At 33.9% G+C, this 110,599-nt stretch overlaps 1 protein-coding gene across 10 annotated transcripts; it reads left to right on the forward strand.

Moving 5' to 3' along the window:
* Positions 1–10,548: 10,548 nt before the first annotated feature.
* Positions 10,549–97,598, forward strand: LOC130675450 (rap guanine nucleotide exchange factor 6-like). Of its 10 annotated transcripts, XM_057481146.1 has the most exons (15): positions 10,549–10,872; positions 29,606–30,159; positions 34,080–34,207; positions 34,927–35,010; positions 67,478–67,553; positions 80,719–80,814; positions 84,739–84,951; positions 85,125–85,477; positions 85,798–86,259; positions 86,340–88,399; positions 88,471–88,785; positions 89,607–89,723; positions 91,159–91,341; positions 92,136–92,378; positions 94,274–97,598. In XM_057481146.1, exons 2-15 carry the CDS (start codon positions 30,091–30,093, stop codon positions 94,303–94,305), a joined length of 4,431 nt encoding a protein of 1,476 aa, XP_057337129.1. In that variant the 5' UTR covers positions 10,549–10,872; positions 29,606–30,090; the 3' UTR covers positions 94,306–97,598. The 10 variants fall into 10 exon arrangements, with proteins under 10 accessions (XP_057337129.1, XP_057337133.1, XP_057337130.1 ...); XM_057481150.1 differs by lacking the exon at positions 92,136–92,378; XM_057481147.1 differs by lacking the exon at positions 91,159–91,341.
* The last annotated feature ends 13,001 nt before the right edge of the window (positions 97,599–110,599 follow it).

The following is a 110,599-nucleotide window of genomic DNA, read 5'->3' on the forward strand; positions in this document are numbered from 1 at the left end:
AAAGTAAATGGAAGATATTAATTGACCGGTTCGTAGACTTAAAGGGTAGCCATACACGGAAAAAAATTTCCTGTTGCTGCAACAGAAGGCATTTATGTTGCAGCGACGGGAGAAAATCCTGTTGCATAAACAGGATTAATACTGCTGTTGCGACTTCATAGTAAAATATAATTACACAGTAAAAAATATTGTGTCATTGCGAAAAAAAAATTAGTGTTACAAATTTGTATGTTAATTATTTAACACTTTTATGTGCACATTTGAGATTTATTCTGTTAAATCAACCCAAAAAAGTGTTAAATATTTAACAAAAAAATTTGCAATACTAAGGTTTTTTACGCAATGACACAACATTTTTTACTGTGTAATTAGGGGAAGGGGGGCAAAACGGGTACTTAACGAAAAATTTAGTTTTTAGGGACATAAATATCGTAAATTGGCTTCATTTTGATTCTATTTAAAATAAATATAACGAATTTTAGACTGCCATCAGAAAAAAAATTTTTATTTTCTGCGGGCAAAATGGGATACCCCAAAAAAAAGTAAAATTTTTTTTTTTTTTTCGAGTGAATAAAATTGATGTAATAATGTCTTTCTAAATAGATGTAAGTAATAAAATTTACTCTCAACATATTTTTTAAGAAGTTTTTCCTTGTTATTTCTTTTCAAAATTTGAAATTGACGCCAATATTATACTTTTCGCAAAAAATATAAAAATGTTTTTTTTTTAGCTTTTAATAGTGTAAAATGATACTAGATGTCATTTTTGACCATTTTTGACCATTTTCGAAAGTTTTTCGAGAAAAAAAAATTTTGACGAAATTTTGAGGGTATCCCATTTTGCCGGCCTATCCCGTTTTGCCCCCCCCCCCCCCTTCCCCTATATTTTACTATGAAGTCGCAACAGCAGTATTAATCCTGTTTATGCAACAGGATTTTCTCCTGTTGCTGCAACATAAATGCCTCCTGTTGCAGCAACAGGAATTTTATTTCCGTGTACATCGGGAATATCGAAAATTATTAGGAAATTTGATGCGACCGGAAATGTCAGAAAATTTTTAAGTCTTCGGAAATTCCCGATGGTTCGAAGTTTTATAATTATTTAACAATAGACTAGTCACACAAATAAGGGATATTAAGAGAAATTTCCAAATTTGTGGGTAATTTTTGACGGGCTGTGACTCAGAAAGAGAAGGTTCTACAACAAAAAAAATTTTCCGAATTTCAGCTCGACTTAAAAACGATCTACAAGGATCAATTATTTTTTCTTTATGGATAATTATAATTCATTTGTTATGAAGGCGGTACCGTACATAGTAAAAAAATCGGTCTATCGGTTGACCCTGCGGGAAAGCCCAAAAACATCCCGTTGTTTTCGAGCTACTTGAGCTCGAAAACGTTATTGTGAATACATTCTCTAATTTATCGAGCTCGAAAATACTTTAATATGCCGTTATTTAAAAAAAAAAAACGTTTTTTTTCATCGGAAATGATCTCAGGAACATGCTCGTAATGTTCCTTAAGCGTAATTGGCTTTAGATTTACCGAAAAAAATTCAAAACCATTCTGAAATTCCGTATGTATTTGGCTTTGACTTTTTGTACACTGAAAAAAATAATCGCTAGCTGCTAGCGAAATAATCGCTTGCAGCTAACGTTAAAAAATCGCTAGCTGCTAAAGAAAAAAATCGCTAGCAGCTAGCGATTATTTTTTTCAGTGTATGATCAATTTGGTCCGGTTTAAAAAGAAATTAGGCCCTTTGACGATAGTTTTCCATTGTAAATGATCTGAGGAACACGTTTAAAAGTTCCTTTTGCGTAATTGGCTTAGTTTAGCAAAAAAAAATTCTAACCTATTCCAAAATCCTATATGGATCTGACTTCGACCATTTGAATGATAGATTTGGCTTGATTTTATAAGTAATTCATCCCTCTGACATAAGGTATCTATCGGAACTGATCTTAGGAACACGTTCAAAAAGTTCCTTAAGCGTAATTGTGGATTGTAAGCTGATTTCCTGCAAATTGTCTTTTATTAATAAATTCAAATTGCATATTTATTTCTTATAATTATGAAACTCATTACGAATCGGTAATCAATTACGTAACTGCGTCATAAAATACTCAATTTACATTCTATAATTAATTCAACAATAAGTTCGTACGAACCGTCATCTGTGTTCTTCGAAAGGTAAGAAGTTAAGCTATTGTTCTCAATATTACTTGTCTTTGAATATAAATTTTTTCACAGCTTAGTACATTAAGAAAAAAAAATTTCTTAATCATCATTAATCAGCCCGGATGATGTTCAAACTTAGGTAGTATAATTAAGATAGTGGTGAATCCTTCAAACTGTTTTAATTGCTAACGACAATACGAATGAATAGCACAAGTCTATTACTTTTGTATTATAAAAAAAATTATTATTGTTGTCAAAAATCACAATTTCAGTGATGGAATTATCATCATTTATCAATGTAATTAATATTTTTTTAATTTTAAGTTTCGAATCAAATTAATAATTCACTAAATGAATTAGAGCTTGTAGTATTATATTATAGTAAGCGAACATGAATCTCAAAGTTAGTGAAGGAATATCATCTGTATAGTAATATGTCCACCACTACCCATAACTAAGCAATACTAGTATTCATTTTAATTGAAGTAAATCGAGTTGATGCTAATGTTGATAATAATTTAATGCTGATTGAACACATTAGAAATTATTTTCCAACACGTGCAAGGTTTTGTTTTATTATATTACTTTTTTATATAGTTTTTAACTTAAGTATGTTTATTCCTCAATCCAGTATATTAGTTACGATATTAAGTATATTATTCATTATATAAAGTATATTATGTTATATACAATGATTTTTTTGTAATTTAGAAAGTGAAACACTTTACCACCATCGTATTAATCTTTTTGATTGCAGTCATGAGTAAATTATCAATCATTGTCCAGGGATGGAAGGATGGCCACCTTAATCCGGCGAATGAGTTGAAAGTGACTGAGAAGAGTATCGAGCTACCACCGTATCTTGTGAATGTCGATCTCTTTTCAGAGTCTTCTGAAACCACTTTCGACTTTATCAAGAAAAAAATCGAAGAGAATCATCGGCAAGTGATTGAGCTTCGAAATAAGCAGCTACCACCCGGGCAACAACAACAACAACAACAACATCAACAACAACAAATACAACAACAAATACAACACCACCAACAACAACAACAAATACAACAACAACAACAGCAACAACAACAACAACAACAACAACAACAACAACAACAACAACAACAAATACAACAACACCATCAACAACACCATCAACAACAACAACAACAACAGCAGCAGCAGCAACAACAACAAAAACAAAAACAACAACAAAAACAAAAACAACAAAAACGCCAACAAAATGACGATCAGCAAACATCCAAGCGGCGTAAAATTCAATCGTCGAGTCAACCAATTACTTTTGACGTTCAGTCGGCTGAGGATCTCCTCAATCCCAGTACACCCGTAATATTCGTCCATGGTCGTACTGGCAGTGGAAAGACAACCACTTTATTTGGTGACTCTGAGCGTGGAACGCGAGGATTAATTGAACTGTTGTTTGATGGAGTCGCTGCAGAAGATCTCGAGTTCAAGTAAGCCAAAGCACTTTTGACGAACTATTAATTTTTTATTCATAACTTTTCGTTGACTTTTTTTTTCTTTTTCTAGGGCCGAAGAATATTCAATCAAGGGATTCCGGGACCTAGTCAGTCCATCTTCCAATTCGGTCCAGAGCTTCATTCCCCTTCATTCGTTGGAGGTGGCACCATATAAAACCATGAAGAAAGTGCTGGAGAAGCGGCTTACATGCGACAACGACTTCATCAAAACAGCATCTCGAGGGGTCATATTTATAGAGTTTGTAAGTAGTATACTTTTTCTAATCTATTTTAAAAAAATAAGGGAAGGGGGGGGGGCAGAGCGGGCCCCTTAAGGGAAATAATTATAATATGATTAACTTTTTTAACGCGTTTACTTCTTTTTAGACCCTTGATACTTATTTTCACTTCATTATGCTGCGTCCATTAAAATTGAAAAAATCAAAAATTAGGGGCAGAGCGGGCCCCCCTAAAAAATTTCGGATTTGATATTTTTTATTCTTTAATTTATTTTAACAATTAACTATGAAGGAGAGGGTAAAGGAAAAAGCAAATTTTACTTTATTTCAAAAATTTAGCAACTAAAAAAAAAGTTTTTAATTTTTGAATATTTTTAATGACCAAATTGGCCCCAGACAAAGAGAATCAGCCAGAAAAAATCATTTTTTCAGAATTTTCGGCTGGTCCATTTTGCCCCAGGTGTCATGCGTAGGGCTAAAAATGTAGAAATATATGAATTTTTTTTTTTAATTTGATAAAAACATAAAAAAATCCTTTTCTCAAAATTTTTGGCTGGTCCATTTTGCCCCAGGTGTCATGCGTAGGGCTAAAAATGTAGAAATATATTAGATTTATAGTAAATGGGCAAAAAAATAAAAATTTTTTTTTATTATCAATATTTCAGCGGGGCCCGCTGTGCCCCCATATTTTTTCAAGATTTGAAAATTTTAAGGGGCCCGCTTTGCTCCATGGGGCCTGCTCTGCCCCCCCCCCCCTCCCCTACATTTTTAATGGGTAATTTTTGAAAATATGTTTACAGACAAACATCAAAACATCGGAGAAACTCTGCGTCATCGACATGCCCGGGCTGGAACGGGATGAAGTGACGGCACATAATCCACTAATTTCACCATCAAGAACAACAAAGTGGATTTCAAGGTTGACATCGGACTTCCGGGAGTTAATAAATCCACCACCTGGGACATATATTTCAAATGATCTGTGGAAGTCCGTAAGAAATTCACTTCCGAAGAAGTCCTTGGTGTTTTTAGTGTGCTGTATCAGGGCTCCATACAAGAGGAACAACGTGCTTTCGTCGGTGCTGTTTTTACACAGCTTCGAGGACAGGCGAGCACCCAATTTCGAGTTTGGACTGTCAAGATCACCGTTGTCAATACGTCCCGCGGCTCAGCTGACACCGAATCGTCAAGTGAGTCAACATTTGTCAGTGCCCGGGATAACAGTAAATTCAGCGCCAAGTCACGAGGAGTCAGCGCTAGTGAAACAACTACGAGCAGAGCTGGAGGCTGAGAAGGAGAAGTCCTCTCAGTTTAAATCGCAATTCTTAGAAGTTCAAGGCAAGCTAGATTATGTTTTAAAAATCCATCAGCGACTCCATGCCGCTTACGACAAACAAAAGGAGGAGACCAAACGCATTCTAGGAAACCTTAGGGGGGCGTATTTTGACATCCACAACCTGGAAGTCAAATTAGCCGAGCTTCAGAAGCAATCGTCACCAGCGGCTCAACCACCACCAGCGACCAGTTCATCATCATCATCACCAAGAAGAAATCGATCGGCATCACCAGCGAGGAGTCCATCAACATCAGCAGGGAGGGATCAATCAGCCATTCGACCACCAACACCAGCGACCAGTTCATCATCATCATCACCACGAAGAAATCGATCGGCATCACCAGCGAGGAGTCCATCAACATCAGCAGGGAGGGATCAAACAGCCAATCGACCACCAACACCAGCATCTCAACCACTATCACCACCAGCGAATCAACCATCACCACCAGGAAATCAACCACCATCACCAGCGACCAGTTCATCATCATCATCACCACGAAGAAATCGATCGGCATCACCAGCGAGGAGTCCATCAACATCAGCAGGGAGGGATCAAACAGCGTCACCAATGAGTTCATCACCGGCCATTCTACCATCGCCTCCGGTTCGAAGGATACTGAGGACCAGAAAAAGATTGTCAGACAGGGTCCTCCACCAATATCCGGAGGAAAGAAAAAAAGACTTACAAAAGCCCTTGCCCATCCCTGAGGGCAGTGATATGAAAAAGGCCTTATTGGAAAAACTCAAGCTGCCCAATAATTACAGAGTGCCTATCAATGACACAGTGTCATTGAAACCCGACCAACCAGAGGTTTTCAAGAACGTAGAGTGGTCGGAGTACATCCAACATTCCATCGTGGGTGCACGTTCTAAATTCAAATGCAGGAAATGTGGTTTGATTTCTGAAAGGGCCTATGCAGTCCAACATGCATGGCTAGTGGAAATGAATAATCATCTGGCATGTGATGATCCGGAGTGTGACTTGCTCTTCAGAGACGTGAGGACGTTGCAAGATCACATGGAGACAAATCATCAAATAATGAGACCTCCTCGTAAGACGCGCAAGAGGAAGAGGAAGTGATGCGGTGTGGTGGTGCAATTCACCAGCAATTCTGGAGGAGCTGGTGAATTTTTGGGAGGGGTTGGTTTTAGTCAGTAAGAGTCTGACACTACCAACCAGTGCAGACAAATCATGAGATAAGGTGGTGTCCATGAGGATTTCCAACGCCTCCCACCCAAAAAAAAAAAGAAAAAAAAAAAAAAAAAAAACAAAAGGTAAGAATCATTCTGATCTTTTCATGGTTTTTATGGTTTTTTTATTTTTTCAGTGAATCAAGGGTCAGCTTAAATTATAGAATTCTACCAGCGTATTTCATGGAAACTGTCAGATGAGAAACAAACACCAAGTTGCAAACTTTCTTGGAGAACCGGGTCCGAAAGCTACATAGAATGGTCAAAATATACAATAAAAATTAAATAAATGTAATGGTTCAGGAGCAATAATAATAACAATCATAATGACGGGCGATTGAGGTGAGTATTCTAGAATTTCCCTATTTTCTAATCTACAATGACCAAAGAAAGATCGTGATTATAAATAATATATTGAATGTAATGATACACAATAATCAACGTATATTTTTTATCATAGTTACTTTTTCTCTGTCGCTTCTGATTCCTGGCGGTTTCATGAGTAAAAAAAAAATCATAACATACCATTTTAGCAACAATTTCATAAAAGTCTTTAATTAGCAATAATAAAGTAATGAATAATTTAAATCCACAAGAATTTTTAAAATTTCATTAAAAAAAAATTAAAAAATTATTAGATGTTGGCTAAATTCCGTATCAATTATTTTAATTCATTTATTGATTATTTTAAATTTATAAAATGTCTCATGTCTACTACCTTTACCCTCACATTATTGTTATTTTTTTTAGTAATGGAGATGATAAATTAATTAATAAAAATTCAATAGTCAATTTGGAAAATATATAATATTATGAGATCATTCTTCATAAATTTTTTTTAAGTCGAAATAATTATGACAGATCAATATGTTTAAAAATGATTAAAAACTCACCAAGAAGTTGGCAGTGGCAGGAAAAAAAAATTTTATTCAAAGAACGCTTCAAATTATTTATTAATTATAATTTAATTATTGATCACTAATTAGAGATATTAACTCACACTATGCACTGACACTTTGAACACTTTTTACTCACACTACTCTTAATTTAAGTTAAAACACTTTTAATTCGACACTTTTAATTAGAAAAAAAAAAAAAAAATTCAAACATGATTTAAAATGGCGGCAAATACTGACGCCATAAAAAAAATTATTTTTACACTACACTTTAAATGAAAAAAAAAAAAAAAAAAAAAAAAAAACGATAATTAATTTATTCAGTTGATCACTTATAATATTTAAACTCATTGATAGATAAACAGAAATAAATTAAGATTAGTAAATCCGATTTTTAAAATAAATTGTGAATGACTGAGCTGCAGTTCTTCTGTGCATTTCATACTAACTGTTTCATCTCCACTGCGCAAGCCCGTTTTCAACCGTTGCCGCTATAACGCCAGTGTCGCCTTAAAGAGTCGATTCGACCGCCACTACAACGGCAGATAATTTCGAGTTCGTGTGTAAATCAATTAAATAAACGTAACTACCGCGTTAATAATTAAAACCCGTGAAAAAAAAACAATCCTCGCGTCCTAATAATTATTCAGTGACAATAATTCAATTTGTACTCGGTGTATAATTACGAAAAAAAATTAATTCAGTTCGCGTCAACTTTTATAGCGTCCAGATCTTGGCGTTCGCATTTTTTGTTTAAAATCAGTTTTTACGTATTTACTTTATTATCATTCAGTTATCAGTGAGTTTATAAAATATCAGTGATCATTTAAACATTTTCAAAAACTCTTTTTCCATCCAACGATTAGTGTAAAAATTATTTTCTTTGTCGTGAATGATCGTCGCCATTTTAAATTTTTCAAATTCATTTGTTTTTTTTTAATTTTAAATGTCGTGAGTGTTGAGTGTTTTAATTATTAGTGAGTGATAAGTGTTTTTATTGTGAGTGTTTATTATGAAATAATATATCAGTGTCTTTGATTGTTGGACAGAGGGAGTGAGGGGAATGGCATAAACTAAAAAAAAACCTACCAGTGGCATTTTTTCAATTTTTTTAATTACGTAGTCGCGGGATAATTTTTTTCTAGCTATTTTTAAACCCAGTTATTAAAAAAAATTCTGATCGGACACTATGACATTCAAATAAATAATTTTTTAAAAATTTTACGTGGATTTTAGTTGAATTCACATTAAATCGATTCATGAGATGACACTAAAGTTAATCCACGTCCAATAATTTTTGGATTTTTTTTTTTAGACGTGATATTCTACACGTGTATATTTTTATTTTTTATTTATTTGTTGAAAAATATAATCTGAAAATTTTAAATTGTCTGTTAACTTCAGGGTCATATTCATGAGTGTGAATGTCGAAATTACAGGGGTAATTTTTTCAAATATTTTTTTTTATAATTTATCGTGTTTTGAGAAATCCAAAAATTATTAGACGTCGGCTAATTTCAATGATCTGAATGTAGCAGACATCAGATAAATTTGAAATTATTACTAAATAGAGTAAATAATTAATAAAATAAAATTAAAAAAAAATTAAAATTTTTTAAATTATTTACTCTATTTATTTATAATTTAAATTTGTTTGATGTCTGCTACATTCACACTCACACTCATAATCATGATCCTGAAGTTAACAGACAATCAGCAATTTTTGGATTTTTATTTTCAATAGGTCGATTACAAAAAAATAAAAATATGCATATATAGAAAATTTAAAAAACTATAAGTGCAATTTTTTGGAACATTTTTTTTTATGATTTGTCGAGTTTAAAAAAATCTAAGAAATATCAGACGTCGAATAATTTCAGTATCATTCATAATCGATCCCGGCAACGCGGGAATATTTAAACAATTTCGTAATAAAAATGAAATATTCTTAATTTTCAAACTTGCCATCTCTCAGTGCGGTATCAAGTGCAGACTAACAACTCTCTGCATTAAGTTCTCTATGCAACAAAATTTCTAAATTATCGACTAAAAATACGATAAAACAGTCGGTGAAAAAGTTTCGTCAGACAGTAATATCGAGAATATTGTGCTTTTAAAATTAATAAAGTAAGAGATAAAATTTGGAAAAACCATTATTGTTTTTAACAATGAAGTTTCAGGTAAAAATTATGGAAAACAAACAGAGAAAATTAGCAGGCATTTCAATAGTTGATATTTATATAATTGAAAAACCTCCAAAAATTGGAATCAGCCAAAAAGATGTCTTCTGCCTGTAAAAAAATCGGTATTTTAATTTTTGAAAGCCACGAAAATTCGCAATTTTTTTCCATTGCAAATGAATCTATAAAAAATTATGTTTGTAAATTTTTTTTTTAAATCTTGATAACGCCTGCAAAAATTTTCCACAAAAAATTTATCAGATACCAGACTTATATAAACAAACTGTCATTAATATACTAATTCGTAATTGCAATTATTATGAACAAACATGTTTATTATTATTATTATTTGTTGTATAATTACTTAATTTCACAATCGGTGTCAAGTACAATGAACAATAATTTTGTATCTACGACTATAAATAATTAAATTAGATTTAATTGTCAAAGTTTATTAAATAACAAAATGAGTGTGAATGTAGCAGACATCAGAAAAATTTTAAATTATAAATATTTATAAAAAATGCATTTATTAATTTCAAAATTTTTTAAATGCGCATTTTTTAAAATTTCATTTCATTAATTATCTACTTTATTTATTAATAATTAAAAATTTGTCTGATGTCTGCTACATTCACACTCATAAAAATAAAAAATTGACCTCATTAACAAACTTGATAATTAAAACATAAAAAAATTTTAAGTCGCAGTAATTAAAGTAAAATTGAGGATGTGAAACGTAAGATAATTTATTTTAATTTTATTTGCATTAATAAAATTATCTGAAAATTAAATTTCTCGTCTCGACGTTCAATTAATTAAATTACAATAATAATCATACATAAATATATATCTATATATATATAGAAGTATACAAGCATAAGCATAAGAAGTCACTGGAACATTCGAGCATGCTCCCCAGTTCAAATTCAAACCCAGTACCGAAACCCGTCACCTCGGCGCTGTATTCAAATTTTCCCGCGTGGAGGGGGGAGCTAAAAGTGTATCGAATTGGAGGGAGAAAAGCGTCGCGCCAAACGAGTCTCGATGGACGGGGCACGACGGCAGCCGGCCACGCGAAGTTGTTCCGAGCACTCAATATTTCCAAGTGTAACTTTACCTGTCTCAACATACGCGTGTTTTATTATTTATCTGAATAAACACAATTCATTATCGTTACCACAATTAATAACCTCCCGCTTATCTCCACCGTAATTTAAAATTAAAAAAAAAGTATTAAATAAAAAGTCAAAGTTATAAAAACCGTTAGCTTCATGTAATACAGTGAAACTTTTTTAGTGTCGTGAGTGTTGTGATGTGAATATTTGTGGATTAACCAATTTGTTACTCACTATTATTTTAAATTTCCCGGTCTCGGTAAGTCTACTTCTACTCTAGTTATTTATTTCAAATTTAAAACTGACAATTTTTTTTCTTTTATTTTTTTTTTTGCACAATGAGTATCATTAATTTTTTATTTCCTTGCTGAGCTCTTTTCTCACAAGGTGTTCTAAAGATGTTGCCATTCATGATATTTAAAAATACTCATGTTATCATGATCTTTTTTTTAAATATTTTTTTATCATCTAAAATGATCTCGAAGTTAGCAGACAATTAAAAATTAAAAATTTTTTTTAACAATTAAATTAGAAAAAAAAAAAATAAAAACTATAAGTGGAATTTTTAAAAATATTTTTATTTTACAATTTGTCATTTTTAAAAAAATTAAAAAATTATTAGACGTCGGCTAACTTCAGTATCACTAAAATCGTGTGAGAAATTTGCTTACTATAAATATAGATTTGCCATTGTGAGTTAAATTTTTACAACCAGATGTGATATCTAGTTTGATATTCAAATTTGAATAAATATTAGGCATGAGTATCTAGATCTAGCAGTTTCAGTATAATGCAATCTTACGACAATGACAGCAGAGCTAGTATTGTGTTTATATTGTACCCTATAACTTAACAAACGAGCGTCCACACTCTGGTCTTGTCTACTCCTGGTCTTGTCCTACTCGTTGTTTGCTCGTAGTCCCAGGTCCCAGCACAAGCACAAGCGTACAACAAAACTCCGATACCTGTTTCACGCGATACGAGTTTAAGTAGAGGAGACGAGAGATGAGAGAGCAAAGTATAAAGTAAGCGGACCAGAGGTAAAAAAAACATAAAAGTATCAAAATCCTGTGGCTGGAAGGCCGTAAAAAAGATACGAGCCATCGCAGTCGAGGAAGAGGAGTAACAGCAGAGTAGAGCAGAGCAGAGCTGATGTTGAAGGCTGCAGAGGTGTAAGTTAATTTGATATTCGATGCTGTAGGTTTTTAGTTCCACTTGTCTTCAAACTCACGTGCTGCTGATGCGTTATTTTTTTTCTATCCGGAAGTCATTTATTGAAATGCATTTGAATGTTCGGTTATTGATGTTCGAGTAAATGGTTTGCTATTGGGACCAAGCGGAGGAAACAAGTGTCTAGGATATTAAAAAAAAAAAAAAAGTCTAAGGCAGGTGGCAGGTGCGTTTCGATTACGGCTTATAGTTTGCTGCATATATATCCATATATGTATAATATGTGTATGTAGATGTGTAATGACAGTAATAGTAATGCATATTGATGTAACGTTCTTTCATTGAGAGCATTCTGACATACGCTTATAAGTAAGCTATCATAGAGTATTATGCAAGTCTTTTAATTGAATGTTCAGAGAGAATCTGGAGTACTGGAACGAGAAAGGAAAAAATTTAATGAGTATATGCGAGCTTAAATAGTTTTAGAAACATGATCCTGAAGTTAGCAGACATTTAAAAATTTTTGAATTTTCGTTTTTCAATAAATCAATTGCAAAAAAATAATATAAAAATCCGCACATGTAGAAAATTTTAAAAACTACAGGTGCAATTTTTTCAAATATTTTTTTTTAATGTTTTATCGTCTAAAAAAAAATCCAAAAATTATTAGACGTCTGCTAACTTCAGTATCATTTTAGAAACACTAGAGTAAATGATAATCCAGTTCATTTAATGATGATGATGAATAATTAAGTATTATTGACTCAAGTTAATGGACGCACTGAGAAAATTTCTGGTATTGAGTCGCTTTATTCAACTTGACAGACATCCTGATGTCGGTGTGCTCAATTTTTTATCCTGGGGTAATATTTAAGGACGCGAGGACGGGAGATATTTATGTCTGGATGCAAGTTTGTTGCATTGACTGCAGCTTGTCTTGAGTTCGCCGTTAGATGACCGGGGAGAAGATTCTATACGGAGGCTCGGTTGAATAGAATCCTAGAGTTCTATGGAGCAGTGTAATAGCCATTAGATAGAACTGCTTGGTGGTTGCTGCTGCTGGGACATTTTTAAAAGATCGCCAGACAATCTATTGACGTCAAGCTACTGCTACATTTATTTTGTATGAGGTCTAGACGTAGATGTCTATTAAAACACGTGTTCAATTTTTATTTGGCTTTCGATTGTGTTAGCAGATCTCGCGCACAGTTGTTTCTTTTATTATTTCTATGGATGTACATCCATGTTTTTAATTTTTATTTTTGTAACCGTTGATTGTAGACGTGCTAGAAAAATTATTATCCCACGGTTAATAATTGTTATCACTAGATCTATTTAGTACAGTGCGGAGTTAGTTTATTGTTGTTATTGTACTTTTTTTATTCAAAACAACCACGTGTGACTTGGGTATAGTTGCTATAGTATGTACGTTATATTTATATGTTTTTCTGTAACGGAACTGGGCCAGGAGGTCGGGAAGAACGTAATCGGAACTTCGTGTCGTTAAATGCGAGGCTTTTAAGGATGGGAGAGTTTGATATAAAAATTCTGAAGGGTGTAGTAAGTTTTTAAACATTACATTTGGAATATATTATACATATATATGTACACAGATATATATATATTTTTTTTATACTGCAGTACATTACACTAGTTGTTCTATCGTATTGGGGCGCGGACGGTTTCAAGTATCGTAGCGCGACGGTATTACAAATATATGTATATGTATATATAAATATAGAGGTATGTAGTAAAGAAGTAGAAAGAAAAAGAGTCTTCACGGTCGGTTGATCAGGAAGGCAGTGCAGGGACACTGGGTTGGAAGATAAATGAGTGCATGCATAGTTACTGGTGATGTTTTGTTTGAGGGAGGTGAGAGGAAACAGGAGGATGAGGCCAGACCGAATACAATAGACACAACTGAGGGCTACTCTCATTTATGTAATGCATCTAGAGACAATATACGCATGCCATCAGGGCGAGCTATTCTTGATTATGACGACGTAGTGGCGGTGAATCCGTCATACATGATCTGTGTGCAAATTCCTGTTCGCGGTTTCCATGCCTTCAAGGAAACTAATTTATGGATATTGATTAAAAATTAATGTACCTGAAGTTCGGAACGTTTTTCGTGAAACGAAAATCAAAAAAACAAAATTCAAAGTAAGAAATCTACTGGATCTGAGTTTTGAAATATTTCGTACATGCGCTAGTATGTCAGCCGAAAATTGCAGGCCACCCCAACTACCCCTTAAGCAGTCAAATTATATAAATTTTTCATTTTCGTTACGCGAAAAATGTTCCGATCTTCATACATAAAAAGTAAGCATGTATTCAATTGAATTATTGCTTATTTTTTTAATTTTATTTATTTTACTGCCGGGTTTTGTTTACGTACTTTTATTGTCACGGAAATAATTTTTTACGAGTACTGTTATCTCGCGGCAGTAATGATAATTGATTATTTATGGGTTTAAAATAACTTAAATTACTCAATAGTAATAACAAAGTTTAAGGTAATTATTGTTAGTGGCAATTATCAGGCATTTATTATTCGTTTGAAGAATGATTCACTCGAGTGTAACCACGTGAAAAAACTAAAACGATTTTTTATCTCACTGAAAATACTCGGCTATTAGTCAGTAGTAAAGTTCTCAGAAAATAGTATCGCCGTGGCTGGAATCTCCTGCACCGACTCGTTATTTTTTTATACTTTTTATCCAAAGTAATTCTTATCATTACGATAATATATAACGAGCTCGCCCTTTTATTTGAACGGTTATCTCACTAAATGCACCTTTTTGTTTGTCTTCTTCGATTTATGTTTATTTATTTTTTTTCTTTCCGCCTTTTTTATCTTTGTTTTGTTGAAACATTTTTTACTGTCAACCAGTGCAGTCGCCACAGTTGTCAGTATAGTGCTGCAGACGATGTGCAATATTTATTTGCCGTTACGCCACCTGTTTCTTCTCCGGACACTTTGTTATTTTTTTTTTTTAATTATTTTCTGTCAAAACTTTTATGCTGCTACACGTTCATGAGTTAATTCGCCTTGTCGTTATTGTTTTCATCAAACAGACATATATATTTTTAATGCACATTATTATTAATATTATAATAACATATGACATCTTTCAAAGATGTTTTAGAGACAGTAATGTTTTTTGCTACACATACATTCACATATATATTACTTTTACACCTGTGTGTTTACGATATTTATTTTCTCTTTACTCAAATTCCTGTGGCCTCTTTACTGCGCTGATTTTTTTCTATCAGTCAAAGTTATTTAATAAATATTTTTTCAATAAATTATATCAACATGATTTTTGAAGCTTATTATATAAGTTATAGTCACGTCACAACTATAAAAAATATGTAAATATATGATACGTATATGATAACGAGATTCGGGATGGATTGAATTCCAAAATTCGTTACTTGCAATGTAGCTCTGCGGAAAGTAGAGTAGTAGTTCGGTGCTCGCCACTAGATCGCGCCCACAGATTGCCGTGTCTCTGGTAAGATACTTATTCCAGAGTTATTATATTCCCAAATTGAAGCATCTATGAGACGGGTTACTCGCTACCATTTAGCAGATTAATGCTAGCCTTTTTTGATAGTAATACTGGGGAATCTTGTATTTTACTACGACAATAATGTTTAATGTTAATGTTTCTCTGAATAATTTTTGTCATAGTACAAAAGAAAGTACTGTGTATGAAAATATAATATTTTTCTAAATGTGTCTCCTTGTGACTCTCCTCGATCTTCGCTAAATCAGTCTCAAGCTGATCATCACGCTTGAGGTGTGCAAAAATTAATTTTTTTTAAATAAAATAAAATTAAAGAAAGAAATAAATTTTAAATAATTTTGACTGAGCGTCAAAAAAACAAATGAAAAAAATTAATTATATAGAAAAAAACAAATGAAAAAAATTAATTATACACTCAAATCAAACTCGTTGAAGTTTAGATTGAAACTGATGAGCTCCGAGTTTAGGAGTTTAGCTTCTCCAACACCTCTTCGAATTGAGAGTTCCTCTTATCCTCTAAAAGGTAACGGTAGGCGTTCACCAACCGATCATGTCTCTCCTCGAGCTTCGCTAAGTCAGCCTCAAGCTTAGAAGACGTTTTCTCCAGACTTAATATTTGTATTCTAAGCTGATAGGACTTTTCCTTCTCACATGACGATTCAGTTCGAAGCTGAAAGAGCTGTTCCTTAGCTAAATGTTTTGGATTTGGACGTCTTTACCGTCCAAGAAGTACGCTACGAATTCGGAAATCTCGAACTTCCATACCTAAAGTTAGGACCTCGTCTGTCTTTAAATGAATGTAGGAATATAACGGTCGACAGTACGTTATCAGAGGAGTATGTAGACTTTATGCAAGCCACCAGAAATAGGATGGATTTCTTCGGCAGTAATTCATTAATATTCTTCCATCAATTCCGTAGCGTATAGATGGCAAACGGTGGATTAATGAATCCAAATGGTGACAGCACCCGGTGGTTTTGTCGGTGAACCTGAAGGTCTCGCAGCTTCGACTTCATCTCTTTAAGTCTCGGCATGTCGATGATAATAATTTTTTCAGAGGTCTTGATGTTATTCATAAATATTTTCCAATAAAATATATCAACATGATTTTTGTAGCTTATTATATAAGTTATAGTCACGTCACAACTATAAAAAATATGTAAATATATAATACGTAGGCTGAAATGTTAAAAAATGAAAGTCGGTGATGACAAAAGTGTTAACACATTTGAAGCTTAGACAAGTGAACGTATACGTAAATATCATGTGTATAAATATCCTTGTATATATATACATATATGTTCAAGTAAATTTTCGAGGTCGCTGAAGACCCCTTGGCGGAAGCCGCTGCCGCCACAGGTGAAACAATCTCGATTTGCGTCTTCAGATCTTTTTATTTTTAAATAACTTTCAAAAAAGCATTTTTTTTGACTGAACATTCCGAGGCTTCCGGTCAAAAACCTCTTCCGGCTTAGAGAGTCACGCATACTTGCGTTCTTTAGGAATTTGTTGAAAAGATTTATTTATTTACGTCCGTTTGTAGTTATTTTGTTTTTGTTTTTATTCATGAAAACAAAGTTTTGTTTGTTAACTTTTTGGTTTATTGGGTCGGAAATCTTTTTCGTGTATTTTCGCAATGAATATTCGTTTCCAGTAAATAACTTTTGACGCCAATTCATTCAATTATGTTTTGACGCGTACCCGAAAGTTAAATAGAGAGAAATGAGAGGTAACACGAACACGAGGGTTTAATATTCGTGATGCGCATGTCCAAGGGGTTTGTGTCAATTTTCGGGCAATTTCACGCCTATTTCCTTATTCCCGCATCAAATCCTGGCAAGTAGGAGTTTACGAATAAAAATAAAATAAAAAATTTAACGTTATACGTGATGAGAGAGGCAAGGGCTGATGGTTGATCTTTCACTGTTGGTTTCTGTTGTGAGAATCCCATCTATCCTTGTGTCGTTTAGTGTCGTATATATATACGACGAGGGGAAAATGCATTCCACGGTTGGTGAACTTTCAGCCGGATGTTTTAGATTGTAAAGAAGAAAATAAAAAATGCCAGTTATCCCGCCCGAAGGGTTCGGGTTCACTTAACGATAACAGACAGGGTGTGATGTTATACTCTAAAGTCATATATATATGTATACTCTCGATCACCACCGCTATATGTTCTCAAAGATTTACCCTATCTCGAAATTGACATCGATTGATTCACAGCCCTCTTGACTCTTCAGTGTCACTCGATATTAAATTTTATTAACAGAAAACTCATCTAAAAATTTTATCATTTTACGGAAAATAAATATTTTAGTTGAGTTTATGGTGAAATAAATTTTTAAATACGCGAAAAAGTATTTAATTCAAATTGATTGTCATCACACGTCTCAAAATAATCCAAAGGTCCAAAACAACATTTCAAAGTCAAATTTCGTTCAAAACAAATTCATTTTTTTTAACTTCAATAATTATTGACATCAGAATCTTAGGAAAACTTAAAAGGGCCTTGAAAATTCTTAAAAATAGTGAGTGGAATCAAAATTCCTTTCTAACCAGGAAATCCTTCAACCTGCCCATAAGGTCAGATTAATTCATTTTTTATTTATCAAAAGAAATAAAAGTTTATTACTCGATATTCTAACGGTTTTAATTTTATTTTTAACTGTTAACATGTATGAACACATTAAAAGTATCTTTTTTTATTTATTTTCTAAATGTATGCTTGCGATGAGTTGGTATTAACGTCACTGCACGTGCGGATAATTGCACTGCAATTATATAGAGTCAAGTTGATGTTATCTAGGTTCTGTATTATATATATATACATATATATATAGATATCTGTACATCAAGAAAGTGCCGGGTGTTGCGATGAGGAACCGGAAGTAAAACGATCGAGCGACTTGTGTATGCACGATCACGTAGGATCAGTCAGGTTGATCGTACTGAGAACACGAGTGCTGAATTCAAGAGTTTATTTCGCTCAGACAAAGACTATCTTCTAAAGTATACATATATATACATGTCTGTAAGAAGCTAGACAGATCCTCATTTACACTTTAGACTTAACACCTTATCTACTATGACTCTAATGATTGTTCTTATTCTCAGTTGATCGATCGCTGGCACACGCGAGTGTGAGGTCGAGACCTTCTGAAATTTATAGTTGACTAATGTCGAAGTTCACATTGATCTTAAAATTACTCCGTCTTCAGTCTCAATTTATCTTGATGACTTTTGCACAATTAAATTATTTAAACAGTCACTTAAATATCAAATTCAAATTTAATATGTTCAAAATTGGATAAATTAAATATTTGTCATATTTATACTCTATCGCAAACAATATCCTCTGAGAATTTAATTATTTTCGTTAGTACACAAACTGTTAATTGAATATTATAATTACATTTTATGTTTTAACGTTAATTGTCTAGTCACGTCCTCGATAATTTAATTTATTGCATGAATGAAACGACAAAAGGCCTCTTTTAATATTTAACTTCAATTAAAAGCAACCGAATTAACTAAAAACCCTTCGTATTTATAAATAATGTCGTCATAAAATGTATCTTTACGGTTCCACGCGAAAGCAATCAAATATATTTCACATAATTATCATCCAAAATACAGTTTTTGCGCAGGTGGTAACACCTGAGCCCCCTGACAGGTGTTTTAACCCCAAAAATAAACTGCTCAACCCTTATCCACCATAGCTCTAGCCATATAAATATGTATGTACAGTTTTATATATTTTTTTCACTTGGAAATTTTCTTTTGAGCCGCAAAAGCGCTTAGATATTGGCCTTCATTGCCAGTGATATAAAAATAAATAAATGAAATTAAGAGTGCAAAGGAAACGTTGGCGGATGCATCACACGCAAGCGGTTTTAAAAAAATCGAGAGTACGCTCGGGAAGGAAAGAAGAACGCTTTCATGGTTGTTTCCGAACAGAAGCCGTACACCATATGTCGGAGAATATGGTCCCATGCCTTGCATACTCTACATACACTCAATGTGTATATGCAAACAGCGTCCATACTATGCCCTCCATACAATACTTATTCCTCCACATCCAAACGTCTCACTCATCCACCCAACAAACTCCGTATTAAACTCAATTCTACACAAGTTTAATTCTATTCGTATGGCTGGTATCTATATCGGCCATTCTGTTTTCTGTTTGGGCACGGTTTGTTGCTCAACGACGTACAGTAACTGGTGTAAAGTAAAGACAACTTTAGTTTGCTCCATAATGATAATATGTACGTACATAGTATACGCAAACCACGCTTCGAAAAGTAATATAATAGAAGGAAAGTATATATTATACATATATTACTCGATACTTATGTTACCATCACTCTTGTTATGTCTTTTGTGTCTTGTCTGGTGTCTTGTTTTACTTGTCTACTGTCTCCTCTGTTCGCTGATATAATGTAAGTAAAGTAAAGCAAAGGTTTACCTGGCGTAGTGCACTGCACTGACGAATCTAAGTATGTAGAAAGAGCGAACCTATGCCTGCATATGCCTCCGAGCAGCTTGAAACGCGATACGTATAAAAAGACATGCACGCGCGAAGCTTTATTCATGCTCGTTCGATTATATCCAGCTGTCTTATCGATTTTTACCTTGATATATAGACTCGTCACCACTCGTCAGACAGTCCTTTATGTGACGTAACATGAGTTTGCTTTATATACGCGAATATGTAAACAAAAAACGCCGCTGAGGCCAGTGAACTTGTTTTTTGATTTTCCCTTAACGTCAGACAATCAAAATTCTATTCGTGGTGATGAAAAATCCTGGGTTTGTTTTTATTTTTTAGTTTCAGTCGGAGTAGAAATAAAAATGGGGCTTCATTTGATTATGGCACACCGCAGGTGACGACATCGTGGGTTGTTTTGTTCTACTCTACTATTATTTTTCCCAGACCCAGTTGTACGTACAGCTTGTATGGTAGTTGTTTTTTTTTCATATTTTTTATTATATTATATTGGATATATAGCAGTAGGTATAATGTAATAAGTAATAACACACATCAAGAGTCTGTTGTCTGTATTCGGATGATATGATGTTGACGGTAGCACGTCAATTTGGACATCGTGCGTATATGCATGTCACATCGACGTAATATGTAACGAAATATATATATAAATATGTATAATATAATGTGTGCAATATAATCAGTTGTATTTTAGTGGAATGTTTGTGCAATATACGACAGACAAAACGTTCATGGTAATAATAATTTACAGTGAGAACTATCTCACGCATCTGAGTGACTGATGTATGCATACTTTTTTTTTTTTTTTTTTTTATTTCATTATTTCGGTTTAGTAGGTATAAAAGTGAATATGTTGATACTTTTGTATGCCGACCTTTTGAGTCCTTGTATTTATTGTAGTTCGCAGATCGTATTCCGCTTTGTTTAATTTATAAAACCGGCTGTTCTATAAATGAAAAAAAACATAAATTATTTTCGAGTGTTTAAATTTTTGCATTATTCATCATATTGATTTCTGGTTTGAAAGCCTGATGGGAACTAATTTTTAAAAATTAATTTGCTGATTTAAATCGCCGTTGGGGTAAGCCATTAAACCGAAACAATAGGAATTAATTAATTAAATTGATAATTAATTTTTTCCATAATTAAAATAATAAGAGAAAAAAATGAGATTATTAATCGAACTCTTCCGCTCGGTCGCTTTCAATTCGTCATTATCACGTCCGACTTTCATCAGTCGTGTGTCAAATTGCCGAGATTATGATGGATAAATATCGCACGGATAAGAAAGTTTGTGAGAGATATGTGGCTGGTTAATAGACACCGATCCCGCAAGTTCCGACTCATTCGATACTATTATACTTGGTTGATAGTTTTTAAAGAAAACTTCCGTGAGATTTAAAGCTAGATACACTTGTTATGTTCTGTTGGCACAGACTGTGTGCCAATTCACATTATATATATTTTTTATCAGCGCTAGATCACACATCAGTCTAAGTAGGGATATATATCTATGTAACGTACATAGTCGAGAGAAAATATATACCTGATGAATAACATCTTGGCAGGTGTTTCGGATAATTTTTGTTGAGTCAGCTTACTTGGGTTTTTTTTTGTGTAGTAAAAAAGTGGCTAATATGGGCTTAAAAAATTAAATGGCTGTCAGTCCTGTACAAAAGAAATTGAAAAAGATCCTTATGAAAAATTTTCTAGGCTAGGGTGACATTGCAACCTGCTCACTAAAAATTCTCTCAACGTTTTTGTATCCATATAACTCCTCCCAAGGGTAACTTTATTTTTACTTACCTTTATCTTCTCATATTCTACAGGATAAATATTTTTAACGCGTGATCGGAAATTAAATTTTAAATTACATCTCATAAATTTTATTACACTAAATTCGATTTGCGCGAAACCCTTTGAGGATTTATCTTATTATTTTTTATTAAAATACTTTTTTTCATTTCATTTTCAAAGATTGAAAGCAAACATTCAAAATGAATGGGAAATTTTTTTCCATCCATCAATGGGAGATGTAGTTTCGCACGTCCCACTAGGAAAGTCGAATTAATAGAGTGTTATGTTGATAAAAAAAAGAAACTACCGCGTAGATAAATTACAGCAGAGTAGAGGAACAGGGACAGGGACAATCCCGTAGGTTTAGTTAATGAGGATGTAACGTGCATACAACGTTTTACACGCGTAATGTGTGGGCAGCTGTGGCAATATATTAAACAGCCGCAAACTTTTCCCGTTCATCACCGCTTTTTCTACGGCTACAGTTTTGCTCACCCCGCGATCCCATTTACACATCGTGTGGGATTATTTTGACACGCGGCACTGCAAGTGATTGAGTAACTGAAAAACTCTACTCCAGTAGTAGTTCTATAGGTCAAAACTTATAGTAGTTCAAAGGTATAAACTTTTGATTTCATAAATTTATTCATACTCTTGTATAGTCTCAGTATACTCTTAACTACACTGTAAAAAGAGTGGTGTTAAAAATGGACTCGTTTTAACTCCGCCCGCTGTAAAAATGAAATTACACCGGTGTAGGAGGAGTAATACAGCGGTGTTAAAAATACCGGTGTTAAAGCGGGGTAACTGGTGTAAAAGCGGAGTAAAACCGGTGTAAAAGTGGAGTAATGCCGGTGTAAAAGCGGGGTAAATTGCGTCCGCTTGGAGTATTAAGTTTAAAGATTATAAAACACAAAAAATGTCAGTTCTTTATGAAAATTAATAAAAAATATCATTTATTAACAAGTATAGTGATCGAGTAAGTAAAAATATTTACAAAGTAAAATATTTTAACGCCGGTAAAGAATATCTACACCGGTGGCGGCGTTATTTCAACACCGGTCTAGAATATTTACACCGGTGGCGGCGTTATTTTAACACCGCTTTCGGGAGTAAATTTAACACCGATAATTTTAACACCTACACCGTTTGGACTTACCCCGGTGATTTTTTACAGTGTATGGATTCGAAAAACAACCTATTGGTTATCAATGAAAAATATACCGTGGTCTTAAGAAATGGAGAAAGTGTCGTGTAATTTAATCGCCGGAGACTGAGTATCACTTTTATTTTCTATTACATTTGATTATACAGCAGATATATACGTTTGTATGCAGATGTCTGTAATGTAATCATTAATGATTTCTGGTGGCTAATAGAGCTGATACTGAAATCGCGTGATACTGACACGCGAAACTAAACTAGTAATTGGTGGTGCGGTAAAACCACATCTAAATGCCATATATACTAGCTGTAGATCTTTTCAGACTTGGACTCTCTCAACCAAATCCATTTCCCGTTCTACTTTACGCTTGAGAATATAAAACGTTCAATTTCAATCCACGTGACAATCTCTTCTCTTCTTTTATATTCTAATCCCCTTTTATTAATTAAATTTTTTTCCCTGTTCAATCATTAATTTTTCTGCTTAATTATATATGACCGCGTCTTGAATGTTACGGTTCCCTATTCGATTTCTATTTCAGTGGATGGGCAACTTATTATTTTATACAATTACCTTTGCATATATGTATGTATAACACTTGTAATCCATGATATTGTTAATGTTTTAATGAATCGATGTAAAAGTAAACGCGAGAAGATTATATATATATAAATATAAAATGTAATGGGTATATGGAAGTGTCGTGTTTATATCCATGTCTGTGTATATATATGTATATATAATAGGGATGATGCTGGTTGTAGTTTTCGTGGTCAACGTGCCGAGTCGCGATCACGGTGCCGTGAATTGCTTAAAGCTGGATACCGTAAACCGAATCTCCTCTACGGAAGAAACGGGTTTCCATTTCCTGAGTACGTAATTTTATATATGCGCTCTTTGTTTAACGTTTTAAACGGTTTAAGATCATATTTTATAATTTAAATTTGCAATGCTAATTATTTATTTATCTATGCATATTATTTTAAGTATTCAGTTTGTTTCAGTGGGTCAGTTTAAAAATAATAAATGTTGCCTCTTTACATTAACTTAAAAATGCCTACACAGTTTTCATAAATTTCATAAAATAATCTTGCGTAGTCATATTATTATTTTTCTACATCCATAAAAATAAATAACACTTTAATTGAATTGTTATCTTGAAATATGACTAATCTTATTTATATTTTTCCGACAATATTAATCATCGATAAATTTTTCTTGAAAGTAATTTAGGTCATCGGAAAACGTCATTGAGGGTAATTAAAAAATGTCACAATCGTTGGAAATTTTATATTAAACAATTAAAGGAGAATAATATTCGAGTTCCGGTAGTCAGATTTAAGTCTCGGCTCGTTAGGCATCACCGACACGCCTCGTGTCGTCACTGGATCCCTCATCACAACTGAAACAATGGTCCAGTCAAAACGAAAACTCTTTATTGTAAACGCCAGAACAATGTCGTTTTTACGTAACTGAAAAATTTAAACCGGGTCATACGCGCGATCATAGCTAAGTCACTAAATTCAATGCGAAATAACATATTTTATAAATAGACGTAAATTTATATATAAACATGTTGCGAGATAGCACATAAATAAGATGAGGAAATAATACTCGAGTAGAGATGCTTCGATCGACCTTTCTTATCTTTTCGTACACACGCTCCATGACAGTGCAGATCATAATGTCAAGAGTTATCTACACATGTTTCGGATATTCAAACGACTGCACGATTCTCTTTGAATGTTACTGAGCTTACACTCTAAAAAAGCGGTGTTAAAATGGACTTATTTGAACACCGTTTTCGGGGGTAAATTTAACACCGCAACCTCAACACCGGGATAGCGTGAACTTACACCGTTTTTTAGTGTAGATGTCTGGCGCCCACACCCTCTAAAAAAATTTCTGACAAATCTCGACCATTGTCAGAGATCTGGCGCCCATGCGCTTTGGCGTAAATTCGATTTTCTGCTTTTCTATTCGCTTTTTTCTCATTTCTTCACTGAACAAAATGATAAAACACGACCTGAGTACTTTCATTTTTGCGAAAATTCCTTGACGATGAAAAAAATTTTTCAAGAATATAATAAACATAAAAAAAGAAGTTTATTTTTATGTTTACTTTTCATTCGTAGCAACACAAAGCTCCTTGATTTTACTGCCTGCGATAATAATCGCTCGTGTACTTCTTTCAAGTACGCCCTTTGAGATACTCAACTGCTGTAAGTACTTTGTGTACATATATCAGGTTCTGCCAGTATAAGTACAGGTATAGGTACTGGTAAAGGTATATTACATCCAAAGATATACAGATATCTATGTAGTTGAGTTAAGGTCGTTGGTTGTTGGGTTGATGGATATCCAGGCCGCGCAAGTCAGACCAGCAGTTAAATAAACTAGCGTTGATTTCGAATGGTATATTTCTGGTGCAAATAGACTGCGGAATTGCTGCTCTATTCTTGGATTATATTGATCGTTTTAAAGCTTATTAACTATTTCCAAACTCTTTTATTTAGCTTATTTTCACTTTACTGCTTTATAAACTTAAACTGAGCCCTCCTTTTTTTATTAATATTAAAAAGTTATATGGAGACAGCTATTTAGTTTATTATGTCTAGGTAAAAACGTGCTGAGTTATAAATAAATTTATACGTATGGATTCGAGTATACTTGAAAAATTTTTCGATAGGAACTACACGAGTTATTGTAGTGAAAAGATTCGCGGTATACATATTACAAGAGGTGTACATAAGAGGTGGGTACAATGTCCTACATACTGAGTGTATTTTAGCTGGTGACTTGAATTTGCGTCCCTCCGGGTAAAAAGACGTCAAGTACGTTATCAATCGTGTTGAAACTGGGTTTTTGAATCATGGTTATTTTAGAAATTCTTATTAATATCTTTTACATTTATTTCTCTTGTACAATGGAGCCAATTGTTTTCTCTTGATGACTCTTGAAATAAAGGCAAATAATAGCTTGTCGGATTTTTTTTATTTTATGGAGATGCTTTGATGACGAGAGAAGAGTTATGAAGTATTCTTGAACAGTTGTAGAATAATTCTTATGGTTTATACTTCTCATGAAAAGAGTTTATCAACGAGACGCAATCTCAGCAAGTTTCTGGTAGAAAAGATGAAAATGAAAGAAAAAAAATGTAAATGGTTGTGGATGCAAAATTGAACTCGACTGATGCTAAATTAAACAAACAGTTTCTACTGAATGTATTGGATCGTTAAAACATTTCTTGAATTCTTTTGAAGAATCGGCTTGTTAGGTATTCAAACGTTCAATTTATGAGATTTGTTTGTATATTTTTTACTCTTTGGAAAAAAAATTAAATGTTTGTTCAACTATTTTAGCGATTCAGTAAAGTTGTGACTATGTTATGAATAAAAATTTAAATTCACGAGTTATTACTATTTTTTTTTATCACAGTCTGTTTTTTCCGCAAGAATAATAATAATTTTAGCTGCAGTTTTTTGTCAAATGAGTTGATAGTATTTCTGTCTCTGGAGAATTATTTTCTCCAGAGACTACTGGAGTCTGCATTAAATTTGTTGTATCGTATCTTAGCTGTAGAATTTCGAGGTAAATTTGTACACTGTCGATAATAATCTGAAATTGCTTTTGGATTGAAAATACATCCGAGCAAGTTGGTGTCTATTGTCAACTCCCCAGCGGCGTTTTTAAAATAAAATATTTGACAATGAAGAAATGCTCGGAATTAAACATAATATTATATATAGACTTGGTAGATTAAAAGATTATTTTGCTAGCGAATGTACTGAAGTAGTCGCAAAAAATAAAACGCTCCCAATTTCGCTGATTATTTATCTTAGACCTCAAAGATATATACGTTGTTTTTATATCGCATTAATGTGGTTATATATACATGTAGTTAAATAGAATTTCTAATGTTTAAATTTAGCAATGCACGTGCAGCTGAGCATTATACAGTAGCTAACTGGACACGTAGTCAGATCTATCTTTAAACGTTTGCAATTTAAATGGTTAGTTGTAAAGCCACAAAGTCGCGCGCTAGACGAGAAAATCCGACGCAATTTCCGCACGTCAGCGGAAACTACCGAAAGAGTGCAGATAGTATGGAAAAAATAAAAGGGTTGAGAGGAATCGAGAGTTGGGCTCTGTCGAGTAAAGTGGAATTATAGGATAAAAAATAAAAAATGAGGCTTAAAGAATAAAAAAAAAGCCGCGTAAAAGCTTAAATGCAGCGCCATAAATTTTGCTCGTCATGATCTCTCGTGATATTACGAAAAAATATCGTACTCGTCACTGCACTACACCAGTGTTAGGGCACGAGATGTTGACTGACTTTTAGCGGCATGAATTTCACCCAGATATGAATCTGCAATTTTTAGTCGAGATTCAAGTGAGTTGCTATTACACAGCCAGGTCGTTGACCTATCTCAGTCACAATTCATATGACACATTTATGGGTTAACGTTAATCGATAATTCTCAAGTTTGTCGGATATTAACCTCGTGTCACTCTACATTGATTTCCTTACACTTGATTAATTTTTACCTGAATAAATTTATGTAATTTATATCACTTACTAAATTACTTATTATATATTTTTTTAAATCAACTTTTTGCTAAATTTGAGTGCTTCACATTAAATTCCAGCGATTTTATATAAAAGTCCTTTTAAAAAATTAATAACCGAAATACGTAAAATTTGAAGTTTTATTTTATATATGATCGATTATTCAATTGTACGCGAAGTTTATTGGAAATATTTCTACTTTTATTTTATATTTTTAATATCGAAGCTGGATTTCAAGGAGTTCAAAGCTCTCTTTCAGAATTTCATCAATAAATAATTTTAAAAATACTGCAAATTTCTCCTGCCTGAAAAATAGTTCCATTAATATTTCAACAATTATCAGAAAAAATTATACATGCATATGTACCTTTTCAAAACTAGTTATACAGTGGCACATATTCAAAAAAATTAAATATCAACCTTTCCAATTTAATTGACTTTCAACAATTTACTGCCTCGAAATTGAAACGCGACGTAAACAGTTAACTTTTAATTAACCGCCACAAATATACCGAGATTCTAGTTTAGGAAAAATGCCACTACATCAACTATTCATTAATTACTCGAGCGTTAACCAACCATTTCGAATTCTCGTATTTTTTTTCTAAACCAGGCCTGAGTTAAGAATCGAATTAATTTCAATTAAGCCCAAAGTAGCTACGACTTGATGGAAAACCCAATGCACCGTGAATGAAAAAAAGGACAAGTACCCAGCGCAATATTTCACGTAAGACATACGAGGTGAATAAAACGCGTACAGAAGGAATCCCACTATAATTCACGACTGAGGATGGTTACTTGGGTACAAAGAGCCTCCGTATTCACATTGCATTGGGTAGGTCGAGTCACTGATTCTTCTAAAGTGGTTCCACAACTAACGCATATGCATTACATATACTATAGTAGTATAGTAATAATATAATCCACAACTTGAAAGCAGTCACCGGTGTACAGCAGGGTGTATATGTATGACCTCGACGCGTAGCTCTCAAGGTAGATCGGAGTGCGCGACGTCACGCGGTTCATCCAAGGTCGGATGATGAACCACGTCCGATAATATATATAAATATATATATACATATATATCTTTTCCATTAATTTATACTCATCAATTAATTTTCATCCTCATATTCTTACACTGTAAAAAGAGCGGTGTTAAAAATGGACTCGTTTTAACTCCGCCCGGTGTAAAAATGAAATTACACCGGTGTAGGAGGAGTAATACACCGGTGTTAAAAATACCGGTGTTAAAGCGGGGTAACTGGTGTAAAAGCGGAGTAAAACCGGTGTAAAAGTGGAGTAATGCCGGTGTAAAAGCGGGGTAAATTGCGTCCTCTTGGAGTATTAAGTTTAAAGATTATAAAACACGAAAAATGTCAGTTCTTTATGAAAATTAATAAAAAATATCATTTATTAACAAGTATAGTGATCGAGTAAGTAAAAATATTCACAAAGTAAAATATTTTGACACCGGTAAAGAATATTTACACCGGTGGCGGCGTTATTTTAACACCGGTACAGAATATTTACACCGGTGGCGGCTTTATTTCCACACCGCTTTCGGGGGTAAATTTAACACCGATAATTTTAACACCTACACCGTTTGGACTTACCCCGGTGATTTTTTACAGTGTATACTTTTCCACCTTTTCATTCTTCGACTCCTGATATTTCATTGTCTGTCATCATTTATTCTATTCCAGTGTCTCCTTGAGTCAAGCAGCTCGCGGCTAGATCTTTAAGCTCTCTGACGCTAAAACCACTTGGTAATAATTATTTTTCGTGTAGAAGTTGATGTAGACGAGGCACCTTTGGTGATTATCATTCGGGCGTACGAGTTGTACGAATGAGAGCGCAGAATAAGAAGGAAGCTGTAGATAAAAAGACCGTTAACCTTCCGTTTGGTCGATACTCAACAGCAACCTCATTTGTGTTTACAAACGAGTTATTTAAAAGTTATTTTTCATCTAAGTTTTGGTACTAAATATTCTTATGTTAATTGCAGTCGCGGTTTATGCGCGAGTTGATTTATTTTTTTTAGAGGTAATTTTTGAAATTAATCGTCTGAGTGGGAGCTAAACTTAGCAGGGGTTGTAAATAAAATAATAACTTGGCGAATTTAAATTGCAAATGCGTGGATGATGAGTAAGAGTTGCCGGTGAAAAGACAACTCTTTGTTCTTATGACTCATCGATGTCTAACTTGTAGTAAACGTGTCTTCAATGCTTTGTGTTGGTGTTACAGGTCCACCAAACTGTACTGCAGCAGAGGCGTAAATGTGATCGATCCATGGAGGAAACATCGACAGGATTTTGATCTTCAATGCAACAATCATGCAATAAGCAATTCTGCCGGGTACAGAATCGTCTGAGGGCCCAGTAGTCGAAATAAAAGTAAAGTCAGAGGCGTCACGAGTGACCTGGATCGCATGCAATGTTGAAACGGCAATTGTCTGAGTGAAAGTGTCGTGACCCGGGTGAGCCGGGCTCACCTCTTCCTTTTTAAATTTCACATTTGTTTTGTTTATTTATTGTATTTGTTTTTAAAATCTTCTTATTGAGAAATGCATGGAATTTCTAACGATAAAAGCTACTGATTGAATCCGACGAGCGAGACGACAAGCCGATTAACTATGAAAGCTTACAAGAACCAGTTGAAAATATCTAATGCATATAATTTAAAGTTTGATTGTAAAGTTGGAGAGTGACATAGCGAGTGTGTGAAAGAGTATGACGGACTATTTGGATTCACATTTTGTCCGGGCGCTCTGCCGTGATCCAGACAGAAGGACACTACAAGTAAGTTTTATATTTATGGATACATATATATTTTATTAATAGACTTTTTATTTAAATGTACTCATTTACGATATTGGAAAAGTTATCATCTTTAATTCTTATTTCATATTTTTCACTGGTATCTGACTCTAGTAGAGCTAATAAATATTGTGGTCGATATCGTGCACTCAAACCCACCGGACTAATTAACTAAGACATTAATAAATTTTTTTTTACAATTTTCTATCAAGAATTTCGAGTTGTTTAGTCTTAGTTGGAGTAGTTGATAAATATATTTTATAATTTATTAGATTATTGTATTTTATTTCATTATTTAGATCAGATTTTTTTCTTGTCGCTATTTGTCGACTTCTGTGTAAAAAACGTCAACTGCTAAAAATTTTTTAGATTTTCAAGGATAATTGTCATGAAAATTTGACTATTATTCAAAAATGTATACATGTTCTCTGTGATTAATCAAGATATCGAGTTAGATTTTAATTTAAAAAATTTTAAAAATACAGTACTAATTTTTTTTGAAAATTATTTCGGCAGATTGCCATGTCTATTGAGAACCTAACTATCCCGTACCAACTTTATTAAAAAATCGTTAGCCCTAATAGCTCAGCTCAAAAACTTCTTGATTCCAAGATTTCTTTACTCCATTACATCACTATTCCAAGACAACTCTACCCAAACTTTTGAGAAAAAGTAAACAGCTCAGTAAGCAGGAAAATGCTTTCTGTTACTCCAAAATTTGGGTAGAGTTGTCTTGGAATAATGATGTATAATGGAGTAAAGAAATCTTGGAATCAAGAAATTTTTGAACTGAGCTATTAGGGCTAACGATTTTTTAATAAAGTTGGTACGGGATAGTTAGGTTCTGAGTAGACATGGAAAATTGCAATTATTTCACTAAAGTCTTGCGATGAAATTTAAAGTATTTAAAAATAATATATATGAAAATATTTATGGATACATATATATTTCATTAATAGACTTTTTATTTAAATTTATTCATTTATGATATTGGAAAAGTTATCATCTTTAATTCTTACTTGATATTTTTTACCGGTATCTGACTCTAGTAGAGCTAATAAATATTGTGGTCGATATTGTGCACTCAAACCCCCCGGACTAATTAACAATAGCCAGGCTATAGCTATATCATGTACCGTAGAAGCCAATCATGGAAGCCGATATCGGTTGCCAAAACCCTCAAATTCGCTATATCCTATTCACTTTATGGTATTTAGGCTTTTTTTAGTTTTTATTTTAATTCCGTATGCCCCATTCTCGTAAATTACTTCAATAAAACAATAAATCATCCGTTTTATCTGTCAATAAAAAATACACATTTGCTTTTAGTCACTAAAGAAATAAATAATCTGCAGAGAGATAATCTCAAGCATTAACTTATTTTTATAAATTATATTATTCATCACTGCTGCGAGTTATCGTACTAATTATTAATTGCGCCAGACGCTCTTTATGTTTTATTTAACGTAGCATTGTAGAGTTTGATGTGCATGGGGTAAAATTAAATAGCCAAAGTATAGAATTATTATAGAACTTTAGCTAAATTATATATTTTATTAAAAACATGGACAATATTTTTTTAATTTTATAGAATTGACGTCAGCGCGCCCATTTAAGTCTGAGAAGTTGAATCATAAATGTCGTTGCGTAATTTTTAGATTTGATAGAAAATATCGAAACCATATAAAATTTCTTAACAAAATTTTATAAACCTATAGTCAGTTGAAATTTTTTGACTAATTATTTTTGATTCAATTTCAAATCTACAATTTTTTCGCTGGGTTCATGTTGACTCATTTGATATTTATTTTTTCTGTCATACATATTGATATGAAACATTCATTTGGTGACTAAGTAAAATAGAAATAGCATCCAAAAATCACACGCATCAATTTTTTATTGTAAAAGACCTGTTTTGTCTTTTCTTCTTCTATTTTTGCTGCTAAAGTCCGAAGTCAAAATTAAATTTGATAACTTTTATTTGCATTCGTAAAAATTTCCTTGTTCCTGTTTACATAAAATTCAATATGATCCAGAAGTTAACAGACAATTAAAAATTTTTGGATTTTTTTTTCACCAAATGAATTACAAAAAAAAAAAAAAATTAAAATATGCACATGTAGAAAATTTAAAAAACTGTAGGTGCAATTTTTTCAAATATTTTTTTTTTATGATTTACTATTTAAAAAAAAATTCAAAAATTATTAGACTTCGGTTAACTTCAGGATCACAATTCAATCCGGGAGCGATAAATACTTTCAAATATTACTGATGAATTAAAGAGGACATATTTCAAAAATATGCACCTGATGTTGGATTGTCGTATAATAAACACTCTTACGATGATTATAAACCTGTACTGCTGAGTCTGTAGTCTGTACTCTGTACGGAATGCGTGTTATGCGAGTGAAGACCAAGATGAAAATATATATACGTAACGGTACAAATATCCGACGTACTTGTGTGTCTTCTATATATTTATATTTATATATATATTTTCTTTCACTTTGAACGACGCGAAGCTCTCGCGCACACATGCCGCGTCAATTTGTCGAAAATTGTGATGATTGTGTAATTTTCTAGTTAAAACATCTCTGTTTTATCACATAAGTATACATAAATAATCTTCATTCAAGGATCAACCTTTCAATTCAATTTAGCTGCATAAACTCAACTTTGTAGAATAAAACGTTCTCACTTAATGAGATACAATCTCAAACTTCAAGGTCGCCGGGTACTCGTTTTGTTCCACATTTGGTGGATATCCCAGTAAAAAGACGGCGACCAAATAAAAAATAAGAAATGTCAAAATAAAGTTACAATTCAAAGTGAACGTTAACGTAAATGGTATATTTACGGCAACTTTATTCCTTTTTTACTGACAACATGACACTTTTATTTGCTAAGTTTTGCTGGACGTTCAAAACAAAATAAAATATTACGAGACTGGAACAAAGTAGACCATTTGGCGCCACTTCTTAGTTCTTTTCCGTGACTTGTTTTATTTTTTTCATTTTCTCTGATATATTTTGTAACAATAGAGTGCATAGTACACATAGCAGGCATATAATTATTTTTATTTATAAATATAAATATATGTATTTATAAATATTAAGTATGAGTTGTACGGGCTATTGACTCTTTGTATTTGTACACAGGTTTTATTACCTCGATAAGAGTGTACCTGATATGCAAGTTTGTTATAATTCTTCTCGAGTCTCTCGACTGGAGAGTTGATAACAAAAAAAATAAAAAAAAAAACCCTTGATTTCTGCATAAGACGTAAAACGAGATTGTAAAATGTAATTACATTTTATAGTTAAATTATACGATGATAATGAGAGAGCACGGAAATATCTGATAATATTTAAACATTAATCTAAAAGATGTAACGAGGCAAATTAAAGTGGATTAGTTACATAAAAATCTAAGTATGCAAGTGATAGTACGTATTAATAATGAAATTCAAAACTATGCGTATACTAGTTTGCGCGATTTAAAGTCAGCTAAACATTACACGCGACAGTGTGTAAAAAGTAAACGGCATAAGTGTAGTAAGTAAGAGTTTGTTGAGTTCGATCGGGTGATTTATCCAGCGGGTTAAATATGCAAATAAAAGAGTGTTTAGATATATATATATATATATATGGAGGACGAAGTACGCGGTTGGTAATATATATAAAGGAACAAGTCGTAGCCTTTCGATCGGTATTATATGTACATACTTATAGTTTATACTGTAGTTTTATATAGAATGCACCACGCGAGGTCGCATGTTTCTTGACACTCGGTGTAATGCCAACTGTTAAATATATACTGAAGAAGTATATATATATATATAGATGACAAACTATCTTATATATTTGTTTGTCTTTAACCATTTTGTTTTACTCTGGTTTCAGGATCTTCAAATTATTTACTATGGACTTCTTGGACTGGAAGCCTTGCGACCTTGTAGAGATTCGATTTTACGAGAACTGTGCAAAGTTGTGCGATATGAAAGACATTACGCTAATCATGTTCTTTATTAGTGAGTATTTCGTTATATTTTACCATTTTTTTAGTTTCATACTAAAGCTGTTTTCCATTTAATCCATTCATTAATTGAATAATAAATGACAAATATCTGAATCTAACAGAGCAATGTCTTCTATAGTTCTTTTTTTCAAGCCTGTAAATTATTTTTCTTACGGATCATAATTTATATTTTTGTCAAAATTTCGATTATCGAGCCTTCCGTTGAATATTGAAAGATTTTACTCTTCAGAAGTGACGGTAAAAGTTTTTTTTGCGGACAAAATTTCTCCTGAAAAAAATTTCGTTTTTCCAAAAATTTTGATTTGTTTCGGAAAAATTGCCTTTAAGTTCTTATGTAGTGTATGGACGCTACTAAAATCCATTGATTCCTTTGCGGGTGAGAAAAAAGTGGCCGATGTTTTCACTTCGGGGTAAAAAAATTTTCAGTGGAAATCTGTAAAATTTCAGTCAAAGTGAAACATCGTCCCTAGCGCCACCTATCAATGGAAAATCGCAAGAGAACTCTGTATTGCCGACTTCAGATAAATACCGACAGTAGTTACTCGCGAAATTTCAAAGTGCGTTTGTTTGCCACCAGGTGGCGCGGTCTGTCAAAAAATAAATCTCGACTTTTAAATGAAATTTTTGTATTGAGTTTTCTGGGCATATTTATTTCAAAGTCGCGACTGATTTCCATATAAAATTGATGTAAATATAAAATTAATTTCACAGCACTGGTGAATTGGTGACAAGCTGGTATATTCTGCTGTCTGGATCAGTATTCATCGATGGCTCGATGTTTCTTCCTCGTTCAAGGTAAGAAACTTCATATTTATTTATCCATATTTTCAATGATCAGTATAATCTATAAATTAAAGCAAAGCCTTTACATGCCCGTAAATCCATAAGTAGACATGTTTAATGTCTAAATATAAACTAAAAGTTATATTTAATCTAAATGCATCTAAACTTGAACACGGGAGCTTTTGTAAAGGTGTTATGTGTAATTATTAACGGGGTTACGGTCGTGGTATTTCTGGGTTCCGTTCCCCCTCGTACTGAGGAAATCCTTATTAATTCCGCAACCTCGATTCGTAATTCATGACATAAGCCCAGCAAATTTTATACGAATAACTATAATACACTTCTTCATAGATTGTTATGCAACTTTCCTGATATAAAACCGGGCCTTCTTTTATTATGAATTACACAATACCTATAAAATAATTTTTACAAAGAAAAAACTTTTGTAAAGCAATTTTTAAATTGATTCAGTGTCTCGGGCCACCGGGCATCGTAAATAGGATACTAGAACAGGATGCCAGATCGAGTTGATTTCAATTAAATTCCAGTTTCTGGACTGTCCGTTGCTTATTAAATTAGCAAGTGCGTTCGTCTATAGCTATGTAGGTATGCTGCAAACTTCGCTTCATTGTGGAAATAAAAAATAATAATAGTTATGATAATAAAAAATAATAATAACCTGATAGAGTATAATGAAACTTAGGTTGCCCGGCGACAGACGGTGCTGGCTCTAAGCTAGTTATTATAATAACGCGAAGCTATGTATACATATATATCATATACATATATATAGTTTGATTAAAAGAACCGTGTGTTGGAGCAAGAAGAGGGAATGAATCCGTATGAATAAAATGAAAACGGGATATGCCGTGCGTTTAAAAGTAAAGTTGTAGAGGTTTCCGAGGCTTCAAAGTGTTTGAGTTAGTGGTAGTATTAAACTAAAAGTGTATAGAGTAGATGAGGTAGGCATAGCACGAGCTCGATGAAATTCCATGTACTGTGAGCACGAGACGCGGATTAAAAAAGAGACTACTAACTCGTAGCAGTGCCTCAGAGAGGCTGTAAGCTTTATAAATTTCTCGATCGAATCCTTGCTGTCGCATATATAAAAGCTACAGGGATTTAAATACACATATATATATGTGCAGTTATGTTTGTATTTGCATTTGCATTTATATGTGATGCAGGGTTTTAGTGTGGATATGTAAAAGTGATAGAAAGCAGGGAGAAATGTTGAGAAAGAGACTAGAGTGGTGTGCATATTTGTTTGTCAACGACATCAGTTCTACATGAGCCGGTTCCCGGGCTACAGCGTTGCGGGTTTATTTCTTTCTTTACTTTTTTAAAAATTCCTTTTTCATTCTTTCGCGAAATAAAATAAAGGATTTAGCTCGGACTGTTGTGTGAGTAGACACAATTGCGCTTGTTTCACAAAACTGTACCTACAGTAATATGCTAAATAAAAGTACATTTGACGTTATTGTTGTTGTTCATTGGTAAAGAGGTAAAACGCCACCGACGCATTTCACACGGTGAGTCGAACCGTGTCGTGGAATCGACCGTGAGAAAGAGGAAGTCATAGAGAACTTTTTAGTGAGAGGGATATATGCTATTAGAATCATATGTAGGAGGATAAAGACGAAATTGAGGATAAAGAGAGGACTAGAGAGAGACCTGGTGGTGAGTCCGATAGTTGATGGGGATTAATGTAATGTGTAATGCCACGTAATGTAATATAATGAATGATTGTGTGCGGAACAGGTTAACTATATAAAGACAAAGTTAAAAGTTTAAGGAAAGGGAAGAAGATGCGCTTATTATACGTCCGGGACTTTGTATGCACACGTCGCGGGGTATAATACGGCTACAGGGAATAAATTACGGGCATAAAGGTGATATGCTCGCATGAGGTGATCGACGAATTTGTGTCCCGTGACGAATCAGCAATAGATCAAAAAGACTCCGCCGGTTCAGTTGAGTAAACCCGACTCATAGCTGCTGATGCTCCGATGCTCGCATTCCCACTGGCCCGTGTCATCCACCCGTCGTATAAATTTTTCGCGAGCGACAGAACCATCCTCTATATCCTCAGTCCTCTATACTGATATTCTGGAGTAGGTCTTGCTGACTACGACTGTCTGATCCCCGGTACGGGTGGAACTCGTTCTGGCGGGTTCGTCGTTTGTTTGTGTTTAAATAAGTGTGTATGGAGGTTGTTGTTGTTGCTGGTGGTACGAGTGTGCATACCGAAAGATTGCGACCAGTGACCCGTGAATAAAATGCGCTTAACGACAGAGAGAATATATATATCTGAGTAGTCGAGTCAAGTGTACGGATAAAGCTTGGGAGTGAGACGGAGTAAAAGAGACGGCTAGAGGAGGAGAAGCTGGTGGCGAAGGAGGAGGAGGAGGAGGTTGCCAGTGAGGTTGAGAGAGAGCGAGGGACCGGGGGAGTGACGCCCAACGAGCGCGCCGAAGGATCGCCGCTGCATTCCGCTGCTACTCCTGCTCGCTCGAGACTCAACTCGGTGCGCGGATCGTGCTCCTAGTGGCAATCAGTTACTACGGTGTACAGTGGGAGAAGAGAAGGGACATCGTCAACACGAGTGTTAGTACTCATACCTACACTCAGTCTATTTAAATATTGTTATAGACACGTATCGGTATGAGGAGTTTTACGTTTTGTTGCAATTTATAACTTCGTCATCGTCATCGTCATCACATCTGCGTGATTACTTGCAGCAGGTACACGCACGATTATTATCGGAAACACCTTGAGCAACCGCACGATTTACTGCTAGCAACGCGAGTTTAAGTTTTATCAACTTGTTGGTTGTTGGCTGTGTTGTTGTTGCTGTTGTTGTTGTTGTTGTTGGTGTATTAGTGTTTGGAGTACAGAGTACACTGAGTATAAGAGAATTAAGTTCTATGTACTGTAGTTATAATACAATCTCTTCGCCGGTCGCTTTCACCAATGCGCGACTGTTTAGTTTGTTAGCTGACTGTTAGTCTGCGACGACGTCTTTACGACGAGAGTTTATGTATCAGTTGGCTGAGAGAGTCTGTGCTGAAGAGTAAGTAGTTTTGCTACTTGCTCAAGTTTCATTTCTTCATTGACATCGAGGTCAGGACATGAGTTTCTAATACTCTGAAAAAAAAAAAAAAATCAGAAAAGAAGAATTTAATTATCGATCACGTCAAGTATTTCGCGTTATTGGATTAACTTATTTTGAGCTCTGAATAATAATAAAGATTAAAAAGTTTAACCAGACTTTTATAAATCGAGGACGAGGGATAAAAATGTTTGCTCAGTGAGTTCGGTGGTAATTGCCGGTACTGAAGTGTCAGTGAATAAATAAAATATCCGCCGCGACTATTAGCGGTTTGAGTTTTTGTCGGGATAAATATCTTCGAGAGCAGAGGGTGGATAAAACCGGCAAGCTGGATGCGACCGACGGCGCCCCGCCCCTTCCTCCCCCGCCTGACATTACTGTCACTCAGGATGACCGGTGAGCATTTTATGAATTTATTTTTTTATGTGTTTATTTTTACATACGTCAATATCAGTATGTTCGCTAAAAAGAGCCACGTTTAAATATTGTGAGCTCGTATCATTGGATTAATGCACAAGCACGTGTTATATATTTATATATACATATATCCATGGAAAATATAAAAATTCAGTCACGTATTTAATAAAATCTATGCATACATTAATAATAACACGTCTCGATAAGATTATCATATATTTTGTTGTTATTATCATTATTTATGATAAATTCAGTTTATAGAATGTTGTAATGGTAAATTACACTTCTTGAAGAGTAATCTACTACCGGTGCTGTAAAACAAGCACGCAATAATCATTATAAGTATAAAGAGCAAGAGAGAAAAAAAGCGGAATAGAAATAGACAGAGGAGCTGTAGAACTTAGAGAAATGATCAAGTCCCGGTTTTCCATTATCTCAACGTCCACAATTTTAAATTCCGCAAATAGCCGTCTTATAATACCAGCGTACTATATATATATATATATATATATATATATATGTACGGTACACTAGATCCTCAGCACTATTATTTAAAGGATAATAAGCCGGCTGCAATAATCAACTCTCTCTCACTCTTTTTGTTTAATTTCTTGCTCTTTTATTTTATTTTATTTTATTATAAAAGCAAAGTAATCTCGCCGCGACCCAGTAATGAAATTCTTGCGGTACAAAGCAATGAGTAGATATATAACAACTCGCGAACATTAAATGTTACTCATCATCATCATCTAGATGCTTTCGTCGTATCGCGTAAACTCGAGAAAGATAAACGAAACATTGAAACCGCATAAATGTACATAAAGTTTAACCTGCTGCTGCTACTGGTTCTGTTACTACTTATACTTTGCCGACAACTCTCTTAATATATAACTTTTCAGTCAGATCTCTCTTATAAAACAACTAAACTCGGAGTAGAGTATCAATTTATTTAATGCTCGAGCAGAGGATCGTCGTTTATGTGCCAGCAGGTTGTGTTTAGCAACGGCACCCGATTCTCCGAGGAAATACCTTCAGCCATCATTTAAAACTTATCTTCCTCATACTATTACTCGTATACACATAACGTACAAGTTATGACATGGCTCATCAAAGTTTAACTTCACTACCGTCTAAATTTTTTATTAAGAAAACTTACGTCGGTTTTAATGCCTCATTCCTCATCCCCGTTGCCAACACAGAAAGAAATGGATTTTTTGGCGCTAAAAATTTTCCTCGCCCTAAGAAAATTTTTACTTGCCCTGAGAAATTTTTTGCATTCTGAATTGAAACCAAAAAAAATTTCTCGCGCCAAAAAATCCTTTTTATCTGCACAAAAAAAAATAATTTCTTGGCGCAAGAAATTTTTTGTATTATAAATTGAAAACAAAAATTTTCTTGAGACAAGAAAAAATTTCTCGGTTCAAAAAATTTTTTCTTGCTCTAAAAAAATTTATTCTCGCTCCAAGAAATTTTAAGTTTTCAATTTATAATTCAAAAAATTTCTTGAGGCAAGTAAAAATTTTTTTTGGACAACTAAAAATTTCTTGCACTAAGAAATCCTTTTTTCCTGTGTGTGAATTAAAAAAATGCCCAAGATTTAAAAATTCGCGCGCTCTATTGATAAAATTTTTAATAAATTTTCATTTGAATATTTTGTTCTTTAAAACATTGAGTTTAACTACAAAGAAAATTATCGATTTCCGATCGCTGGTGAATAGAACAAAACGGCTATTATCCGCGGCAAGATAAAACCCAGTGCATATTCATAGAATATGTACGAATTCATAAGCTTCCATAGAGATTTAGGGATAAGTATAATTTTATTTGCATGGTTTAATTCGATAATGAGAAAGGTCATTTTAATTATAATAATAAATGTGATTATTAAACCGGGATTTTTATTAAAACCATAAATAATTTAATTAGCAAGAGTTATTGAGGATTTATAATGATGAGAAATGAAGCCGAGATTTATTTATCATCTCAAGGCAAATAATATAAATGTTGCAGATAAAAATTCAAAAGCGAATCCAATTTATCAGGTTGGCGCCAAGTGTATAAATAAAGTCAAGCTCTCTCGTTCAATTCAGACGGTGATTAATGCATCAAGTCTCGTCCGATAGATATTCCATTCAATTTTTTTTCTTTTCTTTCTTATTTTCTTCTCCTTTGGCTTCGTACTGCAGAGTAACGAGCACGACCACGGCACCAGCCATTCATTGATCTCAGTGTGTGCTAATATCTAAAACTTTGTGTGTTTCTATGTTTATTTTCGTCTTTGTGTTATCCAACGCCCACGTATCTCATGACGCTCGTCAAGATACCAATGGGTAAATTTGCAACCCCTGTAATAATAGACGTTTTGCGTTGTTTCCACCGGCAACAAATTTAATACCAATGACAGTGACAGTGGTAGGGGCAGTAGAGATGCTGATGGTTTGAGATCAACCCATCCTCGCTAATACCACTCGTCTGTCGCCCACTCACAGATATCATATTCATGAATTATGCAGACTCGGCATATAAATGTGTCCAGCAAGGACGTCATAATAATAAATAGTTTTCGTGTCGTCAAAACGAGTCTGAGTATCGTGTAATTGATAAAATTATTTTTAATTATATTAATTTTTAGTCTATTAATATTAATTGCAGACAGTTTTTTATGTAAAGATTCTCATTTGTAACACGTCGGTATTTTAATTGGAGAAATTTTCCACCATGGGAAATATTTTGTCGCACTTTTACTTTTTTTTTTTTTTTAACTCATAGTTTTAACGAGTCGTTTACTTTTTATTTTTATTTACAATTTGTTATCTTTTATTTATTTTCGCTTAATTGAACAATCTCTTTTATTCATTTAATTAAGTATTTAAGGCCATTTGTTATTCTATTTATTGTGCCAGTGATAAAATAAATTAAATAAGCCGTATTATTATTATATATAATAGCAGATTGAATTGACCAAGTCATACGTCAAAAACTCTCACACGAGGCTTTCTCTTTGTCATGTTTAATGCCTTTAATATAAATGGAATATCTTTTAAACAAGATACTCTTTTTACTTGCTTGAATAATCTTCCATACTTTATTTATAGAAAACATTTGTGATAAACTCTCGTTGGTTTAAAACCGGAATATACTATTTCCAAAAAAGATTATCACTTTCTCTGTCAAACGCGATCGTTTCTACTCGCGACTTTTCAAGTGTCAGTGTATGAATTTTAATTATTCTCATTTAAACTTTTGCTCGGAAAAATTTTTTTTTTTCTTTTAATAATAATAAAAAAAAGTATCATTATTTGGCCTCATTTAAACATCCCCACAAGGTTTTCTATACATAATTTTCCTCATTTTTTTTCATCGATTTTAAAACAAGACAAAAGCTCGTACGTATTTTATTCATAAGGAAAATGCAACATTTGCAGTGTGATTCACTCGCACTAAAATGAACTGCATTGCGGAAAAATTTGTGCCAAGAGGAAAATTCACATAAAAAGATAGACATTACAGTTTTTTTTATTTATTTATTAATTCAAAGAAACATAATCACAAAAGAAATCCTTGACATTCATTCAAAGTAATGCTGAAAAAAAACGCTAACATAATAGTAACAGAGTTGATAAATCCTATTGCAATGTTTCACGTCGTTTACTTGAACGGATTTACTTGCTAACAATCTAATTAATTAATTCGTCCAATCTAATTTCACTCGAGTGAAACAAAAGAGTAAAAATAGTAACCGAGTGCTTTCAGAGAGAATTTGAAACTTGTGTGCTGACATGGCTCCGAAATCCCACCGATCGATCAACATGACGAATCGGTAAAAAAAATAAAACTTCCTCTTTCGTGTTTAGTTTCCTCATTCTTTATTTTTTCGTATTGTGCTTTCTCCACCTTATAAGACTGTATATACTTTTATATATCTAAAGTCGAAGAAAAGTTAAGACTCATTCAAAGTTTTACTCGGTAATTTGTACCACGTGCAGAGTACGATGAACTTTTTTTCTCAGCATCCGTCCACTAGAAGAAACAAACTTTTCCAATATTCTCTCAAGTCGTGCCCGCGAATGCAAAATTATTCTTCCTTTCAATTTGTATACCCAGTAAAGCTCTCGACAACTTAGTAAGTAACAAAGTAAGTAAGTAAGCAGACTATTTCACCCTCTCCGGAAATATAAAAAAAGTTTACGGTATATTAGCATCACATTAGCGACACCCGACAATAATATAAATATTTAAAAAACTTTAGCATCAACTTTAAAATAAAAAAAAATCACGCGATTAATTTCATCGACATTTAACTCCAATATAAATAAATTACAGGTTTTAATGTCATCGCGTCATACACCATCCATGTGTAATTTAAAGAGCGCGCACGTCATAAAAACGTACACGACAACATATATATTTTCATGTGTTATCGCGATTAAACGTCTTATCTTGCTACGACATACTTTGAGGCACAGATGACTCAGGTCATGTTAGCAAGCAAATTAAAACTCATGTCGTCGTACTTTTATATTTTCTTTTTTCACAAAACCTATGACGTAATAATACATGTAGCAAAAGCGCAACGATGCACAGCAGTACGCACGATCGAGCACGAAAGACTATAGTAAATCGATATCTGATAAATAGGCCAGCGTTAAAATATATAAAACAATCTATATTTTTTATTTTATCGCCCTTTATCTACATTTTTTATTTCAATTTTTTTTTTTTGCTTATCAATGTAGTTGTTGTTGTTGCTGTTGTTATTGTCAGCATTGTGGTGAAGATTTTATTTAAAATAGCTTTTTCTCATTCGATTCCTCTTGTGAATAACCAGATATTATAGACACTGACCCGATGACCCTAGATGCTGACCCTCGGAATACCTCTGACGATAATAAGTCGCGCGTGATACTTGGTCTCAACTTTTTTACTGTCCTCAATCCAAAACTACACATTCTAACAATATATATGTAGACATATGTATATATATATGATAATACTTTTACCTCATTCACGATAGTACCTCTCTCTTCACTATAAAAACTAAATACTACAGCGAGCATAACTTGCGTGTACACATGAGCACTCTCACGTTTTCATCATCATCATCGTATACGTGAGAATGAGAATGAGAATAAAAATATATAAGAATGTAATGGCAGACATGAGTGATTAAATAATATTATTATCGGTTTATTCTAAGTCCAAAACTAATTCCGAGAGTAACAAAAAATATTTAATGCCCGAATAATCTAAAACTCATCATAATAATCGTGAGTATCAGCTGGACTGTTACTGATTTAGTGCTCGGATATCCAATCCGTCTTTTTATTTTGGACAAAAAATAAATTAGATTTAAGTGTCTCGAGGACCCAAGAGACTGGGATTATTTTTTACTCGGGCAGATAGACTCGGTCCATTAAATACGGCTATTAAAGTTACTACAGTTTTATTAATTTAAAAGATCTGGAGATCGCCGGCGATGAGGGGGAAAATAATTTTGTTGGGAACAAACTTTACTCGCTGAGGAAAATATGAATAATACCGTGGGTAATATAAACCTGGCACAATACTTGGAGTATAGTTTAGTATCCGTAGATTAAGTTGTACTCGCGATATATACGGGAGAGACAATACGTCGGGGAACGGCAGGTGGATTTGTGGTGAGGGATGGAAATGTAGTGATAGTAGTGGAAGTTGAGAGTAACGGGAAACTCGCGTTATATATAATATTATATATATCACCAGCAGATACTTAACGTTGTTATATAGCAGCTGACAATGAGGAGGCTTACGATGATGTGCACTCACTGGGTGTATATACATTTAGATCCGATCCCTATAGGGCGCATAGTAATGAATCCACGGTCTGTTGCTTCTCGAGATTGTCCAATGGCGCGCGAAATCTTCTTTTCAGCTCGTCGAAAAATCACGTCTTTCATATTTATTTATATAATACATATATTGATATATCTACCGTCTGTTGAATATCTTGAAGGTTTGGCTACACTAGACCAGTATACTTTTTATTTTCATTCTTCGCTTTATCGCCTCGGGCGCACTCATTGTTATGCTAAAAGGTCATAATTCTGTTTTATTCTTTAATATTACGTATATTTTTATAGTATTTTTTATCGCAGAATATTAACAAAATTTTTTAGCATAGTGAATTATTAGTACACGCGGACGAGCGATGAATTTATCCGACATTCCACATGATTGATTGGATATTCTGGGCTCGTTTCTGATCGATAGAGATTCCGTACAAGAGAAGCGAACGTTCTCTTGGTGTCCCTGAACGCGTTTGCGGAATATTATCGTCCATTCTCGTGGGGAATACATATATAGATATATATATAGATATGTAATATAATAAATATGTGTATTCACGTTATAACGTGGGTCTGCAAATCGCTCCCACAGTACTGTGTACTTTGCAGAACCTCATGAAGTTGGGAAACGCCTTGTACAGCTTCATAAGTACTTTGCAGTTGTTGCTTGAAAGGAAAGTTTTGTAATTACTGGCATTGAGAAAACTTGCTTCTCTAACTGCACTCGAGAGTTTTAAATGTTATTAACGTCCATTTTAGGACAGGCTACTAAAACTAATTCAATTTATAATTTTTAATTTATTTATCTCCTGTCTATTTGCTATTTCTCGACTTTCCATAAATTTACTCATCACAGTCATCACTCGTCAGCAAAAGTTTGAACGAAATTTGTTGTTTATTGTCTGTCAGTAAAACTCTCAAGTGAAAGTTATCTTACCGACTCGCGGTACGAAATAAATTCGCTCGTATCTGTCATCGATAAGGCAGGTGGTTTTTTCTGCGCTTCTACTCTGGCTTACGGCAAGGAAGTGCCTCGATTCTGGGTGAGGTCTGGTCTTGATCATGCAGATATGTCGAGGAAATTAATATTTAATAGACGATTAACAAAAAACAATCCCTTGTTGGGAACAGATGTTTTATCCCGTTGATTCAGTAATACAGAGGGTAATATTATATTCATTGGCACCGATGGCAGGCGCAATCACAGCCACACACGTCGACAATAAGCCGTGAAGGACCTTTAGAAATTGTAGAACCCTCGAGCGTAGTCAGTATTATTCTCTTCTCCTTTTGAAGTCCTCTCAATCCTAACACACTACACCATCATTTTGTCTCGACACATAATCGGATTGTCTGCCCACCCTGTGTGCTGATAATAATCTTTGATAATAATAATTAGCGATATATTACGATACATGGTCTATAATTTAAAAATTTACCAACCAGCGCATCTAATTAGGTAAATTTAACCGAAAGTTTCGACATAAATATCATGAAGGGAAAGTGTTGCATTAAAAGTTTGTGGCAACAACTCAAATAAAAGCGTCATGCAAGGGTACTTTAATTATTAATTACGTCGCGTGCACTTTAATGAGAACAGGAGTCGTGTGACAGTCCCGCGAGACGTTAATAAATGTGTCTCCGCAAATATATTTCCATGTGCATACACAGTAATAAACGTATTCATTCAACAGGACAATGGTCCTTGAAGTAAAAGGGTCGTATGTATCAAAATAAACCCTTTCTATATAATATCTTGAAGTTGGTTAATGCTCCCCAAGTCCCTGTCCCATAATTTGAATCCTCACATGCTCGGGATTAGTTTTGTTTTCTCTTGATCGCATGCGATGCGGTTTTAGTTTTACTCATATCGGCTTTTATGTTTTTTCAATCTGCGATTCCTTGGAAAATTAATTACTTATCTGAAGATAGAACCAGCGAGGGCGGGTATGTGCGTTGTGTGGGCGCCGATCAATTGTGTAACTTATATATTGTGTGTAATATAAGCCACTATATACACGGCGTATGTCATCTTCTTTAGTTGATAAAGTTTACTTGTGAAACTTCTCAAGATCGACGGGTTGTCAACTGCAGTCCGGCTTCCGGGTTCGTCGCACTCGCCCCTCAGTTCCTGTACTACGACACTAGTCATCCAGACATGATTGACTTTGCACGATGAGACACCGTAAAATGGGCTCGGTAGATATAGATGAGTGTCCTCTATAAACTCTAGGTCGAGCCCTCTTCTATATTATCACGGTTTATATATATATGTAGAGAGAGAGAGAGAGAGAGTTTTTTTTGTCACTCGGTGGTTCGTTAAATTTTTTTATAGTCTTCGATGTTGTTTTATGGCGTATTCGAAAGCGTCGGATGCCAGACGCCATGTCGAATTAATCGATCCATGCGTTGGAATATAAATGAAGGTAAAAATAAAAAATTTTGGATATATATAAATATATCTATGTGTATAGTGGTTGAAATATTTGTCCGAGAGAAGGCTGAATGCCAGATGTACATGTGGGGATGTATATAGATGTAGAGATGTGTAGATGAGGATGAGGATGGATGGATGGTACAGTAACTTGGTCCTCTTGATGTGCAGTACGAGAGGACACTCACTCGCTGGTTTAGCATTTGGGCGGGTTTGAGTGTTGGCTGTTTGATGGTGATGGAGAGTCGCGGGCTTTGGCTGAACCGGCACTACCACCATGTCATATCAGGAGGGTCGATATCGGCATCGGCATCGCCATCGGTATATTTTAACGTGTAAGACCACTTTTGCTGTTGTGCAGTGTACTCTCTGAGACACGTACACCACATCATAGCTTTGCTTGCACAAAATCCAGCCCTCGGATATTCCGCTCAAACCTCGGCTCGGCGTCCTGTTCGCTCGTATTTGTCGTCAAAGTCTAGTCGACCGGCGTAATTAAACGATCCTCTAACTTACAAGGAGATGAAACGCGTGCTCCTAAGGTATTAAATCCTTTGATTGCTCCACTTGTAATTTACGAACCTAGATATTAAATTTTGAAGCGTGCAGCCAAGTCATCTGTTTGCGTTCATTTTTAATTTTCACTAAATTTGTTTATTATAAATTTTCTTCTCGAACAAGGGTGGAAAATAATAGTCAAATGTTAAACTATTTCGTCTAACGCCTTTTCACGGAAATTATAGTATCGATCAATCGTAAAATGATGGCTGTGAAAAGGTACATTATTAAATGGGCACAAGTATCCACAATTTTACAAGATGATTATACAATAGCCATAGGAAATCGAAAATGATGAAATGCTTTTCGTTAAATCATTAATCATCTCTTAATTCTTTTATTCCTATTATATAATCTATTTAATTTCCGTTACTCTTTATAAAAACTAATCCAAAAAAATGTAATTCATAAATTCACGAATATATATTGCATCTTATCGGTCGGTATACTCATTTTTATATCGATGGTGACGGTCGATCAAACTTTTACCCACGAGGACAGGGACATAGCCATCATCACTTTTTAACATCATGCTCTGAATTTATACGGGTACTCATACATAAATATGATTCTGTACTGCTTCGCACGAGTCAATGCTCCCAAGTTTATCTGTATACATTAAATACATTATTAATACAACCGCAACTACTTTCATGTGCATGTACATAATTTGACACATCGACCCATCATCTACCACTACCATTTCACGCTTACACCTGCCTCAATACCTTTATATACAACTCACTCACACTCAAACCTCCGCTCATCTAAAGGAATACGACATAACACATAATAATTGAGAAAGCTTGATGAGTCGCGAATCCCAGCTCTCGCCGCTTTCGGGAACTCACTCGTTTCCTTTCGTCGGTTACTTTTTTTTTAAGGCAGATGCTGCCGAAGTATCCGTTCGTAGCTTTACTCACCCAAACCAGCAAATTACGAGTAGAGGGTCCTGTGCGCTGGAACGCTGGAAAATTACAGACTATTTCCATCCGCCATTTTCTTACCGATTTTTATCCCACAATTTTTTTTTTTTTCATTATCAAACCGCCTGCATCTCCCTTGAATTTTTCCTCACTCTTAATTGAATCAAATATTTTTTTACCACTCAATAATTAAACTAATTTCATTTTTTATTTGCTCATTAAAATTTTTTGAGTTGCAACGAAAGTGGATTCAAATTAATTAGAATTAACTCATTAACGGCACGCAGTCGTACAAGCAATGAAATACATATTTCAAATTATATATTATTTATAAATAAATATATATATAAATTTGTTATTCAAAACTTTCACTCTCTTTATTATAACGATTTCTCTCGATAAATGCCGATGTGCAAAAAAAAAAAAAATAAATGTTCAATACAGACACAGCAATTAATCACGAGATGATCGATGTGAATACCCAAGATAAAAATACCGTCGCGTAAAAAAATTCCACGGTGATTTGTGCAATTTGTTGTTGGCTAACTAAAAACGTGCGGGAATTAATCGTTGATGAAGTTGCTAACTTGGCTTTGCTTACTCAGTTTACTCAATCATGTGTTCAATCTATAAATCTAGTACATACATATAAATGCATTTCGTCTGCACATATATATATGTATACATATACATATGTGTATTATTCGTATTTATGTATAGTATTGCAGTAGACGAGAAACTGGGCGCCAAGTTGCCGGACGAGGAAACGGAACCGGAAACGTTGTTATAAAGATCAGCGCTACCCGTATCGTTTCATTAAATGATAATATATTGGAGTAAAAAAAAAATATATATAAATGAATGAATTAAATTTGCCCGAGTTTAAACTAGATTGGGAAGTAGGAACTTAATTAATTTTCTTAACGGGTATCCGTCGTTAATGAGTGCGCGCGTAAATTAGATTCCTGTTGCTCTCTGCTCCAGTCGCATCAGCTCTGCTACTCCAAGGATGAAATTGCAATAGTGCACTATAGTTGTTTATTAGTATCAACAAGTTAATTTGTCATACGCATGGATTTATAACCAACCTACCGGGTTTTCGTCGGACTAAGTTTATTATAAAGCACTCGATGCATACACTGTAAAAAGAACGGTGTTAAAAATGAATTCATTTTAACTCCGCACGGTGTTTAAATGAAATTACACCGGTGCGCGGAAAAAAATAAACTTTAAAAATTACAATTTGAAATTATAACCCGGAACCCGGTTGTCAATATGGGGAATTTTAACATTCAAATAGTAAATTTTATAATATGTGTCGTCTATTTTCTAAGTATCAGATACGATTTTTAAAGTTCAAATAGTAATTTTTCTTGCATAGACAATAAATTTTCATACTTATCCTGTAATTATTCACGTTTTAATCATAAATGAAAAAATTACTATTTAGAATGATGGTATTTACTGTTCACTTTATCATTATATTACTTATCATTCTCAATTTATATAGTTCATTTTTTTCCGTGTGTAGAAGGCGTAATTCGGCGGTGTTAAAATACCGGTGTAAAAGCGGGGTAAACTGCGTCCACTCAGAGTATTAGCTTTGCCAAAAAATATTTTGACACACACTCACACACACACACATATGCACACATTCCCAAAGTAAAACATTTTAACACCAAAAATTTTTTTTTAACATCGGTAAAGAATATTTACACCGGCGGCGGCGTTATTTTCACATAACTTTTCGGTGTTGAAATTTAACACCGCCGATTTTAACACCTACACCCCTTGGATTTACCCCGGTGATTTTTTACAGCGTATAAGCTTTTTTTTATTATTTTTTACTATCAGGTTATTCTGCGATTCAAACTTAACATGGCATACATACGACCTTGCTCGTTAAATACGTCCGGCACGTATACACTTGACGTCGTGTCAAGGTCATCAAAGCTCATTGTTGAACGTACTTAAAATTTTTCCTGTGCTAAAACTCAAATTAATTTTTTAAATTTTAATAATTCACTCATATCTATATATTTTGCATAAAAATATGTCAATATTTAACATACATGTCAATTATAATTAACGTTATGACGAAACCCGCCAACGGAGTCCGACATCTGGGATTTAATTTAACGCACGTTGAAATAAAATAAACAAAAATTTTTTTTCAAAATTCCCTCGCGATTGTAATGACGTCAAAAAGAGCATGACAATGGAATCATTGTTATCCTAGCTTCAAACAGCTTTTCTAGAAACTTGAGAATGTGTAAGGACAACGCGACCTTCCGTCTAAGATCAGATAAACGTCTTGAGATTAAAATTGCATTCACTCCCTCGTGAGGTAGTTCGTATTCGCACACAGTCCGCCGGTTTTATCTCACTCATACTCAGCTACACGTCCTCTCTTTACTATCACGTGCGCTCTGTCGTCCTCATACTCTACTCTGTTTAAATAAACTCGTGCTCAAGTTCAAGTGACATGATCACACGACATGTTTAAATAAAAAATAATGAATATAAATATAAATATACCGTGAAAATTAACGGGCATGTATGATCGTCACGCGTGAAAATCATGGGGGCTTTATTCGCGATACATTTTTATGACATGGACCAACAACGATGCTTGTATGCTCATGTGTAAGAAGTATTCTTGCATTACTATGTTTATTCACCGAGAATAGTACGGTATTATATATATATATGTGTTATGTATATGTATATATGTATGCGTACAGTAAAGATTACTGTAGTGTACAGAGTGTTACGTTATGTAGCAGTAGCAATTGCAAAAATAACGAAAGAATTTTTGTTCCGAGATCAGCCGCGAGAGAGCGTAATGTCGAAGCCGCGCTTGTTCATATTATTGGGAGTCCTATTCGTGGGAAGCTTAGTGTTGTTTGGAACACCGTGGCGCGAGTTTCGAGTTACCGCGCTCATATATAAATATATAAATATATTTAAATTTATTGAGCTTTTATTTAAAACCCTCAAGTTGCCCTCCAGCTTCTTAGTTTGCTGGCCATCCACAGACCATAAATATTATTACTATTTATATGAATATAAATATGGATATATTTATACACCCCCGTTTAATTACATCCGTTTGATATTTATTTATTTTTTAATCCATTTTAAAATTATGTTGTACCGTTGGTACTTTTGTGACGTGAATAATAACAGTGTAGTGAAGATATATATTATTTTTACTCCACATGTCTATTGAGTTAATGAGACTTTTTTCGCGGCCTGAAACGGAGCACGAGATGAATTTTTCCAGCATACGTATGTTTATATTTGAAAAATAAAATTAATAAGGGTGTAATAAATCAGCACAACGTCTCTCTCAACTTTTGTTTAAATAATTAATTAATTGTCGGAGCCGTAATTGTTGTAATCATTGTTGATAACCCAGTGACACAATGGTAGAGGAATCTCCCTCGGAACAATTAAGGGAAAAAAAAAATAATAACGACTGTCTAAAAGATTTATTAATTTATTATCGTCAGCTATTATTATTTTGTAAACATCAGGCGTCTACTTATCGGTATCGGTCTTTTTAAGTCTTGCTATTAATAGTGCAGTCTTGTTTTGCTTTTATTTTATTTTTTAAATCTTTAAGCGTTTGAATGGCCGAGTTGGTACATAGAGTAGACTTATTGTCGATACTGTTGTTGAGATATAAATATATAAATATATACAGCGAAAAGAAAAGAGAAATGAAAATAAAAAGTAATTAGCATGTGCATGAAGATAAAAAAAATTTGCTCTACTCCAAAAGAGCTGATGACAGTATGACCTGGTTCGTTGTCGTCATGTGTCGAGTGTCAATTCCGAGATGTTCGATATTTTTTATTTTTTTTTTGAATTGTAACGCGAGAGCAATAATAAAAAATGAGAATGAGCATAAGTAAAAAGTATGATACAACAATGCAAGTATTCTAGTCTAGTTTACTATATATATATATACGTTGTGTAAATATATATGCATTCTTATCATCATCCGAGTTGAGTGTTCTTCAGGTGCTTCTTAGAACTCTTGATGCACACAACAATCGCTTGTCTCATTTATCTGCACAAGCTCAAAGTAATTTATCCTCCTTAAGTTCTTAACAAGCCTCGAAAATAATTAATCATTAAAATTTTATAACTTTGAATAATAATCTCTCATGAAACGTTTCGTTGGCGAGCTGTTTTTTTTTAGAGATAATCTAATTATTATCATGACTGACCAAGTCAACTGTGGAGAAATTCATTGAAGCTTCGACTGAAGCAATTTCTCGTCGCTAAATTCGATGTTACGCATAATCTATTGCTTCACAGTTGTCTGAACTTGAGACCATAAATCCGTTATATTCACATTTAATTTGTATTACATACTAAATAATAGTGTTCGGCTCGGTACTATGACTAGACTGCTAATGTTACACATTAAATGCATGCTATTGCGCGCAAAAAATCTTAACACAGCTACAAATCCAGTACACGAAAAATATGTTATAAATATATCGATATGCGCGTACATACTCGAGTACATTTAAGCCGGATTATCGTCTCGATATCGACAACTAGGCATACATTTACTTCATCGCTCACCCGGAAACGAGATCTCATGCTCCTGCGATAGTCACAGGCACAGGCTGCCGATCCCGTTTGTCGTGTTCCCCTTTCATCCATCCTGAGTTCTCGCAATTCTCTATATCAGACATAAGTATACGTGTATATGTCTACGTCTTGCTCTTTCTCTTGGTCTGTGTCTATGCCTGTTCCTGTTTCTATGCAATATCCACACACACACACACACTTTTATATGTTTAATAAAATCCGTTGCCTAGGAAATACGTTTGTGACGTAAAACGTAACGCACTTGTACTGGTATTGAGTTGATGCACGCACTCTTATTCAGCTTCTTTTGCTTCCTCTTACTTATAAAGAGCAAGATCTTCTGTACAAGTACAAGAGTGTATACTAGTTCATACCAATACCTCCACAAATCAAAGGCAACACTATTTGTGTGCATGTGTGTGCGTATGTGTGTATATAGAACCAGCGACTGGCTGTTTCCTTGCAACGGCCTGAGCGTGGAAAATTATTTTATTTTTATTTTTCATCCACTTCCTATTTCACAGCAACTGAGGTTATTTTCTCATCTATTGCTCCTTATTCATCGTAAGCCTCTTGGACTAGTAGCATTAATCTCTCGACGCTTCACGGGCACTTCGATCCTTCGATACCCGCTTTTCAAGACCACACTAAACCATATTCTTAAATATTTTTCCCACGAAATCGCACACAAAAAGCTTGTGAGTTTAAAAAGGTTAAAGATGTCCGTAAAATTAATCCGAGGGTCTATTGAACTTTCATTGATAATTATCTGGGGTGAATAATGACGTCTGAGAAAATATTAAATTTAATAAACAGTTTTATTGTTTACAAAAAATACTTTCAGCAGAATGATGGATAAATGATGCGGCATTAAGGGGAGGATTTTATACAGCCAACGTATATTTACATATTATTTTGCTTAGATAAAAAGAAAATTTATATATATTTATATAAATTTGAGCTTGAAAAATGATTATTTTCTCGAGCAATGTCAATATTTTCTCTGTAGTTTTGGTCAGGCTTAATTAATGGTCGGCAGAGCTGTTGCCGCTGGGTGATATTGACTTCCGGTCCTCGAGATATACGTTTGACGTGGATTGCATAAGGCAGATGTACATAACTATCCTCGTGTACTACATCTCTCTTTACATAGATATACATAAATATAAAATATAATATATATATACATGAATTACATGTACATATATATTAAACAAGCAGAAATGGATTTGTACAGCAGTCGTTCTTTCACTCTCACTCGATTTTCTCTTCATTTATTTTTTACTTTACTACTTCCAATTTAAATAATGAGACATGTTTTCAGTTATCGTAATTCCAACGACAACTCTCATACATCTTTTTCTTTGATGAAGACGAAAAATTCAGTCTTGCAATATCAGAGCTTACTTGGAATGGTATAGAGTATGTATATAAAATATTTATATCCATATAAATATATATATATATATATATATAAATAAATAAGAGAAGAGAAACGCTTCTGTCATCGTTACACAGAGGATTTATTATTAGTCGCGTATTTCTATTTCGCGAAGTTTGTACTTTTCCCGTTCCCTCACACGCTGAGCAATCGATACAGTACATGTGGAATAATTGAAAATTCCTCGACTCTATTCTATTTGAATTAAAATTATTGCGCTGAATAAATATGTAATAAAATAGGTCGAAAAAAAGTAAATAATTTCCATTTAAAAATCGATCCTAGTATCCATCATCATTAAATAAAACAAATTTAGCGTCCGACAGGTGCCTCCCACTATCAATAATTACTCGAGCCCTTGTTCTTTGAACCCGGTCGATTATTCGTGTAGCAACCGGCAACGAGGTCACGGGGAAAAAAAAATGCGTGCTAAGATATTAAAAAAATATAACACCGCACCCGCGTATCATCGGCTGGACGTTTTGACGTCCTTACGCTCTTTCTGTTTGACTCGAAAAAAATAACCACACGCACATATGATACGTTTTACAAGTTCCAGATGTTTCTTACCACCAACTCTCTCTTTCGTTTGTATTTTCTGTTTATTTTGCATCCTTCTTCCTTTCAAGCTTCCCTCTCACATTTTTTATACACACAGCATATACTTGACTACTTCAACCCCCGATTCTTACATAATGCTTTTATAATACCACGTTATGTACATTTCCATATAATCCAACAATCCATACGCATACTAAATCACAAAACCCCGTTACACATTTTGAAGAAAACAAAAAGACAAAAAGAAAAAGAAAATCAATTGTTCAAAACTCTTTGGCAGCCGAAAATCCACCCGCTCTTGAGCTTCACTATTTACTCTTACTCGTCATACACACGATCGTAAAATAAAGCGATAAGAGTTTAAGTTGGTCTGGAGATGGATGGAAGGAAAAATCCAAGAATCAATTTGTCTCATTTATAGGATATCTGGCTTTGAGAGATTAATATTAACAGCAAGTCTTCTTCTTCATTTATTTTACTTCGCTTCACTTCACTTGTTAACTTTAAATTGAGACACCGACAAATATATCTGTTTATAGTATAGAGGCGGCAATATCCTCACTGGAATACCGTGTTGAGAAACCTGATGAGGGGAATAGAATACAAGAGCAAAGTGAAGATGATCAAATGTTTTGAGTATTCAAGTTATGCGTCTGATAGTTATATATATATAAATATACATACAGCTATATCTATCTTAGTATTGGTATATATATATTATATATATATATATATAGTATAGATTACCATGCTGCGTGGGTAGTAAACTCACTACCCTCCTTCGCCAACAGATTCTCGTCAATTCATCATCCGTTTGTAGCATTATATTCTAGAGAGTAATACATTAGTATATATAGATAGTTATTTTATTCATTGATTATATATTTCACTATATATATTTGTATGCTTTGAGTTTGTTGGCGGCAAAGTTTTTATCCACAATAACGAGTATCGTGAATGAAATTTTGAAAAATGTTTGCTTGTAAAACAGGTTATTAATTATATATGTACATGTATATATACATAAATATATACACTAATGCAGGTATAATTATGCAGGCAGTGGGACAATTATATATTTAAATGTATGTCAGTTTGTATTATGATTCGAGATTGAGAACGAGTTGATGGTATTTTTATTTTGAATGCACTTTGTCAGCTGAGAGTAAAAAATATTATGTTTTACTTTTTGAAATATGATGGTATGAATAACGTCAATGCATCATCTTTTGTATCTATGACTTCACAATTTCTTTTTACTGTATTTTTTTTCTTTTTGAATAGAGGCTTTTTCTACATTATTTGATTTTTTCGTTGCGTCGAGGTGAAATCTCGAGTGCCTTTGTCTCGGTACGTTCAATCGATCGCATGAACTCGTTGAACTGTGGATTTAAAAAATACCTATAGTACATGAGCGAATTTTTTTCAAATATCAATAAATAAATTAAATAAATTCAAGCCGTTTTATTTTGTCGCATCGATTTAGTGTGACTTTGTTCTTCTGTAATATTCTGTAGATTGTTTAAGTAGCTTTTTTATGCTCCATTAGATCAATGAACACGGGCTGAAAAATTTAAAGATAAAGTAAATCGATTGTGAACGATGGAAAAAGGATAGCGTAAGGGAGATAAGAGATTAGAAGGAAAATTCTAGCTGACCCAGCGAGATTTACCGTCGGTGTATTGGGTATACTTTTCCTGATAGATATATATATTTTTCACTCTACATTGATATAAACGATACTCTTACCGTTACTTCTTAAACAGGTTTAGCAAAAAATATTTATTTAGCAATTTGTTTTTTTCTTCCGATTCAATAAACTTTAATATAATTTCAAACTAATTTGCACGGAAATAAGTCGAGCAAATAAATTATAAATGAATAAACATGAAACAGTATTTGTCGTGACGAAGCTTGAGCCAATTTTCTTAATTAACGACGTAAAAAAAGGAGTGATGTAGAGAAAAAAAATTAGGATTGGCCTATTAAGAGTAAAATGTGACTCGGATGTAACAATAAGATCAAAACCCGGATAGACGAAATAAATCTCGTTACAATTAAAGACCTAACGACGAGGCCGAATGAATTAACGAGTAATTTTCTTTTTACATAAATTCCAAAGTCATTGGCTGTCATCCAAAATACTCTCGGTCCCTCTATAAACTCCCGTAGGATGGGCGACCCACAGCTTGAGCGAATGCAAACAAAAAATAGTTAAAGAGGGAAAAGACCCACGTCGTGAATCGTTATCGGTTTTTTCGAGTGGAACAGTTCACTCGGATTTCCTGGTACTTGAACGCTCGTAACACGTCCTGTGGATCCTCCTGGTAGTACTCTTCTATACTCTGCTTTCTCTCACAACATGTATGATCGTCTGCACGTACTGCGATATCGTCGCTCACCAGACTAAATCTCAGCCGTTTGCAATAATGAAATTGGAAGTACTTCTCATTCGTTACCTATATACAATTCCAATACCAATACCAATGAAAATGAAAATGAAAACGAAAATAAAAATGAAAAAATAAAAAAAATATAAAACCTATATACCAAATCGCATTGAAACTTGCACTCGATTTTACATTCACTTTCACTATCATCAATTTTCAGTTCTTCATATTCATATCCATATATATTTTTCCAATCTTTTATTTTTTTATGCACTCACACATCTACTCAGCCCACGAAAATTAATATCACGGGATTACGTTATTATTTTTTTTTTCATGAAAAGTCTTGATAAGTTAAAAAAAAAAATCAACTTCTTACATTAAGTGAATATGAAATACATGTATCTTAAAAGCCAACCCACGGTGTCTGATGGAACACATCGACGATGATGGCGTAACAAGATAATAGCTGTTGATCTCTTGAAGCAAATGGTAATTTTATTGAGAGCCACTGGTTGGTGTGGGTGTTTATTAATAGAGAACGCATTCGAGCGTTTGGATTTTCCATACCATGATAAAAGAATTTTTTTTCTTTTATTCTCGTTATTTTTCCCTCCTGTTTTTCTATGTACACAGCACACAGTACACAGTGTCCATGTACATTCTCTGTAACCCTTGCGATGTGCTTTTCCTTTTTTTCTATTGTCGTTCACCGGAGCATGCGGAACCGCGACATGACGCTGTCGATTGCCTGCCCTATCAGCACAAGTTTCTCCTTTATAAACACATATCTATATATTTTCACCTTTTTTTTCTCCTTCCGGAATTACGGAGCCCGGGATACGGCCGATACGGCAATTACACCTGACTACAATACTCGCAGGTACACGTGTGTATATATAATGTATATATAATGTATAAGATTGTTTGCTGTATAACGTCGTACACACTTGACTGCATGGCATTTCACTGATGAGCTCTTCCAAGCTTTTCATTTACGTAACGATAATTAAATACCCGACATGTGTTGAGTTGGATCGCAATAACTAAAAATCATTTATGACATCAATAAACACGCATACGTTCACTCGGATCAACATTTTTATTTTAAAACTCTTTTTTTCTTTCTTTTTTTATTGTACTCTCAAAGACTCTTTTCATCCATTAACCTGATTCCGCTGGGCAATCGCACACGTCACGGAACGAACCCTTGAGAGCTCAGCTACAGAATTATCCGTGTGCTCGTATCATATCTCTCAAGTTGTCTGTATAATATCATATGAGTATACGGGCGGATTTTATTTTTTTTTCGATATTTAAACCATGAGATCATCCGCTATTTTTACTCGTATCCAAAAGATAATTTTTATAGAAATTCATAATTTTAAAAAATTGAAATTTATTTAAAATTTTTCATACGCCATCGCTGCTTATAAAGTTACCGTATTTAGTTTTATCAACCAAAGTTTTTCTATTTTTTCCCAAAGTAAATAACGCTGTGTCTAACCTACTTTGCATACTTAATTTAATAAGATGAATTCATTCCGCTAAACTTTTTAAAACTACATCCTGGAGCTTGATCGCCCATAAATTTTATAATGAAAAGGTTTTTATTAAGAAAATATATATAGGAGAAGGGGGAGGGCAATAGGGGGTAGGGTAGGCAAAACGGGGTACCCCCAAAATTTGATAAAAAAAAATTTTATATTTTAAATGGTTTTTAAACATTCCAAAATCACTTCTGTGAATATAATTAAGCGTTACTTTGAATTTTTTTTGGTAAACTTTTTCAAAAATCAATTGTCAGTTGAAAAATATTAATGACGTTTGTTTTATGATAAAAACTATTAAAAATTTCTTTTCTTCTTTTGTATCCAATAAACATGTAAAATATAATTTTCCTTCATGCACGGAAAAAAATAAACTTTAAAAATTAGTGTTTGAAATTATAACCCGGAACTCGGGTATCAATATGGGGAATTTTAACATTCCAAATAATAAATTTTATCTTACGTGTCGTCAATTTTCTAAGTATCAGTTACGATTTTTAAAGTACAAATAGTAATTTTTCTTGCATAGACAATAAATTTTCATACTTATCCTGTAATCATTCACGTTTTTTAATCATAAATAAAAAAATTACTATTTAGAATGATAGTATTTACTGATCACTTTGTCACTTTTTTACTTGTCGTTCTTAAATTATATAGTTCATTTTTTTCCGTGTGTAAATTACTCACAAAAAAATTCAATCAAATTCGTTTTAAAATCCAGAAATTTTTTTTTTACTTTTTTTAGGGGGTACCCACTTTGCCCGCAGAAATGAAAAATTTTTTTTTTCAACGGTAACTGAAAATTTCTTTTATTTACTTTGAATATCATTAAAAAAAAAAAGATTTAGCGTATTTGAGTCCTCGAAAACTTGGTATTTCCTTAAGTACCCCCTTTTGCCCCTCCCTCCCCTATAACATTTTGTTTTATATTAAAACAAAAAATATTTCTCACGCAATACAATGTATGATTGTAAAAATGAGTATTGTATGGCTGATCAAGGGTACCTACATTCGACGGAATTGACGATGGGAATGCAGCTCGTTAGTGTTATATACCAGCAACACACACACACTTTACTCAATATATCCGAGAGTTTGTTGTCATCTGTCCTCGCTTAATATAACGATTAAGCTTTTGATACAATAGAACGAGGTAGTTTACCTCTTCGAGGTCGCTGCAAGTATTACCGAGTACTCTAGTTCTCCGATAAAGTATTAGCAGGCAAACCAGCGCCCACATTTGCATACGCATATATATCTATATAATAGTGTAGGAAGAAAATATAAAAATCTAAATAATAATAATAAAACAAGCGATTTGCGAGCCCACTTGTTATGTCTTTCGCTCAGTGTTTTGCTTCTCGACTCGTAAATGACGGAATAACATTGTATCGGTGCTTTTGTCCATACATGCATATATATATGTATACATATAGTAAGTCGGTTAAGTAAAACCGCTAGTCTCTTTGCGAGTACAAGTGCAGCTTTACTTGAGCACTTTATAATGCATCCTCGTTATCATTGCCCAAGGCGGTAAATAGACTTTGTTGTTTTTATTTAAGAGTCTTGGGCGGTTTTTCTCGTGTCAGCCGACAATTTTCGCGGGGCCTCTTAAACTCAGCAGTCTATGATGTAGATGCTTCACTTATTCTCTGGTGGTTCTTACATTAATGGTTCTTGCCAAGTGTATATCGTGTTATGTATCTTCCGGGCAACTTGGATGTATATTACAGCCAGTCTTTTCCACAAACTATGAGGTTAAATTACCTTGTACATCAATTGGCAGCCGACGATGAGTTTTAAGCTGTAGCTGGATGGATGGATGGATGGATGGATGGTTGCTCTCCTCAGTGTGTCGGTTATGTTAGGATGCTCTTTACTTATACTTATAAAATGTACATAACTCGGTTTGCTTTTGCTTGCTTGCAAGTAAACAAGGAGGCTTGTAAGGTGGCTACAGTGTGTGCCGAAAGAGAAAGAAAGCAAGTGAGAGATCATTGCACCGGAAGACACGGTTCGTGAGGCCTGGTGTAAATTGAAATTATCTTATTTCGTTTCTCTTGAAGAATCTTTAAATCTCATTGTAGCCTTAAGCTGCATTTACGTGTACGTGTACGTGCACAAGAAGGTTTGTAAGCAGAAGCAGAAGCTGAAGCTGAAATAGAAGTAAAAATAACAAATAACAAATAAAATACACAAAGACATCGAATAGAAGTAAATATTTGTTCCAATTGATGGTAGATTTTATTTAGTGTCGAGTGGGAGCAATGACGGTCGGTATCAATGCTTCTTTCTATTCGATATCACACGTGTCTCGCTCAAGTGTAAAATACACTTGTCAGGATCGAGAAAAATACGATACAATGCACACCAGGGGCTGGATCTTTTCTCTGCTACTTTTTTATTTTTGCTTTATTTTTGTACGAGCGACGAAACGATGCGACTTTATTGACGTAATACATATGTATTGCATTAAACTTACGTGCTGGGTACTTGGCAAATAAGAAAAAGTTTATATAAAACTCGCAAGAAAGTAAAAATAATACCCAATGACGTTATTTTCTTATTAAAAATTTTATTTGCTATTCAATGAATACATAACTTTGTAATTTTTAAGTTTTTCTTGCAACGTAAAAATATTACCAAGTTAAATTAATTTTTTTCCCTGACAGATTTTTTATTCCTGACTCTTGGAATGAATTTCCGTAGATGGAAAAAATATATTATAAAGAAATCATGGGTTGCGGATTATATGAAAATGTCAGAGCTGATGAAAACTGGCTGCGAGAGGTCTTTGTTGGTTAAAATTACAAAATTGTCTAGGTATAGGCTCTGAATGTGGAATTCACAGTCCACAATTTTGTGAGTAGAGTCGAGCTACAATATATAAGACTAGTGTAGGGTAGGATTTTTTACGTTTTTCCTGTCAGGCAGATACCTGGGCGTAGACCCTGAGCGACTCAAAGTAAAAATAAAATAAATAGTATAAAAGAATTCGTAGAAAATCTCAGCGCAAGTAGACACTTTAGTTATGCACGTACAAAGTATAGACCAAGACAGGTAGACACAAACACCTGGAATGCCTGCGTCTTAGTTCCCTGAGGCTCTTTTTTTACTTTTTTTGTTTAGCTAATTTTTTTTTCTATGCCAAGCTACATACTGCACTACCGTACTCTACACTAGGGACACTTGCATCAGTATCTTCCCTTGCCGCGGCTATAGCTTCTGAAATAAAACGGAGCCGCTATAGATAAGTGACGTCCTATCGTAAGCTGCGAGGGTGTATAATACGTAGATAAAAGGAGTGTTGAGAAAAATAAAAAAGTATCTGTAGAGTTGCTGCGTGTGCGCCTTCTCAGTACAGTAAAGATACTCTTGGAGTAAAGAGTTGTTAGAGAAAGAGGAAAATTCAAGAGCTTTTCTTAAAACTCGTTGAATTTTTATAAGCTAGAAAAGCTGCTTCAAAGTCGTTTGTCTCCTCTCCATTCTTTTTCATAATTTTTACTACGGCATTTATTATTACTTTTTTCTTGCCATCCCAAGTCCGAGGCATTCAACGTTTTTAATTACCAACAAAAAAAAGTTATGAAACAAAAAAAAAATATTCATATAATAAATTTACTGTTAGGTGTTGCAATGACTGTTCCGTTTGCTCGGTAGATAAAATAAAAAGTGAATAATAAAAGAGATTCATTTGTTATCGAGGAAAAGTATATACATAATATACATTAGCATGTGACAACGCAGAGAGCTGACACTGCTGCAGTAGCTCTCTTTTCCTTTTGTCTCACATTTATCATTGTCGTTTACTTTTCCTTGTATTCCCACTTGTCTTGATGGTGTACATCACATATATATATATATATATGTATATCTGTTAAAGTTAACTTTAACTTATATTACCTAGCAGAAGCTTGGGAGAACGATATAGAGCACAAAAGTTGAGAGAGAATCGTATACAGTTGTGCGGTTTATAAAATGACACTGCGTAGTTTATTTCAGTGTCTCGAGAGGTAATTTAGTATTTTTTATTCCCACATGCAGAGTTAGACTGATTGATAAGTATATAATTTATATTCTGCAACGTCAAGTACTTTCTATTGGAAATGGATCATCGCCAAGTTGATTAAACCCGAGGAAATCTCCGCTGATGTAGAGTTGGTTATAAACTTTTCGTCTGCTGATCGAGTTAAAACTAGACAATATAGCTGTTAGGAAAGATGGAGGCGATAGAGCGGAATCGAAATCGATTTCCATTTCCTTGCATCTGCAGAAAATAATTTTCGAGATAAAATAAATAAGGAGATTACTATTTTGGGCGAAATGCACAAGCACATGAACCAGGTGAGAAGTCCAAATGCTTCTCCACCTGTTCGTGGGCAAGTTAAGCGTTGGAACAGTTTTCATGGTGGTGGTAATTTTGAGGCTAATCCGACTAATGGTGATAGATGTCTCAGCCCGAAAAATAATCAAGAGCCCTACAGGGCTGTACCTAAAGCCGTTCAGGTACTTAGAAGTGAAAGTGTAGACCGAGGTCACCGAATTCAGCCGCCCCCACCGCCGGCTTTTCCACGACGACGTTTTTCTGTTTGGTGAGTTATTTATTCTATAAGTTTTTTTTTTCACCGTATGATATATAGATTTGTTTCTTTATACTTACACTGTAAAAAATCACCGGGGTAAGTCCAAGCGGTGTAGGTGTTAAAATCGGCGGTGTTAAATTTCAACACCGAAAGCGGTGTGAAAATAACGCCGCCGCTGGTGTAAATATTCTGTACCGGTGTTAAAAAAAAATCTCCGGTGTTAAAATAACGCCGACGCCGGTGTAGATATTTTTTACTGGTGTTAAAATATTTTACTTTGTAAATATTTTTACTTACTCGATCACTATACTTGTTAATAAATGATATTCTTTATTAATTTTCATAAAGAATTGACATTTTTTGTGTTTTATAATCTTTAAAGTTAATACTCCAAGCGGACGTAGTTTATCCAGCTTTTACACCGGTATTACTCCGCTTTTACACCGATATTATTCCGTTTTTACACCGGTTACCCCGCTTTTATACCGATTTTACTCCGCTTTTACACCAGTTACCCCGATTTGACACTGGTATTTTTAACACCGGTGAATTACTCCTCCTACACCGGTGTAATTTTATTTTAACACCGGGCGGAGTTAAAATGAGTCCATTTTTAACACCGCTCTTTTTACAGTGTAGACGCGAGTTCACTACCGAGTGAATGCGTGGTGATAATAAGTTATATATAAAAATAATTGATGGGTTCAATTAAGAAAAAAAGGAATTAATTAAGCCCGAAAACATGGTGCGTATTGAGAATAATAAAAGCCTTAAATATATATATATATATATATTAGGAAGTAGTAGTGGAAGTAAAGGCGGGCGAGTGAACTTTGCCAAGGGTAACGCTTGTCACATAGAGTACAAGGCCATCAGAGTAAACGAAACGATTGAGCAGAGTTATATCACGTCGACAGAGTTAGTCTGTATTTATATATATGAATATATATATACATATATATAGGGGTATTCAATTCGTAAAATGAATAAGGGGAGTAACGTAAATATTTTCTCATCACTCAGAGTGGACTGACTACTGCGCGTGTATCAGTCGAAATAACTTTGTCAAGGGAGTAAACTGCTGGTCGACGACGTTACAACACTTGCGACGTCGTTTTAATTTAAGTTAATGCTAGCAAACCAGGAAGTTTATTCGTTTCAACATCTATATTACAAAACAGTTAACCAGATGTTTTTTTTTTTTGTCTTTTTAAAAAGTTTTTACATTCTTTTATTTTACACGTTGATTTAAAAACCACAAAGCACATTTTTATATCTCAACTCACACTTGTGTTGAGCCACAACCAGCGCCAGCATCAATCTCAAAGACCGGCCCGGAGATGAGAAAAATTTAAAAACGAGAAAGAATATAAATTTATGTACGTAAAAGAAGATTCTTCAGGGGGATGATTAATTTGCGAGGCGTTATGAAACCAGACAATTGTGCCAAGTTTTAAGTTTAATGTTTCGTGAAAACGGTTTAAGAACACTAGAAAATTTTAATACTACTTTTTAATCATTTTTCACCCGGGGAAAGTGTTTAATTATTTTTTTTTTCATAGAATATATTATTAACTACATATCTAAGTTTAAAAATAATTTTCCCCACGGAAGAAAGTAAAAAATCATTCACACAATTTTGAAAAAATTCAATTCCCAGCGATTTAGAAAAATATCTGAACCATTACTCCAAAAATATATGAAATTCCAAATTTTCCGTATAAAAAAGCTCGATATTTCCAGACGTTTTTTTTGTCTCAGTATATAAATTGATTAGGTATATACGTGACAGTAATTCATAATTAAGTTAAACATTTATATACACATATATAGATTTGAATTTATGGGAGTCAAGGCAACAGTTCAACGCTCGGAACTCTCAGTCCTAAACAAGATAATGGAATTGAATGGCATTGGACATCAACCCCCACTATCTCTAATCAACCCTCGTAGTTTCGACCACATGCACATGTGCGTTGAACCATTACGGGTAAATGACTGGTTTGAGCTATTGTCTATCTGTATTTTGTATATACAATATAATAGTCTGTATACATATATACATATATATATATTTGAACCTATTCAATGACCAAACGTATACTAGAGTGAGTATTGAAAAAAGCCCAGCCAACATCAACTGGCATATTGCGTTTCAATGTTTAGTGACGCATCGGACCGATCCCTGTAAATCCAACCCCCTATTAAATTAATTTTCCGATTGCCACCGGTGCTTTTAATGTTTGGAAATATTTATCTTTGTTTGGCTTGTAAGTGCCGGGCACCGAATCCATGGTCAATTTTAAGTCGATAGTCGATTCTACTTATTAATAGAGAAGCCGTTTAATCGATTGTTGCTGTGAAATAGCCTGTGTGCTATATGTACATATGTGGAATGTGCTGGGCTCTGACTGGGGTATAATCAAATCATATGTCTGTCGGAACATGGTGGTTATATGGGTGATATAATTGAATAAATGCCGATTGCGTGTCTTGTTATTTTACATGTCGTGACGTTGAATTGCGCATTCGGGTTCTAATCTCACGTTGAATTTACGAATTACTTGTCGATATCTATTGAGTTATATTATTGACGTATTTAAACATATATGTCGAGATATGCAATGACGCGTGCATGATTATTGCAATCATATGCGAAAGCACTCGATAGCTTTATATATATATGTGTATATATATTAAGGACACATTAATTTTGATATTAATGACCGTCGAGTTGTTGATGATTTTAGGAGTGGCTTACTCAAGTATCAAATTGCGTGTTTGCTTTTACGTAATATGTATGTTGATTATAACAAAGCTATCGTTAAATTAACTATCGATATATTATTTCGTTTCCCACATTTTTAGATTAAATAACAAAATTCTGATAACTGAATTGCGCTTTGATTTTCATTGAATTGAAATTTTTTTAAGCTAAAATTTTATGAAAAATTGACTCAACTTTTTTTTTATATGAAATAAAAATTACTGGTGACCTTATAAAATAAGATATTCGCGGGACAAGTTCGCGTGATTAATTAATCTTCGTTTGCTGTCTATCGCTTCACAAAGAAAAAGGTCAGAAAGTTTTGTGATATTGTGCAAAAAAATAAAAAGCGAAGGTATAAAATGTAATAAATATAAATCGGAAAAAAGGACAAATCTTAATGAAAGAATAAAATAAATCTGTGGTTCTTTGTGTCGAGCCCGATTCATTAAAACACAAGATTTATTGCCGTAAAAAGTAGCCTGGAATACTGTTGTTTATGATGATAAGTATAGATAACGTATTCATAATATATAACTGTGGTTTAGCGAAACCGTGAAGAGGTTTCCAAAATTTTCATAATATGCTAATAGAAACTGTACTTGTAGGTACGCGGGGGTGTAGATCGTGACACGGCTCAAAAGTCTGAGAAGTTCGTGGCTATTAACGTCGTCGCGACGCCCACTTTGTGGGTGTATATAATAGCACGCGTGCGAGAATCATGAAATTGCCTTGGGAGAAGAGACGGCGCCTCTGGTCTTTGCGCGTCGAGAGTCGAGACGCCGTTTTACTTTCACCATTATCCCTACACAATTATATACATATCTATATTTGTACATATATACATGTCTATTACGTCTACATATATACATATATATGCGCTACACACTCAGAACACTCACATAACAGTACACTAGATGACATTGCGGCTAGTGGGCGAACTATTAGTGTATTATATGAATTTTGCGCTAACTAGAGGGTGCCGTTTACCCTTTATTTTAATACCCAGTCAACCAGCAAACCACCCAGTTAACCAGCCACCCAGCCAGTTAGCAAATACACATGCCTATATATAAACATATTTCATAATTATAACTTTAGTCTGGGCTCTTTAATTCCTGATCGAATCCTACTCACCCCGAAACTTTGGACGCGCCCACGCAAATATTTCATCGCCTTATGCCTTCCCGATCCCTCATTTAAAACTGATGGTTGCCGCAAAAAAGTTCCATCCAATTACGATAACATTTTCAATGGAAATAATTAACAAGATGCCCTTGGGGGCCGATCGTTTGTTTCAGCTTTGGCAAGCGGACGGGTGGCAGTGCCAGGAGACCCAACGAGTGCTTCGTTCTCGAGCCCTCCGAGATGATTGTCGTAAGTATTACATTATATTTCCCATAAATACGCGCTTTTTTTGTGTACTTGAAGATTGCAACGTTTTTCGTGTAACGAAAATGAAAAAAATTTATGTAATTCGACTGCTTAAGGGGTAGCTCCGGAGGTTGGAGGTGGCCTTAGATTTTCAGCTGACATACCAGTATCTACATGCGAAACATTTCAGAAATTTAGTCATGCAACCAGTAGATTTTCTACTTTCCAATTTTTTTTCCGCTGCGCGGGAAACGTTTCAATGTTCAAAAACATGCTTTTTTTAAGCTCTTCTCTACACGGTCAAATCCATTCGCGGCGGTATTTAATTACATATTGTTTATTTACTAGTACCGTTTTAATAGTTTCAAGGTTCGGAAATTTCATTGTCTTGTTAATTTAAATATCAGACTGTTGTTTATTAATGCGATCTACATAAGGTGTGAATATTTGTTTTTATTCAAATTTACCGCCTTTAACAATCTCTTGATCACAACAAAAACTGATAATTATAATCATAATTATAATTACTTAACTTTTTTTTTTAATTAACAATAATATTTAATAATATGTGAACACAGTTACACACATGCTTCACACTTTGGCTTTAAATGCAACGCAATATCCTATTTTCTCGGTATGGCTACCGTAGCGCGAACGAAATTACAAAAGTTTCTTCATTACAATTAAAACATAGCTTACATATGTACAATTACGGAATTGAAATTTTTTACTCATTTTATTCAGCTTATTTTCACGTTTGCAACCTAAATGCTAATTGACTATAAATAGACGTGTAATTTATAAATTGGTACACGACAATATGACGTCTAGCTGATGGTATGGCAGTAGTTTAAAAGTTTTAGCCGCAAATGCATATGAATGCTTCAACATTAGGGAAAATCATCAAGTTGTAACCGTTGCCATCAAACTTCTGATGACATTCCTAAAGACATATCGCGGTGGACGAAGAGACGTGACTTGAGACTAGACAGTTAATCAATATTGCCTCGTTGAGTTATGCCGATGTTGCCTTTACCTCCACGTTAATAATATAGATATATAGATATATGTGTGCATATATATGTATATAAAATAAGGCATGTATTTGTAAACATAACCGGGAACATGTTGAACGGATGAGATTGGTATTGGGTATTGAGGCTCTACTCTGTTTACTGGCATATGCAAAGACAGGCTTCAATACAAGGGCATATTGATTAATTCTGCTCTCATTAATAGCAAACAACGAGTAATTACATTCGAACACACTCAATCAGCTGTTTAAATATCTGATAATAATTCTATTATTATTGTTATTATTTAATAACTTGATTTACTTATAATTAATTGCTTTATACATATTTAATTTTCTCCGCCGCAAGTTTCTACACTGTGCTGCCATCTCTTTGAAGATCGCGGGGAATCTGCTGTACCGGCAAAATTTAAAAATATTTTTATCCTCTGCACTTTACTGATTCGAATAATTTAATTTAAATCAACGATTGACTCGGCATCATTTTGATGTAAAATGAATTATTTTAAATTTTATCCCCAATAAAATTAATGTATATGCACTTGAATTTATATAGACGAATTTATGGGTAAGTTCAGACGTATTTTCGATAAAATCAAGTGGATAAATTGCGTGGTTTTAGTCTGGTGAAATGGAATAAATCGTTTTAGTTTTGAATCGACGGGTGCGAAAGCTTGTTCCAGGTAATGCGATACGTTGCCACGAACCAATGAAACCGGGGTATATATAATAATGCCGAGGATCGAGTAGAGAGTGAACATGTATGTGGACGTGTTCATATATATAAATATATATGGGTACTTTTAGTGATGTAACGGTCGATCGGCGAGCACGGGATCGGGTGAGAGCGGCATTGGGCAAAATCAAACCAACCATGAAAATAAATTGATGAATTTTAAAAGACCGATTTTATTTTACATTGTGCGGTCCTGTGTACGCTATTATCAATTGTATACATTCATTGTTGCTGTGCTGAATACAAAACCATGGAAACATTAAATTGCTAAAAAATTTTAAATTATCAGCAAAATACATAAATATATATATTATAAATTGTAAAATGTGCAACAATAATGTAAACAGTAATAAAAAAAAATCAAGTAGTAGACGAACGTGATTGATTTAGAGAATTTGATTTAAGAAAAATCAGTAAAAAAAGTCCGTGAAAAAAAGCCGATGCGATATCAAGCAGGGATACGTGAGAAGCACAACAATGTTTTTATCCAATTGATCTTTTCTTTTCTTACAATAGGATTTTACGAGATTGCTATGGTATATTCTGTAAATTCGTATCCTATCGCATCGTATCCTCAAGACTTTTTAAGGTCCTGAGCAATCGCCATTGTTGAAAAAGCAAATATTTTTCTATTTTTATTTCAACTTCTGTACACAATGTGATACAATGTCTACAGCAGTACATGAAAAATATAATACAAAGCAAACGGAAGATAATAAAATGAAGAAAAGTAAGAAATTAACTGTGGAACAAAGCAGTGTCTGCGATGAAAAGTGATAAAACTGGGTTATGTGTAATAGCAAACGGGATGTTGACGTCGTTGTCTAGTGAGTCCTCTTCGATATGACTTCCTGTCGCCGCGACGCCTCGAATAATGTCATTCGTAGCAACCCAACACTACTTCATGCTACAACGCCTTCTACATATAATACAGAAAACACAAATCAGAATTACACTTCTGCCCATTTGCTCATTGGTGCTGTCGCCCAGCAACTCTCAGATGCTCAAGCTTCCGTCAAAAACGAGCTACTGCAGTTTGCCAGCCAGTGTACGATCATTGTTCTCTTAAAATCAGCGATGCGCACGTGGGGTTTCGAGTATCACTCCAGTCTCCCTAGGGACTGTCCGGCTGAATGTTGATCGTAATTCTACCAGTACTAGTACCACTGCACTGATACAACAGTATTCACTAGTCATATATGTATATATATGTGCATATATACGCTCGTGAATCTCGTGAGTGAAAATCTCGAGTTACTGTTATCCTGCGACCGCTGCCGGCTGGTAAACTTCCACTACCGCTGTATTGCTTTTCGTTCGTTCGAACCAAATTGTCGCCGGGTTTTTCATTACCATTGATTATTTATCGACAATCGTGTTGGTACCGCGTTGCACTGGTACCGTGTCACTCAGCGTCACGGCATTTTTTTTATTTCCGTTTTACTGAAAAAAATGATATTACAAAAAAAAATGGTTTTACGGAAATATTAGAGGTAAAGTTTAATTAAATAAAAATGTTGGGTGAATTCGTTAGTTTTTTTGACATTTCGACTGAGATAGCAGTTGGATAAGAATTATTAAAGGTTAAAGGTCACAAAAACATAAGGATTGAATGATGAACAGACAAATAGAGATATATAGATATACACATAAAATATTTCACAGTGGGTAAACATTTAATTAAATTATAAGAGGAAGTATGTGTTTATTATATCCGTAGTTTGTGAGTTTAGCAAACATCCCTGGATCCAGTGACTTTTCAGGGCTTGTGAACTTTAACCTCTGACCTCTGGTACCAGCATAACGTACACCGTAAATCCTTGCATTAAATATACATCCATAAGTATGACTAGTTATAGTATAATACAAATAAACAGGAGAACGGGAGGTTGAAGTTGTACAAAATGGATGTATATTTTCTATCGGAGTTTAATGGGAGCTTGTGTGTTGATCTAGACGCGTTCATTCGACCCTCCAGTGACATCTAATTAAGGTAATCCCATTACTCATACGAGTTCTGTGTCATACTGTACTCCACTGTGCTCTACTCGACACAACTCTGGATGGATGGACATATATATCTCTGGTCTCTCTGACTGACGAGTCGTCCGTCGAGTTTACCTTGGCATCCCGTCACGCTTGGATGGCTTCGATAATACCGCTGACGTCCTTGTCAGGTCGTTATTCTCTTTCGCCAGAAATATATCACGGAATTTCCTCGAGAAATATGTATATATTATATATATATATATATATTTATATTTTGTCCGTCCATGATACATAAATAAATATAAATCTAAATCTAAATATAAATGTATATAAAAATAAGGAAGTAGTTACGAGAGCAAGATATGAATCACAAAAATATAATGACACGGAATAGTGATGATTAAAATAAAAAAAAATATATGAAAAATGAAATAAGTTTTAGCTATGATGAATATTTTATGTTGACATATTATTATATGGATTTTAATGATAATGAGGGGCTCAGAGAAGTTCCTCAGTGGATATCAAGGATTTGTTTATTTTTATCCTACTGGGAGCTTACGGCTGGGCTTGATATCACCAGTGGGAAGAAATGAATCAAGTGAATACGAAATGAAAGATTTATGCCGCATGACCTTTCCGCGAATGTTTATCTCAAGTTTGTTTTCGGAGCGGAGTAAACGTGGAGCGGCTTATTGTAAATATATTCAACCTTTGGGAGTTTATGGTTATTAACATATAGGTAATGAACCCGAATTACGTGATTCAAGAGGAGAGAAATGAGCTTATGAGCTTTATCAAAGGGAGCTAAGGGAGTGGATGCTACGGTGGAATATTGTATTTGCACATAAACTTTTCGGAGTAACCAAACCGAAGTAAATGTAAGAGTGAACCGGAGGTTGAATATACGTGACGTGTAACTTTAAATTAGAAATAGTCGGTATGAATACAACGTAATATCATACTGTTGAATTTTTTCATACGAGATACTATTTAAATTTTATTATTTAATAAAAATATGCGATAGTAAAATGTGTGGATTGAGGAAGCACGTAAAGCACGTGATAAAAATATATACGAAAAATTACGTATCATTTTTATATAATAAATATTATATGTGATGAGTGATATATATGTACATATATAGATAAAAGAAGAGTGATTCATGTTATATATATAAATATATAAGTTTTACTCATGGGGTTAGGATAAAATGTGCTGGCACATCCGTTGTGATTTCACGTACGTCATCCCGTGGGATCTAAGACGTCACTTTTCGCACAACACGAAATTCAGTCGCTTGTCCGTCGAGTACTGGCGTCTAGTGAGGTTTAAACGGTTTATAGATGCATGAAAAAAAAATTTGTGGTACATAGTAAGTGCAGTTAGAGGGGTAGTAAAAAATAAAATTTAAAATGTAGGATAAAAATCTAAAAGAGGTAGAAAGGAATTGAATGACGGTGACTTGGTGTCGGTGGTACATAGACTAGACGGACGTGTCCATTACTGGGAATTCGATTTCTATCACGACGTTGAAACTCCATTACTATACTGCCGACGACGACGACGTCGAGGCTGAGGATGAGGACAAGGACGAGGACGAGAATGGGAACAGGAATGAGGTTGCGGGGACAAGGACGAAGTGCGCTGGTACTTTGGGTAAAACTCCCTCGTGGGCTCTTGTGGTTTCTCGAAAGCACGCCGTGGAAAGCGCAGTATGTAGCGCCGTGTGTGTCAAGTGTGTGCACAAGTAGAACGCCAGTCTTTATTATAGTTTGAGGGTGAGAATTAGTTCAAGTGTTTATTTTTTATTTTAATTAATTAATTATTTCTCAAAAGTTTTTTATATAAGAATTTATAATTTCAAATCAACGGTGAATTTACTAAAATAATTTCATTAAAATTTTTTATTCAGATTTTTCGTGCAAACTAAATATTGACGCTTTTTATTCAAATTGGAAAAATTTCAAAAGGTTTGTTTGTTGAAAAGAAAAAAAATTAAAAATTGAATCGATGATTTTTTTTTTTATTGAAAATAATTTGATTAGTTTTTCACGTGAATTATTTGTTTATAAATTCAATATTGACGCGTTCAAATTAAAATAAAATATTAAATTGGTGATTTTTTTCATTAAAAAAAAATAATTTAATAAAAGTTTTTCAGCCGTTGGATTGAAGTTAAAATAAAAAATTTTTAATTAAAAAGTAAGTGAAAGTTGAGGATTTTCTACGTATTTTAGTTTGACATTCCAAACAGTAATTATGAAGCGATAAAAGGATTTTAAATTTAGAATTTAATTTTCGTTGAGTATTTGAGTATTTCACTGACGGTGATAATAATTATCATTATCACTATCTAGCCCGTAGTTACAGTAGATCGCTGAGGCAAATAAATTTATTGAATTTATTTATTTATTTTTTTCACCTTGATGATTTATTATTTTATATATTTATTCGCAAATTTTATTACTGCGATAAATTTATCTACCCCTAAAAAAATTCATCATAGTTTTATCGGTTTATCTACGTGTATTTATATGTAACAATAAATTTATTTTATTTTCCCGGAAGAAAGAAAAAAATGACAGGATTTTTATACAACGATAGCCCAGGTTGTGTGTTATCTTGCGAATTTTCATCAAAAAAATATAATAAAATAAAAAATAAAAGGAGAAAGTAAATCCAGGTAAAGTTATGAGGCTCAAGCAATGTCCGATAGCCATTATTGGGGTCATACCCAAAAGTATATAATATATATTCACGGTTTAGTGTGTAACAGCTTTACTTCTGAAACGATAAAGGGCGAACGGGAGAAGCCCAAAAATCCAAACAAATTTACCGCCTAATAAAGGCTAGTATAGAAAAAAATTCAAAGACTGAAGAAACAAATTATTGCCTCTAGAATATCTGACAAAAAAATTTAAACGCTACCGTAAATAAATCAACAATAATTTATTACCGCAGACTTTTTTTTCCGCCAAAATATTTCTGCTCGAGCTCCATTAGTGAGTGCATTAACTCGAGCTCCCACCCTCCGCGAACTTTATCATAATTTTTAACTTTAACGTCTTTTTTCATTGTATCGTATCGTACTAAAAGTTGGGTATCGTTTTTATGTCTTGTTTTTTTCCTTGGTATAAAATTCACTTTTACTTGGTCCCCCTCGACTCGAGTCGTATCGACTTGACTCCACCAAAGAGCCGCAAGTTCATTCATCGTACTCACTGCCGTAACGTAACTTCTGATGACTACACTTACTCTGAGCTATATAAGAACACGTTTCAAGACCCCACAACTTCCGGCGCCTTTTACTTAACGGCTAAAATATATTTGCGTCATTTTTAATTTCATTATTTCACGGAATCTCTGCACGCAGTACAATATAATGCGGTGTATAAATCGCTCGGTATTTAAATATCCAAAAATAAATTACATATTTATTTAACCAAATAATTACATCTTTAACAGACACCAGACATATTTTATTAATCAAATTATTTGAATAGAGACGATAGAATAAATAATTGCCACAACCCGGAAACAATTTATACAACAAAAGAGTCTTCTTTGAATTAAATCAACACTCTATCTATCGAGTTATCAAGCAAACAGACAACGCACGTCCTCTATCTCACAAACTTTAGCTTCCATGCCACATATTAACGTACAAATAATCTCAAACAACTGTTTGTTGCTCTTGTCACTCCACTCGTTAAACCTGCGCGCAGATAATTACGTCACTTGCACCTGTTTCGAGAGTAAAAAAGGCCTCTTTAATATTTAATAGCTTGTACAATCATCTGTCCATGTCCGCACATGTCTGCATACTCATATAATAAAACACTACATACATTGCTAGACATATAAATATAATACGTAACGCAATTCAATATATAGGTTAATTAGCTCGTAAAAAAATAAATAAATCAAACCCGAGTTTATTTTTTACATTTAAAATTTCAGTGCGTAGTAAATTGAATTTGCCGCGAAAGCTCAGTTTTTAAAATTAATACGTCCACGGAAATTAATTAAAAAATATATAAATGATTAAAAGCAACATATATTACTGTACGATGTTTACAATGTTTTTATAAAATTTTAGTGCGAGTGTACTATCGGTTGTGACACACGCGTGGGATGTGAGTGAGAGCGCACTCGATACACTTGAATTAAATTTCTGTGTAGCTCTCTCGTCTATAATATCGGAGTTTTCTATATATTTATATGTATATATGGATGTATGTACATATATTTGTGTACACATGTGATGTATAATGAATTGAAGTAGAGAAGTTCGCGCACGGTTGGACGTCCGTTACCCACACGATCGCGACCAGTGACTATCACATTAATGTATGTCTATATATAAATATATGTGTGTGTCTTTACCGGCATGACTTACATTATATTTTAGTTCGACTTTCCATTCATGCCTACGGCCACACGCGGTGCCAGTATTCGATTTTTGTTTTGCTCTATATCCATATCAATAAAAAAAAGTACTTACGTTATATATTACGTTCATGATAAATTTATTAGTAATTTAAAAGCTATTCGGATGAAAATTTTTATTAAAGTGTAGTATCATGTGCATGTATATAAAGTTTATATTTTCACATACGTTGTTGTTATATTTATCTCAAACTTACACAAATATGAATGAAAAAAAATAACAATAATAATCATAAGTAATAAAATAAAAAAATGAAAAATGCGTTGGCAGGAAGAGTAGAAAAAAAGTAAACTGTGAACTAAGCGTTCGGGCACACATCCGTGAAGGAGATAGTGACGTGCATTATCTCCTACGATGGAGAGGAAGTAAAGAGAGTATAGTTCTCAACTCTGCTCGACTCGAGTCGACTTTACTCGAGACTTAATATTCACTCGCACCACATAACATATACATCCGAGTCAGTCCTATCCCAGTCGTTTTTCGTTCGTCGCGTTTGTACTTTACGTTCTGCTCTGTACTCAGTTTAGTGATCTGTGTTTTACTGCAGTGTCTCTACTTTAAAACTTGATATGTGACTAAATTTAACAGTAGCCGCTGTACCTACACGAGTTAGAAGTTTAACTCTGGCCTATAATTATGACTATAGTCCCTCCACATGGTTGATGAAACAAAATCTGTGTATCACGTGTGAGAAAAGTAAAGGCGTTTAATAGTTTTCGGTAAACTTTAGATGAGGTTTTAAGGCCTTTATCTAAACTTGGTTCTCGGTTTAATTTTTAACTCACGCTTGGCTTTATTTTTTTAAGTGAACAAGATAAAAAAATAAGAGATGAGGGTTGAGTTTTGGTCTTGAGAGATCGCTCCTGGTGGTTTTACGAGACATGTCTGACTACCTGCCATACCCTCGTTCGTACAACATACCCCTAACGATCCTGACGTACCCTCCACTTCCTGGAAGGTCGCCTTGGCTCCCAAGTTCACTGTCGTTAAATAGTAACATTATATATTACATACATATATACATGTCTATCATTTACTCCAATATGTTATTTACGTCTTCGATTCGACATTTGGTGTCTTTGAATTTTAAAAATTAATAATAGTAATTATTTTAAATATTTAAATTAAATTTTGATATCATTTTATTCCATGATAAATTTTAGTAACGACTTAAATTCTCTTTTAACTTTATTCACTCACATCTTTACTTAAACAACGCGGGTGGTACCGAAAATAAACTACTCCAAGTGTAGAGTGTTCCGTGTAGACGACACTACGCGAATATTTATATATATATATATATATATGTTACAGGTTTTTTATTCTTTTCGAGCATAAAAGTACGGAGGATATTCCTCCATGAACACGACGAACAGCGGAATGAGAAATTTTTAGCAGCTTGCGGTCGCGAAAATCTCGCTTGTTGTCGCGTCTCGTATCCCTCATCGCATTCCACATTCACCCCAGAGAAACTCGAGTTTAAAATTTAAACACACTGTGTCTGACGATATTATTCTGCACACTTATATATATTTATATTTTATGTACATAAATTTATAAAATTTACTGTCAAAAAATCTCAGTCCTCTTTCAAAGTTTTTTGAATTTTTCTTACATTACATCTCTCAAAACCTTAAAAATAATTTTGCATCGACTGGTACCGTGTCTGGTCTCAAGTCTCGAGTCTCGTATTTTTGAATAACCAGAGTAGAGAGTAGAGGACCAAGAGATGTGTATATGTATCCCTGATACGATGAAGTAGACTTAAAACTCGGTAATCCACCACGACGTCTCGTTTCAATTGAGGTCTTGCAACACGTGTGCGCTTAGTTGTCCATGTCACGTGATTCCTTACTCACATTCGTTCGTATTCGCTCCCAAGTTAAGTCTTGATGTACAGTACACAGTCTGCAGTACTATACCTTGTGTACGTATGGATAGGAGTACTTGCATTTGTATTTGTACTTGTATTTGGTTCCCTCTACCATACTCACATCACTCGTTTCTGCCTCACACACTCACACACTCACTTACTCACTCACCACCTCCTCTACTCATCGTGAAATTTCGTATCGTCGAAAGTCCGTTGGGGATAGTGCACGTTGTTGGATTGTACCGTTAACACGATACAATGCTCACGATACCTTTCATATATTTATATATACTTCAAATTTTAAATCTTATTAGCTCGATAAAAAAGTTGTCGCGATAAATCGATTTACTGACCGCGAGACAATTTATAAATAAAAGCCAAGCTGTTAAATTTTATTTCGGAGAAACGGAGATTTAAAATTAATTAAAAATTATTTATTTATTAAATGAAGTTTCTAGTGATGTGATGAAAGCAGCGATTGATTAAAATGAATGTTTTTTGACGGCGATATATTAAAATAAGTGAAGTTGCGGTGGGTTTTACTTGTGTATTAGCTGAGAAAGAGATACTGACAGCGCCGGAGTGAACTTTCGCCCGATGGAGGACACGCAGGATGGCTCGGTGATTTTTTTATTGACTGAGCATCGACCCAGAGAGGAGGCGAGATATTGAAGACACGTGTGACTCTAATAGAAAGTGACACTAAGTGAATAAATAAACAAACAACAACAACAGCAAAAAATATAAATATAAGGAAACAAGTAATAAATTAAAGAGGATAAAAATGCTGAAGCACGTGGGACGTCCTACGGCGCGGCCGCGGTTTATCGTCTTGAGGAAGAAACGAGGACGTTCAGGCTCTAGAAGTTGGCCTGGCACCCCTTACACTCTCTCCATCGCTTCTTCCTCCGAGGTATGGGTATGGGTATATGATATAGTAGCTTGCTAAATTATACATACCGAGAGAAAATTTCCGCATTGCATTTGAATACTCTTCATTATGCATTCTTGCATAATAAACCCGTTTGTCAAAATTACTCCTCGGCTTTCCAATATCACCATCATTTTCTGATCCCAGTAATGAGCCTCTAAATTCTATCTGATTTGCATTCCCAAACTTACATAAATATTATTATTATTTATTTAAATATTCAATCTAATAAAGAATTAAGAATTTATTTGAATAACTCGAAGTAAATTTTCGAGGATTAATTTATTTAAAAAGTTTCGTTATTATTTTTATTAGTAAATATATACAATGCATGATTATGTGACAAAGAATGAATGTAAAAATAAAGCTTGCACTTTTGGGGACTGAGAATGAAAGAAAGAACATCGTTAGGGAGTTTAAAGTCACTGAGTATGAGTAGTGGAGTCCGGATACGCGATGTAGAATAAAGACATGAACCCGCGGGCGTGTTCTTTTGTCAATGTCTGACGACACATTGTGCCGATACGGTGCTTTCGCCTCCACTCGGTAAAAAGTATAATCATGTATGAATTATTTCTCTTTTAATAAAAATAACAAACTATTAATAAAACGACTTGATGGATAATAAAGTCCATTGACTTTGGTAAAAAAATATTTTTTAAACGTTTTTTTTCTTTGATTCATAATAAAAACAATAACAATAATAATAAAAAAAAATAAGTGAATAAACAGTCAACGAAATTAACGGAATTTTTTTCATACATTTGACCTCGGAACTTTTGTTCAACATTGATTATTTATAATTCCAGTGTGATATTGCACTAACTCTGGGTGTTTAACATTCTTGGTAACATAAACATGTTCATATTGTACGCTGCTGTGCCTACGGTCAGTTAACTGTTTCAATAAATACTTTCCTGGCTTTAAATAAACACAAAAAAAAATAAAATTATGCGCCTGTTATTTTTAATTAGCAAATTTCACCCTCGAAGGGTCGGAAAAAATTCAGTGGCGTTTGAATCGAGATAATTTTCGCTGGGTATGCCCACGAATAATATATAAGAGACTCATACATTTAACTGTCTCCCTCGGGAGTCCAGGCCGGGAAAATAAAAACAAAACCACCTGCAGTGGTAGAGTGTACGCGTGAACAGACTGTTGTAAATTGCGAAGAGGGAAAAATTGATGACCAACCCCTCGTTTCTTGAACCACACATTGATAAAAACTGAGCTGCGGCGATACCTTCCAAGCTTTACCCCACGTTGAATTTATTAGAGCGGGTGTGGTTTAAACGTTTGACCTCAAATCGACTGCAAAGCTCGTTTATCAAATCGCGAAAGGGTGAAACGTCGAATAATCACTCTGCCGTTCTCTTCATTTCCACTATTCATAAAAAGCTTTCCCCCAAAATTTATAAATTTACTTTTTTTTTATAATTACGGAAATCAGCGGACAAGAAATTCGCAAAACTAAACCACCGCAGAACTAGGAAGAGTGGATGCGCGTGAAATAAAAAAAAAAACAAACAAGTGTTTGTAATAGTTTTCATACAGCATTTATTACATTATAAGCAAGTACATTTTGAATGACGAGTATCTACAGGAAGTCCGGCCTACGAGTTCCGGTCCGACATACATTTGCCTCTCCCTCATTTTTATATTTTTTTTATATAAAATATATAAATTCTCTTATACTTCTTGCCTCTAACTGTCTCCTGTGAAAAAATTTATCACGATAAATTGCGCCTGTGCTGTAACTTATGAAACAAAACGCGGGTACTTTTATGGATTTATTTTATATAGAGTTTGATGTTAAGCCGGTGAATAAAGGCCTGGAAGGCTCGTTGACAATACAGGAGTTGTATCACTGTACCGAGAAAGTCGAGTAGAGAATATCAGAGATCACTCGTGAGGATCATCTGCTTTTATGTTCTATTCCCTCTATCATCTATACACTCTACTCTACTCTTCTGCAACTCACTAATCGGCTTACCCGCTCTACTCGTGGTCGAACAGAAACTCTCTATTGCCACGATAGAGATGTACTCCATCCATCTATACTTATACATAAGTCTACTTGAAAGTTCAGTTAAGCTCAAATGCAAACTAAACACAAACCTAAAATAAATCAACATATATATCGATTGTTTCAGATTGACTACTCGGAAGTGCACGGAAGGATGCATCGACCTCCGCATCCTCATCCCATTGCCGACCATCGGCAGGTCAATTTGGTCTTTGACGATACGGTAATTATATTTTTTATATAAAAATATATCTATAACACATATATATTCATATATTTCATTATTGCTCGCAACACTACTGAATAGAATTGATGGATCAGTATATATTCTATTTATTTCACATCGCTTTCGATAAAACCACCAGGAATTGGATTTACGGTGAACAATTGACCGTTCAATAATAATTTTCCAATTCTATATCCCATTCAATTTTCATCTCACTTCTCATTTCAAAAACTTTATTTATTTGTTATCCTTTTTTGTTATTATCTCGCGACCGCGGTTCATTTCCATTTTCATTTCCAATTCATTGGTGTATCAATAAAAAAAAACAAATATGAATATATACAAAGTATATATACAAAGTAGAAAAATGCATAATAAGTAAATTTGTTTGAAATTGAGAAAAATGATAACATTTTTAGTTAAATTTAAAAAAAATCATTTGTCAAAATACATTAGTGACAGTACCTAAGTAAATAGACAAGACAAAAAGGGAGATCAGATATATCTAATGCTACAATTCTACATTTACATTTAAGTTTAGTCGGTTGTTGAATGGGCGAATGATTTGGAAAGCATGCGTTCAGCTGGAGCTCAGGAAAAGTGAGAGAGTACAAAGAAATAGTGTACAACAAACAACTGTATAACGGATCTCATTCGTCTGTAAATCATACTAAGGCCAGTGGTAGTTTTTTTTGCCTTCCCTACTTCTTCCTCTTCTTTTTCTACTTCTACTTCAACTTCAACTTCTTGTACCTCTCCGTATACTTTACCTCAGAGCAACACAATGTCCTTTTTATCTTTCCCCCCTGTTTCTTTTCCCATCTCATCGCAATTTATATTTTCCTGGCCAAATCCCAAAACAATTTTCCGACCCTCATAAATCAAAAACGTGAAATTTATTTCCAATCACTTTAAAATTTTTTAAAAATTCAAATTCAAATCCGTCAGTTCTTATCTCGACACTTTTTCCAAAATAATAATAATTATTATTGTAAAAAAAACGTTAATTGAAAAGGAAGCTACAGGTGGAGCCCTTAGGAAAAAGTGATGAGTAAATACGGCCCTGGTATTCCCAGCTCTGCTCTAGGTCACATGACTCAACAAACGCGTTCGATGATTGGCCGAGACATCGTGGCAGCTCTGCGACGGCGCATTGTCACTATTGTCGTTCAGTTACTCACTACAGACTACACTATTAACTTTATTCTCGTTCTTACGTTACGTTCGTTAGTTTTCCTGGTGTATGTGTACAGTGTGCACTGTGTAGTGTAACGAAACCCAACTCCAGACGGAAGGGGAACAAGACAAGACGAGACGAGATATTTCAGTTCATCAAATATCCGATTCATGTCCGTCTCCAAGCATAATCGTCATCAATAACCGCCATATAAATAAATATATAAACACCTAGAACAAAATATCACATTAAATATATGAGGCAAAATATAAAATATATAAATACATGTATGGTCAATGGGTCTCCTACACAAATGGCTACACAATGAAAGCTACAGCCGGTTGATACTCACCAACACAATTTAAATTCCAGTCACTAACAATCGTGTCGTAATTACCAAGTAAAGAGAGTTGTGAGTGAACTAGAGCGACAAGTTATATACATTTTACCTCCGTTAAAGTTATTGTTCATTTAAAATAATATTTAGTTCCATCAATTAAATAAAATAAAATAAAATGTAAATCGCTGATTGATCATGTCGCGAATTTATTGTGGCTGCAGATGATATTTAATCCTAAGGGTAAAATTGTCAAGTGACAGCGATGGATGCCTTTGGCATGTATCAAGTGAGTTTGATATTTTTTTATGTACATACATATTTAATAACTATTTGTGTACAGATATATTAATATATGTTGTAAGGAGGCGCGTAAATCTCGTGGCAGCTCAAAATGGCCTTGGCGAGTTGAGCCACGCTCCTTTCACGGTGAATGCTGTGTTCTGTGTTATTCTGCCTGAATGTCCAATTCCAATGCAGTGTGTAGTAGTGTAGAAACACACACACACACACACACTGGCTACTATTGTTTATTTATTTATTATCTTATCTAGATATCAGCTTCATTCACTTGACAATCGTGTTTACGTCCGGGGTGTCAATGGTTTTTTTGAAATTACATACATTCAAATTGAAGCAGTGTCATGTGATGTGGGAATGTGCGATTCCGCATTCTTAGACCACTCGGTTACACGAGCTGATGGTTGACAAGCTGTTGTTGGGAGCATGTAGGAGCAGCATGTGGGTGTGCTGCTCTCATCAATTGTCATCTATATGTATATATACATAAATTTCATTGGATTGTTTTTTTAAAATCTCGTGATGTCACGATGTCCAGGCGTCATAACCTAATCCGCCGAGCCCGATACGATGCACTCTCCAATCACGCCCATTCTTGGTATTTAAGTCGCCTCAATCGGTACAGTCGTCTTGGTTGTCTATTTTATATTTTGTTTTTATTTTATTTTATTTTTTATACTAAAATTTAGCGGGTAAAGGTCGAGTTACTCGGGGATGATTAAACGTCACACTACTTGATTGTTTGGGAAATAATAATTTATATTTATAGTAGTATGTGTATTTAATTAAATGGTTTATGTAATGAAGAAGATTGAGAGGCGATTTGAGACTGATGTGTGCGTAGACAATAAATTTAATTTATATGTATATAGATTGATATGACTGATGATTAATTGGCTGACAAAGAGATTGTAAAATGCATTGTCTTTGTTGTGTGACTAAAAGTCTCGGTATGATTTATGATACTCAGTTCTGTTCAGTAACAAAATTTAAAATGTCTTGGTGAAATTATTGTGATCCTGAAGTTAGGCAATTGACAATTTTCGGAATTTTTTTCAATAACTGAAGCGCAAAAAAAAAAATAAAAATATGCACGTGTAGAAAATTCTAAAAACTACAGGTGCAATTTTTTCAAATATTTTTATTTTTAAATTTATCATTTCTACAAAAATTCAAAAATTATTAGACGTCTGCCAATTTCAGTATCATGAAAATATTGTGATCCTGAAGTTAGCCGACGTCTAATAATTTTTGGATTCTTTAAAAGATAATAAATTATAAAAAAAAAATATTTAAAAAAATTACACTTATAGTCTTGTTAATTTTCTACATGTGCATTTTTTCAGTTTCTTTTTTTCTTCAAATTTAATTGTTCAAAATAAAATCCTAAAATTTTTAATTGTCTGCTAACTTCAGGATCATAATTATTGTGATCCTGAAGTTAGCAGACAATTGAGAATTTTAGGATTTTTTTTTCAACAGCTGAAGCGCAAAAAAAAAAACAAAAATATGCACATGTAGAAAATTCTAAAAACTACAGGTGCAATTTTTTCAAATATATTTATTTTAAAAATTTATCATTTCTAAAAAAATTCAAAAATTATTAGACGTCTGCCAATTTCAGTATCATGAAATTATTGTGATCTTGAAGTTAGCAGACAATTGACAATTTTCGGATTTTTTTCAACAACTGAAGTGCAAAAAAAAAAAAATCAAAATATGCACATGTAGAAAATTCTAAAAACTGCAGGTGCAATTTTTTCAAATATTTTTATTTTAAAAATTTATCATTTCTAAAAAAATTCAAAAATTATTAGACGTCTGCTAATTTCAGTATCATGAATTATTGTGATCGTGAAGTTAGCAGACAAGCGACAATTTTCTGATTTTTTTTTCTACAACTGAAGCGCAAAAAAAAAAAATACAAATATGCACATGTAGAAAATTCTAAAAACTACAGGTGCAATTTTTTAAAATATTTTTATTTTTAAAATTTATCATTTTTTAAAAAATTCAAAAATTATCAGACGTCGGGAAACTTCAGTATCATGTTTTTATTTAATTGTTGAATGTATAAGAGTTATTAAATAATTATTTACTGTTTCAGTTCGCCCCGGGCCTGACTGGCAGGCCGGAGCTGTACCAAAAGTCAAACAGAAGCAGCCATTCGAGTGACACGAGCTCGGCGTACAGTGGATCAGACACGATGACATCGGTTCAGGGATCTTTGGACGCAGACAACGACGAGGTCGACTTCTCCGGCCTCGTCGAGTCGATAGTAGACAGCGACGAGGAGGAAGATCTCGCTGAGAGCATGGATGTACGTAATTGATCACTTATCTCGAGTTCTTGTATTAAATTTAACTTATAGTAGTAGTAGTAGGAGCCGTAATCGCATAAAGTAATTTCTCAGAGCATAGAGCGCAGTTTAAAGTTTATTATGGAATTGAATGACGAGTTAAATGATTAATAACAATAATTTAATCGTTCCAGAGCCTAACCGTTCGCGATACCGTGCGCGAGTGCCTGGAAAAAGACCCGGCGGAGCGGACCGAGGAAGACATCGAGATCCTGCTGGAGTTCACGCAACATTTAAAGGCCTTCACGAACATGACCTTGGCCGTGAGACGTGCACTCTGTGCGGTGATGGTATTTGCGGTAGTGGAGAGCGCCGGGATGATTGTGCTGACTGATGGGGAGGAATTAGATAGTTGGAGTGTACTGATAAATGGTGCTGTTGAAATAGAACATAGCAATGGTGAAATTGAGCAATTGCATCTTGGTGATAGTTTTGGAATTCTGCCAACAATGGAGCGATTGCTACATCGAGGAGTTATGCGAACCAAGTGAGTAAACAAATCTACTGTCTGCTCAGACTCTGTACTCAACAGCATATAGTATTACTGGTCACGTTTAATTGTCATTACAATTGACTTTGATTTAAATAAATGTTTATTTTCTTATTCTTCTTCTTCTTCTTCTTCTTCTTCTTCTTCTTCTTGTTCTAATTCTCTTCCTTGTTATATTGATTATAAATTATATTGTGTACCAGTTAAATAGTCTGCTGTTGATATTGATGATGATGTTGATGTAGATGTTGGTGTAGATGTTTGAGAAACATGAGATAAAGTAGTTACAAATTGTTTTGACACTTTATTTGCTTTAGGTGCAATGACTGCCAATTTGTCTGTGTGACACAAGCTGATTATTTTCGAATCCAACATCAAGGGGAAGAAAATACGAGGCGACATGAAGAGAATGGCCGGGTGATTTTGGTAACCGAGTTAAGAGGAGCTCTTGACGGCGGAACCCGACGCGGACATGTGGTGATCCGCGGGACACCTGAACGGCTGATGCTTCAGCTTATTGAAGAAAACAGTATTACGGACCCGACGTACGTCGAAGACTTCCTGCTCACCCATCGGACGTTTATCGACAGCCCGCTGCTGGTCGCTGATCAATTACTCGAGTGGTTCGCACAGCCACAAGTTAAAGATCGCGTCGCACGTGTCGTACTGCTCTGGGTGAATAATCATTTCACGGACTTTGAAACAGATCCAGCGATGATGGAATTTTTAGAAGCATTCGAGGCAGGCCTTGAGCGTGAAAAAATGCAGGGTCAGCAGAGGTAAATTATTTATCACTTTTTTTTATAAAATCAATGATAATGGTGATGATTCTTATCAATTTAATGAATATTTCTTGCAGATTATTGAATATTGCGTGTGCAGCGAAAGCAAGAACGCGTAATATAACACTTGCGAGGCCGAACAGAGACGAAGTGTTGAACTTCAGTATACTCGGCGGCTACGAACGTGGATTTGGGATATTTATATCCAAAGTTGACAAGCACTCGAAGGCCGAAGACGTTGGACTGAAACGTGGTGACCAAATTTTAGAAGTCAATGGCCAGCGTTTTGAGCACGTAAGTCACGCGAGGGCACTTGAAATATTACGTGGCTCAACGCATCTCAGTATTACCGTTAAATCAAATTTATTGGCATTCAAAGAAATGCTACAGATGCCAGACAACTCGCCACGGCCGCGTGGCAGAATAAATAAACCAGAAGTACCAAGAATACCAACAGATCCACGCGCGAGGCTGTCAACGCACGTGGATCCTCTGACACCCGGTGGGCAACTGAATCCGATGGTCGGCGGGGTGCCTCTCCTGATACCCGACAATAACGGATCGCCGTGCAAGGATTCGAAAAAAGAGCACAAGGGATTCATGACACTGGGGCCAAAACGACGGTTTCAAAAAGCTCTGATGAAAATGAACATATTGCCAAAGAATATTATCAACGACGGTATGCATGCTGATGATTCCCTGGCACCGCCTCACACGCCGCCAGGAACGGGACTCCAGAATACCACAAATCTTTATCATTCTCGCAGCAATCCCGATTTAACGTCGATATACTGTTACGATGATCTAAGAGCGCCAGATTATCCTGAACACGTACTAAAAGTTTACAAAGCTGATCAGACTTGCAAATATCTCCTTGTCCACAAAGAAACAACGGCCCATGAAGTTGTCATGCTGGCACTGCAGGAGTTTGGTATCACTGAAAGCAGCTCGAATTTCTCGTTGGCTGAAGTAAGTGTCGCTGAAGGTGGAATGATTAAGCAGCGAAGGCTGCCAGATCAGCTGCAGAATTTGGCCGAGAGAATAGGATTGAGTTCCCGGTATTATTTAAAGACCAACGGTATCTCCGAGACACTGGTCGCTGATGAACAGGCGCCTGAGTTGGTCAGAGAATCTCAAGTACATTTTTTACAACTAAACGCCGTCGAAGTGGCCATCCAGTTAACGCTCCAGGACTTTAGTATTTTCCGTCAGATAGAGTCCACGGAGTACGTCGACGATTTATTTGAACTCAAGAGCCGCTATGGGGTCCCGATGCTCAGTCAATTCGCGGAACTAGTCAACAGAGAAATGTTTTGGGTTGTCACGGAGGTTTGTTCTGAACACAACCTCGTCAGACGGAGTAAAATAATAAAACAATTTATAAAGATAGCACGTCAATGTAAAGAATGTAAAAATTTCAATTCCATGTTTGCTATCGTCTCGGGACTTGGCCACGGCGCAGTATCACGTCTGCGCGCTTCGTGGGAAAAATTGCCCAGTAAATATCAAAGATTATTTAGTGATCTCCAAGAACTTATGGATCCAAGCAGAAATATGAGCAAATATCGTCAGCTGGTTGCTTCTGAACAGACACAGCCTCCAATAATTCCATTTTATCCGGTCGTAAAAAAGGATTTGACGTTCATCCATCTGGGAAATGATTCGAGAGTCGAAAATCTCGTGAACTTTGAAAAATTGCGTATGATCGCCAAGGAAGTGAGGGCACTGACAAATATGTGCTCGTCGCCGTACGATTTGTTGACGATGCTCGAGCGCGGGGGACAGCCTCCCAGTTCCGCGATGGTCGCGCTCAATCAAATGACGACGGGCAATCAGGGCGGGCAGACGGCGACAGTAAAGCGACGCAAAAAGTCCGCAGCGGCGCCAAATCCGAAAAAAATGTTTGAAGAAGCTCAGATGGTGAGACGGGTCAAGGCTTACTTGGCCAACATGAAGGTCACCACAGATGAGGAACGTTTGCACGCTTTGTCAGTTGACTGTGAGCCACATGCGGGCGCGGTAGCTATCGCTGCGGCAGTTCCTCTGTCAGGAAGTCGAGGTAGACGGCATCCCTCACCCACACTCTCTACCACTAGTAGTGCCAGTAGCACCAGTGAAGGCAGAAAAAGTATACAAGGTATTCAATTGATAAATTTCATTGATATCTTTCTTTTTATCACGGAAATGAATGAAATGAATTTATTTCAGGTACAAAATTCGGAGCAGCGTCTCCACAAGCCGTACGAAAGATGCTGGCTCTGTCAGATCCACACAAAACCCGACCTTACCAACCCAAACACTGTCCCGTGCTTCCAGTACCAGGCCTGGCTCTGCACTCGAGTGGACTGGAGCCGAGTCCCGGTGCGCCCAGAAGAGTAGGCTCTGGTAGCCGTATGCCGATGCACGAAAGGTCACACAGCGATACACCCTCGGGTTTGCCAGCTCCAGTTGATCTTAGCGCTGAAAGCAGCAGTGTCACTAGTCTTAGCAATTTACAACCTTTGAGAAAGACACTGACTAGTGGTAAGTCGTGATTTATTTACTATTCACATACTTATACTCATCTAATAGTAAACCGCGGCTGATAAAAGTAAATAATTAACAACTCGAATCCAGTAAACCATAAACTAAAATATAATAAATAAATAATTAGCTTAATCTAACAAACTAGGGAACGGCTTACACTTTTGTCTTGAACCATGGTGCACTTTCGTTGCTCGTTCATACACGGTTCGGATCGTACGTTAAAACGTTTCTTTATTATTCATTTTGTTTATTTTTTTTTTATATATTTGTTCTGCACGTTGCACAACTGTTACGCAATTCATATATATTTATTTATTTAAATATATATTTTTGTTGTTATTATTATTATTTTATATTAATATTCATATTAAATGTTTCATGTCATACATTATAAGCCTTTAGCATCTTGATACCATTCACAACATATATACATATATATATATATATATATATATATTTTTGAAATCGAATTAAATCGTTTAAGGTCTGATGTTAATAAAATAAAAGTAATATGTGAGCATTGAGAGATAACGATCCGAACGTTGTCACCATGGGACATACATGTGGCTTTTAAATTGTCGTCAGGGCTATTAGTTAACTGTAAACTGTATTTACTATTGTATTACTCTGATTTATGATAATGATGATAGTATAAGTGATATATTATTGTTATTATTATATTAGCATAACCAATATTAAAATAAATCAAAATAATAGATTAGATTAGATTAGATTAGAGTAATAAGTATTAGAAAGAGGTGGTATTGGCTGGGCTGAAATAGTCTTGTGATAGAAGTATGTTGCCGACGTCTGCGTAGGTTCGGTGACGAGCAGTGACAGTGGTCACAGTACACAGTTGGATAGCCACAGCGGGAGCAGCGTCGAAGCTGGTGGGAGCCCTCCACCGCCCCAGAGACGGCATTCATCAATGCAAGGTATGTGACTCCGTGTACATCCACCACAAATATCATTTCTTTTTTTTTTTAATCTATTTTTGTTCTGCACTGGGAAAAAAATCACTTGGAAAAACAATTTCTCAAGTAATTGCATTAATTCGGTATCTAAAGCGAGGAATTTCTTGATAGAAAAAAAATTTACATTAAAGTAAGAGACCCAGTACCTGATCAGGAAACTAGTACTTGATTACTTATGTATTTGTAATGACACTGAAGTTAGAAGGCAATTAACAATTTTCGGATTTTTTTTTTCAACAAATTAATGACAAAAAAAAAAAATAGACTAAAAATATGCATGTGTAGAAAATTAAAAAAGCTATAAGTGCAATTTTTTTTTATCGTTTATCGTTTTTAAAAAAATCCAAAAATTATTAGACGTCTGCTAACTTCAGTATCATATATTTGTACATTTATATTTACTAAATATGAATGTACAAATACATGGAATGATTGAGTACTAGTTCGCTGATCGAGTACTGGGTCTTTAACCTCATTACTAAAGCCAGGATTTTTGTGTTAATTGAAAAATAATTAATAATTAGTGGTGTGAAATTTTTTACATTACGGGGAAAATATTGGTCTTGTTAAAAAATTTTTCAAACAAAAGTTGTAGAAAATTAAATTTTCTAAAAAAAATATCTCATATAATTTTTTTTTAGGACTAATAAGAAAGCCGTAATTTCAAAATTAAGATTTTCATAACTCCCCAAATTTTGAATCATTCATTATGAATCTTTATTTTTAAATTACGGCGAAGATATTGATCGTATAAAAAAATCATAAGAAACATTTTTTTTAGAAAATTAAATTTCCTACAACTTTTGTTCGAAAACTTTTTTAATTAGGCCAATATTTTCGCCGTAATAGCAAAAATTTGAACTACTTATTTAAAAAATAAGGCAAAAATTCTGTCCCTACTCATTACAAAAAACCAGATTGAAATTTTTCACCAAAAATATATAAGATTAAAAATTTTCAATAGCCTATTTTTTGTGGTACGAATATATGATCCAAAAAAAAATTTTTCTCTCAGTGTGTCCGTGAAAACGATTTTTTTGTCTGGAATTTAAATTTTTAATTGTCACGTCAAAATGATAGAGTCCAAAAGTAAAAAAAAAAATACCGTATGTCCCATGGCAGTTGTATTTTTCTGCCATTCGCGTGTTAATTATAAAATATATATACACATATATATAAAGCTTATTGTTAATCTGTCATTCTACTGCTTCTATGGTATTTGGTGTACATATTTGTCTACTTGTCAAACGAGTTGCTTGAACGCTTATTCAAACTGCCTATATCTAAACCGCGGGTTTAAATAATTAACAAACCCCGCTGGGTGATTAATAACAATGAAGCTAAAAAATAAAGAGTACAGAGTAGAGTAGTTGGGTTATTATAAAATGTGGTGCAGGATCGGTCCGAGGTGGATTGCCTCCGTTTCCCCACGCAGTAGCAGTGCTACCTCCGCTTCCAATCAACCATACGCATAATCATCATAATCAACAACAACAACATCATCATCATCATCTCCATCAACTTCAACATCATCATCATCATCATCAACAATCCCAACCACCGCCGCCACCCCCTCGAGGTGAGTCGACAGTCCACCGGCATGCATCCTAAAATTTACACCTTACGGCTGCATCATCTCCACTTACATAAAATAATAACTTGTCATTAATCACGCGTCGTTTATTAAACGCACCGAATTATGAATTTACACAGCCATAAACATATACATATTTACACTCGTAACACATTTGTGGGACGTAAACATAATCGCTTGGCTGAAGAGCTAGTTTGCGCACGCTAACAACCATGTAAATTATCATTATACAAGTTTGCTACTTGACTGAGTACTATTTCGTGTGCTGCCGTCTTGTCTTTTATTGTTTCTATTATTTTTTATTTTATTAACAACTGCTGCCGCTGGTGCTGCTGCTGTGTCCAGGTGTGTATGTGTGTGTTGACTGCTGTTACATATTTTTACTCAAATTATTATTATTATTATTTTTATTTTTATTTTATTTCTCATCTACTTTCTACTGAGGTGCTTTTCCAGGTCTCTAATTAATCTCCTAAAAATAATATTTTATTTTATTTTATTTAAAATCGATAATAAAAATCCGGTGACTTGCTGGTGTGTGAAAATATTTAACGGGCTCTAATACTTTTGTTAAAAAAAAAAAATCCTCTTAAACGGGACTACTCGGTGACTCGGTATCGTCGATGATCGATTAAGTAAATGAACAATATTTAAATAAATTTCTCGATTGTCGACTTAGTCATGGTCATGGTCATGGTGACTGGCTTGAACAAGGGACTTAATACTATAATTAAAAAAAAAATATATGAAGAACAAGACCCAGAGTGAAGGGTTTTCAGGTTGCACAGGAGCTGGTATGGGACTTGGATCAGGACTGCCGGGGCCGATGCACCATAGCGCCGGCACGACTTCCTTTATGCTCGCCGGGAATAATTCGATGATCCAGCGGTCAGCTGTGGCAGGTCCTGGCCAGTGTCGGCAGCCACCGGCGTACAAAGTTGCCGCTCAGATGGCGAGATTACACAGGCTAGGTCGTGCCCACAGCCACGAAGGAGTCACTTATCGCACCAGCCACGAAGATGGTACTGCAGTAACGCTACATACACACTTATAACCTTCTTATTAATGTTTTTTTACTTCACATAATTTATCATTCATTTTTATAACACGTTCATCTCAGTATATATATATATAAATCTCATATATTTAGCGTCAGGGATAGTTTTTTTATTTTCGCGAGCTAACGCTCCGGTAACGAATAATTACCATCAGCATATATTTATATTCTATCGTATAAATATTAGTCTATAACAAAAATCCGTTAGGTGATGGCCATCCGAGTGTAAACTATCGTTATTCCCGCTATTATTCTTTGCTGAGTATGCAGCAACTTTGTTCTTTATTATTTATTCTGAGGGTAATGATACTTAACGTCATTCCTTATTCATTATTTATATATATTTTTATTATTTTCCACTACTCTATTGTCTGGTCTAGTCTGGTCTAGTCTACTTTTTTTCATATATTTTAATTTTACTCTTTATTATTTGTTACAAGAGTTGGATAAAATAATAATAATAATGTAAGGTATTTTGTGCATAATATTATCACTCATGACCTCGCATTTACAATCGCGAAATGATCGGATGCACTAAATGCTTGCGAATATATATAGACAAACATCACAGTCAGCATTTGCACACTTAATATATTTGATGCCTGCTTTGTATAGAAGACACACAAGATATTATATACTCTTAACACACTACGGAATAAGTAATTACTAATTTTTCTTTATATTTTTTTTTTTTGCATTTATTTTATTTATTTACTTCGCTAAAGTTCATTACTAATGCAAAGAGGGTTTCATTTTTTTTTTAAATGCCGACAGGAATTTATTTTTTCTAAGGGCGGAAATAAAAAAAGTCTTAAGTCAACGAATATTTAAAAAAATTATGATCCTGAAGTTAGCAGACAGTTAAAAATTTTTGAATTTTTGTTTCAACGACTTAATTTGAAAAAAAAATAAAAATAAAAATATGCACAGGTAGAAAATTTAATAAACTATAGGTGCAATTTTTTCAAATATTTTTGTTTAATAATTTACTGTACAAAAAAAAATCAAAAAATTATTAAACGTCGGCTGACTTCAGTATCATAAATTTTTTAGACGATCCTGAAGTTAGCAGACGATTGACAATTTTCGGATTTTTTTTAAACAAATCAATTACAAAAAAAAAAAAACTAAAAATATGCACAAGTAGAAAATTTAAAAAACTATAGGTGCAATTTTTTCAAATATTTTTTTTTTAATAATTTACTGTACAAAAAAAAATCTAAAAATTATTGGACGTCGGCTAATTTCAGTATCAGTAAAAAATTAATATTTATTTTTTAAAAATTTTAAAATTAATTCCCGCAATTTTTCAAATTTTTCTTTCTATCAAAATTTTTATTCTTGTAATAATTTTTGAAAATTTTGCTATTTTACCCCAGGTTATTTAAGTTCACTGCCCATAAATTTATCAAAATTTTTTTTTAATTTTCTAGTTCAAAAAATTAAATTTTCTAATTTTTTTCCAAACCAATTCTAAGTTGATTAAAAAAAATTAATTTCTACTTCCTTTAAATAATTGACGTTTTTCCTTTACTGCAGTACACCTTTTTTGTAATTAGTGATGCTATTTATCAGAGCCAGTTTTTAAATCCCAGATTCACTCATCAATAGTAACAAAAATACCCAAATATTTACATGCATAAAAATCACCATTTAATTAAACATCGGATCGAAAAACTGGCTCTTGATGCTTTACTTAGTCTGCATGCATACTCATTGTAATTAAATTACTCACAATTAAAAATATACCAGTAAGTGTTTTACCTCCATCCTTGAAAATTTTTCATATATTTACAATAAACAAATTTATCATCAATAATAAAGACAATGATAATTAATTATTGCGGTAATTTGTTCTAGATGACGACGAAGCTCAAGTGTCGGCAGTGTAAATCATCGATCTGCAATCAACAATTAAAGACCACTAATTGAACCAGTTAATCCTGACCGTCCTTCATTTGTTTGTTTGTTTATATTTTATTATTTTATACTAATTATTTTTTACTATTTATTTTTTTTACTCGATTGAGTGGATGAGTAGTCAGACGAGTGAACGGATGGACATATCTATGAGTGATTGTATAAAATTGATAAGAGAATTTAACAAGAGTATATATATACAAATATATATATATATACATATTTAAAAATTATAAAAAAAAATGCGAATAAATAATAACCGCATGTTATTTAGTGCTTCCTTGTACTCCGGACCATAACACGCATTGATCTATTATATTTCCTGTGTGTCACGTACCCGACAATTCATCATATATGTACATGAATATATATTACGACTAATGTGTATTCATTTAGATAATTACGGGCGAGTGATTTAAGGAAAGGGAATGCCTACAAAAGTATGAAAAAAATAAATAAATAAAATAAAATATACTGATTGCTTTTACTCTAGTACTGAATAAATATCAAGACGAACAAATTTAAATCAGTTTGAAATTCAAATTGATTTGTCTAATCATTATATTATTTTATTTTATTTTATTTTTTTTTTTTAATGAACGTTACTTTTAATTATTAATAATGAAACGTTTAAATATATGAATATATATATACATATATATGAGCGTATATATGTATATATATAAATGTGTAATAAATTGAATCCAAAGATGTTAAATATCCTTTTTAAATGCCGTTAAATAATTAATCGGCGTCTGTATTATATTAATTTATAAGTTAGTTTATAAGTTTAAAGGAATGAAAAAATTATAGTGTGTAAGTTGGTGTAAATAGATTAGCGTAGAATTAAGCTGACATAAATACTGATTATTATTATTATTATTATTATTAATATTATATGAAAAGAATGGAACAAAATAATAAAGTATGAAAGCCTAGTAATGGCTTCTTATTTAATTTTTTTTTAAAATGAAACGAAAGATTAATTTAATAAGTGAAAGAAAAAAAATATGAACGAAATTAAAGTCCTTGGTTTAATAATTAATGATATTTAATAATTAATAATTAATGATTAATGAAGATGAGTGTAAAATTATTATGAAATTAATAATTTTGGTTACGTATACGATTGTTTAAATTTAACGGACCTAATTTTTGTCCGCATGTTTGAGGAGTGATTACGTCGAGAACGGTGTCCACTGTTAATATTATTATTGTTGTTATTATTTGCTTTGTTTATTTTTAAGTGTCTAGTTTGGAAACGGTGTTTATGGATTTAGAAAGTTGTAATGGATTATAAACTGCGGCAGTTATTGTTAATATTTTAATGCAAATATCGGAAACGATTTAAATTATATTTGCATAATAATTGTAGGCGTTTTGAGTGGTAGTTTATTTATAATTTTTTATTCTGTGAAATTTAAATCTGATTGTTGATTATATCACAGTTAGTTAACATATTTTAATTACAAACCGTGGAATTACTGATTCAGTTTTAATTATTAATCATAATCATAATTTAATTTGCCGCCATTTTTTTGTTACACGAAAAAAAATTTCATCTGTAGAGACCTCGTTTTTTTTTATTACCAGGATATTTTTGAAACTAAAGTTCTGTGTAGATTTAAATGAAAAAAAAAATCAAGTTCAAATTTTGATTTTGAAAATATTTTTTAAACTTTTGGTTTAAAATTAACAGAAATTTATTGGAGCCAATGTCAATTTACTGACTGATTAAATTTTCATTATTAATCGTAATCATAATTTAAATTGCCGCCAATTTTTTGCTACACAAAAAAATGTCATTTCTACAGGGACCTAATTTTTTTTTTATAATTGAGATATTTTTGAAACTGTAAAGGTCTGTAGATTTAAATGAAAAAAAATATGAGTTCAAATTTTGACTGAAAATATTTTTTAAACTTTTGGTTTTAAATTTACGGAAATTTATTGAAGCAAATGTCAATTTAATGACTGATTAAAATTAAATGTGTTTTCAAAAGTCCTAATTTCGAATCATGTGTAAGCATGAGCTGTCTAATTACTGATACATTTAATTACAAAAAAAATTACAATTTGAATTTATTCTCAAAATTCTTCAATCAGAAAATTTTATTCTGACATCAAGACTCGACTTCTATTCAAATAAAAAAAATAAAAATGATTCAAAATTTGTATAAAATACGAATATAAAGTTTAAAAAAAAATATGAGGGCCATTAATTAAGACACTTAATTAAAATTAAGTTTTCCCACTAGACACTTATATATAATTATCATATTATCTAATTTATCATAAAAAAAAAATATATAAAATGTTCATAACACAGCGCACTTTGAATGTCATAAATAAAAATGATAAATAATATGACTTGAAAGGACACTGTTCGACTAGTCGATACGCCTATAAATATATATAAATATATATATACATCCTGGAATATTAAAAAATCAACATATTAAATTAATAAATATATATCTCTGTACATATCTCTATTCATCTTCACCGCAAAGTAAAAAGTAAATATTGAATTTCTGTCAGTATGAAACGTCATTGATTATATTAATATATATTAATATTTAATTGTACAGATGTAATTTAAATTCTATTATTAATAATACTCTAATAATAATAATTATTATTATCAAGAGTTACAGCGACTAATCGCTTTTAATTTCATTCCAAATGCATTTATTATTAAATGACTTTTGAGTATTGAAATAAAATAATTTTTAAAATTAAACTCATCGTTCAATATCATTGAAACAATAATAATTAACAGAACATCCTTCGCAAAATATTTTTAACGATTAAAAAAAATAAATTTATAAAATTTATTATCAAAAATGTCAGCCATTATTTTAATTGTAACAAAAATGAACAGTATCTTTTATAATTAATGCCGATGCAATCAATGACGACGTTCCTCTATACATATTATATATAAATAAATATATATATATATAAATAATTATTTAAAAGTATAAAATACGTGTCGATAAAAATAAAAATCCGTAGAATGCGAATTAATATGACTAAGGGATATATTTATATGAATATAGACAGGTTATATTATTAATTATTATTATTATTCTTCCACACGTTTTTATTAATTATTATTATATTATTTAATTTATATAAATGCCTGTTGGTTTTATTTATAACAATCAAGCGACTAGACGACAGTAACTATCAAAAAGATATTTAAATAAACACAAGATCTTTTGTATTTAATTTGTTTAATAAAACTCAAATCATAGTACAACATACGACTCTCAGTTTTTATTTACCCACATACATTTGTTTATTTATTTATATATTTTAATTACTGATTTTTTTATCAGCACGGAGGTAATTATAGTGAAATTTAACTGCTTAGAAAAAATTACTTTCAATTATAGTAAACCTGGGGCATTTTTTGTTGTAAAAATCACCTGAAGTAAAGTGAATTTTATTGATAATATTTTTTAAAATTGAAATGGACACGGTAAAAAAAAAAAATATTAAAAAGTTTCTAATTTTTTTTACTCGAAAATTATCTTCATAAAATATTTAAATTTATTTTTATAAGAAAGTTGATACTTTTATTGATTTACATAAATAATTTTTTTAATAACAGCAATAAATTAGTCTAAAATATTTTTCATTAAATTCTTTAATGAAGAATTTTTCTTCTCAGATATTTTCGGCTGTTTTTTTCGGAAACAAAATTTCTAAATACAAAATACAGACTGCACATTGACGCACTACCCGCACAAAAAATATATAAATAACATATATGTCCTATATAGCCGATACATTGATGCATATATGTCCCATATATATTTTTCTGTGTGGGTACTGTCTAATCTAGTGAAGTGCGCTTAAATTGTTTGACAATATTCGTTTGCTTAAGAGAAAAACGGCCAAAGTTTCCATTTACTGCACAAGTGCAACAAAGATAGTACCGTTCGTGGACTTGAGTGTAATAGAGAAAAGTACGAACCCTGTTAAGTATTTTTTTTAATGTAAAAATTCAATTTTTATTTTACGCGGGAAAAATACAAATCGCTCGGAATTCAAATTTAAAAATTAGATTATTTTAGTCCCGCGATTTTAGTAAATTTTTTAGTTGATAAAAATAAAATCCTGTAAAAAAAATTTTATTGACTATTTTTCCCCCAAAAAAAACTTCAAAAGTCTTAAATTTAAATTATTTTTTTTTTTTATACTGCACAAAGTTAAATAATTACAGTATCGATTTAAACCTTTACAGTTCCGGGGTCGCAGTAATTTACTAATAAAACTAATTATTTACATGCTACAATAAATTTTCCGATTACCCAAATTACATTTTAAACTCAAATTAATTGTTAGAACATCCCATTATTACCCAAGTTTGGGTTCGCGAAAATTATCAAACAAGCAGACGTAATTTTGTATTTTTCTTTGCCTATCACGAAAATACCCCAAGGTTACTTTTAATTGCAGGTAATTCAAAAAAAAAATTAATCCGTGTCGTTAGTAATTCACCAAGTGAAATATATATAAATAAAAAATTAATATTTATATTTTGTACGGTTAAATATTTTCTATGTCCATAGTTGTATATGGTGTAGATAAAATATATTAAATAAGTTCATGAGGCGTATCACTATGAGATAGCTGTTTATTTCTGTAAGGTTAATATCCACGTAAAAATGTATATCCACGTGCTGGAAAACATTTTTTTTCCGCATCGCTAATTATATGTACTCAATAATCTTAATACAATACACTACTTATTGTAATAATATAATACAATTACTGTGTACTTGATTGCATATTAACCGATGTCCTATTCTATTTATTTATTAAATCATCCATCAGACGGTAAGTAATAAATAAATAAATAATTAAATTTAATAATTCAGCTTTTAATTAAAAGCATGTAATTTTTTTTTCTTCAATTACCAACAAAAAAATTATAATAATATTCTTAAGACATAACTTAGCAATTAAACCCTAGACATAAAAGTACCCTCAGCATTATTTCCGCACTTGTTGTGAACCAGAGTCCTAGTGTGCGCGAGTACTAGTACCAGTACGTGAACATTGAACAAGTTTTGTTAGGCGGGTATACCGTCGGGTTGGTGAGTAACACCTGTTGCACGATCAGGCCATACTCAGACTAGCAACACATAGATATATAGATATATATAGATATATATAGATATATACTAGACCAGATGAGAGGAGTTAAACCACTTGAGAAACTACTTTACTCGCGTTCGTTCACGTGATCGTCAATAAATAGATTTTTTATCTCGACCACCTCTCGGCTGGATCCTCAGCAGCCTCTTATGACCATTTTACACCCATTCAAACCCATAATGATAATTTAGACGACTAAAGTTGTGTTTATACTTAAAAATCGAAAGGAAAAAATGATTATTCAAATAAGCAGTAGTGTCAGTATTTGGTTGCTCGGACAGGGACTGAGATCATTCGTCGAGCCCCTACTTCCTCCGCAGCTGTCTCCTCTTCCTCCTCTTCCTTGTGAGCAAAGCAACATAACAGCAGAACGCGTCACTTGGCGGTTTGGTCTCTTGCTCTTTCACTCGTATCGTATCGTATAGTTGAGCTCAGCACACCTTCTGCTGGGTTTACGTTTTGCCGTTTCCCTCTCTACGTTTATATTTAATCCACTACACTACACTACACTACTCTACCTTCCTTCCTACCTTACTACCAACCAACGACTCTAACTCCAACTACTTTAATACTTGCTCCAAGTATCTACACCAGCAGACACGGCGATGCATCGTGCTGGGAGAAAGACCCACGGCCACGACTTAAATCGACTCCTAGTTGCTTTTAAATCTCAGCTACAGCCGGTCTATTAGTTCGCGAGTGACCGCGACTCGTGTCGGTGAATTTTAAAAAATAAAAAACTCGATTCGATAATTATTTTCTCAGTGCATTTAAATTTAACATATATATAAGAAGTGGATTTATCGATTGTACCCATATCTTATCGCGTGTGAGTGTGTGAGGATCATTGAGCCCGACCCTGACCTCCGACTCGTCAAGGTCAGTTGCCAGCGAATTCTCTGGATCGGATGCACTGAATCCATACAATCCCGAGCCTTGCTATTGGATATCTTGTACTCTATTTTATTTATATTGCCATTTTATATATATTTATATATATATAATTTTTATCACCACGTGGATTGAATTATACGTTAATTTTATTGGCATTATTTATTGTCCGCGTAAAAGGATATTTATGTATCGCGTAAGTTAATTTAGCAGCATCCAGCACAGGTGTGTGCTGATAACAAGTCCAATAAATATGTCATGTGTAAGTGATAACTGATAACAATAAGTACGATTACAATTGAAGGCGAGCGGTAAATGTGTGAGTGCGTGTGCGTGTGTGTGTTTTTTATTTTAAGTAAATTTACAGTGCGTGTCAGGAAGACACTTGGGTTTTGCGTCGCGTGTATTGTAACGTCTGCAGGATCTCTTGCCTCGTAGTCGTTACTTCCGGTTGCCCGTGTAAATACATACGTTTGAATATAAATATAAGTATAAATAAATAAATGTGAGGTGGACTTGGAACCTTGAGTTCGTGGGCAGAACGCGCATCAACTCTTTAAATCGATCAATCGCTAGACTTTTATTCGATACTTTTTTACCTTAGAGAGATCGATAGACTTAGCAATTGTTCTTGTGTCGTTCATGTGCTCTTTGACTGTGCTAACGAGCCGAGAAATACCTGGAACACATAAATATACGTGAATATATATAGATATATACATTTATCGGAGCTGTGCAGTTCTGGGATTTATTTTTTAGTGAGCGAAAGTTTTTTTTTAAATATTCAAACGCTTGGTTCGCTGATGGAAGTTTAATAAGGATATAAATCTCGTTATTATCCAGGTAATTTTACGATAATTTATAATTCATGTAGAAAGCGGGGCAACATGGACAGACATTAAAAAAAAAATTTAATGTGGCGCGAAATGCCACAAATTTTAAATTTGATCTGAAATTTAAATTTAGTTTTTTTTTTTTCACAATAAATATGATCTTGATATGAAATTTTATTTTGAAAAATAAAATTTATTGATCCTGAGTATTATTTTACTCACTTTCATTGATGTGAATTTTGCTTTGAATTATTGTTAAAATTTGAATTAAATTATTGAAAATTAAAAACTTATTTTTTAAGTGATTTTCGGTGGCCCATTTTGCCCCATGGATTCTATGTCGTCTCTATAGAGCTTAAAAAAAAAATATCTAGGACCCCATTTTACCCCAGTGTTCGATTTCGTTCGCCTGCTTCTGTATTTGCAAACGCAAACCGTTGGGAAAAAATTAATCTGCGTTAAAGACTTAATAAATACGTTGATAAATGAATAATTATGGTTTCATAATTGAGTATATTAGTGTTAAATTGTAATATTACGTACACTTGTGATTTAAAACGTCGCGTTTAATGATAAATAGTTTATGTCCGTGTTTGGTCGAGGTCGAGTACTGTCCGAGTCCGCAATTCCTGATCAAGATGGAGAGAAAGCCCGGGAGTATTAAATGTACTCTTGTACATATAAATATATACATATATACATATATATATTACCGACATGGAGGGCCGCGTACTACTTTTGAAGGTCTTACATATTATTACTCTCTCTCTCGATGTTTTATTTTATAAAATCTTGTTTGTTGTTCCATTAAATTTTTTTTCGATTATCTTTTCTGCGATTGCGTCTTTATGCCCTAAGCGACCTTTCGGAAGGTCCTTGGGAACTTTATCGATGGTTATGCAGGTAGCAATCAACATTGATTGAGTTTATTGCTCAAGACTTTAGTTAAACTCTAAGCAATCTGACTATAAGTTAAATAACTAAATTATAGCCAATTTCATTTTTTTGCGAGCTACGTATTTATTTTTTTTTTTTCGAACGAATAAAATTTTCATCTGAAAAATTAATTTAAGCACTCGGAGCAAAAATTTTTTTTAGTTAACAGATTTAGAGATAAATAAATATTTTTTTAATTGTTATAATAAAGCCCTAGGTTTATATCCGTTAGAGAAACGGGACGTAAGAAAATAAAATCTCGTGATGCACATCAGCGAGCACTTGTCTTATTCGCCAGCGCTTGTCTATCCGCAATACCGCGAGCTAAAATATAAAAAATATTAAGCTAAAGGATGAGAGAGTATAGTTTTATTTTATGGACAGCACAATGCTTAGAGAATTATCGAGACAATAAAAAAAAATAATAATAATAAATAAATAAATAAATACATGTTCTATGTACTGTGAAGATATTTTACGTAAAGTTATTTCGTAATTTTTGATGATAGGCATCGACCGGAACCGTCGATATTTTATAGCGATCGGTGGGAGGGGTAGTCATTGATTTTTATTCATTTGCTATTTTCACTAAATGCCGGAGACAAAGTTACCGCAGAGCAAAAGATTACTGTGGAGAGGAAACGGAAACGGTGGTGAATTTTTACGTAAAGTTACGTAGTAAGCTGTAATATATTCTTATATGGATTGCTGCAGGGCGTGAGTCTGTTGAATTAGCATAGCGAATCAGACCGAAGATCAGTCTCTGCTTGTAATATGCCTCGGTATATGTTTAACAACCATCGTCATTAGGCTACGCCGTTACTGTGCTGGCGAATTGTGTGAACTTTACTATTATACATTTATTACTCTAATTATTTTTAGTTTTTTATTTTTTACAAAATTTATTATGAGAATTTCTTAAAAAATTTCTACTGTCACTTTGTTGTTTATGGAAAATTAAAAAAAATTTTTGATGTAAAATTTTATACACTGTAAAAAAATCGGGAGTGATTGCGGATTTTATTTAAATCCGAAGTCACTCGGAGTTTCGGAGTTTAAAAAAAAGTTACTCCGCATAGGCGTAAATAGGGACTCGGGTCATAATATCTAGCCTCAATCTTCCCTCATCGAACCCAAGTAAGCCTTAATTCAGCCTCACTGAGTAAAGAAAGCGTTTAGAGCCTCAAATGATATTCAAAAGCATCAATGAGCCTCAAGTAATACTAATCGAATTCAAATTACACACAGAAAAAACAGATATCTTGAGTCAAGAAAAGATTTTTGAAGACAAATGTTTTCGGTAACCAAGTCAAGATTTTCTTGAGCCAAGAGAATTCGTCTTGGTTGGAGAAGATTTCTACTTTACCTGAGAAAATTTAGGTCTCCAAAAAAATTTTCTTGAATCAAGAATATTTACCTTCAGTCGAGAATTTTTTTTTTTGTGTGCATAGTCGAGTAGTAGATTCATTTGAGGCTTCTTGAGGATCTTTGAAAATCATTTGAGGCTCATTGAGGCATTTTGAACATCATTTGAGGCTCAAAATGCTTTCTTTACTCAGTGAGACTGGATTGAGGCTTACTTGGGTTCGATGAGGCTAGATTGAGGCTAGATATTGTGACCCAGGGAGTTTGTCTTTTCAGTGAGTGATTTCGGAGTCTAGATTTTATTTGAATCCGCATTCACTCCGATTCGAAGTTTTAATACTAAAATAAAATCCCCTTTGGAGTAAATTTCACTCCGAAGGGATTAAATAAATGAACAGTCAACCGCTCCGCATTTACTCCGAATTTACTCCGCAAATTTTTTAGTGTAAAAAAAAATAAATAAAAAAAATACAAATTATTTTTTTACTAACAGGAATTTTTTATTTGTGGGAAAAATCGCAATAATTAAATTTTTTTTCCTGTATAAAAAAACTTTTAGATAAAAAAAAAATTATATTATGTGTTAATGGACGCATGAATAGAATAAATAAATTTTAAATGACATAAAATAAAGAGTAAAAAATAATTATCCAGATATTAAACTAATGAATTTTTATGTCGATCAGTTAAAAAATTTTTAGCATATCTGAGAAGCGAGTAAAGTATTTCGCAATAAAAATCTTATTAAATTTGATAAAAAAAAGCTTGATAAGATAATAAAAATGAATAGGCTATATAAACAATGTGAATCGCGCGTAATAAACAATAAAAATATCATTAGGTGTGCTAATGACCTGAGCACATATAAAGCCATAAAAATATTTAAGCTGCGCTCCATTATGAGAATGATAAAATCGGTGAAAAGAAAATCATCATAGTCACAAAATATCTCAAGTGAATAATAAATTAAGTAAAATAAAAATAATAATATAAATAAATTGGCCGAACGACGTAGTCATGTGTTAACGGGTCGATCAATATCTTGCCCAGAACTCGTTATTACTATAAAATTTTCCACCGGGAAACCTAAGATCCTTATCGTACCGATACTCATCAGCAAAAGCACACGTGTACTAGTTCCATAGGTTATTATTCCCGTAACCAGAGACACAGAACACAAATAAAACCGTCAGCACGAAACCCCGTCATCATGTTTAATAATTCACCTAATATCTCGAGCTAAAAAGAAAAAAATAGTTTTAAAAAAAACTTATCTCCACACCTCCGCAGACATTAATCTCAGCTTTACGTGTCTGGCAATCTTTTAGATTTACTTTTAAAATAAAACTAAAAATAAAATAAAATTTAAATAAAAAATATAGATATACTCCTGGTGGGTTGATTTTAACAAACGTATTCACGTACTCGTGTACTTGGACTCGTAAATCTTGTTTAATTAAACAAATCGTCTCTGTAACAATGCATTAATTGTCAACTCAAAATATATCTTTACTAGAATTTTTAACACCTGTTATACAAGGGAATGGCGGGAAAAACGGGTCTGCTGAGAAAATAATGGATTTTTTTGGGTGATTTTTTTTTCGACTTACATTTGAAATAATTGGATAAAATTACCAGTTGCCATAGAAAAATTTATTTTTCCGGGTGGGCAAAGAGGGCCACACCCCATAAAAAATTTTGTTTGATGTAAGAAAAATGGCTACGATAAAATTGTTTATTAATTGAAGTGAAACGAAAGATTTTCAATACTGTTAGGAAATAAAGATTAAAAAATAAAATTATTGAAGATTAATAACTTATATAAATTTAAATATAGCGACGAAGACCGTATGTATATTTAGCGGCCGAAAATACATTGAGTCCATTTTAAATTTCAGAAAAAAATTTGGGATAGAGAAAATTGGGCGTCGATTAAGAAAAATTTCGGAAAAATAAATTTTTGGAGTAGCCCGTTTTTCCCGCCTTTCTTCTACATGTACACAGTTTACTTGTTAGTTTGTTTGCTGCCTATAGGTCTACAAACATTTCTTCACTTCCTCGTAAGCTCAATCGATATTTTAATTCCCTCAACTTATTTATGTACATATACATTTTATTGCATTAATGTACAATGTGGATCTAGAGAAGTACATCAAAAGATTCTTTAGTTCTTTAGAATACTTGGAACTCATCAAATAAACTAATTCGTAATATATATGTATAAAAGTTTAGAAAATAAGGTACTGTGGGTTCAATGAGTTTCGTAATTTTTTTAAAAATAGATTTCAATTTCTATTACTTTGATGATTATTTTTGATAAACTCGCGGAAGGAAAGTTCTATTTATTTTCGCCCGTAAATTTTTTTGTGGCTCTAGAGGTTTGATTTGTTTTCCAATAGCTTATTTGGCGGCGGACTGAAAACGCAATGAAGTCACAAATTGACACTACCCATTTTTATACTTCACGAAAAATTATAATTTTGAGTCTGACAAAAATTTTAAAACTTGGGAAATATGGATCCCAACTTTGCATTTATTTCAGTTATTTAGCAGTAATTCAGGATACCCAGAAGTTATGTTGCTAGATTTTTTCAAAAACTTTCTTCCACCGCTTTTATTATTGAAATATATTGCGTGATATTTTCCACTTAAGCTTACACATGACTCATACTTTGAAATTTTTACTTTTTCGCCGTCTCATTTTTCCAAAAATGAAAAAAAATTTTCCTAATAGAAATCAAAATTCTTATTTATTTTATAAACAAGGAAAGTATTAAATTGCAGCAATTCAGGATATAAAAAGTTAATTTTTTTAGCGTCCCCATTTTGTCGGGCTCTCCCCTCTAGACATCAATATATAGTTGTGATGTGATCTTTTACAAACAATTGGCATATAGTGTTGTGGTATCTAGGAGACTCACTCTCAAGTTTATTAGTAGTAGTAGTAGTAGTAGTAGTAGTAGAGTATGAGTGGTGGACATGGTGACAATGGTGGTTGGTGGAGGTGGTGTTAACCTGGTTGATAATGAGGACTCAAGAGAGGGTAACGGTGGTGTGGCGTTGTTTGTAAAGAGAGGGCTAGGGGTAAAGTTTTACTGAGGGTAGAGGTAGAGGTAAGGATAGGAAGGGGTAGTTTTAACCCCTATTGCGCAGCCGTATCGAGTTTTATTCCATTTCTCTATAATAAACTCCCCTAACAGGACTCGGTAATCCAACAATTGTGGAACCACGACGACGCGGTTGACGACGCTAGTGATGACGACGGGTTAACTCCGTCAGTCAGTCTTGCTCGGACTCCGGTGGTTGTTGGTCCTCCTCACTCAGTAAAGACCGCGATGGCGCACCCTCGTGCCCGTCCTTCTGCGTCCGGCTTATGGCTCACCCGTGGTCAGTCGCGAGGAACGATCGGGGCATTTAAAGTAAAGTAAAATAAAATAAAACAATACAACACAAAATAACATAACGTTAACGTCGAGGGCGAATTTGCTCGTCGAGTTATGTTTAAGTTTCGTTAAATAGGGGAATAGGGCGGAAAGGGTACGGAAACAACGGCTGACGAATCACGAGGGACACTCTGGCACTCTTTGGTACGTTGGTATCGAGTTGTGCCAGCCAGTTTTGTTGGTGCTACTCGTGCGATCGGCCACGCGTAGTGCCTTTCCGGTTTTCATTCTCACTAGTTTTATTTATATTTTTATTCAAATTCAAATTATAATTTTTTTTTATTCAGTGAAATCGCCGCGCTCTAGGTCATTTTATTTTTCAATATTTGTGTAGTTGACAAAAAAAAAAAAAGAAATTTATATTAACCCACAGAGCTGCTGTGTCAGGGATTTTCATAAAACGATACGATTCCCAGTGTGCTGAGTTTTACTTTTTATTAGACTTGTATCTCATTCGCAAAAGTTAGCAGCCGGTTAAAAGTATCGTACTGAGTATTATATTTATAATTATTATTATTGTTTTATAAATTTTTTTGCGATAATTTCTTGGCTGCAAGTTCTCGGCACGGGTTCGCGGTACAGCCGGACGGCGTTTAGCCTTGGAATCTCTTGTAAGTTCTTAAGATTCCTGTACTCGGAAACTTGAAGGAGGCTTAGAAGGCTTCCCACGAGACCCCGTTTCTCTCCTTTTCGTACATAAGAAGGGACGTTGACGGGAGAAGGACAATCGCTGGATGTGCGTCTCTTTGTCTGGTCGTCGACGAGACCAAGGAGGATCTTAGAAAGTTCATCTTTGGATCTTCAGCTCAAAGAACAGACAATAGAACGTACAAGATCAGAAACCTTCATACAAGAATAAACGACGCTAAAATAATTTATTTGTTCATCATCATGGGAAATAAAATAACCGTCAAAGTAAAGTATTTAAACTCATAAAGAGAGGATGTGAAAAATAATTGATTGTCGGATGGATACTGACGGGTCTTGGCACTGGAAGAATTCACAGATGTGCAATTTATAATCGTGGATCTTGCAATGCCATCACTCGCTGGTATGCCTGTTCAGCCAACTAATATTCAAATTATAAATACACGGGTAAGGTGACACAAGTAATTCAAAGCCTCTCTTACGACAATATCAGTTTTATAAATTTAAATAAACATTTTTAAAATAACATTCTTTAGTAAATAAAATTAATCTGTAAATTTTTAAATTAATATTTATTAATAAATAAAATTTACCGCCAATTATTTAACTCAGATAATTTTAAATCCTTTATAACTGTTTTTAAAGAGCACAAAACACTACTGCTTAAATAATAATAATAATCATAAGTATTTTTAAATTCACGCAATAATATAATATTATTTAACTCAATTTTTTTCAGTTTCACCAGCGGCTCAAGTATTAAATTCATTTTTAAATAAAATAAAATAAAATAAAATAAATTAAGTTAAATTAAATTAAACATCTGCTCTGCTGGCTGCGGGTGTCCATAGATTACTCAGTCATTCACCTGGCTGATAACACTCACAACTAAAATTTATATTATTTAAATCTAAAGCTAACCAGAGCGGCCTCCAATGACTCATTTTTAAATTAAACTTGCTGTCCTTGGTTATTATCTAACATATCGCACAATTACACAACATAAAAAAAAACCTAAAATAAAACATTTATATATATATATATATATATATACATATATATATATAATGACTAGTCCATAAAAGGACAGACAATAAAACGTGAATGAGGGGATCGCCGGAAATAGTACACGCGCGACCTGGTATTCTCTAGCTCGTCGTTTACTCGAGCTCGGAAACTCTTTACTCAGGATGAGTGCCAAAGTAATACTTGCAATATTCACTCATTTAATACCCACACATACACACACGTACGATATCCATACTCACACATAAAATTGGCCATTGACGTAAAACCGCGCGACAGTAAAGCTTCCATATATCACCATTGATATACATCGGGTGTAAAGCCGCGTTATAAATATAAGCCGGTGGCTCGCGAGGGTGAGTCGAACAAGGAAATAAAACCGAGTCGGAAGTACAATAATGCTACGTGTCTTTAGAAATGGGGCTCTTCTCAATAATAATAATGATAATAATTACAGCACAGCTAAAGCATTTTAGATCGATAATGATCGCAATAATTCTCTTGGATTCTGTTCGTTATTTCTTACTGTACTGCAAGAGCTTGGTCTTAGTTAAACGTCAGTCGGGGCCTGTTTCGTTTCATTTGAATCAGATCTTTGTGCAGGTACTAGTACTCTTTTATATACATATATATATTGTACATAGAAGGTGCATGCAAGAGAATGGAGTAAAGTGCCGGTCGATCGAATGGAGCTTATCTTATGGACGAATCAACGTCGTGGAAACAACGTTAATGTCGAGGCAGCTAACGCCGAATAACACCCTCGTGTGTTATACTCTATTGGAGAATATGCCGCGAGCACGCGGTTCTCTAATACCAATCTACACTCTACACTCTATATTCTCAGTGGTATTAAACACGTACACCAGCTTACTTTAAGCACATTACATTACGTTAGTGTGGCTAGCGCAGTATTATATACGTGGCTTACACACGGCCTGGAGTGAGTTAGCGCGAGTTCGATATCCCAGCGCGATAACGACACCGGAAGCTCGCCGCTCGCGGCCGGCTCGAGCTATTTATCGAACCCGTTGCCATGCCAGCCCACGTGTACACACGTCGACTGGCTCGACAACCGACCTCCCATTGATCACCAACACGTAAATTCGCGTGTGCACCTGTGCTTACCTAAAAGACTCTGACAAATTTTCATTATTTCTCTTCATATACATACGTATACATGCTAATGTACATGTGATAGCAGTATGGGGTTGTTTGAAATACTCAAGTTTGTAAACAAAATGTATGAGTGTGCTTGCAACAGCCAGCACATTGTTGGCCCTACTGGTACCACCTTCCCCAACAACTTCCTCAGTTAAATTAGTTGCCTGTGTAACTATAACTTACTGAATTATTTATCTCCTTTCTACATATTTAACGCTTGCTTAGCTTTTATTTATTTGAAACATCCTGAAAAATCCCGGTGAATTTAATAAAAAGTTGTTAGCGAGGTGTGCTGAGACCTGAGACGCATTTTAATAACGGAAGTGCTGGGTGATGTCAGCGGAATTTATTTATTTTGGTTGAGGAATTCTGCGGATGAACGAGGGAATTCGCTGAGCTGTCGGTGGCTGGTTGCTCGAAGGCCGATTGTCTGGTGGCGATGGAGACCGAGGTAGAGGATGAAGAGCGAGAGGACTTTTTCTGGTGTTACTGTTGCTGGTAAATTGGTGTCGGTGATGAGGACGACGTTGGTCTGGCAACCCGGGAATTAGGTAGGCGTAGTCAGATGGAACTAGAGCAGGGACAGGTGGCAGGTGGGCTTACCTGTGCTCTCTGTGAACTGCGGTGCTCTCAATGTGTGCACCCGATGCTCGTTTCCGTCTCGCGGCACACGAACCGTAAACTTACGGGCGTGCTTGCGTGACCAGTCATTCGAGTGGAAAAAAATAACCCGCTAAATTAAAGAACGTACATTTTTAGATCCAACTGCTCTCTGTCCTTCTGTAATT

This window comes from Microplitis mediator, chromosome 10 (genome assembly GCF_029852145.1).
Source record: "Microplitis mediator isolate UGA2020A chromosome 10, iyMicMedi2.1, whole genome shotgun sequence".
Lineage (NCBI taxonomy): Eukaryota > Metazoa > Arthropoda > Insecta > Hymenoptera > Braconidae > Microplitis > Microplitis mediator.

What these genes read in the sequence shown, in the direction of transcription:
- LOC130675450 (XM_057481146.1), top strand. Translation starts at nt 30,091, where the DNA reads ATGACGGACTATTTGGATTCACATTTTGTCCGGGCGCTCTGCCGTGAT. An exon ending in CAGACAGAAGGACACTACAA is followed by an intron (nt 30,160 to 34,079) that starts GTAAGTTTTATA and finishes CTCTGGTTTCAG; the next exon opens with GATCTTCAAATTATTTACTA. An exon ending in ATTTGGTCTTTGACGATACG is followed by an intron (nt 80,815 to 84,738) that starts GTAATTATATTT and finishes TTACTGTTTCAG; the next exon opens with TTCGCCCCGGGCCTGACTGG.